We start from the raw sequence: 143,791 nt of genomic DNA, 5'->3' as shown, positions 1-143,791 counted from the left end.
TCCCATCGGTATGGCAGCTCCGCTATTGATTATTATACTATGACAATAGATATATACACATGTACATATACAATTATAAACATAAGAGACGGTCCTTGACAAAAACATGTACAGCACAAGGTCACAACACACTCGGGATTATATTCGGTAGTAACTATGAAGATACTCGTTCTGAGTACAACAGCATTCAGCAGATCCACCATTATCATTAACCTATCACCCTCAGCATTGAGTAGCTACACTATCTCTACCAAAAAAACTAATTTTCATTAAAGTTCAATTCTCGAAGATCTTATTCCCCATAACTATAATTACTAAAACTCAAGATTCCCAAATAAATACCAAGATCCACAACCACCCCCCACTAACAAACACCGTAAATCCATCATCCTCAACATCGATTACGAAAGAGCAATTCGAATCAACAAACCGTAAGCTCCAACACAGCAGTCCCAACAAAAACCATTCCATTCTCCCCTGAATACAGTTCATACCTAAAAGCATGAAAACCTGCTCAAACAACCCACCTGGCCCCAACACTCAAAAACTCTTCCTCCTTCAACAAAACATTGAAATTCAGAACGAGAAGCAAACAGCCACCAACTACACGAAAGGAGCAAGGACTCAAACTACCAACAACCCTCCCAAAACCGAAAACTAACAAATCAATTTTAAGCACAACACTGCACCACCCCAAGACCTCAATACAGTTATGCCAGCCAAACAACACTAACCCCTCGCGCTCACAGACACCTCCTTAATAAAACCAAGGCGCGAAACATTTGAAACACCCATCTCACGAAACGCACGAGGCTCGAAACTTTAACCAAACCCCGACAGCAAAAAAGCCCTAAACAAAACACCCAAAAAACTCAAACCCCAAAAAAATAACTGAAGAACCCTTTCCTTTAAAATAACTGAAAAACCCTTTTCTTAAAATAACCTCAAAGACCCAAATAGAGAAGAAAACTAACGATGTGAATGTCAGGGAAGCCGGAGAGCGCGAGAGTCTTGAGAAGCTCGCAGCCAATTCCACCAGCACCAACCATAAGCACTTTTGCATCCTGAAAAAACCCAAAACGACATAAGTGGTATAAAAACGGCAAGACACTCGTGGTGGAAACGACAGAGAGAAAGGGAGTACCTTTACAACGGCGGAAGAAAAAGGAGGAGAGCCCATTGGAAGTGAGACTGTGAGGAAGAAGAAGAAGAAGGGAAGGTGTAAAAACAGAAGAATAGTTGAAAAAAATCACATGAGAGAGAAGAAGAAGAAGAGAAAAATTGCAACGAGGTTTTAAAAAATTGAAAAGGGGAAAGTGGTGCAGGGAATCGAACCGTTGACGTGAGGGAAGTGGCAGAATCTAAAAGGGTCGTCAGGGAAAAAGCGCCAAACCCCAAAATGAAGCCAAATCGCGCAAAACAAAGCATTATAAATAAAAACACTCACAATTGTGGAAAATAAGAATATCGTAACACCGACACAATGTGTTTGTTGTTCCTTCAAGTTGTCACTTTTGTTTTCCGATTATTGTTAGCTTTTGCAAACTATATTCAAAATCTGAAACTAAAAATGTTTTTAAACAAAGTGAAAGATGTAACAATTAACCCTAATGTGATTATTTAAACAAAAAGTTCCCTCTTTGAATCGGAATTATTTTGTTAGTTTGTGGGAGTAATTTTATTCCATAAATTATTTTAGATATCATAGCATGAAATTATAGCAAGAAAACATAATCAAACTAAAAAGCAAAAAACATTGAAATTTAGCTGTCCACCATTTTTTTTTCCTTTACTTTAACTTATTTCAATAATCCTTTTAGTTATTTTAACAAGATTGTGAAATAAAAAAAAAAGTTAGAAATAACAATTTAAATTATAATTTGTTTGATTCGATTAATTTTTTTTGGTTGATTTTTATGTAAATCAAAATAAATATTTATTTCTGTATTTTTTTACAGTCAGTTAATTTTATTGTAAACTTATTACGTTATTTAAAAAATTTATATATATATATATATATATATATATATATAATGTCATCTTAAAGGATTAAAAAAATAGTAGTTATCTTTAAAATATATTCTATTATTTAAAACATTATATTATTATAAATATATTTTTTATTAATTGAGATTTTTTTTATAAAAGTCGTCAGTTTTTTATAATTTATTTCTAAAACTTTTCCCTTTCTCCTCTTTAATCTACACTTCCCATTAATTATAATTAAATACACTAAGTTCTTTTGTCTTCTCTTTTTTAATTCAATTTAGCATTTTGAGTTGCACATGATCTCTCATTCAATGCATGTGATTAAAAATAACTGAAAATAGATCTTTATGTTTATGTGATTGTGATATTATTTTTAGGATTGATTATGTTTTTCGTCTCTTTACTATTATTATTTTATGGAAATTGTCCTTCTCGTAAACGTTAAACCATTTTGGAAACTACTGATTTTAGTCCCTAATTTGTGAATGGCGTTAAATCTGTGACTACGTGGCAAACGGCGTTCTAGCTAGGCTTGTCATCTGACGACACGTGGTTATTAAGATGCAGACACGTGTTAAACGAAAAAAAAAATTATTTATTTATTTAATTCCTTTAATTAATATTATATAATCTATTTTTTAAACAAGTTTTTTAACATGTGTGCTTTTCATTTTAGAGGGTGCAAACGGAAGCTCTACTAATGCATCAATGAGAAAGAGTTTGGAAGAGAGATCAGGAGGTTCTAATTTGAAGGAACAAAAATTGAAATTCATTACCACGTCATCGTAGAAAATCGAAGTGCTAACAATTTGTTCATTAACATAAGGTAGGTTGATTTCAGTATTTGGGAACTTTTTTTGTTTTAGGGTTTATAAATGAAGAGGAGTGTTGGGTCGAAGAGTGGTCCGTCGTCATCGTCTTCTTCTGCGCAAGTGGGATCCTCTCAATTTGGAAGAAAAGTTTGTGGTTGTGGCGACCAATTACTGCTTCTTAAAGCAACTACTACAAAGAATAACGACAGATTTTTCTTCAGGTGTCGAAATTGGACAGTACATATATTTTTTGATGGTGTTTAGATTTGTTAATTTGTTTGTGGGGATGTCTCAATTTTGTTAAAATTTGTTACTTTGTATTGTAGAGTGAATCACATTGTAACTACTTTTGATGGGCTTATGCAGTGGAACCTAAAGTGGAAGAAGGAGAGAATGAAAATTTAAGTGGCAGTGAGACAATGATACTTCAGTTGGTGCAGAAGAATGCCAAACTAAAGAAGAAGTTATTGGCGGAGAGAAAAATGGGAGAAATAAAGTTTTTTTTTCATTTTGTCTTGGGTTTTACTGTTATACTTCGTGTTTTATTTTTGTTAAAGGCAATTTGTAAGGAGTAAGTTTGTAACCAATTGGTCATTTGGCAGGATGTTAGGAATTTTTCATTTCACTGTTATGAATTGTAATATTTGAAATGTTGAATTTAAGTTTCTTAAGCAAATTTAAGTTTCTTCTCTGCTCCCTTCTTTAAGTTTAAATTTATAAGGAAGTTAAGTTTTTGGTATCGAAATTATACTTGAACACTGATACGTAATCTGAGTGTGATCTATAAATAGCAATACTCAATAAATAGTGTTAATATATATGCACTATGAAAATTTGTACTTTTTCTCCCATTGCTCAAAGCTATTTTAACATATACTGAAAAGGCATGACTGGAAAAGCAAGGCCAAGTATTGTTCCAATTGTTTATCAAACATCAATTTATAACCTGACCATGAAAGTTGTATTATATCCCAAATGTAATCAAGCATCACGAAGCAAAACAATGGTCCAAGTGTGATGTATAACAACACATCAAATAAGTAGCATCATATATAATATTCAAAACAGTGGTTCAAGTGATCTGTTTCGGTCTCCTAAAGCTAAAACAAATACAACTGGAAAGTTCATCACAACTAACAACAAAAAATACATTTAAATCAAAATATCCATGTGACCATCACTACATAACACAACTCCCAATATTGTTCACATGGGTTGTCCAATTGGTGGGTTGCTTGAACTTGCTTGTGAACCTAAAGTAGGTGCGCCACTTGGGGGCTTGGATGACCTTCTTCCCTTCCTATTAGTTGTCCTTCTTATGGTGGTAGCAAATCTTAAGTTCGTCTTCCTCCTGAATGCAGTGGTAGTGGTAGTTGCAGTTGCAGTTGTTGCAGACTTCTTCTTTTTCTATTTTCCCTGTTAAGAACATACACTCATTAGCTCCAACTCTATAATTATATTAGATTTGATTTCATTATGATAAACAATATTTACCTTGTTGGTTCTTCCCTGCTTGCAGCTTCTGATGTTGTGATCAAATTGTCCACAGTTACTACACTTCATTCTAAGATGCTTCTTCCCCAACCTAGAGTGAGCGACATCCTCATCAAGTTCTCTCCTTCTTACTTTTCGTGGCCTTCCAGGAGGAGTCTTAAATATTGGGGGTAGGATTTGTGGTGTATTACTTTTAGGCCATAGTTGTTGGCCATTAATGGGTGAAATTTGTGACCCATAACAAGCTTTTGTAAGCCTCCCTTTTGTAATATGCATGCACAAAATCAGAGGGTTGTTCTACTCTATAATTGATTGCAACCACGACATGTCTACATGGTATGGCAACTAAGTCCCAAAAGTAACATGTGCAAGTGTGGTTTGTGAGGTCAACTATGAATTTATCCATTGTGAATCCTTGTGTAACTTCAAACTTACCATCTTCAGCCCAAACAACAAACCAATTTCCACTTTTCTCTATTTCCCTATCTAGCCTTTTGTTTGGTTTAGGCATGACAACACATGTATATGTACTTCATTTTTCTCGCAAATGTGCAAACCTACTCATCAAGTAAGTCCTAATCCACTCCATCATTGTTATAATTGGTTTATCCCTAGCTAACAATATAGTGATATTAAACGACTTTAACAAGTTGTTCATGAGGACAATGCACCAAGAATATGCACTAAATGCATGCTTACACCAAGACTTACGTGGAATTGCATATAACCATTCAGCAACTTTTGATTGACCTTCTTTAGCACTTCCATATTTGCCTCTCAACCTTGATAGTATGTGGTTTTAGCAACTGCCATCATGAGATTCCTAATGACTATACTACCACCAAATCTCTTCTCATAGTTGCTGTACAAATGCCTTAGACAAAAACGATGTTCAACTCCATGCAATAGTTCATCAAATACTTGCTCAGGCCTTGTAAAATGTACATATAGAATAACTCAATAATACATATTATTTAATTGTTCACAATTAAGTACACGAATTTAATTTTACCTTTTGCTGATCTGAAATAAATACTTATCGATTGGTTTGAATATCTTAAATGTCCTCGAACAATAATGTTAGGAACCACCTCCAAGTCTCCTTGCACTCATTCTCCACAACAACAAATGCTAGTGGAAAATACTGTTCATTTGGATCCCTTGCCACAACAACTAATAGTTGGCCTCCATAGCTAGTCTTAAGGTGACATCCATCTACACCTATAAATGGTCTACAACCATTGACGAACCCTTTCTCGCACCCATCCAGACACAAATAGAAGGACCCAAACTGTGGCTGCAATGTGGGCTAAGGTTGATTAATTTTAATCTTCATTGTTGTTTCAATAGACACTTTCCTCAGCTCTGCAACATAATCATATAGCAAATTGTATTGCTTTTTCCCATCTCCTTCAAGAATGTCCATTGCAATCTCTTTTGCTCTACAAGCCCTCCAGGAGGTTATTCTAACGATGTATGATCTTCGGACATCATCAATAATTTCATTGGTTGTCATTCTCCCAACATTCCTAAACTGATCAACTACAAATTTGGAAACTCAATCCTTGTTTGCATTCTTGTTAACAAAAACTCTGCCACAATTATGGGTATCAAACAAGGTCTTGACCCAAAAAGTCTGACTTCCTCCAACTTTGTTGCATAAAATAAGAAATCCACACTTCCTCTTGCAAATTACCCTCACTCGGACATCATCATTCTTGATAAATTTAACCTCTCTGCCATTCAACACAAAATGCTCAATCAGAGCTTGCTTGAATTGTTTCAAGGAACAAAACCCTATCCCAAGTCTGAATTTGAGTTCCTTGCACATCTCTTCGCCCATGAATATTGGGTATTTCCTCCCACCCTCCCCATCAGCAATATCCATATCACTATCTAGCTCATCAGTGCTATAGTTGGCATCTATTTCATGATTATCGGTACTTTGTTGTGTGCTAGAAGTACCCAGACCTTCACTTTGGTTTGCCTCAGCAGTACCCATACCGGTTGTTCATGACTTCTTCCTATTTTTTCAATCTTGTTTGAATTTTTTCCACCTGTATAAAACTTGAGAAAAATTCCTACGTGGAGTATCTTGCATCCTAAAACAATCATCATCATCTCTGTGTCTTTAATCCTCACTCTCATCCAATTCATCAGGTTCATCATCATCTGAAAGAATACCAGATTCATCACCCCCCCTCAACTTCATTTGTCACATCGAAATTAGCACCAGCGTTTGCCTCTTCTTCATTTGCCCCACCACCATTAACAACCGCGTTTGCCTCTTCTTCATTTACCACACCACCATTAATAGCAACATTTACCTCTTATTCATTTACCCCACTACCCTTGACACCAACATTTGCCTCTTCTTCATTTATCACACCATCATTAACAACAACAGTTGCTTCTTCTTCATTTGCCCCAACATCATTAACAGCAACATTTGAATCTTCTTCATTTACCCCACCACCATTCACTCCTTCAACAAGTTAGCAGAACTAACCAAATGATCAACATAGATCTCAACCTCCTCGTCGTATTTGGCCAACTCCAAAGCATGCCTATCTTCACACAATGGCCTTAGATCTCTATCCCTTCTCCCTTTCTTAGGCTTCCACCACATATAAAGTTCTCCATCATACTTAAAATCCTTCTTCAGAATACCCAATGCTTCGAAGTAGGACCACATATCTGGATCCAGTCCACGCACTACATGCTCCTCTCCACCTTCGTAACGCAACATCATTCCCCTAAATCTTTCAAATTTCCCCATGTGATGGAACATGACTGAAAAACCCATCTGTCCAACAACCAAAACAGAACCCTAAACCCATCAAAACCAACAAGAAATCAAAACTACACTAACACACCTGCTGAAAATTGGAAACACCCAATAAATTTCCCCCCAAATTGAAAGCACCAAAACCTTAAATCAGAATAAGAAAGGAAAGAAAACACTTAGCTCTATTTCCAGCCAATGTTGCTCTTCCAACCTCGTCGAGAAAGTCACTCACGCACCACACGAACAACTTCAAACAACCTCGCCGAGAACACTTACTCGCACACGTTTGGTATTCCAGTTTCACCACGCAAACGAAGGGTACCTTTCTTTCGCGGAGCAAATCTTTCTCCCACACTTACGAACGAGGATGTTGCTACTGTTGATGCAAAATGAAAAGCGCACATGTTAAAATCTTGTTAAAAAAATATATAATATTAATTAAATGAATTAAATAAATAAAGAAATCATTTAACACGTGTATGCATCTTAATAACCACGTGTCGCCAGATGACGAGCCTAACTGGAATGTTGTTTGCCACGCAGTCATAGACTTAACGCCGTTCACAAATTAGGGACTAAAATCAGTAGTTTCAAAATCATGAGGACCAAAATGGTTTAACGTTTGCGAAAGGGACCATTTCCAAAAAATGATAATAGTAGAGGGACGAAAAACATAATTAACCCTTATTTTTATATCTCTAATCACAATTTCCTTTGTGTAGTTGGAATATCTTGTGAGTACCAGAGCATTTAGGATGAACATTTTGAATCATAGGGTTTCTATTCCAAATAAGGACACTTAGTAATCCTTAATTACATGATTGTACTTGTTTGTATGAGTTGATATGCGAGTATTCATTTCAATTATATAAACTTAAATTTGTGATGTGCATGTGTCATGCTATGATTGAGTTGTATAAGATGTATCATCAACTTACTATCTAAATCGCTACAAACTTAAGGGTATTATACTTTTTGAACTAAGAATCGCATAAGCGTACTTAGATTGGGCAAATGATTGATTTGATACATTTGTTGGATTGTTGGTTAAATGTAAACATCATTGGGTGAAAACTAAAATTTATAACCAATGATCTTGGATGACTTCACTCATTGGGCGAGTCTAGTGAAACCAACTCCTAATGATCTAGTTCACTAACCGAAGGAACCCCTCATAAACAAAATTTCTAGAGGTATGGAACATTTTGTTGTTGAACGAGTTTCCGCCTCGCTGGGCGAATTTAAAAGAATTGTGTAACTTGTTTGTCTTTCATTGCAAATCTCTTTACTGTAACGAATATCATTTTTTTTTTTATTTTTTCCTCCAAATAACTGCTTACAAATCTTCTTTAATCATCATAAACAAACACAATAACACATACCTTTCTTTCGCGTAGACAGTAAAACATTCAAACCAAACATTATATATGCTATTATATTGATAGGTGATTATATTGTAATATTATTATGTTAATATACAAAGTAAATTTATATTTGTCAATAAGAAAGTGGAATAAGTGGAGAAAAGAGGAAAAAATAACAGTTTATGAATGAAAAAAAAAAACTAGTAGAATAATTTTATGAAAAACATGTAAAAATAACAGTTAATCTTTAAAAAATAAATAAATAATTATATTATAAAAGTAGATTACAAATAAGAAATAAGAAATTATGGATAGAAAAGAAATATATATATATATATATATATATATATATATATATATATATAATTTGGTTTTTGTATACATTTTGTTCTGTCTATTAAGGATTTTTTTTTTAGTTTATGGCTTCTTATTTTAATGGAAATTATATATTTGAAATGAATTAATTGATTTACTAATTTGCAAAGGAAAAGATAGCATATAATTTTAGATATGCATAGTTATAATAACAGTGTCTTTTGATGAGAATATATATATATATATATATATATATATATATATATATATATATATATATATATATTATTTTTTTATAATAATAAAAAGTAAAAATTTAACTAAAAATTATATATTACAATTGTTAAAAGAATATTATTAAAATGTACATTGAAGTTATAAGAAAATTAAAAGACAATCAAGTGTACATAAAAATAACTATATAACACCACTTCAAAATAATTACTATTTATGAGGAATTTCTACAAATAATAAATTCAATAAAATTATATGTGTAAATAAGAGTAAACTTATAAGAAAATATATACTAAAAGAAGGGCTTAAAAGTATTATTATAAATTTTGTTTTTTTTAAATTTTTACTAATTATATATGTATAATAATATATAAAAAAATACTTTTTTTTTTCACATCGATATTTTTATTTTACTTTTAATTATTATTTTTAAAATTAATTATTATTTTAATTTTTTTTTTGTTTTTAACTATGTTTAAAAAAGTTGTGTACATGTTTTATTTTTCAAATTTTATATTTAAAAACTATTTTAATAATTAATTATATATTTTTTATTTATATCATTTTATGAAAATTGAAAAACACGAACATATATGTACTGATATATATAAATTATTTATGAATAACGTAATACATCCACACAAAAAATTAACTGACTGTAAACTAAATTAAAAAATAAATATTTATTTTTATTAACGTAAAATTCAATAATTTTTTTAATAGAATTAAACAATTGTAATTAATATTTTGTTTTCCACAATCTTTTGCTAATCTTCCATTCCCTGCACCACTTTCCCCTTTTCAATTTTTAAAACCTCTTTGCATTTTTTTTCTCTTCTTCTCTCTCACATGATTTTTTCAACTATTCTTCTTCTCTTCTTCTTTTTCTTTCTCACAGTCTCACTTCCAATGGCCTCTCCTCCTTCTTCTTACGCGATTGTAAAGGTAACTCTTTCTCTCCGTCGTTTCCGCTACGAGTGTCTTGTCGTTTTTATGCAGTCTCATGTCGTTTTCGGCCTTTTCAGAATGCAAAAGTGGTTATGGTTGATGGTGGTGGAATTGGCTGCTAGCATCTCAGCTCTCCGGCTTCCGTGACATTCAATACCTTTTAGTTTTCAACTTACTTCAATTTGCAGTTTCCATAGCTGCCTGATGGAATCTTTTGTTGTTGATGTTGTGCCAGTGCCAACTGCAAAACGGCGCCGATCAACGGGTAAATTCATCATCTCCTTCTCAATCTTTTGGTTTAGTTTTACATTCTGGTTTAATTTTAAATTTGACATTAATGTTGATCCTGGTGCACTATTTGTATTTTTAGAGCCATTTTGTGTTCCCCTCTTTAGTTAATAGTTTCGTGTGGATTATGTGCATGTTGCATGTGAAAAGTTTTGTCCTTTGATGTTTAATTTGTAATATTCAATCTGTTTTTTTTTTTTTTTCTGACTTTAGGATTTAAGGCGTTTGCTTTTGAGTGTGTGTTGCTTTATGTGTGGTTTATAAAGATCACTGAAACCATTTGGGCTCTGCACCTGTGTAGATGGTGCACTGTAGCTTTGTATTTTGTATTTGTAGCCTTTTTTAGAAGGTAAAGTGTTGCATTTGCATCCCTTTTTGTTTATTCCTGGTGATGCCAAAGAGTTGTGTCAGTCGGTCATGGACATTCATTCATGGGTTGGCTTGGATTTAGTGGTATTAGCTTGCAGAAACAATGTCATGATGTTTGAGTCACTCTTTGTGAAATGGGGGTGTTGGTGTAGGTAGAGAAGTTAAGAAGTGAGCAAAAGTTTGGCAATCCGCAATCTGTTATGTTCTAAATTGCACGAGAGTGGGGTTGGGAATTATGTGAAATGAAATTCGATTGGTTGTTGGGCACCATTTGGCTTGGGCCATAGAGTTATCCAATGGTCCACATTTCTTTCCTGCTAAAAAAATGAAAAATGGTTACTCCAATCCAAACATTTCATTTCAATTTTTGAATTTGCTTGGTTTGATTTGATTAGTTGCTAGCTGGAGTTGAACTGCTTTGATTTTGTCTGGCATCCATGAGTCCGGTTGAAGTATACAAGTCCTGAGAATATTCGCTTTTGTTAACATAATCATAATATGTATGTCAAATCCTCATGATGCATGTATTTATAGGATTGTGTGGTTATGGAGAATATTCAATGTGTAACACTTGAAGGGATATTTGTAGTTTGTTTCATTGAGTATAGTTTCATTTCTAAAACCAGGATTTTCTCCTGATCCCGGTGGAGACAAAAGACTGAAAATTTCAAGTTATAGCCTGCCGTACTCAGCACATGAAAAGACTTCGAATGTTGTTGATTACAACAATCCATTTGCAATATCTGATGTTCTGGATAGTTTAGAGAGCGGAAAATTTGGAAGTGTCACAAAGGACATAGAGGACCTTATAGCCCAAAAAATGCAAATATTGGGCCCTTACTTTGTTAAATATCCCATTCTGGTGGATCAATGGGTGGAAGCGGTAAAGAAACATCATGAAGAAACTCCTAAGTTGGAAAATCAACTAGTTACTGTTCCGATGCATCAAAATGTCATAGATCTTGAGGAGAAACACACCAGAAAGGATGTCCCTGCGATGCGAGATCAAATTGTGATTATTGATTCGGATGATGAAGATTGTGGAGCTGAAAAATCTATGATCCCATTTCAGGAAGTTGTGTTGCCGAAACTAGTTGCACCGTCCCCTGCATTGAAGATAACTGTAAGACTTTTCTCTCCTTGTTTTTGTAATTATGTAAAATATGAACATTGAAATGATGAGTGCTAATGTGCATGACCTTTTATTTGGAATGATTTGACATAACTGTAGCATCTCTTGGGACATTTTGAGGCAGAAGATTCTTGTAAAATTAACATTGACTCTTGAATTAGTTTTCTTTAATTTTGATTCCTTCAAAAAGTTACTGCCTTAAGTCGCGTGTACATTTTACATATCCATCATCCTTATATTCCATATGTTTTAACTTTTTGACATGTTAAGTTGGTGTGTAATTTTGCTCTTTGGCATTTTATGTATTGTTTCTACTAGCTGTTGCTAAAGTTTTCTCCATTGAACCATTTGCTTTTATACCCTTTTTCTCACATATTTATAGTTATAGCAAGGTGATTACCATTGTATTAAATTCTCAAGTTAGCTTGTTTTGTTGAAACATATTAGTATCCCTTCTTTGTACAAAGGTTCTGATGAATTACAACATTAATAATAACTATTGTATTGCAACTTTAAAGTTAAATTTTGAAGCATATCCCTCCTAAAATATAAGCACTTACGAATAGTAACTTGGGTAAGTTTTAGATAAATGTGATTTTTTCGCCACCTAGTTTGTTAGGGTGATGTGCTGTAGATGGAGTGTAAGAGACAAAAAGAATAGGTTGTTGGTTTGGGTGAGTATAAAAGAAAAGAAGCCACAAATATTGAGGAGAGGCGATTGCTTTTTTCTTTCCATGCAAAAACATTATGAAAAGAGAAGAAAGTCTAACATAATCCATTATGTTGGCTTTTAGCGTTTTCTATGGTTAAAAACATTTCCATATTTGATTATGAGGCTGTTTTTTATTTTAATAGTGATAATAATGATGAGTAATTAAAAATTATAATATTAATAATAACATAGTTATGATAAATAAAACAGTCTTACTTTCCACTCATTTCATTCCAAGCAAGCAACCCCTTCTACTCATTCCTTACTTCTTTCTCTTCTTTGCTTTTCTCTTTCATTCCCTCTATTTCATTCCTCTCTACCAGATGAAACATTAGTTTTTAATCAATGGCTGTCTTGCTAAACTTGAATATTCTTATGCAATATGAAATTTCCTATACGTTGGTCTTTTACTATATTCTTGGTAGCAGGGAAAGTAATAAGGTTGAAAATGAAAACAATAAAAATATTGGATGTATATAGATTTATATTGTATCTAAATGGCTTGCCATTTATATTTTTTTCTTTACTCTTGCTATGCATGCACTAGTGTTGAAAGATAAAGCGGGTGTTTTGATGCTTGAGCTTTTCCATTTATTTCTCTGAGCATATTGTGTAAATTGTTTAAAGTTGAATCACCACATCTGCTTTTAGTTACCTTCCTCTGTAAGTTTTTTGTAGTTGGATTTAAATGTGTATTTTTAAAAGATGATTCTCACTAAGTGGGATAAGGTTTTGTTGTTTGTTTGCTTCTACAAGAAGCTGCTGGGTATTCTTCTTTTCTTGTTGTTCATTTTAGTGCAAGTTATGTCACTGACATACCTTACTAATCTATTTGTAACAATGCATTTTAGGGGTATCTACCTGTCATTCCTTATCCGGGAGAAAGAGATCTAATAAGTGAGACAAGTATGGAGGATAGACCTAACAGCACTCAGAACAATAAAGGCTTTTATGTTGGTGTACAGGAAGAGGAAGAAGATGAGCTTGATACTGAAGATGACGGTCTAGGAGATATTTGGAAGGAGATGTCAATGGCAATAGAATGTTCCAAAGTATGATACTTCAATTTGTTATGTTTTTTTCAATAATAATATAATAATTGTCTTATGCAATTAGTTTATTATCTATTCATTGGGATGATTTTTTCATGTAATTTAGTCTGTAATGCTTCCATGATATCTATGATTTAGTTTTGAGGGTTGATAAGGCATCACATTTTTTCTTATAGCATAGTTGCCTGGTTGGGTGGGTTTGTTACTTGTTAAATACATTATTCATTAATTTATGTGGACAATTGTTGTTAGTATTGTACATATAGGCTATTATTATTTTTTCTGATGTACATTGAAAATATTCTTAACATTTCTGACAGCTGATCTTGGATAAGTTTGTGTTTTGCATTATCTAGATCTACAGTACTTCGCATACTGAATGTAATTTTCTGTGTAGTGTGTTACGGCATATAATTATCATTATTAGTCTTGATTATTTTCCTCTCTCAGTTAACCTTTATATGTTATACTTCTTGTCTACATTGCATATACCATGTAAATATTGCACGTTTTTCTTTTCTGCTCAGGAAAATTTACTTGCACATAAGTCAGAGTAATTCAGCTTTGTGTACATTATTTCTTACTTCAAATACTACCCATAAATGGCATTTTTAAAAGGTCCTTTGTCATTGATCTGGTTTAAATGTATCTCCATTAGGATGTTTCTGTTGATCCTCACTCAGATGAAGAAGAAGAAGAAGATGACGATGATGATGATGATTGTGATCATTCTTTTGTCTTAAAAGACGATCTTGGTTATGTTTGTCGCGTTTGTGGGGTAATTGGCCGAGGAATTGAAACCATATTTGAGTTTCAGTACAAGGTTAGAGTTAGTTCCTGCATTCATGCTTTTTTGTTTATAAATAATGATTGAAAACATTATTGGACGCGTGAAAATTGTGTTCTCAAGAGTATGGTTTGAAATTAGATGTTCAGGTTGAAAGTTTGGGCGGAGCTGGACCTAACAATGTGACAAGTGAATTGTTAAATTTCTCAATATTTGTGTTAATGAAATTCTTGTGATAATTTGCTGTTTTCCACACCTGGAAAATGTTTATTTATTTTTTTTATCCATCTTAGTTCTCTTTAAGGACTTACCAACTTCTTTATTAACCAAGACTATACAATAACAATGTGACAAGTGAATTGTTAAATTTCTCTATACTTGTGTTAATGATATTCTTGTGATAGTTTTACTGTTTTCCACACCTTCTGGAAAATGTTTATTTTGTTTGATCCATCTTAGTTCTCTTTAAGGACTTACCAACTTCTTTATTAAACCAAGACAATACAATAGCAGGTAGATCATTATTCGAATCATGTGGTATTAGTTGCTTTATAAATTTAATGCAGAGTCTATAATTCTCATGATATATGTTCTGGACTAAGATCTATGATTAGTAGATTACTTATGATCGGGACAGGAAGTGTTCAAAATTGATTTTTAATTATCTTAATGATTTATTGAAGGTTAAACGGAGCACAAGAACTTATGCATCTGATTCATGGAATACCAAGAAAACAGATGTATTTGGAGTTAATGTTGTTAAAGATGATCTCATAGTTACTGAAATCCCAGCGCACCCTAGACACATGAAACAGATGAAGCCCCATCAAGTTGAAGGATTCAATTTTCTTGTTAGAAATCTTGCAGGTGACAATCCTGGTGGCTGCATCTTAGCCCATGCTCCTGGATCTGGGAAAACATTCATGATAATCAGTTTTATGCAAAGTTTTCTAGGCAAGTATCCGAATGCAAGACCCTTAGTGGTGCTTCCTAAGGGAATATTGTCAACATGGAAAAAGGAGTTTCAAATATGGCAGGTGGAGGACATACCTCTATATGACTTCTACACAGTGAAGGCAGACAGTAGAAGTCAACAACTGGAAGTGCTGAATCAATGGGTGAAGAAGAAGAGTATTCTTTTCTTAGGATACAAACAGTTCTCCTCTATTGTCTGTGATAATGGGAACGATACATCATTATCTTGCCAAAATATTTTACTGAAAATTCCTTCAATTCTTATTTTAGATGAGGGACACAATCCTAGGAATGAAAACACAGATATGGTACAGTCTCTTGCAAAAGTTGAGACGCCTAGAAAAGTTGTACTGTCAGGAACCCTTTATCAAAATCATGTCAAGGAGGTGTTTAACATTCTAGATCTTGTTCGGCCAAAATTTTTGAAGATGGAAACATCAAAACCTATTGTGAGGCGCATCCAAAGTAGAGTTCATGTACCAGGGATAAAAGGATTCTCTAATTTAGTTGAAAACACTTTGCAGAAGGACACTGATTTTAAAACGAAAATAGCTGTTATACAAGATTTGCGCGAGATGACAAGCAAGGTACTTCACTATTATAAAGGAGATTTTCTTGATGAGCTTCCTGGTCTTGTGGATTTTACAGTAATGCTCACTCTTAGCCCTAGACAGAAGTCTGAAGTAGCAAAAATAAAAAAGCAATCTAAAAGAAAGTTCAAGATATCTTCTGTAGGAAGTGCCGTCTATCTGCATCCTAGACTGAAACCACTAGCAGAAAATTGTGGTGAAAATTCTATATCTGATCATGTAGTGGATGATTTGGTAGATAAACTGGATATCAGAGATGGTGTGAAGTCAAAATTTTATTACAACATGCTAAATCTGTGTGAATCAGCAGGGGAAAAGCTTCTAGTTTTCAGTCAGTATCTGTTACCCTTGAAATATTTAGAAAGGTTGACTATTAACTGGAAAGGTTGGAGTCTTGGAAGAGAAATTTTTGTAATCTCAGGAGAATCAAGTTCTGAGCACCGAGAATGGTCCATGGAAAAATTCAACAATTCTCGTGAAGCCAAAGTCTTCTTTGGCTCAATTAAGGCTTGTGGTGAGGGCATATCACTGGTTGGGGCCTCTCGCATAATTATCTTGGACGTTCATCTTAATCCATCAGTTACACGTCAAGCTATAGGTCGTGCATTCAGACCTGGCCAGAAGAAGAAGGTGTTTGTGTATCGTTTAGTATCTGCTGATTCTCCAGAAGAGGAAGATCACCATGTTTGTTTCAAGAAAGAGTTAATTTCAAAAATGTGGTTTGAATGGAATGAATATTGTGGTGATCGAGCTTTTGAAGTTGAGGCAGTTGAGGTGAAAGAGTGTGGTGATGAATTTCTTGAAAGTCCTCTGCTAGGGGAGAATGTAAAAGCTTTATATAGAAGGTTAATGAACATTCTTACCCTTTTTTCTTATCATAATATGCTTGTCTTGTTAGTTTGTATTATAACTCATCTGAAGGTTTTCCTGCATGTTTAATTAGAATCTACACACAAGAAAGAAATATTTTGAACAAAATAGTTTTGTGGAAGCCTATCTTTTCACAATAAATATTGGGAATTCGGATTCTCTATCGGATTCTTCTGTGTTGATCCTCTACTGTATCTTCAAATTAAATTGATAGTCAGTGATTTTGATGTTTTAAAATATATTAATTTTTTGTTAAAGTACCAACATCAATGTATTTTTAATACTCAAAAGAGGACAACATCAAATAACTTAGTAGAGAAACTCGATTCAAATATTGGTCATTGATTATGTTAGAACATTCTAATTAAGATCTACTGACAAGAAAGAAAAATTTTGGACAATATAATTTCATAGAAGCCTATCTTTTTAGAATAAATGTTGGTCATTGATTATGTTAGAATCTGATTTTGCTTTCTATATTTAGAACAATCTGGAGAACTTAATTTTACTGGTTGCTCTGAGAAATTTGTGATTCTGGTTTGTTTATAGTGGTATTCATATGTAGTTTTGGTGTGTTTTGCAGGTGATCAAGTGAACCAGAGCATGCTTATCTATATAACAGATCCATAGAATTTGACTTGTGCAACCCTAGAATCCTCTCTCCTTCATTTTAATGTCTTACACCTAATTTCATATGTACAAAGTTTAATGATTTACTTCATAGGCATTTTGTTTGTAGTTATGCTTATATTAATGCCCTTATATATAACAATCTCAACCAAGATGCATGTCATCGTCTTTTATTCATTTGTTGTTGATTTATGTTGTTGCTTTTCCTCTTTAAAGTCATTTTTTTAGTTCATGTTCTTACACATTATTTAGATATATTTTTGTTTGCAAATTAATATATAATAAGTTAGATTACTATCAAAATCTAATTTTTAGACTTTCATCAGCAAGCTCTTCAAATATTCATACAATACATTAAATTTTTTAAATATGATCAATTTTATTCAAATATAAAATATAATTGATTATGTTTGAAATTTTAATAATTATATAAGATTTCAAAAGTCAGCATACATAAAAAAGAAACGCTTTTATTGAGAAGTATACGATATTATGAGTTCAACATAATTTTATAAGTTCAAAAGGGGATTTTTTTATTTTTTTTTAATTTGATTATGACATGATAATATGATCCATTATGTGCTTAGGATTTTGGATTTAATTAATCGGATGACATTTACTTTAGTTTAAATGTGTTAGTCTGGTATCCGTTTTTTAAAAGATGTCAAACGAGTCGTAATTTTTAAAAAAATGTTTTAATTAGGTTTATTTTAAAAAAAAAAATATATTCATATCGGTATTGATATTTAAAATAATTTATAAAATTAAATATTTATATTTATATTAAAATTTAGTGATAAATATTATGAATAAAGTTAACGAGGTGAATATCTTTTTTTCTGAAAAAGATCTAATTGAGGCACTTTTTAAAAATCGAATACAAAATTAAATATCTGAACAAAATGAGGACTCTCATATTTACTTAAACCTAAAATTTTGTTTGTCTCGAAAAATAATCACTTTGAGTAATGACGTATAAATCAAAACTTTTAGGAAATATTACTATATATAAAAATATAAAATCAATTATATGTTTAAGGTAGGTTCTTGAAACACAGTAATCTTATTTCACAAGTAATTGATTAGAAATTCATTTAAGTCATATAATCAATTATTCTTATACAAAAAAATTATTACTTTTTTTATGGCATTGAATAGATATAAAGAAAGAAAAATCAAATAAACTTATTAAGGATAAAAAGTAATTTTATTCATAATTTAATTATTTAATTATTTAGTTTTAAAATAAACAACTTAATGTATATATAATTTGATTTTATATTGTACCTACTAAAACATAAATCATTTAATTATTTTGATCTTCTCATTTAATTTTCGTAAATTTGATATAAATAAAAAGTAGTATATAAAATTGTACTTTAACTAATAAAATTTTCTCTTTTAAAATAGAGGTATTCGTGTTAAAAATTTAATAGAAATTACATGTGTATTTCATTCTTGCAGTAGCAGTTTTTTAATCAATTTTTAGTTAGTATCTAAGTTTATTTTTCTCTGAATTTTCCCCTGAAAGTTCCACCGGTCACCGGTTGGTAAGTTCTCCAGTTAATTTCGATCTCTTTCTGTCTCTCGCTGTCTATGTATTTCTCGCATTAGAAACGAACCTTCACAGAATAACCGTTGCAAAGTTCGCCGGAGAATCGGGTTCGGCCACCGCTCTCCGATGAACGCTCCATAGAACACCATGGCGGAGCAAGGCAGCGCCGCCGTCAATGACGGCAAAACAGAACCGCAACAAAACGAACACCACGTCCTCAACAACCACAACGACAACAACGACGTAAACAACAAAGACAACAGTTCAGATCCAGAGTCGTTCTGCTGTTTGGTTCAGCCAGTCACCGCCGACAGAGATCCCGAGTACATCGGCATTCGCCGCATCCTCCTTCTTCGGAAGGCAGAGGCAGGACTTATTGGCCGCAGAGTACGCTCCGTGCCGAACTCGCACTCTTATCTAACGTTTCTGATAATTTTATCATCATAATCTGAAAATGGAGATTGTTTAACTGCTTGTAGCTTAATTCTCTTTATAATCACGTGTCGATCTCGTTCTCGTATATGCATCTAGTTCTGTTTCTTTTTACCGGATCAATCGTGATAGATTTGTATTCTTTCCGGTGATGAATTTTTTTTTTTAGTTTTTCTTTCATTGGTGTGACCTATGACTGCATACATTTTGACTTTTGGATTATAAGCTTGTTGAATTGCGTGTTATTACAATGTTCTCAATCGTCATAAACGATGTTTAATTAAGTCTAGTGCTAGGTTTATTATTATTATTATTTGGACAGTATTTATATATACAGTTCCAAGTGCAGTTCATCAGAATTGGAGTTTTACACAGGTAATCCATGTTTCCCTTTAGTGCAAGCACCTTATAATACAAAGATTGCTGAGGTGAAACTTCAATTCTGATGAGAGAATAGTATAAAAGTGCATAAGGAACTGATCTGACTTCCGTCTTTCTTATTGTTATTGCTACTTGTGAAAGTGTTATTTCCTGTGGCTGTGTTGATGTTACTATGTGGCTTATGGACACGTGATTGTGTTGAAGGATTGGAGATGCAATGGAAAAACTTATGTGGCATACCGGAATTACCTAAGTAGGCCTAGAAACTGGGAAAGGGATAGTTCGCGAGCTCCTAGTCTGCACAGTACTCCAGGAAACAGGTTGCTGTTTTTTCTTTTTTACTGGAACTAATAGCGCATATATGCTTAATTTTGTATCATACAATTTCATGATATGGTTGATAAAAGGGGATAAAATAAGGAATTAAAGATGCTCATGATTGGATACGGAGCTTCAAAGTGATCTGGATGTGTTGTTGGACAGTAAATTAACTTTGATCTGCATGGAAAATTCTGGAAGACAGATATTGTTATTCATTCAAATGACTTTTTTTCTTTACATATGTAAGCTCAAACATATTTACAAGATGATTATGATTTATGACTGGTTGTGTTGCAAGCTGGTTTTAGCCTATCTAATTTTCTTCACTATTCTTTTCTCTGTTATGTTTTAGGTTAATTTAGGATGATATCGTATTTTCCAACACTTGTACTTTGTCTCTTATATAAATATTATCTTAATTTCTATACGATTTTTCGCATCAATTGCTTTCCTTTCTTATTTTAATGTGAATTCCATGCACTTCTTTGTGGTTAATTCTTCAATTTGAGTTTCTGTTTGTAATTATAACCACATTTTATGTCAATGCAGCTTTCTCATTCACGGTACTAGTTTAAATTTATGTTTCCATACAATTCTGACATCAGGATAATTTACTGGTTGATGCATCAGTGGCCGATTTTTTCCATCTCCTGGTCCACACTCCCGTTGGTCTGAGGTGGACAGCTTGGGTTCTGGGAGGGTAAGTTATGTGCTGTAGATTTTGTAGCAATATACCTGTATTGCACATACCTTTTGTCTTTAACTCCTAACTCTTAATTGGGTAGAAAAATGCCATATCCATTAAAATTTTAAACAGATAGACATATTCTGTTAATGGGATTTATACTTTTTAATTTAAGTATATCAGAGTGTACCATAATAACTGATAGGATAACCAGCCATTTATTTGAACTGGTAGTGCTGTTGTCCAGGAAGTGCTTATTATGCTTTGATGTGGCACCTGGTCAAGTGGGATTCCTACGTTTATTTAGTTATTTTTTTCCATTCTTTTAGGATGGAAAAGTTTGTAAAAGAGCTAAAGAAAGCATTCAGAAACCAAATTAGATACATTAGAAAAATGCTAGATAACTTTTTATTTGTCATAAAGCTGTTAAAGTTGCTCATAGATGATACACTATATTCTTCATTGATTATTGGCTCTGAACCAACCCTATAAGTTGTTGGGTAGATTTGACTGTCACTTTCTTGATATTAGTATGTTTTGCTCAATGCTTCTTGTTGCTGAAAATACAATTATAGAAGTTCCTGTTAGTCAGAGTAAATATACCTAAGCTTCCTGGATTGGGGGAAATTTACATAGACTAACTTATTGGTTTATATATCACATAGGACTACACTAATGAAATAGATATACTTTATGCGTCTGTACTGTTAAGGGATATGTGGTTATGTTAGGCCATGATAATTGGAGCTTTGTTTAATTTTTTTGAAATTGAAGTAGGTTAGTACTGTTTAGCTCATATGCTGTGAGTATTAGTTTAAATTTCATTATTGTTTACTTTTTTTTTCCGTGTCATTTATCAAAATTGTAGGATCTGCAAAATGCAAATCCAGTACATAATCTTAGATCGAGTTTTGGGTCAAGTGTAAGTGATTCTGATCATCCTAGACAACGTGGGGCTGAGTCTGCTTATTCTTTTGTTGGAATGCATTGTATCTTTGACAAGAGCAAAGCCTCTGGTAAGTCCAATCTAAATTTGTCTTTTTTTACCCCAGTACCAGTCTCTGTTTTGCTTGGTTTTCATGGTGGAATAATTCTGAAAATCTTTATGTGTAGTTTCGGTGTTGAAGTTTGGGCACATGAGTTCTGATTTACTTGCTTATGGGGCAGCTGATGGAACCTTGACTGTCTGCAATGTATCAGAGAATCCTTCAGTCATAAAACAATTAGAAGGGCATTCCAAAGATGTCACAGGTCGGATAAAATGTCTTTGTTTACTTGGTCTATATTTAATGCTGCATGACATATACGATCAAGTACGCCAAGCAAATATTACCTACTGTATTATTTTTAATTGGGGCATTATGGATCAATAAACCTTGGCCTGCATTTTTTTCCAATTGTAGATCAAATTAGCCAGATTTCAGAAAAACTGCAGCCTTTAACTAATTATTCTTACTGAATATGTCACTTATTGCTAATGTGGAATTATTATATTCCAAAATTCCCTAAATTGTAATGCTCCCTAGTTTATTACGTGACCTCATATGCTTGTTTATTTTCAGATTTTGATTTTACGTCAAATAATCAATACATTGCATCGTCTTCATGGGATAAGACTGTGAGAGTATGGGAGATAGCGAAAGGTATTTGCATACGGGTGATATATGGAGTATGTCCACAATTGTGTATCCGTTTTCACCCTGTAAGTATAATTGTGTGTTGTGTGTGTGTGTGTGTATGTATAAGGGTTTCTTGTTTCTTTTGTTAAGAATGCTAGCCTTCCCATCTCTTCAAAGGATACCATTGCCTTCTTTCATAGTTCAACAAAAAACCTTCGTCTTAGATTTGAAAACTTTAGATATTCTGGTAATTTCATGGTAAATTTCATGTTTGTATGAAAAGTAGCCTTCTCTGCCTTTTATTTCTTGTTTTGTGTATTCAATTTACTACATTGTCACTGTTATGTCTATATATTTTTCTAGAAGTTCTAATAGCCATTCTTTACAATAAGGGAAGTGATAAATTGACTTTTGTAGATTGAAGATGGGTGGAATAGAATATCTCATAGTTTGCACAAGGACTCGGACATTCATTGTGATCTTGATCTTGGATTTATTTGTAGTTTTTTCTCTCTCTCATCTTTTTTTTTTGTTGACCAAATCTGTTTTCGAAAAGAGAAAATGATGAGGTGGACCACTACTTTTCTCTGTGGTCCATGTGAAAGAATTTAAGACTTCCTCCTTACACATTGGTTTTATTTTGGATTGGTGATGCTTGAGACTGCAACAAATAAAACTATGCTCTGAAGCATAAAATAGTGAGCGAAGGAGGCTGTGCATTTAGCATGTAGAATTTTTCCATTTTTGGCACATCTAGTGAAATTGAATGTTTTTCCCGAGTTTAGATTCTCCACCGGATCTTTGATGTTGTACCTTTCGTGTACCTTTAAAATATATTAATTTAATATATAAATTTTTTTATATTTTAAAATATAAAAATAAGTGTATTTTGAAGGTACAGTAGATGGACAACACCAAAATTCTAGCAAAGAATCAAAATTTGTTTTTTTTCTAAGATAGAGGGTGAGCATGGGAGGAGGGAAGTTTGTCAGTTAGGAAAGAATGGGTAAATTACAACAATTTGCTTCAGATTTCCTTCTTCCTCTAATCTACTGAAACATAAATATTCTTTGCAACTTGTCCAATTTTTCCAAAGATGTGGTTTCCTATATCATTATGCATGTGGATTTGGATCTTTTATATCGGTAAATAATTTTTTTTCTTTTGATTCCATTCTTGGTTGCTACTGAAGCCTGTATTTTTTCTGTATTTGGTGCAGGTAAATAATAACTTCCTTTCAGTTGGAAATGCAAACAAAGAAATCAATGTAAATATATTAATTGTTTCCATTTTGTTATTTTAGAGAAGGAAGTATCATGTTTGACACCTTTGCTGAATCTTTTCTATTGCAGTGTATTAATCTTAGTTATTTCTGTTCTTGCTTGGTAAACCTGAAATGACTTTGATGTGGTGGGATCGCTCAGATCTTAAATGTTATTGAAGAAGGATTGTGTTCTTTGTTTGTAAAGTATCTAGAACTGTTTGTGTTGTTGGGTGCTATTATTATGCTTGAATGTTTCACAGAGAATGGAGTAACATGAATAGGGAATAGAGTTACCTTTCTGTGTTTTGGTATTAATGAGGGAAGAAATAGGAAGGTTTTGTGGTTTAGAAGTGGTGCGGTGCCAAATTTAAATATAACCCTTTTATTAAGTTACTCAATTTATGAAGGTAAAGTAGTAAATGTCAAGTATTTTTTATATAAAAGTAACCCCTCATTATCCCTTTGTTACGAGGGAACGGCTCAGACACTTTCCCTTCCACAAAATTTCAACCTCCTAAATAGGGAGCATTATTCCTTTCCCATCAGTTCCTTTCCACTCCCAATATTCAAGGAGGCTCATAGATCATATATGATTGAGTCATTTAATGTTTGTTTATTATTCAGACACTGGAATAAGAATAAGGCAATGACAGTCACTTCAATTCATCAAACACATATTTTTCATTTATGATTTGATATATATTCCTACTATTAAATATATGTGGCTTAGTTACTATATGTACTTTTTACTCCTCCTCCCCCCCAAAAAAAAATCCTCCGCTGTGATGTTGTCATTTTTTACATACATTTCCTTTTACGGTAATTTATTATTTTTCTTAAAAATGATATGATGTATCAGGTGTTCAATTTTAGTACCGGAAGGGTAATTAATAAATCACTATTTGACAGTGGAGTTACCTCTTTGGACCATGACCATACAGGACTTCTCTTATTTTGTGGAGATGCACAGGTGAGCTGCTCTATATATGCACATGTATTTTGTTTTGTATATCCTAATTGTTAGGTTGATCTCATTTTCTTTAGGTTCTGGATTGTATGTGCAGGGATGTATATACTCAGTAAATATGAACTCTCACACAGGTGTATTATCTCGCTCACATCGTTATCGAAGTAATAGCAAGCACAAATCTCCTGTTACCACAGTGCAGTATAGGAGTTTCTCTCTACTCGCTCGCGGACCTGTGTTGTTGTCATGTACCCAGGATGGAAACCTGTCTTTCTTCAGGTTCAGAAAAAGTTTTCAATTACCCCGATTGCATTCAGTTCTCTGTTTTTGAACTCGTTTTTCTATGGAGCACTTACATTGGTGTACTGTATTGTATTGTAGTGTGGCTTTGGAGATAAATGGCTATTTAACTCTTCGATGCTCGCTAAAATTAGCTCCACGTGTACACAAATTTCGAGCTTCTTTCTGTCCTCTTCTATCCCTTGAAAAAGGAGAATTCATTGGTATGTTGACATCATTCATGCGTACTTCTTTTTCTTCTTTCCTCCCTCACCTGTCTCTTGAAGAAGGACTTTTTAAATAATAATCTGTTTTTTTTTTTTTAAATAACCCAACTCTGCCTGCGTAAAACTAGAAATTAAGTCAAGGATTATGTACTCTGCTTGAATTTGTCAACTTCTCCATGAGCATTTATTAGAAAAGAAAAGAAATTAAGTTTATTTCACAGGTTAAAATCAATTAACTTGTGATTTAACTTTCAGGAGAAATTTGATGTATTTTAACTTGCAAAAATGTTTACCCAAACGAGATGTAAATAATGCTTGCATTGAGACTTCAATGGAAACAGAGACTGATATGCTGCAAACTGAGTTTTTCTTAAATACATTAACTTAAGAAACATTACAATGAATGTCTTTCTTACATTATTTTATCCTTGTCATGTGAAGTTGCTGGAAGTGAGGACTCAAATGTCTACTTTTATGATTTAACTCGACCCAAAAATACATGTGTGAACAAGCTACAGGTTAGTCTTTCTTTCATCGAAGGTGTTTTCATTTTTTTTTTTACAAAAACTGATGACTGATATCCGATAGAGAATCTGATTACTATTGGTCATCTTTATTTGATTTTTCTCTTCCAATCATGTTTTTTGATCTCCAAACCGAAATTGAGGGAATTGAGTCTGGTTTTCTTAAACTAATGTGACTTGTTAGTGGGTATGAATGCTATATATAATAAAGCTCAAAATACATAATTTTTTTGTAATGCAATGCAGGGTCATGGGTTTCCTGTGCTGGGTATTGCCTGGAACCATGGAGAAAATTTATTGGCTTCATCTGATTTTTTCGGCGTAGTAATTGTGTGGAAGAGAGAAAGAACAAATCAAAACAAACATCATACACAACACCAGTAGAAGTTTAATAAAGCCTTTTATTTGCTAAGGTCTCTTTCATCTTTGGCTCTCACCTGTTCTCTTCTGTATTTTTGTGCTATTATTTTTTTATTTTTTCAATTCTTACTGCAATGTACTTTGTATCCATGAAGTAAATCAATTAATCTCACCCACAGCCTCACTGGAAACGAAAGGTATTATATTAAAAAGGTGTAGTGTTTTGTGAGGAAGAAAGTTGTATTCTTAGAGACATGATTAGGGATTTTGTATGAGATTTATGACCAATACATTTTGTTGACTTTGTTCGCTAAATGTCATTTTATACAATTAAGCAAAGAATAAAGCACTTTTTTGTCTGACTTTGCATTTCAATTTAAGTGATTGTTCATGAACTCAGTCTATCTGAATTATTATTTTCTTGTAAGTAGCACATTCGATTAATGCAAGGCACATCTCCACACTTTTCATCCTGCATCATGTGAATATTAAAATTTTCATTTTGTCTTTTTTGGAAGTCAAAAATGATTTTTATAATATATGATTCAATAGTTAAAATTGACTTTTAGATTGTTCATTAAAAATTTTTTTTTTATTTTTGAATTCTATGATTTTGAGAAAATAAAATGAGAATTTTGTATTAATGTGTAGAAAGAATTCGTCCAATATATAAATTTATATGCTTATGTTTAGGTCCCATCTACAGTCTACGTCCCTTAAAATTCAGCATTTCTGTGCATCACTTGGATAATTAATACCAAGATTTCGTTTTTTCTAGAATATATGTATACAAGATGAACTACACTAAAGATTTTTATGAAGACTCATTAAATATAATAATTATCAACTTGATTGCAACAAGATAACTTTTAAAAATTTATATTAAAAATTTGTATCTATATCAACCACGTTACCGAGAATTTTCCATTCATTATAATACATAACTCTACTTAGTCAAAATAAAATATATATTATTCGCCAAATTGTCACCAACAAATATCTTATTTAATTGCAAATAAAGCAATTTATAACTTGAGATAATAATTTCATAATATAAAAGAAAAAGAAATGACATATTTTATCTAATACAACAAACTATAATATTTTATTAAAAATATAAAACATAATACTATAATACACTTAGTTATTAAAATATAAGTCAGAACCTCGTCTGAGTAGAAGACTTTTACCAAAAATAATTGAAAATCCATTAAAATATATTTATTTCTTATATTTTTGGATGTGTTGTTTTTCCAACTGAGCATTTTGGTATAGATTTCAAACTGAAAACAAAAAATTAAACCAAATAATTCATCGATAAGAAATTTGAAATTTGAAATTAGTTATTTTAATTGGTAAGAAATTTATTTCTTATTTTTCTTAGAAAAGTTTATACATACATCTCTTCCTAGACAAAGCATTCTTAGCATCACAACCATACAAAAAGATTTGAAAATTTTGATAATCAGTTGAGTCAACGGAACTAAAATAAACTAAGATAACAGAATGCTATTTGCTACTAATACTAGGAACATTAAATAAAGACTAAAAGAAAACTCATTCAATTCTCAGTAACCCTGCATTGTTCTGAACAAAGATACAGTCCTGAATCCGAAACAATCAGAAAATCTCGAAAAATATTTGTCAACTCATTGTTCAATGAAATATTAAAACAAATATTAAAACAGAACTGTATGATTGACAAATCGTAAGCAAACAGGGTCAGAAAATTTTACTCACAAGCACATGAAAGTGAAACATAAGTGCCTACCCATCCTACCTGACATAGAAATAAACCAATATCAGAAAAAAAAAATGTGGTTAGCAGAGAATATATTATATACAAAAACTGGGGGAATGGTCACTGACCTTTTGTACAGAGCTTTTACATCTTCTCCAAGCAATGGACTCTCAAGAAAAAGATCGTCACACTCTTTCAGAAGAACTTCCTCAACTTCAAAAGCTCGATCACCACAATACTCATTCCATTCAAACCACATTTTTGAAATTAACTCTTTCTTGAAACAAACATGGTGATCTTCTTCTTCTGGAGAATCAGCCGATACTAAACGATACACAAACACCTTCTTCTTCTGGCAGGGTCTGAATGCACGACCTATAGCTTGACGTGTAACTGATGGATTGAGATGAACGTCCAAGATAATTATGCGAGAGGCCCCAACCAGTGATATACCTTCACCACATGCCTTGATTGAGCCAAAGAAGACTTTGGCTTCAGGAGAACTGTTAAATTTTTCCATGGACCATTCTCGGTGCTCATAGCTTGATTCTCCTGAGATTACAAAAATTTCTCTTCCAAGACTCCAGCCTTTCCAGTTAATAGTCAACCTTTCTAAATATTTCAAGGGTAACAGATACTGACTGAAAACTAGAAGCTTCTCCCCTGCTGATTCACACAGATTTAGCATGTTGTGATAAAATTTTGACTTCACACCATCTCTGATATCCAGTTTATCTACCAAGTCATCAATTACACGATCAGATGTAGAATTTTCACCACAATTTTCTGCTAGTGGTTTCAGTTTAGGATGCAGATAGACAGCACTTCCTACAGAAGATATCTTGAACTTTCTTTTAGATTGCTTTTTTATTTTTGCTATTTCAGACTTCTGTCTAGGGCTAAGAGTGAGCATTACAGTAAAATCCACAAGACCAGGAAGCTCATCAAGAAAATCTCCTTTATAATAGTGAAGTACCTTGCTCGTCATCTCACGCAAATCTTGTATAACAGCTATTTTCGTTTTAAAATCAGTGTCCTGCAAAGTGTTTTCAACTAAATCAGAGAAGTCTTTTATCCCTGATACATGAACTCTACTTCGGATGCGCCTCTCAATAGTTTTGGATGTTTCCATCTTCAAAAATTTCGGCCGAACAAGATCTAGAATGTTAAACACCTCCTTGACATGATTTTGATAAAGGGTTCCTGACAGTACAACCTTTCTAGGCGTCTCAACTTTTGCGAGAGATTGTACCATATCTGTGTTTTCATTCCTAGGATTGTGTCCCTCGTCCAAAATAAGAATTGTAGGAACTTTGAGTAAAATTTTTTGGCAAGATAATGATGTATCGTTGGTCCCATTATCACAGACAATAGAGGAGAACTGTTTGTATCCCAAGAAAAGAATACTCTTCTTCTCCACCCATTGATTCAGCACTTCCAGTTGTTGAGTTCTACTGTCTGCCTTCACTGTGTAGAAGTCATATAAAGGTATGTCCTCCACCTGCCATATTTGAAACTCCTTTTTCCATGTTGACAATATTCCCTTAGGAAGCACCACTAAGGGTCTTGCATTCGGATACTTGCCTAGAAAACTTTGCATGAAACTGATTATCATGAATGTTTTCCCAGATCCTGGAGCATGGGCTAAGATGCAGCCACCAGGATTGTCACCTGCAAGATTTCTAACAAGAAAATTGAATCCTTCAACTTGATGGGGCTTCATCTGTTTCATGTGTCTAGGGTGCGCTGGGATTTCGGTAACTATGAGGTCATCTTTAATAACATTAACTCCAAATACATCTGTTTTCTTGGTATTCCGTGAATCAGATGCATAAGTTCTTGTGCTCCGTTTAACCTTCATTAAAATATAAAATTAATAAAAATAATAAATAAATTCAGCCTTTAACACTTCCTGTCCCAGCCACAAGTAATACTAGTCCAGAATATAAATCGTGAGAATTAAGCACAGGTATTATATTCTAATGCAGTTAGGTCCACACATGAGATACATGGTCTACCTGCAATATTATTTTGGTTTGATAAGGAGGTTTCTCAGTCCTTAAAGAAAGGTTGGCAAATTATCAGAAGAGTTTATTGATCACAAGTTGCTATCTGTTTGCTCGTCATTTTGTATGTTTATACCCTGCGCTCCTCAAAAATTAATGTGTTGTGCATCTAATTTTAAAAGTATATTTCATGTCTATCACATTCATTAAAATTTTATAATTAAGATTTATAACAAAAAAAAGTAATGCAAAAGCATTAGACTAACCTTGTACTGAAACTCAAATATGGTTTCAATTCTTCGGTCAATAATTCCACAAACCCGACAAACATAACCAATATCATCTTTTAAAATAAAAGAATGATCGCAATCCTCGTCTCTTTCTGCTTCTTCATAGTCTCTTTCTACTTCTTCATCTGGCAGAGGATCCGCGGAAACAACCTAGTATAGGGAACAATTAAATTACATCAATGCCAAAGGAACCTGAAACTTCAATTTGCGGGTAGACTTCAATGTAATAAATAATTTACTTAAATTTAAATTTCGATGTGTATAGAAGTAGTTTTACATAGCAGAAAATAAAATCGCAACTGACATTTACATGTAATGGGAGCCTTACATGTATACAACAGGTAAGAACGAATAAGAGAGCAAAACATTGGAGACAAATAAGGATAATAGTATGGGAAAATGCACAATGTTTCAACAATTCAACTTATAGAACTAAATTTAATATGAATTTCATGATTTTTTGATCATAAATCGATGGATGATCTAGTTAACATCGCTACTCAAACAAGGAATTACATTATAATTCTTTGTCAATAGATTTAATTTCTCGACACTTGGCTGTTCAACTATAGTCATTTCCCTTATCTTCATAAGAAAAATGTATCGTCTCAGCAACCTTTAACCAAACACATCAATTTTAGTAAAGAATTACAAATTAATTACGCAAAAAAAAACAACATCCAAATGAGTTGATGATAAACTCCACGACAAAAACTGGTATTATTATTTAAAAATTTCAATATAAGAAACAAAAGTATTATACTTTGGAACACTCCATTGCCATTGACATCTCTTTCCAAATATCTTCTAGGCCCTCATTATCTGCGGGGTTAACCTGATGATCCTCTTCCTCCTTTAAACCGATATAAACACCTGTACCCGCCAAACTTGTCTCCTTTTTCGGATCTTTACTTTTGCGATGGTTAGGAATGGGAGTACGCTGCCTCTAAAACGCATTGTTTGACACAACAGTAAAGCATGTCAGTGAAACAACTTACATTGAAATGAAGAGAAAGAAAAAAGAGCTAGCATCTTCTAATGAAGAGCAGCTACAAATTTAAATGTAAATACACAGACTCTTAAGAAGTTAGCTAAATACAAATGTCAAGCGCTTCAAATGAAAAATTGACACATGTTCAAGAAAGGCAAACATCATTCACTATTCCCTTTTCAACATTAACATGCGAATAGCAGGAGCACAGAAAAAGAATATAAACAGATAGTGCGTCCAATCACCAAGTGTAAAGGATCAAAAGTAAATATTCAAGTATAGTAATTCGTCCAATCCAATGGTTTCGAAACTATGACCACAAGGAAAAAAGTTTATTCAGTGAAACTGGGTTAAAATATCTAGAAATTGATAACTTAGTTTAAGAGTACTATACAGTCTTAAGAAAGTAAGGGATTGATAATTTTTGACAATATTTATTTCATGCTTCAAATCAGGAAAAAAAGAATAATACAGCAAAGACTCAATGTTCTAAGAGAATCTTCGGTCACACCACAAAAAGTTGAAAATAAATGCTACAATTTTGTTAAATCATATGTTAGGTCAGTAAGTCATGCTTGAAATAGAGGAAAAAATAATCGAATGAGTGGGGAGGGTAAGGAGTGTGATACAGGAATCATGCAGTGTGGCCAAAAGAGTGCGGCCAAAAGAGAGAAAAGGAGTACGTACGAAAGGTGGTTAACCAAATAAGTGGGATTATTCTGAGGTTCCTGAGTGGTGATTTTGTGTATAGGCTGACTTTTCTAATCATCTGAATGGTTTTACTTACTTGATGACTATTCCATATTTGTATAAAGATATTTCCATCCATAATTATTTGCTTTTTTTCCGTTGGATTAGAGGAATTTCACTCATATTCGTACAAGTTTAGCTACTTCCTTGTTTGAAACCTAGGTTCCTATCATTATCCCCAGATGGAGCATGTCACAAATATATTTCAAATAAAAAATTATGCATATTAATAACTATTATTTCAATTTGGTATTTCATATATTTAAGTTATTGCAAAATTAAGGAAAACTTACGACTGTCTTCATCACAACAGGAGACGGTGCAACAAGCGTCGGCAACACAATTTCATGAAACTGAACAATAGATTTATTTTGTCTATCATCTTTCTCTTTTGAAGCTTCATGAAATGGAACAATAGATTTATTGTGTCTATCATCTTCCACCTCTGAGGCTTCATGAAAAGGAACAATAGCATTTTTATCTTCATCACCTTCCCCGTCTGAATCGATGTGAATAACAGGAACTGGAGCTGCACGAACATCCTTCTCAAAGTTTTCCACCTCCAAATCTATGACATCATGATATGTCAAACCAGTGTCTTGTTGATCTTCGAATTTAGTGGTGTCTTCATCGTGGTCAGTTACCACATTCCTGAATTCATTAACAAGTACGGGATACTTTGCAAAGTAAGGTCCAAGTATTTGCATTTTGATGGCTACAAGGTCCTCTATTTCCTTTGTGACACTTCCAAATTTCCCATGCTCTATACGAACCACAACATCCGAAATTGCAGATGGATTCGTATGGTCAGCGACATCTGATAACTTCTGTCTTTTGCCTGTGTCAGGGCCACAGGGAGATCCTGGTTTCTCAAAATGAAATTAAACTCAGAAGAGCTGCAGATATTCCATCATGAAACAGAACCAAATATTCTCATGCTTATATACTTCCACTAGACTCAAGTATGATAGTGTACACACACCCCATCACAGTTTCAACTCCTACCAGCAACTAATCAAATCACAAACGAAACAAAACCATAAAATCATAAAATATAATTAAAGGAAAAAACTTAAAAGTAGTACCTTATACATGTTATTTGTTTTTTTTTCAGTTCTCTAATTAAAATTCAAGTATCACCATGATCAGCGTAACAAAAAGGCACCACCTTGATAATTCACATAAATAATACAAACCTTTATTAAGTCTTATTAAGCATATTACACAGCTAAAATTCTAGTTCTGATTGAAAAAAAAAAAAAAACACTACAAAAGGCCCTTTAAGAGAACACCATCCAAAGTTTCGTCCTAAAAGAAGATGTTCGGACTCAACATTCTTACCATACATGCTCAGAAACCACTCTGCACACAAAAGTATTCTCATCAAATCCTAAAATAAAAAAAATGAAATAATCCACCCAAAAAACCGGATAAAATTAGAAAGAAAAGGAAAATGACATTGAAGATGCAAATAATATACGTGGTGATCAACATTTTTAAATGACAAATTAAAAAAATAAAATAGAACAGAAAAAAAAAAATAAGAGCAAGAAAATGAGGAACATACCGGTTGAACGACAGCGCTTAGCTGATAACACGTCAACAGAGGACTCCATCGGTAACTTTCAACGAAATGAAGAAACTGAAAATTGAAGCAAAAACAGATAAAATTATTGCAAACTGAAAGAGAAAGATAAAAAAACAAGTGTTCAATTTATCCGTTTTCTATCAGAGATTGTAGAAAAACAAGAGAAGAGGGTTACCAAAAAGGAGAAATGGTGAAGAAAGAAAATGAGTTTGAGAAATGCAGAGAGAAAGCATTGAAAATTTTATAGAGCAAGTAATGCACTGAGAGAGTGTTTACGACGTTTGAGTTTCCATCGGTTACAATGGTCAATGATCCTCTGTGTCGCACCAGCAGCGTTCATGCAGTGTGGATGCGGAATTAACCGCCAGTGTCTGACGACAGCGTTGATAAAAAATTTGAACGGTTAGATTCTGGTCATACCAAAATTTTTAACTGTATGATGATTGGTGTGGGTCAAAGTGCAATTTCCAATCACGTTGCATGTGTGATTGGTGATTAGACGCACTTAATTAATTGCAGTTAAAAAAAGCCCTGTAATTTACGTAAAATAATTTTTCTTAATATAATAAAATAGTAATTTTAGGTTTGATTAATGGTATGATTAATAAAAATTAATTAACATTATCTTAAATTTTTAAAAGGAAATTTTAGGAGACAAATAATTTACACACACGTATATATGTATATTTATTTATTGTATTAAATGGTAAGAGAAACGATTAAATATATAGAAAACTGCACTACTGTTTTATTACTATGAATTTTAATAAATGCATAATTTTAACCGATGCGGGAAGAATAATTGATTTGATGAAAAATTAGGAAAAGAAGAATTAAATTTTAGATGTGTGGTTATTTAATATTAATCATAAAAATTAGTATTTCATTTAATTAAACGTTATTAAAAATAGTTTTAAGCAAATTAATTGCATGCTTACTTTTAGGAAGCAACTGTTGCAGAGAGCTCTTCAAATCCACGTCAATAACTTTATTAATAAGGTTTTAAATTTAAGAACTTGCATTGGAAAAATTTAAAAACTTGATTTTAGATAAGATTACTATATATTAACAATAAAAAATAATATTTTAATAATTAAAAAATGTAAAAAATAATATAAATAAAAAAATTGACAAATTTTCGATTCATATGAAAATCCAAATTTATATGAATATAATGTAATTTGCTTAACAGTAATATAACATATGTTAGGCTCATTTAAGGTAAAATAAAGTTTCTTTATAAGTAATTTGTATTGGAAATACTATAGGTGAATATTTTTAAAGATAGTGTCAAATAACTTTGGTTAGAAAATTTTGTTTTATTTAGACAAAAATTTAAATGTGATATTAATAAGATTACTGATTGTTAGCCAAACAAGTATATAGTTTACTCGTACAATAAATTATTTTATTAAATGATTAATTTATTATTAAGGTAAAAGTCTCTAATTTAATGTTTTAGTCACTACAAAATGATATTAGTTTTTAGGCTAAAATCTTATTGTGCTCTCTTAATTTTTATACAAAATTTAATTAGATATCTACTTTTTATTTAGTTTGATTTAGTCTAATTTTTAAAATGAAATAATTAGGTTTTTTTTGTTAGATTAATATTAAATTTACGTTAAAATTTACAAATGAAATCACTTCACTTAAGAAGTCTAAATATTCAAATAATTTTATTTATTAGGTGAAGTGATTAAAAGTACAAATCGACTGGATCATCTTTTAAAGAAACTAAATTGAAAGCAAATAAAAATTTAGAAATTTAATTGAATTTTTTTTATAAAATCTAGAGAACCAAAATATGATTTTAACCTACTAATACTTTATTTTAGATAAAATAAATACTTTCTCTTAACAATCGTTATCACACATATTTATTTATATTATTTCTAAATAATTCCTTAAAATATATCTATTTTTAAAAAACTCATGTTATCTAATTTTTTACTTGTCTAATTAATTAAACACTACACGAATAATTTCAGTTTTCTCTAAACATTTATTTTTAATTAATTTAAAATCAAGAAAAAAAATATACAAAAATCAACTCACAATTCAATTTTACAAAATTCAAATTCTAATCAAATTCAAAATGGTGCTAATTTAATAGATATAAAGAATAATATATTACCTAAAAAAATAAAAATTGAAAGTGTCTATAGAAGTTTAAAACTTAAAAAATGTACTCTATAGAAGAAAAGACAATTGTTACTTTCCTTGTTCACCTACATCTATCTATGCACAACCTATTTTACGCTTTTAAGAAAAGTGACAATTGTTGAAAAGAAAGAAAATAAATAAGCAAAATAAAATATCTAAAAATAATATTTTTAAGTAACTTTATCTTTCTTTCTATAAATAACTCTGTCCATTTATATCTTGAAAGCATTTGGATTTGGTAAGTTAATCTTTGTTTAAGCAAAAATAAAATAGCATTTGGATGTGTTGTTTAAAAATTTAAACTAGTTTCCCAAAGAATTTTTGTATATTAGCTTTAATAAGTTAAAAACAAAGAGTACTAGTGTCGTAAGTTTGGAATAACATTTGAGCGATATTTAACTTGATTGATTTGTTAAAAATTGAATATATATCACATTAGTTTTTTAGATTGTGTATTATTTATCTTATTTTTTTTAGTTGTATTTGATCTTTTAAGATAACATTGAATTGTGATTATTATTTTTTTAAATTGTGTTTTAAAATATAATGATACATTATTGTTTGTTTTCATCATTTACTCATAAATCAGATTGTGAGTTTACCTCTTTCTTTATAATTCAAAACTACAAAAGACATTTTATTGCTTGCAAAAAAAAAAAAAAAGTCTTGTATTATTCTCCAACTATATTTAGATTTTTTCTTTGAGAATTTACATTTTATTAAATGCATTGAATACTTAATAGAGTATCAAAGGCCTTGTATGTATATTTTATCATATTTTCTAATCAATCAATGGTATAAACTTTTTTACTAAAGGCATGGTGACATTGATGGAAGAAAAATAATAATGAAATTAAAGAGATTAAGCATCAATATATTTAAAAAAAATGAGTTTACTAAATAATACTTTGCTGGTTTAATCTGTTAGATATTTTGCACACACATTCCTCAAACACAAAAACAGCAAAAAATACCAGAAAATTTATCAGTATTTGAAATTTTGTTAGGGACAAAAAGGAAAAACAACATAAGATATGGTGCAACTAATGTTACATTGCTTAAACTTTTTCAGAGGCAGTAAAAAAATAATACAGGTGACAAAATTCATATGAACCAGAAAGAAAAAGTGACTATGATTGGAACCATTTCCTAACCTGTTTTGAAGGTTTTTTCTCTCCATTCTCTTGGGAACTCTTGTGTGAGAATTTGGATCTATATTGTTCTATTAGCATGTCAAGCTTGTCTACTACGTCCTTCCCTACTGAACCTTTATTCTTCTTAGGCCGTTTCTTAGAAACCATTTTCTGCCCTGCTTCTTGTTCTTGATTCTGCATCTTTCTTTTTCTAAAACCAGTATCATCATCTTTGTTTCCTGATTTTCTTCTGTTAGGGGCAGTGTTTTGATCTTCAGCTGATGCACCACCATTTTTCTGGCCATTTTGGTTATTCTTTGGCTTCATGGACAAGGCTTCTGGATTTTCTTTCAGTGCCCTTTTGTTCTTTTTGTTGCCTTTCTGTCTTTTGGATTTTCCATTTGCCAGTGTATCACCTGATTCACCATTTGTATTCACTACTGTTTCCTTTCCCGGTTCACCATGCTCTCTGGACTTTCGTTTTCTGTCCTGCTTGTGATCTTCTTTGTTGCCAGGTTTGTCATTTTTCATACCATTGTTGTCATCTTGAGGAGCCTGCTGTTGAAATTGTAGCTTTGCGTTCCGAAGTTTAAGTGTTTGAACATTATCAAGAGCAAACTCCACGATTGGTCGATGTTCAGGACCAAATGTTTCTGGCGTCAAATGAAAGCAAACTATGAATTAGACAGAAATAAAGTACAAAATAGTATATGATCCTCAGAGATGATGAGAAATGGTATTCACCAGGATTATTGTTGAGAACTCTCAGAGCCACAAGGGCATGCTGATGCTCAGAAAATTCAACAAATGCAACTCCCCTTGAATAGCGTTCTTGAGCTACCTTTCCGTTCTTCTCATTTTTCAAAAACTTTATCTGCATATTGTACGTATATTTTGTTAGAATATAACATGACACCCTTAAAGCTTTACAGAAACAATAATTGACAACTTGTAGCTATGATCTACTCAACCAACCTGCCGAATTAATGGTTTTTGCTTGGTAGCTCTGGAGATGACTGCATCAATACAAAGCTTCTTGAGTTCTTTCTCATGCATCGACTTGGGTAAGTTGTAGATAATGAGTCTAGTTCTTGAAACATGAAAATTTGGAGATTGAAGCTTTGTCTTCTTTTTCCTCTCTAACCTATATGAAATTTCCATGAATAATATTGAGCACTAACACCAGCTGAAGAAATTACACTTGAGCAAGAAGATAGAATTAAAACATAATTCTCCACAACTTAACATGGAAACCAGAATAGCAAAGGATTATCACAACATTAGGAGAATTCAAAAGAAAAACATAATTCTCCACAACTTAACAAGACCCAATGGTCAATCCCTCAATGGAGAACACAGTAGTCTATTATAACAATGACAGTTGGAGATTAAAAAAGTCACTCAAATGCAGCACACATAATAACTATAACCAAAATTATAGATGTGAGTTAAAATAATAATTCCAAACCACACAATACTCACTCTTGGCGTTTTAACATATCACTGGCTGAAACGCCTTCAGCAGCTGTAGTTCCCTCAACAATAAGTCCCTCCTGTTGCAATTTAGTTGAATGAGAATGTTAATCTTATGCATATCTATCAGCTTCAACAGCCTACTCAACAAAAAGTTACAAAGGAGAAGTCAAACCTTTGCCAAGTAAAGATTCCGGTGGTCATTAACCTCATTATTTTTTGCTTTCTCCAGTTCCTTGTCATGTGCCGATTTCTTATCCAAAGCCTTTAAAACTTTCAACGGTCTACCCTTCAGCAAAATACCTGTCCCAGAAGCAGCAATAGCAGCTGAAATTGCAGTATCAGCTGCTTCTACAGTTTTAAACTTTAGAAAACCAGTTCCTCTTGGTCGCCTGCATTGAGTAAAAGGAGACTATGAATAATGCCCTGTGAAATAGACACAGAAAAATAACACTGTGACATACTTGGTAACTTGGTGGAGAACAGGAGCAAAGTATTCTACTTCCCCAAACCCAGAAAATCGTTGTTTTACTTCTTCATTATCACATTCAAAGGGAAGATTACTTATAAAAACTGTTCTCTGCAAATCTTCTTCTGTTCCCTTAGGATTTGATAAGTTGTTTATGCTGGAAATGTCAGGCTTAGAAACACCTGAAACCTTTTCCAAGTCATCAGATACTTTTCCATCTGCATCCTTAACAACTTCATCAGGTCTTGACTCTTTGTTTTCTTTGGACAACATAGAACCATTGTTTTCAGATGTTCCTTTGCTTGAGGATCCAAGCAAGTTGTTAAGCACCTTTCTTGCAATATCTGCCTCCTCATCAAAATTATCTTCAGGAGGAGCACCCTCTTCCACCATGGCACTGGAGTGGTTTGTATCACTATCATCTCCTTGGCCAGATCTTTTATCAACAAGCTCCACATCCTCCTCGTCACTATCTTCATCACTCAAGTTTTGTTCTTCTACAGAAATTGCAAAGGATGTATTATTTAAATAGTTCAGATCCAAAATGAATGAGATCTAGACAAAACATAAAAATCACATAACTTCATTCATTTCAAATATAGAATATAAGAGTGGCTAATGAAAGTACACTCTTCACGATAAAAATTACCTTTCTCTGAAGCACGAGTATCATTCACATCACTACTAAATATCTTCTTTGGAACAGCCCAATCAACAGCTATGACTCGTTTTGCAAACTTTGATCCATTCAGCTTTTGAATGGCCTGAAAAAGATGAAGCTTATACGCAGGTTATTTCTGAACACAAACAAGCAAATAAAATAAAACCTTGGTAAAAGTTCATACATTTTCTGCATCTTGCTTGCAGGTGAATTTTACAAATGCAAAGCCCTTAGACAGACTGCACAGAGGAGAAGATGGGAAAAGAAAAACATTTTAAGAAACCGTTACGTATGATAGCATATTGAAACTCTTAATAAATAAAAAGTAGAAAGAACTGACCCTGTGTCTGACTTTTGTGGAATAAATACGTCCCACACATATCCAGCAGATGAAAACATATCTCTTATTTCAGTATCTTTTGCCTGCATTCATGTTTAGTCAACTAGTCAGAAATCAAGGAATCCAAAAACAATTATTTCAAGTTTTTTAATTCTATGCATCGAACCTTGAAAGGAAGGTTTCTGACAATAAGCTTCCATTTCTGAGTCTTGGAGCCCTGACCCACATACAGCAGAAAGTTAAGAAACAAATATCTCATTCAAGATCTTACATGGTAAACAGGGAAGTCAACTTCACCTACAAGCAATTAAAAATCATAGAACAAAAGCACACAACAAAGCACAAACACTATGAAGTCTATATCCCACCACCTAATAGATTATTTGATGAATCTATGAATCTGACAAAGTACAGCCGACAGTTACTAAATGCATTCCAACCATGCTAAAACTGACTTCCAAATGGTGAGCAGGGTACATACATCTCCTACTTCAAAGAACATATTGTCATGAAAATAAATACACACTCAAAAATGGAGACAATAAATAAGAAAATACTTTTCTACACCAACATAAGAAACAGAGACTAAAACCAAACCCAAGTGAAAATCCTATCAAGCCTTTAAAAGCAACACGCATCACAAAAATGGAAACAACAAATAAGAAAGTACTTTTCCACACAAACATGGGAAACAGAGACTAAAATCAAACCCAAATAAAAATCCTATCAAACCTAAAGAAGCAGCACACATCACAAATTCCCATTACATAACTTCCTTTATACTAAACCATGCACGACATATTCTCCTGATTAATGGCAGAAAAAAGCTTAAGACTACTAATGAGCACTCAATTTTGCATAAAAAAGAAAACGAGAACTGGTTTTTGACCTACTCAGTTTTTAGAAAATGAAAAACACATTCAATGCATGGAATACAAATTTTAAGACATAAATCAAATTTACGAATACAAACGAAATGGTACAGCTTCTCTCAGCTGGCAGTTATTCATATATATATATATATATATATATATATATATATATATATATATATATATATATATATATATATATATATATATATATATATCATGTTTTGCTGGAGCTGATGACATTGTAATGACTCTGTTGAGTTCTATGGCAAGTACTTTACCTCTCCACCCAGTTGGCGGGCCCAAATTGTTTCCCCTCTAATCACTTTTTTGTGCAACATTGCAACAGAAACTCGAGCTGATTTTACACTTGTATAAAGTACAGACGATGCATCCATCGTACAGCCATCTTGCATGAGACCTGGAAAATTTCCATAATGAATTCCACAATACCAAGAAATAAAAAAATAATAATAATAAGTGATATAATGTATTTAATCTTGTTGAACGTTTTTGCTGGAAAGCCACGTCTTTGACAATTTCAGTGGAAGAACAAATTTCAACATCCATATCTGCACTCAATATGATAACATGAGACAAAATACAACTAACATTCGTTCAAAATGTGAAAAGGGTTTTGGCATTAAAACAACAATAATGGTCATTAACCATGCACTTAAAGCAGTACAAGACAGCAGCAAACCTAATTCGACTCAGCTCACACACAAACCACAAAATGACTTTACACCAAGTATAAAGCAGCTAAAATCTTACTTGCAAAGAACAGGCCTCTTTTATTCAATAAAAAGAAGAAAAAAAAAGTGACGACCTTTTTATATCACTTATAGAATATAACAGACATGTCACAGTATTAGATAAACATAAAAACCTATTTTATCTACATTATATATCATTAGCAGAAAATATCAAAATCCAGTTACCATGTTGCTCAAGATCTTTCTTTGAAAGAGGGTATTTAATGGAACACACAGTGCCAATCTCTCTGGCTTGGCTGTGAACTTCTTCAGCCATATCAGAATCCTTGAGGCCACCAAATATAACAGTTCTAGCAACCCTGTCAAAAGAAAAAATACAAGAAACAGCATTTTAGGAACAAGACAATTCAAACATAAGAAACATCAGTAAGTTGGAATCAGGTAATCGCATTAGTCATTTCCACTTAATCACATCCATGCTAAAATCAGCTTCCTGGATTCTTCTTTTATCTCCATCAAAATTAGCTGATTTAAAAAGGTTGGATTAAGAACAGTTGCAGAGAAAAACAGATAATACCTCTGTTTTTCTGAGCCACCACCATCATCTGCAACATCATTACAAAGAGCTGATTTTTTCGTTTCCATTGGCTTCTTTGAGTTTTTTTGTTTACTTGGGACTTGTACTTCTAGAAAAGAAAAATAAAAAGAAAATATAAGATAAGGTGAAAATTATAAATGAGCAGATTATAAAATAATCATAAAAACAAATTCACAACCTTCCTTCAAAATTGAAACATGCTTCTCTGTTCCAAGTGATGTGCTGTCGTTTACATCATCACCATTTGGTTTTACAAGATCATCTGGTGTTCCAGCTATTACATTACAAAAGAAAGAGGGGAAGAGAAAACAAAGGAATAAGAGGATAAACAAGGTTAAAATAGTTTCCTTGTCTTTTCAAACAACGTGGAATATGATAATATCACAGCATGCTGAACCATAATTATAGAGTTATCATCAACCTTTATTTGGTTTTGACTTTCGATCCTCGCGGGGAGGACGAGGCATTGCATGCTTCACTCCAATTTTACGGCCTTCAACAGACATACCATTCTTCAGCTCAATAGCACGATTGGCATCTTCCTCAACAGCACTGAGCATGGAAATGATTAATTTTAAACTGGGAAAAGGCAAGTCACACTTGCTCATTCTAATAAAGGTGAGAGAGAAGAGCCATACGTCTCACACAAAAACAGAGATACAAACAAATTATGATTGTGGATTAATTTACCAATAACAACAACACAGCTATACATCAGAGTAAACATCAAAAGAAGACAGGTTTCATATTATTGAAGCACTACGTTACTTGAACATCCAGAATAAAGTTTGACTATTGATATCTTCTTGAGTGATTTTCATAAACCATGATGATTTAAGTTTTATTACCCGGCAGGATCATGGAGTTTTACTGATGAGATACAATAGCAGAAGAGCATATTGCAATCCATGTTTGAGGATATTTTCCAGAAGGGGGAAACTTTCACTCGGGTACTGACTACTGAGTATTCAAATTTATTGATAGCTTCAGTTGAATGAGTTTTTGTCCAAATCATAAGCATGAAACGATATCAAAAGAACTAGCTAGAACACAATGATATAAGCTAAAGCCTGAAATTCAATATCAAGTCATGACAAAGAGAGCATATTATTTGGACAAACTTTTCCGTGAGAAATTCTGGAAGACAAAAAAAAAAGAATGTCCCCAAGAGTTAAAACTATTTTATACATAAGCTAGTTTGCAGTAGCTCTTTCATTCGACTTCTCTAAAATTTTATTTTTTAACTTGTCCACAAGTTAATTTTCATTTATGAAGAAGTCCGTCTCATTTTTTCTTCTTGTTTTTCTCTCCTAGAAGTTCTTATGAAGAAGCTCGTCCAAACAAATTCAGAGTAGGCTCACAACCGGTAGTGATAAGACAACCAAAGACACTGATAAAAACAAATTAAACTTTGGAAGTTAAACATAAACTCACAATTGGACATAACCGAAACCCCGATGCTGTGCTGACCCTGTGGATCATTAACCAAAGAAAAAGATGTTAAAAATACAAAGAGAAAAAGTATACACCTCACTTGTGCCTTTAAGTCTCCGCATACATAATTTCCTTTTACCAGTAGAATAGTTGAACATATGCCATGGAGTTTAGAACAATTTTCTCACCCTTTTCAAACAACTAAGCTAGACCCTGTTGACACACATACATAATCTACATGCATAATCTAATATACTTCAGTTATTAAACCATTACCTTTCTGTGTGACCATGAAGCAACGCCTCACAGGTCCAATCTCACTGAACGTCTCCTCCAACTGATTTTACATTTTTTTTTGGGCAAAACATTAAACAGATATATTATCAGAAAAAAAAAACAAAAGTAACCAATCAAGAAACAAACAAATGAAAGGAGAAGAACCGAGGAAGTAACGAATACCTGAGAATTGGAAAAGGAATAGGGTAAGTTGGAGACGAAAAGTGTGGAGGGGCAATGCTCTTTGCCTCCATTCTCCTTCACTTTGTTCTTCTTTCCCATCTCTCTTCACACCCTCCTTTTCTTTTTCTTCTTCTCCTTCTTCCTTTCTCACCAGAAATTCTAGTATCTGTAAAGGAGGGATTTTGTTTCAGCATTATACACGATTACTGGTTCAATCCAAAACCCAAATGGAAAAATAAATAAAGATTTCGTTGCGGCCACCTGAGGCAGAGAAAGGAGTGCAGAGTTGAGTTGGGTCTGTGTTAGGGGTTGCAATTTGCGTTGTAGCTTTTGAACAAGTAAACCAGGGTTTTGTGGAAGAAATAAAACCCTTAATTTATTAAGAAATGTAAAATTTGTTTTGTTATAAAATTTTAATTACATGTTTGATTTTCTAATTATTCAAAACAAAAATACTTTAATTAGCTGTTATTTAATTACTAAATTAAAATGATACACACACACATATATATATATATATATATATATTTTTTTTTTCTTTTTTCTTTTTTCTTTTTTCTTTTTTCTTTTTTCTTTTTTCTTTTTTTTCTTCCAAACTTATTCTAAATATGCTATAGTGCATGTTTTTAGCAAACTTAAATGAAAAATAATGGTGTTATTCTAAAAACTTCATGACTGTTGTTTTCAAAATATACTTAATTATTAAAATAAAAAGTAATATTAAATTATGACTTAGTTAAATAAGACACCATTAAAAATTGTTTATTTAAATAAAATAGTCATCCTGGTCATCTTTAAAAAATATAAGTCATATTTATATTGGAATAAAAGAAGAAAAGTATAAATGTATTCTAAATATGAAAAATAAAATGTAAAAACAAGTACAGAAATACCACTTCTAAAGTTATTTTGATAAGTAAATTAAAAATTTATTTAGATTTAAGTTAATTTTTTTACATAACAAAATGTATTAGAAAAAGGGTTCGTGTTTTATAGAAAAAAAAAATGAAATAGAAAGAGGAAGTACGTAAGAAAAAAAAACAGATAAATTATAAGAAATAAAACAAACATAAACATTGTTTTACTGAAGTCAAACGGAGAAAGAATTTTGGTTTCAAAATGTATTTTAATAATTATTGTGATATTTGATTATTTTAATATTAAAACGTGGGTCAGATATGTTTTTGATTTTTAGTAAAAGTTAAAATTAATTTTTTTTAACTTTATATTAATTTCTCTTTTTTATAAATGTGTGAAATAATTATTTAACCAATTTTTGTTATACTTATTTTTAAAAGTGTTTTTCAACTAACACAAAGTATAAATGTGTCAAATAATATAAATAACTCGAATGATATCATAAAACACATTTGAAATATCAAATAAATTTTGTTAAAAATGAACTAAATTAATTTCAATTTTTAATCAGAAGTTAAGGGATCAAAAACATATTTAGTCAATAAAATATTTTTGTATAAATAGCTTTGTTATAGAAGATTTCCATTATTTTAAAAATACATTTTTTTTAAAATACAATTTTATAGAATTCTCTGCTTTCTCTCTTATTGTTCTCACCATTTGTTCATTTGTTCAAATATATGAGATTGTAGCAGTGATCATCGTGACAAACTCTTCCAATCTAACCAATCAATTTTTTCATTTGAATAAGTCATTTTTCTACCACTTTCTTAGGCTGAAAAGTTGTTCTCTCCCTTGCATGTGATATTCTTCGATTGCATGTGTCATCTAAGTCTTCAATGTGAGTCTTTACTGACCAGTGATCGTAATGATATGACCTAATCATTCTTGTGATATTTTTATGTGTAAACAGAGTATCCTTTGGAATTAAGGATGTTCGGTGTTTACAGTTAAAGTTGTTATATCAAGTGAGGGAAACTAATATTTTAGCTATCATATGTTTTGAGTTGCTTGATTTACTAAATGTGCTTTTGGGATTGTGAATTTATGATCAATTATGTTGTTTGATGATTATTATATGTTTAATTGAGATATATGATCTTCCATTTCATGTTTAAGTTTGTTTAATGAAATTTTGGGCATTTTGATGAATGGTAATGTAATTGGGATGAATCTTGATTGAGTTAAGTTGTTTAAGACAAAATTGGTGTGTTTGTAACTTGTGTGAAACTTAAGATTGGCTTTTGTATGGTTGGAGTTGTTTGAAATTTTAGATTTAAGTTGTTGTATTATGTAGACTCGTTGGCAAAAGAATACTTGTTGGGCGAGTTTGTATAATGCATTTCCTAGTGAGCTTTGGTCGTTGGGTAGTGGGAAGTCACTGAAGAAAATTTAAATGATTTTCTCCTAATATTCATTCTAATGGGTAAGCCAGATGTCCCTTTGGGCAAAAAATAAATCAAATTCTAAGGAGTTTTGAGGACTAAGCAAATCTAATCTCGTTGGGCGAGTTTATATAATGCATTTCCCAGTGAGCTTTGGTTGCTGGGCAATGGGAAGTCACTGAAGAAAATTTAAATGATTTTCTTCCAATATTCATTCTAATGGGAAAGCCAAATGTTTCTCTGGCGAAAAATAAACCAAATTCCAGGGAGTTTTGATGACTAAGCAAGTCTAATCTCGCTGGACGAATTAATATGTAATTTGTTCCAATGTTGGATTCGTTGAGCAGGTACACCTCCAGAGGATGCTCGTTGAGCGAGTGAATGATGTTGCTGAGCGAGCCTGTCAAATTTCAGGTAACATGTTTATGGTTAAAATGTTGTGAAAGTCAAAACAATTTTAATGATGTTAAAAGTTTGTTGATATAAGTATTTATGCTTATGATTTGAGTAAGTATGGCGTGTTATAATCCAAGGTGGATTAAGCAATGTACTTTCTTTAGGGTGTGCATTGATGTAGGGATTCATAAATGGGGATTATTTTGGCACTCTAATAACCACCCAGACTCAGACAGTGGCGAACATAAGATCATAAGTCAGTGTGGGCAATTAAGAGTAATAAATGATTCTTTTAATTGAATTTTATAATTAGGAATTGGTTGTTTCAAATTTAGTTTTAATTAAAAAAACTTATGGGTATCAATCAAGCAATCTTTTAAAGAAATAATGGGAGCAAAAAATTAAGGGGGGGATATTTTGTTTCTTTTCAGATATTTGGTAATAATTTTAAAAAGTCATGGGGGGAGGGGCGCTTGCCCACATTCAACTATATGTAGGTCCACCATTGGACTTATATGGAGGACAATAGGTTATGTTGTGAGAGTAGCAAAAGGTCATAGTCTAAGAAAAATCTAGTGTTCTTATAACGGGGCAAGATTAACCTTGTGAAACCCATTGACAATGGCTTTGTAGAGCAATAAAAACCACCACAAATGCAAAACTTCCAAAAATTGATATCAATAAACATATCAAGATAATTGAGTCTAGAAGAGTCATTGATTTTGTGGCTTATGTCTCTATGTAACTTTGTAGATTTATGTGTATGTTAATAACACATGATTAATATCATATGATATTTCTTTTTTTTAATTAGCTTACACTGGTGTAGAGCTGTCAATTTGGCCCTAACCGATGTGGGTTCGGGCAAAAAAAGCTCACAGGTTCAAAAATTCTCCAATTGAAAAAGTTCATAAGACCAAAATACCCACAAAAACCTTATGGGTTAGGGTTAACCCATGATTTTTTTTTAAATGGAAAAAACATTAATTTTTAAATATATCATCAAACTTTCAATTTAGACCATTCGAGTTGACCTTCAGTTTGAGCCAAGCTGGCCAATCTTGACCTTTGTTTCGTGTCGCACTAATCTCAACCTTTAGCTAAGGCTGGCTTGGTCAAATTTGGCCCAATTTTAGCCAGGGATTACTCGGGACAAATTCGATTAGGGTTGACTCGGTCAAACTCGAATGAATTTCGGTCGAACCCGACTCGACCGAATTTGGACAAATTATGGTAAGGGTTGACTCGGGTGAATTCAACCAAAATTTCAGTCGAAGCCAAATTTCGGTCGAGGCCAACTCAATCAAATTTGCTTGAATTTTAGTCAGGGTTGACTCAATCAAATTCAGTCAAGTACGACCAACGTCGACTCGACTAAATTGGCCGAATTTTGGTCGGAGCCAACTCAACTGAATTTGGTCTAATTTTGGTCATGACCGACTCAGCCAAATTTGTGGCAAGACCGGCTCAACTGAAATTCAGTCAGGGTCGTCTCAACTAAATTTTAGCCAGAACTGATTTGGTCGACCTTCGACACGGACTTGCCTGTCTCAATTATTGCTCGGGTCGACCCATCTCAACCATCAGTCGAGCCCGACCCGACCTGACTTTTGTCTTAGGTAAACCCTTTTTAAACTTTGCCCTAGTTGTGTCCTTCGACCTAGACAAACTTGTCTCGATCTTCGACTTCGGCCAACAAGACCTTCAACCCTAACCAGACTGTCCCATTATTCGGCTTTAGTAAAACCTTATCGACCTTCGATCGATCTCAATTTTTGGCCTATTTTGACCTTTGGCTTCATTAGCCCATCTCGACCCTTAGTTCGAAAGAGCTTGTATGAAAGTTTCTTTTGTAAGAGTCTATTTTGATCTTCGGCCTAGGTTGTCTGTCTTAATCTTTGACCTGAGACAATCTAACTCAATATATGACTCAATCTGAATATATTATTTGTACGAGTTAATTAAAGTCTTGTAGTGGAGTCAAACTCAACTTAGCTTTAGGGGTTGGGACTAGTTTTTGGATTGGAATTATGAAGATTAACATCATGTGCATTACACAAATTAACATGAAATAACAAAAGATACTATATGTCTCGTAACTTGGTAAATAATATTGGTTATTGTTGTGAGCCATAAATATGTACCAATATATTACAAAAATATTAAAAGGTTATAGAAATTAGAAAAAGTTTAGATTAAAATTACTTTGCAATATTATTGTGTTTGCATGTGTTATTATATGATAGATGTTAGGAGGGATGACAATGTGAAGAAAAATTTTTAGCTCGTTTATACGTCGTAGGTTTGCATTTGGCCTACCAAATTTGTAAAATTGACTTAAATTCTTAAAATTTGATTACACCAATATAACACATTGTGTTTGTTTCTTTTAAACAATATGCTCATTCATTTTTTTTTTCTATCCATTCAAAAATAGCTTATTTATTTTCATTTATTTAGTCCATTCAAAAATAATTATCTCATACTTCTTTCTTTATTTTGAATCTAATTCAAAACTATTTTTATTTTTAATAAATTTATACTTCAAAATTATAAATATTATTTATTTTAAAAAATTAACTTATAAAAGTTATTATTTCCACCAAATAAATAAATCTCCCTACAAATAAAAATCCAAATATTACGCGTAACAAGACTAAGAGATTGACCTAAATTTTTAATGACGAGCAAGTCAACCAATATATATATATATATATATATATATATATATATATATATATATATATTTTATTTATTTTTTCTTTTTTTTGGGGTCAGGGACGAGCCATAGCATCTATTACCCGTCAATGTATTTGTAATTTTGACCAAATTGTGGGCCAAAAATTAATTCCCAAAAAAGGATTGACGGTGACCTTTTCAAAAATAAATTTCAATGATACTAATACAAATAGTGTCTTTTAAAATTATAAAATATTATATATAAATTAAAATTTTCAGCTGAATTTTTAATATTTATTTTTAAAATATATTGATATATACTAATTTTAATATTTTTAAATATTTAAACTTTTTAATATATAAAGAAATCAATACATTTTGTTTGAAGACAGTAAGAAAATATCACCAAAGAATTTGAAATATATGTGTTGTAAATTCTTATAAAATTAAATTAGGTTGTTGACTTTTCTTGCTAGCATAGTCTGTTTTTTAATACTAAATTATATAATTTTTGTATCACTTTCTAGGAAATTCGTTGGCACAACCTAGCCCTGCAAACATTGCTTTGAAGTAATTAAGACTCTGGTTCTTAGAAACTTCATGTTCAAGTGTATAATCATGAGTGTATAAGTAAACTCTTCTTCCTCTAGTGTTTCCAAATACATGTATTATCCAATCAAAGATTCAAAAGATCAATTTCACAAAAATGAGCAATGTTGAAGGAAATGATACACTGAGTACTCTTTATGAGGTTTCATTGAGAGGTAGTGTTTCTGAGTTAGAAACTCTTATTGGAAGAGACCCTCTTCTCCTTCACAGAATTTCCTTAACATCATTCACTGAAACTCCTTTGCACATATCAGCTTTACTTGGCCACCTTGATTTCATAAACTCCCTTCTCACTCAAAAACCTCAACTTGCTCTTGAGACTGACCATTGCAGACGCACCCCTCTTCATCTGGCTTCTGCAGAAGGCCATGTAGAGATTGTTCATGTTTTGCTGCAGAAATGTGAAGATGCATGCTTGATGAGTGACCAAGATGGAAGAATCCCTCTTCATTATGCAGCTATGAGAGGAAGAACAGAGGTTGCAAGACAGTTGATTAGTGGAGCAAAGTCAGAATCTGTGATGGTGTTTGATGGATCAGGAAAAACTGTGTTTCACCTTTGTGTTGAGCACAATCACTTGGAGACTTTGAAGACACTGGTGCAAGTTGGAAATGTCAGAGAGGATTTTCTGAACTCTGGAGACTTTCATCATGGAAATACCATTCTCCATTTGGCTGTTATGTTCAAGCAGATTGAGGTATGTTATTCCCCTTTTCTTTTATCAGCTAAGTTATCTGAGTTTTATAATTCATCAGGGTTTTTTATTTGGCCCTTTGTCTTCAAATTTCCATCATTTGTTCCTTTAAATATAATACTTGTTTTCAAGGTTTGGAACACCATTTTAAGTTATCATTTGAATGATTAAAGAAGTGAAACTAGTCTCACTACATTGAAATTCAACTCATGTTTAACAAAGATGACATGAACATGGTAAGATTTGCATGGAAAATAGTCCCTAAAGCAATAATGGAATAGTTGTCTTGCCTTGACTTGATTTGATTTTTCATCACACTGCATAATCTTATGTAATAAACTTAATTAATGTTCGGTGTATGTTCTTAGAGTGTAAGGTACTTGCTCTCAATATCCAAAATAAAAGAAGAAGCAAATATTCAAAACAAGATGGGTTACACTGCTTTGGACATGTTAGATCAGGTTCCAAAAGACATGAGAAGTCTTCAAATAAAACTAATGCTGGTGGATGCTGGATTCAAGAACAATGAAAATAACCAAGTACATCATCCACCATCTGCATCAATCATAGATGTTCCTCCATCAAGAACACAGAATCCAAATGAAAAGTTTTGGAGTAACTCTTTGAAGCGTGTGAACAAGCTCTTACAGCTTAAGAGTGGTAGGTTGGAAGAAATGAGAGGGATGTTGAGTTTGGTGTCTACAATGATCTCAACCGTGACCTTTGGTGTTGTGATGAATCCACCAGGTGGTGATTTAAGTATACATCCGCTGTTACGAATGCAGTATGAAGAAATGTTCACAAGTTTCTTAACGATGAACACTATCTCTTTCATTGCATCACTTGGTGTCACTCTCTTACTTATAAGTGGAGTTCCCTTAAAGAATGAAGTCACAATGGGGCTCTTATCAGTAGGCACAGGTGTCTGTCTAACATTTCTTGTGCTTACTTACATATATGCTGTGCCTTTGAACAAAAATCTGCATTTTGGGGAAACATTTTCTGTGTTGTTTTCTTGGCTTGGACTTGTTGGGGCAATAGTTGTGTTTACCATAATTCGTGTAATTTCTAAGCTAGCGAAAGTTTTGTAGCATGGAGCTAAAGGTGGTTGAAACCTTGTCTAGAACATATTGTTTACAGTTTCTCTCTCCTTTGTTTCTATTTTTGTTCTGTTTCTACCTTTAAAAAATATTTAACACTTTAAAGAATCATAAATATAGTTTTTTTTCTTCTTCATTTTTCTACTTTCAGTCTGGTCCAATTCATTAAGAGGAAAAAAAAAATCAGAAAACAATAAACAATTTTATAATTAAAAAAAGAAACGTATAAATAAAGTGATCTCCATGCCAAAACCCAACTCATTAATTTCTGTATACTTACTCTCTTGCAAAAAAATAAATCATCAAGATTCAATTCAAACACATCCATGTTACCCCAATCTTCATTGTTAAATAGTTAATTACATCAGGAGTATCATTAGTTATTTGTATTTAAATCACATCTAGACCCTACTCTGATGATCAAATTACATAAGCATTTAAATTACATGTATTACCTACATTTCTGCTTGCACTGAAGATGAACATGAGTACAACACTTATAACAGATGAAGCAAATACATCATTTGCTTACACTGATGTTCAAATTACATAAACACTTAAATTACATATACTACCTACATTTCCGCTTTCCTGTAGATGAACAAAAGACTTGGAACAGATGAAGCAAATACATCATTTGCTTTGTTTAGAAGCAACTGTTCGCTGAACAGTTGAAACACCATCTACAAATTTTGTCCGGAAAAGAACATTTGCGTTATTGAACATGCCTTCCTTCAAGGAAACCACAATAAACTGCAAGTACAAATAACCAAAAGAAATGAGGTCAATGGAAATGAGGAAATAGCTGGAGCATTGAAAATAGTCAAGAGAGTGAATTAAAAAAACTTTGTAACAGCTGAAATATTTTCAATTGTTTTTAGTGAAAAAAAAGCCTTCTGAAACTAGATGAACTTTATAACATATCATTCATGAAAAATAAAGTTGACAACCAAAATTTCACATGATCAAACATGTTCTCTTAATAATTTTTTTAACCTGAAATAAGAGATTCTTGGCAATTATATTTTTAGAATTCGAAAGACAAAATTGCAAGACATCACACGACAATATCAACAATTTTACTCTACCTGAGAGTGTGGAAAGTGAGCCTTTATCATTCTCCCTATGTTTTGTGTGTGGCTCAAATCAAGAGCTGCATCAACCTGCAAGAATTAAACAAGAAACATTTGGCCCAACCACAATCATTGTTTGAATTGTATAAAAAAGACAGTTCCCGGTGTAAATGGTAGAGAAATAAGATAATGCATTTTAATGCATAAAACATAAGACCATCTAGTACACAGATAATCATCCCGTTCTCTCCACTATATGGTCTCAATTATACATTTTTCGATAATGGGTTTATCTGTAGTAATCTTACTGTAAGGTTTGGCTTGAGAGGAGTGCTATAATACGATAATATACAAAATTATCCAATCATACCTTCGGATTTTTTTGCGAATTAGCTCTCCTATTTCGTCCTTTTCTCTTGACATCAGTTACCATGTTTTCTGATCGTATCACAATACACTTTCCTAATTACTTGGGATTATGATTAGTAAAGTAAAGGTTAGTGCTCTAGGATGGCATCTCTGAGGTTGACATATCACTGTAAGTTCCACTGGAACAATATTATCACGGGGAAGGATCACTAGCACTGAATTTTATAGCAAAATACAAACATTTAAACAAACATATTTTTAGTTAAATATATAGACATGCACAAAATGCATTAAGGAAAAATTGAAAAATAAAAACAGTTTGTTCGGGATAAGTTATGTGCCAAGCATGCATCAACAACTCAGATCCTAAGGTTTTTTGTAGGACCCCACCAGTGTATATAGAGGCGAACTTATATGATTTCAGTATTTCACTGTAATGAATTCAATGCAGTCTATTTGTAAGTACTTTAACAATAAGATAACTGCCATTCCAAAAAAAAATTACAAAGAAAAACATACCTCGTCAAGGATGTAAAGTGGAGCAGGTTTGAACAGAAGCAGTGCCAGAATCAGAGAAAGTGCAAGCAGTGATCGCTGACCTCCACTTAATTCAGACAACGACTGCTTCCACACACTTCCAAATGCAACACGAACCTCAAGACCGTCAAGGAAGCTGCCTCCTTCTGGAGGTTCTAGCTTAGCCATTGTTCCCGGTAATAGTGTAGAAAAGATAGACCCAAAGTCCCTGGATGAAAAGAATAGAAACGTGATACTCAACCAGTGTATTAAATGGATCATTTTTTTGTGAAACCCATTCTGTTTTTAACAGATTAGATTACATTTATTTCCTTAGGGATATGACTTTCTTTTATATGGCACCGAAGTTGGATTACAGCTTTACTTAGTCTCCGTCCTGTGATCCTATTTTTAATGCGAGTAATGAAAATATCACTGTCCAAAAAATTCTATACTGGATTGACCTCTTGACTATTTGATCACAACGGATCTGACATCATGTTAACTCACTCAACTATCAAAAAGCTAATATATACAACAAACATAAATAGAGTGGCTCAAATTATACTAAACAATTAATAACTCACTTATTTACTTTGACCCAGGTAACATTTAGTGTCTCCTTCTTCTTCTCATCTAGCTCTTCGATCACCTTCTTGATTTTGGACTTGTCATTCTAGGCCAGAAAAGAAAAGAAGAATAAGCACTTACACAAGAAAGTTAAAAAATTGTGAAAATAGTTTAAAATTCACCTCAATAATATTTTTTTTGGACATCAAATCATTGTACTCGTCCTCTGCCTTCTCAAACATAGCCATCACTTTCTTGTTTACCCTTTTCTCAAGCCTTAAGTATGCAAAACAATAAAATACAAGAGTGTTACTACAATAAATTAGGACACATAATTTTAGTAAGCACATTAGTCAATATAGTAGAGTTTCAAAGCATCAGACCCAGATTGCTCAGCCTGAAGCTTTTCAAGCTGTTCCCTTGATTTACTTGGATCACAGGAAGAAAAATCATAATCTGTCCCACTTCTACCAAACAATTGTTTTTCAGAAGCAATCCAAGCATGCTTCTCAATTAATTTATCTACTCTGACAGAGCAGTCTTTCTGTTCCATCTCCATTCGTTTTACCTGGAATAATAGAATAAAGAGATGATTTTTAAGCACTCAATTTCAAGTGTTACAGGCAAGAGTTGTTAAAATGTTACCTCATTTTCCATCCTCTTCCTCTCTAGATTACTCTCAGTAATTTTATGTTCAAGCTTTTGTTGCTCTTTAATGATAGCACTGATTTCCTTATCACGTTCTTTCATTTTCAGGCGAACTGATTTCAGCTCTGATTGAACTTGATCCAGATTATCCCGTGCAGCAACAACCTATAGCACATAGGGTTGAGAACACAATCGTGCACCACAGAAAGAGATCTAATAAACATAAATACAAATACTTACTTTGGATTTTTGCTCTTCTACATCGGAGGCAAGATTGCTTATTAGTGTTCCCAATGATTCTAACTGATTCTGCAAGGATGCTTGCTCCTGGATAACAGCTTCCATTTCCATTACAAGTCTCTCCTTTTCACTATCATGCCCCTAAAAACCAGAAAGCAACCAATTAACTTTTAAACTGTAATGATTATTTATGGTGCATTTGGTAAGAAAGAATTAGAGGGGGAGGAGACGGAAATTAGTTGGTGTTTGGGAGGGGAGAAATATGTTGTAAATAACTGTAGAAATTGTAGGATTAGTTGCACTATTTCTGACCCAGTTCCATTTATTTATTTCTCTCTCCCCTTGTCTCTTTTCCATTTCTCTTCAACTAAACGCATTTAACTTTCACTTTATTTTCATCTATTTATACTCATATTTTTTTATTTCTATCATCAGTATTTCTTTCTTCTATGCCAATATTACTTGGTTAAACTATTTGTGTAGGTTATCATTAATTCTGAGCGCTGAATTTTTTGAAAATGTATCCGTGTTTTTTCTTCAACAAGCTACAAACCGCATTCCCCATCTAAACTTAAGATCGGACACATGATTTCTTTCATTGTAGCTACTAGCTGATTCCACAATCTATATCAATATTGCCCAAGATACTATTTTATTCATTCAAAATTTGTTCAGGCAGATGGGCGTACATCAGGCCAAAAACGCATAGAAGTTCTAGAAATTCGTTTATGGTACTTTCAACAATTATTGAAGGCAGCATTGTCAAATAAGGGAACACATGCAAGCAAGCCAATAGAAAAGCATTCTCAAGCGAACGGAATAAGAATGAAAACTACTTTCAGTAAGTGTTAAATATTGGCTCATGAAAAGCTCCATTACATCTACGTTATACTGAAATATCCAGCAGACCATCACAAGAAACCCAACCTTTTGTCCCAACATGATTTTGACTCATTCTAACAACAGGAGTTTTACATGTACTAACTATTTTGACCCCTCATCCTAGGGTTTGTCTTTATTGAGTTGTACTAAATCAGTTAAAGGAATCATATGATTTAAAAAATAATTTTCAAACATACCTTCAGATCTTTTAAAGATGACTGCATTTGAGATTTTATAGATTTTATCTTTTTCTCCAATCCTTTTAGTCTACTTTCTCTGTTTTTGTCATGGTCTTTTATTGAATTCTCAAGAGATGAAACAGTTTTGACGCAGTCCTCATACAAAAGTTGCTTGTCATTGATTGTCGATTTTGCTTCATTTAGCTCCTGCTCAATCTTCTTCACCAATTCTCCAAGCTACAAAGAAAAATGAGAAGGTGATTGGGGGTGAAAAGGAGCAGACAAAAGGGGTGAATAACACAGAAAAATATAACTAAAATTACATGGAACTGCAATGTTTGTTCATAGATCAATTTTTGAGAAAGAAAAAGAAATAAAAACCTTATGATGCTCATTTTGCTCAGCTCTGCTCTGAAACAGTGTAAGGTCGTACGACTTCAGTTCTAATTGTGCTTTGAGATCTAAAAATTTTTTCTGAAGCGGAAGAAGCTTTGAGATCTGGATATCATGATAAAAGACAAACCAAAGATTTATGAGATTAAAATTACGTGGAAAATCTGAAAAAATGATCTCATACAAAAAAATGGGCTTAGAAAAATGACTAAGCTTCAAGATTATCAAAAGTAATAAATACCAGAAACAAATGCGTACTAAAAACTATGAAGTCAAAAGGAAATCATATTGTGTTCAGATCCATTCATATACGCACCACGTATTTTGCTTTCTAACTCTTTAAACATGGTCAAAATACTCCTAATAAGGCTTGGGGAACCATCCTCCCACGATGTAACTTTTGAGGTTATCTTGGATCAATTCCATTTCTAACAGATGCTAAGCAGAAACGATGTCAGACGAACTAGCATGTATTCTTATCCCCACTAAAATCCTTTTTCCTCTCACCACACCATTTCTCATATGAGCAATGAAGCTCCCAATCCAAAAATATTCGAAGCACGGACATAGCTCTTCGATGACATATCCGACATCAACATGTGTCAAACACTTTGCCGAAGAGTTGAATTAGAGAGAAAAAATTGTGACTTCCAAGAAGGTCCAACACAGCATTAGAAGTGGAAAAGTCCGAAACTTGTTCTGTAAGTTTCTATTTCTCCTTTAAACAAACGAAGTGTCTATTTCTCTTTACCTTGTATTGAGTTTCCACTTTTTTTTTTTTAAATTTGCTTTTAGATGAACCTGAGCTACAGAGTGTCTTTTTCAATAATGATGATCAATAAGAGGAGGAATGTTTTAAATGAATTAGATTCTCTTTTAACTTTTTGGATTTCAGATGAATGGATTACATCCTTTTTTGTACTAAGCAACAATATGTTCAGATTGTTATATTTGAGTAACTTTTGTATACATGATTTTGAATATAAAAATCTCCACTGTGGATTTAAATAATTGTTGATGATGCATGCAGATTATAGGTATTTAAGTGTCCGTGTCATGTCTGTGTTTCATAGCTTAAAATTCTTCCATTTCTTGAAATTTTCTTCATGTTGAAATTGAAACTTTACTTATTACGAAACTTTATAATTGAAAGCTCTCTAAAGAGCTATTTTCTCTTTTCCCATAGCCCACAAACTTTCGATTCCACTGGATAATATTATTGTATTGGCCCATTTTTAAGTCCACCAATTCTCCTGGTGTTGGCTTGCTGATCTATTTTAGAAAGTCAAAGTTCCCAACAACATGAAATCTCTTAGTTGGACCACCGTACATAACAAAACTAATAAACAATATCTAGCAAATACCCACAATAATACCCTAGAAAATAGTTTCATGTTTGTGTTTTATGCTCTTCTGGTTGTGAAAAAATTAACAATTTATTTTGTATATTCAACCCTAGCTAGATACTTTTAGGTCAGACGTTTATGATGTCTTGAGGAAAACTGAATCTCTAAAGAGAGCAAGTTATCATATGCTTTAAGGCCAAATAAGGCCAAAAACCTAAAATACCCTTTCTTTTGAATAAAACAATGTTGTACTTTTTTGAGGTCCTGACCTAGTACTAGTAACCATTTTAGAAGTGATTTTAATAGACATATGGTGAATTTAATTAATTAATGCCTTGTTTTTTCGTATTTTCTTTCTAAAGGAGGATTTGTTTCACCCCTGCTTCTTTATTTGTATTTTTCTCTACTCTGGTGATTTTTCTAAGAAAAAATAAACATGATAATGCATACTATCATTATATAGAGAATCTTCACTACCCACCATTAATTATAACAAATAGGCGGCTTTCAATGCAACAAAAGGGAAACCTACCTGCATCTTTACTTCAAGTAATTGACCCCCTACCCAAATAAATTATAGGCTAATCATTCCTATATTTAAACTTGCAAATGCAGTAGCAGAAAAATAAAACAAATATAAAAATACAATGTAAAATCGCATATGTTTTCAAAGTTTCCATATAATTCTGGAAAAAGAAGGTCTTCGGAGTCTACCTTTGCCTCGATCTCTGACAACCTTCTTTGATGCACTGAGAGTTTTGACTCAGCCTCAGCCAAAGCATGAAGTCGTCCCAACAAATCACCACTTCCCCTGTTACAACAAACCCGTCACAACATGTCCAGAAGTATACTGAATTGCTTAAAATGACATCAGATACAAACATTGAATAACTAAGTGGCTGCATCAACTACTAGAAACATAACTCCTTTAAAGTAAAGTATATAAACTCTTTAACGTTGTAAAAAACTCTATTCTATTATGCTTTACTGATCAGTGTATTGGACAGAAAACAATGTGTATTCTGGTATAGGACCATACTTCCTGCTTCCACCAGTCAGAAGACCCCTTGGTTGAAATATATCTCCTTCAAGAGTGACACTTGTTGTGTAAATGTCCCTATTAAATGCCACCTATTAGACATCCAACAAAAAAATGAAAGGGAATAAGACTTAGATGATCATGTGGCAGATTAGAAGAGTATGATTGTAAAAGGCATAATATCAATACACATCATAAATCTAATGCCAATTGTAACTGAACATTAAAAAAGGTCCATCACTCGTTACCTCCTTTGCAGCATCAATGGTTTTGCAAACAAAGGTTGAACCAAATACATATTCCATTGCACTCTAGCAACAAACATAAAATTAAGTTAGAAAATATGTAGTTTAAAAAAATGAATCAAAACCGGAGCACCAAAATTTCCTGATCACTGATCAAGACAACCGACAAGATAATATGCAAGAGCAAAAATAGAGAACATTATTAGAAACTTCAAGTGGTATGAAAAATGCTCAGTAACGATGTAGTGGGTACCACAGCATGATTAAAAAAATAAATTGCAATTCAAGAAGCAAACCTTTAATTCTTCTTCATAACCAACCAAAGAAAGGGCTACTTCAGCATTCCCCTTGCCCACCTTAAATGGAAGTGGAAAATTTCTTCAGCTTCTACTGACGAAAAGTTAAGTACATAAAGTAATTTAAAAAGTAAAAAATTCCAGTGACCAACCAGTCTAACAGCAGCTTGTTGAACTCTTGAGGGAACGGGATGGGATTGTATTTTGTTCAGAGGTATAATTGTCACTCTTCTTCTAAGATTTCCACTTTGTAGTAGCTGCTTTCCAGTATTTTCTGTGTCAACAACAACATTATACAACTTTCCACCAGCTGTAACCTGAAAATGGTAAAAATTCAGGGCTTAACCTAAGAATTTTCATTCATAAATTTAGGTACAAGTTATCACGATATCCAACCTCTAGGGCAGTCATTGTGGAACTATCCTTTACTTTGATGAGTTTTGCAACAACACCTTTCACCTTTGACCTCTCAAAGTTCTTGACAGGATCACGGTAAGTAAATTCAACATTGGCCAGGTAAGCTGAAAGATTGCGTATCTCATCCTTCCACTTTTGCACACAGTCCATCTCAATCGTACGCTCCTGTAAGTTATTTTACAAGAGCATTTACTTAAACAAGACTTGTATAAACATTTTTAAATTCGAAAGAAACTAGCAGAAGATCAACCAATCTAACCTTTTGTAAATCCTCCATCTCACCCTCTTTATATGAAAGAGACTCCAACTCAGTTCTTATATTCTCCACATCTTTTTGTCTGGAGTTGAGCTCTCTTACGACAGCATTAGCTTCTTCACGTTTTGACTTTAATTGATTTGTTTTTTCCTTCAGTTCCTTTTCACAATGGCTAATCTTAGCTTTCAGTTGTTTCAATTCAGTCTCAGCACTCCCGACTGCTACCTTTGCATCCCTTAGTTGATCCTCCAAGCACTTCTCCTCATTACCACTGCTTTTGCCGGCTAAAACACCCTGTCAAAATTCGAGCAACAGCATAAAATAAGCACCAAAAGAAATCCCACTGATAGACATCACAGAACCAGACAACTTTAAACCAGTTACCTGGTATTCTTTTTCATGCTCCTCTAGACTCTTTGTAAGCTCGTCAACTGTATTTTTCAGACCTGATGCCCCCTCTTCAGCCTTTTTAACAGCAGACGCCTTGTCATCTACAGATTGCTTCAGCTCTTCAATGTTTTTAACAATCTTAAAACACAAACGATTCAAAAACCAAATATTAGCTTCTCAAAATAGAAATAACTCAAAACATTAGTAGCAAAGAATTGGCAACAAAATCTTCAAATTGAGCAAACAGTGAATTTAGAACAGCACTGACATACATTTGCTCTGTTGGCTTCTTCACTCCTCAAAGAGTCTTCTTTGTTATTTAATACAGACGTTTCCCTCACAAGATTCTGGGAAAGCGCATCTACCTTCTCTGAGAGAGATTTCATTTCTCCACCCATGCTAGCTTCCTTTTCAGCAGACAACTGAGCTATTTTGGCCTCCATTTCCTTCATTTCCACCTGATTTGTTTTGACACCAGCATCAATCTCAGCCATCTTGCCTTTCACTTCTTCCACCTCCAAAGCAGCATTGTCTTTAATCCTCTCCGCTTGAACATAATCATAAGCAATACAGAACCTTCTCAGCCTATCTAAGTCTGCATTGCCATTAGCCCATTGCATGTACTGTGTCTTTTCTTTCCTTAACTTCTCTAGAGCAGGCAGTATTTCTTGATCAAGAAGATTGTTAATCTCGTCAACCTTACTCTGCTTCTTCTCAAGTGTTTTTAGAGCAGCCTCTTTCTTTGTCTCGTACATTCTCGTCCCTGCAGCTTCCTCAAGCATAGACAATATCTCTGGCGGTTTCATATTCAAAACCTTAGTGATCCGCCCTTGCATTATAAGGAAATGTGGATTATTAACATTTAGCTGCACTGAATGAAAAAGGTTCTGAACTTGACTAGGCTGTGCAAGCTTCCCATTGATCAAATATTTGTTCCTTCCCCCGACAACAATCTGCATTGTACCCCAATACATAACACAATAAACAAAACGATAATGCATACAGTTAATCATTGGTAGTTAAAATTTCCTTTTAAAATGGAATGGCCTCTCAACCCAAGAACAAAACAAAACAACTTGAAACTTATAAGGTAAACGCAGTGAATCAATCGAAGAAGCTTCTAAACTTAAAACCCCCCAAAACAAGATTAATTTTCCATTTTAAATTATAATTTAATCTTTTTATGGTATTAAACATAAGTTAAATACTATTTCAATAAAAATTTGTTAAGTTGGTCGTACATAACTAAAGCCATCACTATCATAAGGAAAAAAAAAGAAAAATCAAACTATTAAACTGAACCCATAATTCTATCTCGCCAAATAACATAATGATATGTTTGCATAAGAAACAAAAAAAAAAGAAACGCAGATATTGATACATTCTCATTTTTATTAATTTAGCTAAAGATAAAATTAATAAAAAGGAGAGAAAATTTTATCCTTAGCAACAAAAATTCAATTATTTACTTCCATTCTATTTTCGCATCATTTCAATTGTCAAAATTCCCTCCATCCCCTCACTTTTCTTCCTCTCAAGCAAACAAAGTCTCTAAAAATGGAATTAAGCATAAAACATGAGATAAATAAACCTAAAATGTAGAGACAACTAAAAAAATATGAATTGGAGTTGATGGATTTCAAAAATTAGTACGGGGCCCTATATTCTAACCAATGTTGTGGAAACCAGTCCAGAATCAATGATCATTTGGTCATCTATTAACCGGTTTACATTAAAGAAGATTATATATATTATACATAATTTGATAAATCTATTAAAATTATTTATCATAATAAAGAACTAATATATGAAATAACAAAAGAAATTAACACAATATAATTCTACAATTCAAATTTTAAAACATCAACACCGTAAAGTACATAATATCCAAAATCAAATTCTTAACAACAAGAAAAATTCTTCCAAAAAACAGTAGTGTATAAATAGTTAATATATCTAGGCAATCACTGTCACTTCTTAAGATTTTGATTACTTACTAAGTTGATTATTGATTTCGTGTAAAAAGGATGTGAAGATGCATAACAATTCAAAACGATCTTTCATAAGATAAACTCAAGTACATCTTGAAAATTCATCGACAAAAGTAACAAAATACCTAAAACCCAAAAGACGAAATACGACTAGGTCCCCAAATATCAGAATGGATGATAGAAAAACTAGATTTACATTGTAATTGAGACCTTTTAGGAAAGGCAGATCTAACATGTTTGTCTAGTTGACATGACTCACATTCTAAGGTTTGGAAACCACTAAGTTCAGGACACATTTATTTTAACTTGGACAGATGAGGGTGACCAAGTTGATCATGTAACATTGGCAGACATGTAGTATTTCTTGGTTTCAGGAGAGTAACACCGATGCCAATTTTGGAGTCAGGAATAGCCCAAGAAGACACATTTGAGAGCACGAGAAGAAAGCTTTTCAAGACCTGGAAACATGTCGTGAACAAAACATACACAATCAAAAACCCGAGGAGAAATGTGAAAGAGAGGGGTATCTGGAAACAAGATGGAGAAAGGGACTTTATGATTCAGAGATGCAAGTTGTTCATGTAATTAGAACTTGAGATGACTGTGTCAAGTTGTTGGACTTGAGGCATAGGTAGTTTCAGCCTGAGAAACATTGGCAATTTTGGAGAAAAACCATGTAAAGAGTAACAGTTTTCCTAAGTGTGACACATCCTTTTGCAATACGTGCATTGAGAATGCTCGCGACCTCCACATTTACCTCCTCTAGGTCCACATCCTCCTCTTCTTCGAGTTACGGTCATAACAGATGGTTCTACTCGAATAGGAGATTCTAGAGTTTCATATGAAGCGTCGACTTCTAGAAACATCCACAGGTCAACCATGACATGATCTCCTTCACGAATGAAGCACAATCAGTCGTGGAAGACCTACAAATGTTTCTAAAAGTCGACACTTCATGAAATGAAGAGGCTGGATAAATACTATATGGTGATGATTCTTCGTGCCATTCATCCAGACTTCAATCACATGAAAGATCAACTTCCGACCTCTCATGAGGTCCCTTCCATGGACACCTTGATCCAACGCATGATTTGTTTCCCAAAAGTCCCAACATACGAAACTCTAGAATCTCCTGTTCGAGTAGAACTAACTGTTATGGCCGCAACTCGAAGAAGAGGAGGACGTGGACCTAGAGGAGGTGAATGTGGAGGTCGCGGGCGTTCTCAATGCACGTATTGCAAAAGGATGGGTCACACTCAGGAAAACTGTTACTCCTTACATGGTTTTCCTTCCAAAACCGCCAATGTCTCTCAGACTGAAACTACCTATGCCTCAAGTCCAACAGCTTGACACAGTCATCTCAAGTTCTAAGTACATGAACAACTTGCATCTCTGAATCATAAAGTCCCTTTCTCCATCTTGTTTCGAGATACCCCTCTCTTTCACATTTCTCCTCGGGTTTTTGGTTGTGTATGTTTTGTTCACGACATGTTTCCAGGTCTCGAAAAGCTTTCTTCTCGTGCTCTCAAATGTGTCTTCTTGGGCTATTCCTGACTCCAAAAATGGCATCGGGGTTACTCTCCTGAAACCAAGAAATACTACATGTCTGCCAATGTTACATGATCGGCTTGGTCACCCTCATCTGTCCAAGTTAAAATAAATGTGTCCTGAACTTAGTGGTTTCCAAACCTTAGAATGTGAGTCATGTCAACTAGACAAACATGTTAGATTTGCCTTTCCTAAAAGGTCTCAATTACAATGTAAATCTAGTTTTTCTATCATCCATTCCGATATTTGGGGACCTAGTCGTATTTCGTCTTTTGGGTTTTAGGTATTTTGTTACTTTTGTCGATGAATTTTCAAGATATACTTGAGTTTACTTATCAAAGATCGTTTTGAATTGTTATGCATCTTCACATCCTTTTTACAAGAAATCAAGAATCAATTCAGTAAGTAATCAAAATCTTAAGAAGTGACAATGATTGCCTAGATATACTAACTATTTATACACTACTGTTTTATGGAAGAATTTTTATTGTTGTTAAGAATTTGATTTTGGATATTATGTACTTTACGGTGTTGATGTTTTAAAATTTGAATTGTAGAATTATATTGTGTTAATTTCTTTTGTTATTTCATATATTAGTTTGCTTGGAAGGGTTCAAGTCATATGCGACGCACATCGTGGTTCCGGGCTTCGGCCCGTTCTTCAACGCCATCACCGACTTGAACAGTTCAAGAAAATCGAACGTATTGGAGGTTGCGGGCGTCCTCAATGCACATATTGCAAAAGGATGGGTCACACTCGGGAAAACTGTTAGTCCTTACATAGTTTTCCTTCCAAAACTATCAATGTCTCTCAGGCTAAAACTACTGAGTCCAAGTTCATGTTCACTGAGGACGAGTATCAAGAGTACCTACGCCTCAAGTCCAACAGCTTGACACAGTCATCTCAAGTTCCAAGTACATCAACAGCTTGCATCTCTCAATCCATGGAAAGTCACAATTTATGGGTAATTGATTTCGGTGCTTCTAACCACATCTCTAGTAATACCTCCTTGTTCTCAACCATTTCATTTCAAGACAAACCTCATTTTATAACCCTGACAAATGGCTCTAAAACTTCCTCAAAGGGAGTCGGTTGAGTCATCTTGTCTCCCTCCTGAAATCTAAAATTTGTCTTTTTTGTCCCTAATTGCCCCTTCAATTTAATTTCCTTAAGCCAGTTAACCAAAAATGTTAAACTGTTCAACAACCTTCGATAGCAAATCTTTTGTTATACAGAAGTGTGGTTCAGGAAGACAGATTGGAGAAGGATATGAAGCAAGAGGATTATATCATTTTGGATCTCGCTCGAGTGTCATGTGTTGCAGCCCCTAGTCCTAAAACATACACATAATGATTGTCTAGATATACTAACTATTTCTACAAGTAGAACATCAGAAATAAATTCAATATATATATACACACACATACACACAATTTATAATCTATAATTTATAGCAGTAATTGTCTCCTCCCATTTTATATTTCTGTTTACATAAAAAATAGAAATAAATTATGTTAAAACTAACTCTACTCTGATTTTAAGAGCCTAACAAATTACTTATCATCCACTCACTATTTTTTTATGTGACAACCTTTATTAGTATTTTCTCTTTACGAAATCATTCACAATTTTTTATTTTTTATGCAACCATCTTTACTAAAAAAATAAATCTTTAAAGTATATAGAGGACAAAATATCAATTTCTCACTCTTTACCCAATAGGTCCGAATTTCGTAACACCGAGTGTAACTTCCAAGCCATCATTATCCAAAAATAAATAAAAAGATTAAGAATTAAAATAGTTAACGGCTAAAAAAAATTATATTGACTTCCTCTATCCCTTTAATTAAAACACATAAATTCAGAAAAACAGCTACAAAACGTACAACTAAACCAAACACAGCAAACAAAGCCTACTATACTAGGGAAGGATTTTAGAAATTTCTAGTTAATTAATTGCTATAAAGATGAACTCATTTTCTCTTTACTTCCATCATCTCCTAATTTCAAATGTCAAAATCCCAAAAACAGCCTCAATGAGAGAGAAAAGCATCATAGGCAAATAAACCCAAAAGAAAGAGACCTATAAATACACCAGGTAAGCCCCGTTAGTGAGTGACTTGAGTAAATTATCAGAGAATTTGGTTAAAACTTAGTAGACTTCCTTGTACTCCCTTAAATATAAGCCAAAAGAATAGTATGCATAAGAGACTTCAACATAACCAAATCTATCTAATCTAAGCCTTATTTAATGGTATAATTCTTAAAACATACTTCATCTAACAGTAATTATATTTCCAACGACTAGTTTTTATTCATAATGTGATACTTTACCCCAGAAAAAAAAAATATGATTTTTAACTGAAAACAGTGAAATTAAAACAAGAATCGGGAACAAGAAGAAGAAGAAAAAGTGGGAACCTGTCTTGTGACTGTTATCTCGTGATGGCCTTCGTACCCGAGAGGGCTTCGCGACGGGTCGGAGTTGTCGAAGACGATGGAGACGGTGGCTTTGGTGATTCCGGCCTGGCCCTGCTTGTAGACGAGTTCCTGGAGGTTGGAAGCCCTAACCTGCTGCAAATTGGTGATGCCAAGAACGAAGCAGATGGAATCGAGAATGTTCGATTTTCCTGAACCGTTCAAGCCGGTGATGGCGTTGAAGAACGGGTCGAAGCCCGGAACCACGGTGCGCGTCGCGTATGACTTGAACCCTTCCAAGCAAACCTCCTTGATGTGCATGGCGAAAAGGGTTCGCAGAACGAAACGCGAAACGGCGGCGTTCGGTTGAAGGAGGACGAGAGAGAGTGAAGAGAATGAAAATTTTGAATTGGAATAATAAAAATGAGTTCTTTTGGGGATTTTGCTTTGCTTTCTCTGGTGGGTGTTGAAGTTGAGAAAGGGAATCGCAAATCAAAGGCGGGAAAATTTAGGGAAATTCAAAATGAGGCTCCGTGTCGCTATTCTAGGTTTTCTTAATTGCTGATGGTGATAATGAGATCAATTTAATTTTTATTTATTAATTAACAAATTTAAATTGTGGCAAATATTTATTTATTAATTATTAATTCAAATTTACTTTATAGTGATTATTTTTATATTCGTGTGTGAAATTAATGTTCTTAAATTATATATTTTTATCGTTCATTATCTCCAATTGGCTTATCTTTTTAAATTTCTCAATAAACCCTCTTTTAATTCTTAAATTTTCATATCTATATTCATTTTCTTATGCATATTTAAAAACATCTTCATATTTTTATACTCCTTTGTTATATTCTCTTAACTTTGGTGACTTTTTCGGGATAGAATAGTTAGTTATTTTTGGTAAAGAAAAATATTAGATGGTGACTTTGGTGATTTAATAACCAATTCATCATGATTGATATGAGTATAGGTACTAAGATGGGTAAAGTCTCAAAAGAGAACGTTTAATATGAGTCTTCCAAAAAAATGTAGATAAACATTTTTTCCTAAGTGTCATTATGTTGCACGTAATTTTTTGTGTGTGTTATAATTTTGAATTGTTTGAGATTAACTCGTAACGTTATTCTTTAAATTCGATTAGAGGTTAAAATATTATAATTACTGTAAAAGTGTTTTTGTATTCATTTCTCTTTTTAAATATATTACAATTTTTTTAAAATATATTACAACAATGAGAGATGGTTATTTTAAGGACTTGAAAAGTAATTTAGGAATAATGGTAGTTTTAATAACGATATTTCATTGTTTTATTCATATGAAGTTAAATTGTAATAGTTTTTTTTAAATTGAGTTTTATTTATAACAATCATCATTTATTTATTTATTTATTTTTCTAAACTCTTTAGTTATCTCTTTTTGAATCTCTAACTCTATCTTTCATTTATTTGAAGATCGATGTATGTTTTGTGACTGTTATAGTGTCGAGGTTAACAATCTTACCTGATCAAAATATTGACCAGAGTAAGTTCATCTTTTGTCATTTTTTTAGTCTTTGATATAAAATTTGTTGCATGTGATGATAAAGGGGTTCAAGGTGAATCTCTATTCAGTTACGATTGTAATGGTGTGTTCTAATCATTAAGGTAAAGCAACCTCTCTGGATAGAGCATGTGGAGAGTACCTTTGAAGTATAAGTAAGTCTATCAAAGTAAGAGGAGATAATAATAATTTTACTTTTGCTTATATGTATTTTAATTTATGTATTGGGTTCAATTAAGACGATGTTATTATTTGATTGGAAACTAATTTGTGATCAGCAATGGGAAGTGTTTGTAAAATCAATGGTATAAAATGACTTGTTAAAAGTGTTAATTTGTACCGGTAAATTGTTTGATTATAATGATGATATTAAATTGTGTACTTATTCTTTGGGCCATTATTTTGGGGTTGTTCAAGTATTGTTGTCATTTGGACTAAATTGATTTGTCTAAAATTGTCAAATTTTATATATTTGATGATTATTTTGAACTAAAATAAGGTTTTGTAAACGAATAAGGAACTAAAGTTGCATAAATGTCAAGTTGGACAGCCTATTTAAGTTAAATTGAGAGTTTAAATTTTGATACCACGTTGAACACATAATCATTGTGCCACTCGCAAAACTCAAACCAGGGAGCTTCAGTGATCTAAAGCTCTGAGTGCAACTATGAGACCATTGCACACTCACTTAACAGACAACTCCATAGGTTTAGTGCGTCGGTCCCCTGATCGCGTTAAGCACATCTTCACAATGAGCACCAAGGTATTTGGCACTAGGATCACCCTGTTTTGGGCTATAGGTACTATTGGTAAAATTGTTATTCTTGATTTGTTAATCATTTGATCATATTGGAATTTTGGCAAATAGTGTTTGAAATATGATTATTCATTTTGATTATTAGGATTGTCAATAAGATGTTTATGGGTCGAGAAATACATCTTACAATTTTGATATACTTAATGAAAATATTGTGTCTAGATATCATGTTAATACAATAAAAAATAAATGGTATACTATTAGTACTTTAATTAAAATATTCGATATGTGATGAGTATGGGTGAAAATAAGATACATATACATGACAAGGATGAATTAGACATGAAAATAAAAAAGTATTTGGATGTTTGTGTGAAGTGTATTGATGTCAATGTTCAAAATGAGATTATCGTGATTCAAATAAGTATTTAACTTAGAGAAAATATTTTTGTAATTGTGGTTATTTTTTTATTGATAACGGTTATTTTTATAATTTTTTGAATGAAAAATATTTTATAACTTATTTTTTTTTTCATAATAAAAAGAGATGGACACACATGCGTAGCCATGTGTTTCTACTTTTCTATATAAGATAAATTAAAACTGTATCCTAATAATAAATACACCGAAACTCAATCTTAACTATTTTATTTAATTATTATAATTTTCAACTTATATTAATTTATTTCAATTAAGCATCCCATTAATAAAATTATAGTTATGTTCATTAGTTACTATATTCATCCAAATACACATATATAATAAACATAATTATCGTAATTGATATAATTACGTGTTTTTATCAAAGTACAACAATTCATAATCACATTTAATCGTTATATCAATACACATGTTGTATAATAAATATAGTAAATTACCTTAATTGTGCATACTATTATATAGTTACATCAATTGAAAACCCCTACAACATTTAATAAAAAAAATTAAATCATACATTCAATAATACATTAATTATTTAATAATTACATCAATAACTTCAGATACAACTAAGTAAGCTATAGGAGATAAACATAAAACAAAGGTTTTGAAATGAATGATGATAATTTTATAAGAATAGTTTTGTTTAGGGTAGTAACTATAAGAAAATATTAAGAGTGTTTTTGTTTTGAAGTTCGAGAACCGAAACGTGAGTTAATTGTATTTGCATGTTTAGTATTGGGTGGATTGTAGAAAAATTGAAAAATTAAAGTCACTACGAAATAATTAGAAGACTTGTTTGAATTTTGCATAAAAGTAGACTTGTTTGAATTTTGTATGAATGTTTTAGACTCAAATTATATATCATGTTAAATTAAAAAAATATTTAATTATTATTTCAGTCATTGTTTTTGTTTAAAAATATCAAATTGGTCTTCTAATTTTTTTAAGTTTCAATTTAATCTCAATTTTTAAAAAATTAATTGTATTTTTTGTTAGATTTTTTTAAGCGAATCAATGATCTTTTATTAAATTTGATATTATCATTATATTAATTATATTGATAAAATAAATTTTCATTATTAATAACTTCAATTTTGATATAAAATTAGTGATCTGTTTCAAGAAATTTAACAAAAATATCATATTTGTTATGAATCATATATTTACCATAAAGAGTAATGAATCATATGAGTAAATGTATCAAATCAATGGACAATCATTAATTCATAACAATATTATATTAAATTTTTAAAAATTGAGATCAAATTAACACTTTAAAAAAAAAATGACTAATATAACATTTTTGGATAAAATAAGAAACCAAAGAAAAATTAAACCTTAAAGTAATATATGTTTAATCCTTCTACTTTTAAATTATTTGACCTTTAAAACCATTACACGTTATTATTCTCAATTTCTTTAATAGACATGGTTTTCTTTTTTTCATGATTGTTCACTTATTTATTTAAATTTACATGAAAACATTTTATACAAAAATTATGTGTGGAGTTACATTTAATGCCATAAATTTTATATATGAGGTTATTCTCCTCGAGTGTATATTTTACTTTTATACATTTTAAGTTGTTTATTTTTGACGTTATTTTCTTACTAGCCAATGACCTTAAATTATTTTCTTATATTTAAATATCTTAAATAATATGTGAAGTTTAAATAAATTTTATATATATATATATATATATATATATATATATATATATATATATATATATATATATATATTGAAAGATTATATTTAAATTATTATGAAATAATTTTTGTTTGGATAAACTAAAATAACATAATAACAATGACACACGTTAATACATTAATGTTTGTGTTTATACCAGTATGTTTTATTCTTTTAGTATTTTTGTTTGTAGTTTCTTTTTTTGTTTTATTTTGATTTTCAAGTCTTATTGTCATATTTTTTTTATCGGAATTTGGACTACTAATCAAAATTAATGCTATATGGTTTTACTATCTTAGCAGTGAAATTTGCATTTATCTTTTATTTTAAATTTTTTTAAATTTTGAGAAATTTTAATTCTTAATTTTTAAGAATAATAAATATAATTATTTTAATTTAATAATATTAATTTTTTCATGTGTTAAATAATCATTTATATTGACATTTGAAGATATAAACAATTAACTTCAAGAAATTTCATGTAATTGAATTAGAAGATTATATTTATTTATCTATAAAATTTAAAGATTCAAAATATATAAAAAATTATATTTACATTTAATTTTATAAACTAAAAATATATTTAACTCTTAAAATTAAATATATTATATAAGACTAACGTAAATACAGGTGCGATAGCGCTTGTGTGTACGTATTTTTTGAATTATATTAATAATTAATGATATTATAATGTTATTAAGTTAATAAACAATTAAAAGTATATTTATAAAAAATAAAGTGAAATGTATGGAAAAAATATGAGAAAAATAATTGTTGATGAATAGTAGGAGAAGAAAAAAGAAGGAGATAAATAAATAATTTTATAAAAATTTGTAAAAATAACCGTTAATTTTTAAATATTTAATAAATAATTAAATTCTAAAAAATAAAGTTGAAATTATAAATATGAAAAAAAAGGAATCCTTTTATATATAATTATAGATATAAGGATATTTTAAACTAAATATATCACTTATTAGTAATATTAATGGTTGAAATATTTTGTAATAATAATGGGAAGGTCTGAAAAGAGAAATGAGGATAAAATAAAATGTAAGATCTGTATTTGTCTCCCACACGATTCAGAATCATAGAGACTGTGATTGTGACAAAACGTGGCAATTGCTGGGCCAAACAAGGCACTAACAACAGTGAACCATTGGAAGATCAGCCACATCAGACCAAAGCCATCATTGAAATAGTGACACCTTCACTCACCAATTTCCACCAATTTCCACACCCTTTTGCGTAAAGCTCAAAGCTTTGTGTCAATTTGATCATTCTGTGAAATGGGGGATGATGGAAAGAAGAACGGTGGAGAGGGGGAGCTGGTGAAGGTGGAGCCAAAACCCAGCAATGGCTTCACCTCAAAAGTGATTGATTTGTTGGAGAAGCTGGTGGTGAAGTTCTTGTATGATTCTTCACTGCCCCATCACTACCTCACTGGTAATTTTGCTCCTGTCACTGAGACCCCTCCCACCAAGGACCTTCCTGTCAAAGGGCACCTCCCGGTTTGTACTTGTGCCTCTTGCTTTTTGTTGAATTTTTTATTTATTCAATTCAATTGAAGTGTGTTCATGCTGTATAGAGTGTTTGACAGTGTTTAGTGTTGTCCAATCATAGATTTTGTCATGTAGGGGGAGGCTGTTGTTTATTGTTATTTGAAAAATCCATTTTTACTTTGACAGTGTGTGAAAATTAAACTTGTATTGTTGTATTGTTGTATTGTTGTCCATCTGAGGAACATGTAGTGTTGTCATGTTTCTTGAACTTCTGGTAAATAGTTGACAAATGCGGTTTCAATTTTAGTCACATGCAGTCCAAAAAGCTTGAGAATGCAGCTGAAATCACAGTTCTGGATTGTTTTTTAAAGAGTCGGTGTTATTGTATTTCATTTTATCTGTTTTGGTGTTATGGCCTTTTATTTTCCTTCTGAATTTGAAGTGGAATACTTAGACAGGGAAATTAAAGAATCTGGATGAACAGAGAAGAGAGGAAAGAAAATGGAACAATTTTGATTCTCTAACTTGGTGTGAAGTTCTTTAACAAACATCAAATCATGCCATGTTTTATACATCATTTTCAAAGTTGAATGTTGGTTGTTTTATTGATGCAGATCTCGTTATTGTAAGAATTACAGTATCTAGATTTTCCTAATCTTTTATCACCGTGGAAGTAGTCCATGTCCGTCTTTCTGGCAGTTATTTGGTTTTTTATAATTCACAAGTATAATGCTGCTTTATGCCTCTGTTAAAATGCAAGACCTTGTTGTGCTACTGGTCATGAAAAATGTGTGGTATATCTTTGGCTTTCTGATTAGTTTTTTGAAAAATGTTACCACGCTATTCAATGATATATAATCAAAGTATTCTAATGTAATACACTCTTTCTCCAAAGGTTTAGAATCTAGAGCAAATATTGTTGGAAAAAACTCACACAAACTAGAAGAATATGCAATGTAACTCATTGTGGTGTTTTTCATTGATGGAGAATGCGCTATTATATAGCCAATTACAAACCAAATAATAACAAACCAAACTAAATCTTTATCTAATCTAATCTTATCTAATACCCCATATTATCAAACTAAATATTATATATTCTAACTAACTAAAATAACAACTAACTTAAATCTAATTAACCAAATATAAAATACCCTATCACTTTGCTAAATAAAAACAACTCTATAATCTAAAATATAATCTAACAAAATTAAAGATTATCTAACAAGATTAAAGATTATCCAACAAATATCTGGTCGTGCCACTCATTGTCTAATGTTTATAACTGTCTTTCAGGATTGCTTGAATGGGGAGTTTGTCAGAGTTGGACCTAATCCAAAGTTTTCTCCTGTTGCTGGATATCACTGGTAAAGTTTTATTTATTTGTATATTTTTGAACTCTATCTTATGGGTTATTGCACAAATCCTGGCAAAGATTCATTTTTTGATGTAGCTTACAAGTATGATTTTCTTTTACCCATATTTACTTATTATGCAAAAAGGTTTGGTCTTATTATTCAAAAATTAGTCTGTATTAAAAAATGCTGTTTTAAAGTGGAATTTGAGGCTTATACCGTGCTTTTTCTCACTGGTTTTGCAGGTTTGATGGAGATGGGTGTGTGCTTCTGTTCCTATATGCAATCATATATTTCTTTCAAGTTTATTTTAAATGAGTTGTTGTGTGAATATACTGGCCATATTTTCTGGATCTATTGGAATTTGGAATTCTTGGGGATATTGTTTAGCATCAAACTCCAATCAAAATCTCAACACTTTTTTTTTTTTGCAGAATCCCTTTTTTACAAATGATTGAGTAAATGGACAAATTGAAACTATAGATACTGAACTGAACATAGAGTAAATGTATAAGGTCCACAATCTTAACTAAGCCTAAAAAATGTAGTATTCTAGATAACAAAGCACCTCATATACAAATTTCAGTTCAATTGTTTCTGAATCAAACACCAGTTCCAATTACACATTCACTTCTGATTTTCTTAAGTTTTGGGCAGCCAATTTATACAGCACAAAATTCATAGTTCTGGTGTCTATTCCTCTAATTTTTGATTCATGTATCAATGAATTGCAGAATGATTCATGGTTTGCGCATCAAAGATGGAAAAGCTACATATGTTTCACGTTTTGTGAAAACTTCTCGTCTTAAACAAGAAGAATACTTTGGACGGGCCAAATTTATGAAGGTATATAAAAGAAAGTGAAAATTTTAGTAATCTTAGAATTTAGAAATAACTTCTTTTAGATCCCCTAGACAAACGTAGCTTCTTGTGTCACTTTCAGATTGGAGATCTCAAGGGTCTATTTGGACTTTTAATGGTTAACATACATATGCTGAGAACTAAATTGAAAGTGCTGGATCTTTCTTATGGAGGTGGAACAGGTAATTTGTGCTTTATGGTTCTTTTCAACTTTAAGGTCCCAGCAATTTCTTACATTCTTCAATTTCAAATTGAAATACTACTTTGTGTGTCCCATTCCAAGATTCCACTGTCGTGGCATTGTGTTTAGGCTTCTTTTACATTGCATCGTACAATGCTCGTATGAATTTTGATAAATGCATCCGTATACACATACACACTCGTACACATTTCATTACTAAATGATTTGAGAATGCACTACCTGGTACTTTGTTTCGCTGATTACCGATACACATTTTTGGTGAATTCTCGTGGTGGTTTTTGACTGGGAATATTAAGCTCTTGTGTATCACTGAAATTGTTGAAACTAACTTGTGTTCATATTCCAATTTCTACCAGCCAATACTGCTCTCGTATATCACCACGGGAAGCTTCTAGCTCTCTCAGAAGCAGATAAACCCTGTAAGTACTATTTGTGTCTACTTTTTTCTTTTGATGAATGATATAAACTTGTTGATGATATCTGAAATGCATGGACTGTATAGAACAAAGGGAATGAAAAGATTCATCAAGGTATGATCTTAAGCGGCCAGGGTTCTTTCCTTTCTCATGGAGGAAGTAACTGCAGTCCAATTAGTGACTTGCTAGTTATAGTTGTTTTTACCTCTTCTAGTCTTCAGGACTGAAGTAGTTTCATTTTGAATTTTGCAGATGCTATTAAAGTTTTTGAAGATGGTGATTTGCAGACACTTGGAATGCTAGATTATGATAAAAGATTGGGTCACTCCTTCACTGCTCATCCAAAAGTTGACCCATTTACCGGTGAAGCCATCTTTAAATGAGTGATTAAATTGTCTGATTTAATGGAATATTTGTTCCAACAAATATATATTCTGTATGCAGGGGAGATGTTTACATTTGGCTATGCACATACACCACCGTATATCACATACAGAGTAATTTCAAAAGATGGTTATATGCATGATCCTGTACCCATAACAGTATCAGATCCCATCATGATGCATGACTTTGCCATCACAGAGAATTATGCAATATTCTTGGATCTTCCTCTGATTTTTAGGCCAAAGGTATTGCAGGTTTATCTGTTCTTATATTCTGGAAAAAACATACATTTTGATTTTGTACATCAATTGGTGACAGTTAATGAATTTGACACTGTGGATTGAAACCCTTTTTCAGGAAATGGTGAAGAATAATACATTGATATTCTCATTTGATTCAACCAGGAAAGCCCGTTTTGGTGTGCTACCTCGGTATGCTAAGGATGAAAAGCTTATCAGATGGTTTGAGCTACCAAACTGCTTCATATTCCACAATGGTATGTTTGTTTATTTCGTTTCTCCTTTATATTATATGTTCCTTGATATTCCACAATGATACGTTAATACTATGCAGTGATATATTTTTGTACTAATTCAATAGTAACATACTTAAAATGTTTGAATTCTATACCAGGTTCAGTTTATGCTTTGAATTCTCTATTTCTACAGATGAAGCTCATTGTAAAATTTCATGTCAATTTTTTTGCAGCCAATGCTTGGGAGGAGGAAGATGAAGTTGTTCTGATCACATGCCGCCTTCAGAATCCAAAGTTGGACAACGTCGGTGGGGCTGTCCAGGAAAAGCATGAAAATTTCTCAAATGAACTGTAAAGGATTCATTCTTACATGTAAATTTTGGAGAGAAAAGGAGTTTACTGCATAATTGTTCTTTATTCATGATAACTGAACTCTTTCCAGGTATGAAATGAGATTTAACATGAAAACTGGTGAAGCTTCTCAAAAGAAACTGTCAGCTCCTGCTGTAGATTTTCCCAGAGTCAATGAAAGCTACACTGGCAGGTAAGCTCATTCTCTCCATGTTGAGAAAATTTAGGGAAGTTAAAGTACTCACTAACTTGTGAACAAGTCTATCTCAATCATCTGTCAACTTGATAATTTTAATCCAAATAAGATTATATTGGACATCACTATGAACTTTGACATTTCAGTTATATTGATCCTCATGGTTTCATTTAATCTTTCATTTCATTAGGAAGCAGCGATATGTTTATGGAACCACATTAGACAACATTGCAAAAGTTACCGGAATTATCAAATTTGATTTGCATGCCGAATCAGATCATGGAAAAGAAAAGCTTGAAGTTGGAGGAAATGTTCAGGGTCTCTATGAGTTGGGACCAGGAAAGTTTGGCTCGGAAGCTGTTTATATCCCTCGTGTCCCTGGAACAGAGTCTGAAGAAGATGATGGATACTTGGTCTTGTTTGTACATGATGAAAATGCAGGGTAACCTTTCTCTACACAATTGAAGGAGTCACTTTTGTGAACTTATTTTTACAATTAAGCACCCTTTTGTCCATACTAATATACTAATTATAACTTCTAGTTCTTACACCTTTTTGGTTTGTGATCCTTGTGATATTCAAACCTTCCATTTTTCCTCTTTCTGCCACTGAAACACTTATCCTTACATATATAGGAAGAAGGAAGTAATTACAGAAAGATATTGTATACCTTTACGTTTTACAAATTGAAAGTGCCTTCTAGAGTACTAAGATATGACATGCTCATGAAAATTGTCTATCAAGCTTCTGTAATTTGCATTACAATTGCTTACTAACAGAATTCAAATCACAAAACTGCAGAAAATCATTTGTGCATGTCATTGATGCAAAAACAATGTCAGCAGATCCTGTTGCGGTTGTGGAATTGCCCAATAGAGTTCCATATGGTTTCCATGCCTTCTTTGTGACTGAGGTTTGTTGCCTTTCTTCTTCTCTTTCTTTCCTCCACATTACTCATAATGTTTATTAAGCAACCATTTTCTTCTGGGTCTATTCGGTAGAGAGGGAATGAAAAAATGGTGAATGAAATAAGTGAAAGTTAGAAGTGTTTGGTTGAAGAAAATTAGTAAAGAAATACACAAAAAGTTATATATAGATGAATGAGAATATGCAGGAAAGTAAAGTAAAAAATTGTTCCCTTTTTCCTTTCAACCATTCAACCAACATTATCTTCACTTACTATTTCATGCTACCAGACAAGTATCTCGGTTTACTGATAAAAATTCAATTTTTTTGTAAAGAAGTACCAAATAGTTCTTCATTTGTTGCTTACCTTTTGTTGTGTGCTTATACTACAAAACATTACCCTAATTTCTTCTTCCACTTTAAGAGAATGCTACTGATTAGTGTTATTGTTTCTTTTTGGGCAGGAACAATTGCAAGAACAAGCAAAACTGTGATAATGGTTGCAGCCTCACTTTGTTGTTCTGCTTCAGTCTTTGTATACATTTTGCTACAAATAATGGAATGTATTTTATAGTATCAAGAATCAGCTTTTTTTACATGGATTTAGTTTGGTTCCAATAATTTTTTTCTTCGTTTTTTTCTTTTTAATAAATTTAATATTTTTTTGTTTTTTTTTTTCTTTTTAATAATTTTTTATTAATAATAATAAATTAATTAATTAATTAAGAACGAAAGTTATATAAAATTGGTTAGAATTGATTTTTTAATATAAAATTATGTCTTTTTGTTTTCAAAATTAATTAAAAGGTAAAAAGTTTAGTTGAATAAGATACAGCTAATTGTTTTCATAATTATTCATATTTTTTTTGAAATGGCTCATGCCTAAAAAATTACCATGAAATTGAGCCATCCCAATTTAACTTTTGTCCAGTGAAATTTATCTTTTGTAATTTTATATTAAACTTAAATTGCCTTGAAATTGAGGCATCCCAAGTTACACTTCTATTTCCTTTGATCCTCTTTAATTGTCAGTTTTAAAAAAAAAAAATATATATATATATATATATATATATATATATATATATTTGTTTTTTCTTGAATTTCAATATACCATATTCTTTTTCAATTATACAATTTAATTTAATTAATGGTAATAGAGAAAAATAAGTTATGATAACATGGGAAAAAAATATAATGACATACATATAAAAATTGAAACAAGAAAACTAACAAAGTATACTTTCTTTATTTCTGTATAGTAATATTTTAAGGTTCTTTCTTTCACAGAAAAATATTTAATTCTTAATATTTAATAAATTAACTATTATAATCCTTTCGGTTTTCTCTATCCAAATGTATAATAAAAATGAAAGTAGTAGTATAATTAAAAAAAAACATATTACCTTAAAATTTTAAAGATTACATAAAAACTATATATTTTTCTTTAGAAAAGAACAAGAGTAACACATAACTCATTTTAAACCTAAACAAAATTTAAATACTTAATTCATGTTAAAAGCCTTAAACACCGTTATACAGGGTTAGAGGGAATAGGCATTACAAATTTTCTAGAAAAAAAGATAATAATTGATGTTCGCAATTTACATTGTAATACATTTTTTTTTTCAATTTTTGCTCACATAAATTACATTCAATATTTTTTATAATTTTTCCTCTCACAAACTACGTAAATAAGTAATTAAGTGAAATAAATATAATATATTTATTAAAAAAGATGAAAATATTTCAATAAAACAACTTCATAAAAACTTATACATTTATTATTATTCTTAATCTATGTACACAAATCATGAATGATACACTTGGGACGAAAGTAATATAATTTAAACTCAATTTTTGACCGAATAACACTTTATTTTTATTTCTCAAACCATGCTTTTTTCTATTAAAAGTTGATGACAATTTCTTTTCGAACCCATGCTTCTATTATATGCACCACTATTAACATTAAAATCCCCACTTCACCCTTCAATTTAAACCTTTTCTTTTTGAACTTAAGTTTTGGATTACATAATTTAATATATTGACTTTTACATGAAATCAATATTATATCTCATATTATATAATTCAGACTATTTATAAAAAAATAATTTTCAAATTGTACAAAAATATACTTCTGATGAAATTGCACGAAATTAAAGTACTTTTTTCTCTAAAAAAGTTGACTTCCTAATGTAATTTAGAGTTATTTTTCAGATTACACAATTTATAACACATTGTTAAGCTAGAATCCAAATATTTCTAGATTACTTTATTTGATTTCTTTTTTATGCAATAAATGAGTTCTTGATTGGATAATCCAAACTCCTGAAATAAATTACAGCAACAAGGAAGTGGAACCACAAGGGGGTGACATCAATGGGGACAGTTTTGTCTTTTACCCACCCCATGGAGGTGAAGGGAGAAAACCAGGGGGTGCAAAACGAAATAGCCAAATCTGATTCCCATTCAGCACTTGCCCACAAGATCCAAAAAATGACTCATGCAAACTTTAAGCATAACAATGTCAAAGAAAATATAGGACAAAACAGATAAAGTTTTTAAGGTTTTGTGCAGCATATATGTCTTAAATCACTTCACAGTTTAATCAACTGTCACATAGTTTGAAGCATAAAAGAGTTCTGAAACCAAAGTGATTTTTTTCTTTTTCTTTGTCATCCCATTAACAAATGGAGATGCAAAGAGAAAACAAAAGCAAAGGGAGAGACCAAAGAAGGAATAGAGTACACCATGACACTGGTCTCACCACTTAACTGAGCCAAGAATGATTTGCCTTCAACACAGCATCATAAGTTGGATGAGATTAAGCCCTTCTTCACCTGCAAAATATCAAACCTCACATGAGACATCAGAAGAATTCAACAAACAAAACTTTTCTATAACCACTTCTGGGACTGAAAAAGATTGAAACCAGTTTCTCCATAAGCTAAAATTATCATGCATAAACTAATCTCGGTTAAAGACCAAAGTTTCAACTAAACCTGTCTCAAAACTTAGATGTTCAATTGAAATTCATCTGTCTCAAACTTTAATATATTTTGGTCATAAACTTTAAAAATGAATAGATATAATTCTTTTAACCAAATATTATTATTTTTTTTTACATGTTAAACGACATCTTTGCCTGACATTTAAGCTGGTATGTGTCAAGCAACCGACATATTTGCCTGACATTTAAGCTAGTATGTATCGAACAGCGTAAACAACTCAAATGTTAACATAAAAAGTCATTGGACATGACAAAAAGTTTAGCACATTAGGTTAGAAAGACTATATCTATTCATTATTAACATTTCGGGACCAAACTATATCAAAGTTTAAGACAGACAAATCTCAATTTTATGTCAAAATTTAGAGACAGTAAACATATTTAACCCATGTATATATATATTGTTTTTTTTTTGTCTGGTACCTAACTGTTGCTGTATGGCAGAGGGAAGTGCTATTTGAAAGCCCCAAGAGGGTCTCTCTCTTTACCAAAGTAGTCTCCTCCCTCCTTTTTTCCATTCACTTGTGAAAGGTACAGTGCTGTAAGACCATTTCCATTATGGTAACCATTGTTCAAACTCTGCACTCTGTGCATGTCCTGAACCATGTTTGATGAGCCTAGATTCTCATTGTTGGTGAGCCTATGCAGAGTGTTAAACGAGTTTGCTGACAGGTTTGCACCACTATTGTTGCCTTTCTCAGAAGTGACACTAGAACTCTTATTTTCAAGCTTCTTTGTGTTCAGAAATCGACCACCATTGCCTCTTGCCCTTCTCATGGCGTGCAGATGACGCGATTCATGCAGGTATGGCTGCAAGAAATGAATGAAACACCTATGAGGCCATTGAAAATGACCAATTCTACAACAATGGCAAGAACTTGAGATAAAACTATATGAATGAATACAGAACATTCACAAGCACCTTACCAGTAAATAAGTTGAATATGAAGCATACCTTTCTGTTTCTGATTACTTTCTTTTCGAGCTCGGCCTTAGCACGTGACTGTCTTCGCCGCAAAATACCATGATACTGCTTTGCATTGACATAAACAGGTTCCTCTTCCATTTCAAGTGGCAAAGGCATTCTAGCTTGATGCATTCCATACAATGGAGGGTTTATCTAGCAGCATACCAGTATCTGTTAGGACTAGCAATGAAGTAGCATTGCAATTACTTGGTTCAACAAGAATATTATTAGAAGTCTCAGGAAAAAGAGTGGAAGGAAAGGGAGGTTGAACTTAGATTTAGATGCAAAAGTGATGTTCTTTAATGGCACACAATCATGAAAAGATGTGCAAATAATTTTTTTATAAAAAGTTCATAACAAAGAGAAAATGAATTAGATTAAATTGCATGATCAATTTATAAAACCAGAAACTAATATAGGGTTAAATATGTTTTTAGTTCCTAACCTTGGACACGAAATTGAATTTCGTCCTTATCTCAAACTTTGATACATTTTGGTTCTTAAACTTAAAAAACTAAATGAATATAATCTTTGTAACCTAAATGCGTCAACTTTTTTTGACGTGTTAAATGGTGTTCTAGGCTAGCATTTTAGCATTTTACACCATTTGGCACATTCCAGCTTAAATGTTAGTTTAGAACATCGTTTAACACATTCCAACTTAAATGTTAGTCTAGAACGTTTAAGACCTAAAAGAAAAAGTTGACGTTGTTGGGTTAAAATGAGTATATTCATTTACTTTTTAAATTTGAGAACAAATATGTATCAAAGTTCAGAACAAGACAAATTTCAATTTCACGCCAAATTTTAGGGGCTAAAAGCGTATTTAATCTACTGATATATGATTACTTAAATACTTATAAACCATATTAAGAACAAAAGAAAAGAGAAAATGCTTACAAGTAGTAATATCAATTCACCTATAGCTAGAGAGACACAAAATCATTAAAAATCCAAAAAAAGTATTCTTTTTACTGAAAAATAAACAAGCACATTACTTGTCCCTGCAAGGGGCCAAACTACTACTTATCTATATCAACCTTTTTTCTCTAACAGACCTAATAATGTTTTAATTTATAAATAAGCTTGTTATGCACAAATATAGGTGCACAAAATATCCACCCCCTTGACACCAAAAACATTAATAAACATGTTCACTTTTCACAGGAGCAAAGGATAAAATAGATGGGATTTTCTCAAATATTGTACAGAAAATTGCAACTTATCATACCATAACTTGTTGGCCATAAGTTGTCAATATTTGACCATACTGTGCATCTGAATAAGGAGATGTTAAAACCTGCATCACATATTGAGGAAGCTTATAATCTTAATTTTTAAGCCCTTAAAGATGCAAAAGAAATTGCATAATATGTGAGAGATTAAGGAGCTATAAACTCAACTGTGAGTGAAAGGTTCATGCAGTGTGTGACAAAAGTTCTCTGTGCCTAACTATCTTACAAAAAGTAATTTTAAAGGCCTTACAACTGAGTGACCAACAAATTCTGTGTGAGGAGTGGGAGCAAGGTATTTGTCCATGGTAAATGAGATTGAAGTCAAGTCATGTTTGATGTTTTGGTACTCTTTACCACCTGATGCCAACAAGAAACTTATCAGTATAACACCAATATAACACGTATTTGATATGTGTATCGAATATAACGTATTTGATATGTGTATCGGATATAAAAGGTATATGAAGGATATGTGTATTGGATATATCAGATATCGAAATGATATGTGTATCGGATATAACAGGTATCTGAATGATATGTTTATCGGATATAACAAGTATCTGAATGATATGTTTATCGGATATAACAAGTATCTGAATGATATGTTTATCGGATATAACAGGTGTCTGAATGATATGTGTAGTGCATCGGATATAACAAGTATCTGAATGATATGTGTAGTGCATCGGATATAACAGGTATCTGAATGATATGTGTATCGAATATAGCAGGTATCTGAATGATATGTGTATTGGATATGGCAGATATCTGAATGATATGTGTATCGGATATAGCAGGTATCTGAATGATATGTGTATCAGATATAACAGGTACTGAATGATATGTGTATTGAATATAACATGTATCTGAATGATATGTGTATCGAATATGGAATATGTGTGAAATATGTACACGGATATGTGACACAAATTGAAATTTAAATGCATCATAGAGAGGCACCAGTCTTATCAGTTCCAGGCAGTGAAGGAGAACCATTTAACTGATCAGCTGAAGAAGATTTGGAGGCATTTTCCCCAACTGCGCGCCACCAAGGATGAAACTGGATCTGCTCACCGTAATCATCAGTGTCAGGTTTTCCTGGCATCTTAGAACAAATTTTCCCTGGAACCACACAAAGATACAACAAAATTCAAAAACCATGGATGCACAAGAACACAATCAAATTGAAAAAAAACATGCCATAAAAGAAAAGAAGATACTCAGGATCAAATAAATCTCAATCTGTTAACTCCATTACAGAGCTGGAAAAGATTAATGATGCTGAGACTAAAGTGCATGCTGTGAAAATGAATCTATAACTGAATTGAAACAACTTTGAAGATTTACCCTCCTCTCAAAATCCAGAAAGACTTGAGCTTTATCAAGTTCTGTTGTTCTTGATTAGGGATTGTACCTAGCATGGAATCCTATACTGTAAAAGGAAAAACAAAAAGTAATGCTATTGACTACCCCTTTTCATTGAAAACTCAAAAATCAAAATTTCCTTCCCCATGGTTTCTTCCCAACCTAACACACGCTGAAAACAAAATTTTCCAAACATCAATCATGAAGAAAACGAAAACAAACAAACCAGCAAAACAGAGAAACACCCTCAGGAAAGTTGTTAAAGTCAACTTTGAATTAAAAAATAGAGATACTGTGACTTGAGAGAATAAAGGTTGGAACTTCAGAAGAAGAACTTACTATGAAAAGCTTCAGTTTTCAGAATCCGAATTGCATTAAGATGAGACCCATTCTCTCTTTTTTCTTTGTCTAAGTCTGCAACCTCATCAGAGACAATGGAGCATGATGCAGTGATGAAAATGAGAATTAACTTTTACGAATAATAAGGAAATAAATAAATAAATAAATAAACAATTTTTTGTTGTTGTCTGAGATGAAAATGTAAGAAATATATTTTATTTCTACTGCACGCAAAGGTCTTTGTCAGTGTCTGATGTTTCCCCTTTGGAAGAAAACTAAGAGAAAATGTAATAAAAAATGAAACCTGCATTACCTAATTACTTGAGTGTAATGTAAGAACAATGATGTGTTGACAAAAATTGCACCTTTTCTCAATTATAGAATGAGACTTATGAAGAAACATTGTTGAAAAGTATATCTAGCTTCATCTTCATGTAACCTAGCTCAATATAGAATATGAACTAGTACTTTAAATTTTCATTTTTTTTAATGTTTAAAATACCTATGCTTTATTATTCTTAGCTAATACACAAATCTTATACTTTTACTATAATCAATATTAAAAAAAATAATTGTCATTTAGATTTGATTAAGAGTATGGAAAATCTTTGGTTTAATCTTCATATATTATTGTAGTAAAAAGAATATTCCGTAAGAGAATAACATTGTTTATATTATGGTGATAAAATAATAAAATAAAAAAATATTAAAAAAGAAAGTTGTGAACTAATATTAAAATATATAATAATTAAAGTCTCACCTAACTGTGACACCTGTATATATTCCACAACGTGTTGCAGTCACGAACAACATGCGTGGCCCCACCACGAAGACCCATCCACGTGTCCCCTTCTACCTATACTAAATTTAATTAGGATTAGTATAAAAGGAAAAACCACATCTCATGTTAGGTCATGGTTTAATTACATGTTTTATAATAAATTATTACCATTAATGAATTTTAGTAGTTAAATAATTTCATCAATGAATTATATTTAACTTAGGATGATAATTTGTTGAGTTGTCTATGAATACACAATTATTTATTCTGAACAATTATATGTTAGATATCCGTTTAAAAGATATTTGTAAAATAATTTATATGTATTTTAAAAAATAATTTATAAGTTTTTAAAATAAAACATAAAATTAAATTAAAAAATATAAAATATAATCCAAATTAAATTTATTAAAATATAAATTAAATTGTAATTTTAATTAAATTTAATCTAAAAAATTATAATTTAATTTTAATTTAATTTTATAAATAATGAATATTTGCGAATGTAACATATTTTATCCACACGAGTAGTTTTTTTTATTTCAATGTTTGATTTTTGAGTTAAAAAATAGGATTAAATATATTTTTGTTTTTTCAAATTTTAGTGAAATTTAGACTAGGTTATTTTTTAATTTTTGATAAATTTAGTCATTCACCTTTAAAAATGTGTGAATTTGATGTTTCAAACACATTTTATGATACTATTTGAATTATTTACATCGTTTGATATCTTTTTTTACTTCAATGTTAACTCAAATATTATTATAAAATATATTTAAAACGTCAAATAAACTTAATACAATATAATAAAAAAATTAAATCTACGTATTTTTTAAAATAAAGAATTAAATTAGTATAAAAAATTTTAAAAAAATTAATTTTAAAATTCCCTTAAAATTAAGAGATAAAAAAACATAATTAACTAAAAATATATATTAAATATTTGTTTGAATAGTTTGTCTGGAGAGTGAGAGAGACATGCATTTAAATATGATAATGGCAACTAACTGCAGTTGGCATTGCAGAGTTTGGAAATTTGTGAGAATTTTGTTGTTTTGCGGAGAAAATGAAGGAGGGGAAGACACGTGCATGAGGCACGTGTTAGTTGCACTTCTCAACCTCTTCGGTGAGTGTTGTGTTCACTAAACGACAAAGAAACGTGGCACCATCTTAAACTCTCTTAGCTTACTCACTCTTCACTCACAAAAAAACCTAAAATTTTATATTTTATATTAAAAAGCCTTCATTTTTTATACCAGGATAACAATAAAACATTATTTATGATTTTTCTAAAATGACCTTTTCACTGTAATCTAATTTATCAATTTTTTTTATCGAGAAAAAATAAGAAAGAAATAAATAAATAAAATCATTAATAGAAAAATAAAGCATTTACCTAAATCAATAGCTCTAATCAATTCAACTTTATTGTTGCAATACTAACTTATTATAACTTAGTAGATTATATTTATCATTTAAAGTTTGAGAATTAAATTGTATATGAAGTTTTAATTTTGAATAAAAGATAATAATTAAAAACATATTTAATTTTATAATTAAAATGAAATTAAAAAAAAAACGAATTTGAGACCTTTTATGGGAAGAAAAACACGTTTTATCCTTTGAAAAATGAAATACTATAATAGTTACTTATATGTTGTAGTTATCGTAAAATGCATATGTTAAAATATACGACACTCTTAATACAACACAGTGTGCGACGAAACGGCAGACACTGCATAATATATTATTTCTTTCTTTTTCCCATAAACCAAACAAAACTTGTTTTTAATCCGAATTTGTTTGGTTACATGATACTTAGTAATCTAGTCATGAAGGAATCAAAAACTTTATTTTAAAGGGTTTCTATTTTAAGTAAAGACTCACAAAACGATGTTTTATTAGTTTATAGTCCATTTTATCTCACGAATTTCGGAATCTATAAGACAATATTTTATAAAACACTGCAACATAATATTATATTAATAAATAAGTTAATATATAAAATAAAATTATATTTATTAAAAATAAAGTAAAATATATCACACAAAATGAAAGAAAAATGATTGATAAATTGAAAAAAAACGAAGAATAGAGATAAAAGATTTTATAAAACAAATTTATAAATTTTTAAAAATTTAATAAATAATTATATTTTAAAAGATAAAATTGTTATCTTGAAATATAAACACAAAAGAAAAAATATGTTCATTATTATAAATTTATATTATTAAACATCTTTTCAATTTAATTTTTTTTTAAATTTTGTTGAAATTATTCAATGATATATTTTATTTTATTTTTGTTTTAATATAGTTTTTCTTTTTCTAAAAGAAGTTAATAGTTTCGTGTGTGATAAATTGATGTCAATATCATCTCAATTGTTATAACGAGACACTATAAATATGTGACATTGTATGACTCCAACTACTTTATGATCATACCATTGTATATAATATTCTCGTATATTTTTTTGTAAATCGTGTGAACATCAATTTAACAAACAAAATTATATCGATCATTTTTAACAAAAATGAAAACTATGAGAAGAAAAAACAATTGAAATCATATATTATTTTGTACGGATCAACGAAGAATTAAGTCAAAACGACTTAGAGTAATCCTTTTTATGATCACAATTTTAATTTTAGATTGATTTATGTTTACTCAAAATAAATATATAACATTTCCATTTAAATATTTGAGTACATTTTTATAATATGTAAGTTTTTTCTGGTTAATATTACTTTTAGGACATTTATCTATTTGAGTTTAAAAGTAAAGTACACCTGAAAACTTATAAATAGGTTTTAATAAGATGTTTTGCATTACGAAGTGTCATAAATTATTTAATGAAAATTTTCATTTTTGAATTTAGACTAGAAGACTTAAAAAAAAGGTTAAATATGTTTTTCTATCTTTAATATTTATTGAAGTTTGAAATTAGTCCATTTTGAAACTTTAAACAAATTTAGTCCTCCATCTTTCAAAATACGTGGATTTAATATTTTTAATCAAATTTTGTTAAGTTTATTTGACATATTAAATACGTTTCATAATAATATTTAACTTAACATTAAACAAAAAATGTGTCAATCAATATAAATAACTCAGATACAATTCTAAAATGTTTATGAAATATCAAATAAACCTAACAAAATTTGATTAAAATGACTAAATTCACGTATTTCGAAAGATAAAGTACTAAATTGGTCCAAAATTAAATGAAAGTTAAGGGACCAAAAACATATTTAATCCAAAGAAAAGTCAAATATAAAGGCATTCATTGGCCAAAAGAACATTTCACTCAACAAAAAGAGAAAGTAGAAGAGCTTTCCACAAACAATTCATTGAGAAAATGGGGGAAAAAATGAGCAAATTTAAGTTAGGAAAGGAAATGAAGGAAATTAATTTTCATTGAACAAATGTTAAGTGTTCACTTTGAAGAAAACCCATTTAGTTCAACAAAAATAAAAATATTGAACGACCTTCTTATTTACAAACATCAAAATATTCAAATAAATTCATAAAATAGTTCTGATTGTTGAGAACAAATATCACAGTGGTATCTATTGTTTCTTATGGATGGAATGTAATGTCCTTTTCTTTATAATAAAAAAAGTAAAATAATTGTATATTTAATTTGGGCTGAGAGAATAAAATAAAAGTGTTTTTTTAAAAACAAAAAGTTGAATGTATAAAGAGAGAAAATAAATCAGGAGTTAAGTTTTCTCCCATTTACTTTATATGTGTTCAACATCTTATACCATAATTGCAAAATCTTTAAGCTTTGATGGTTTTATTTAATAAACTTTTTAGCTTAAACTAATTGAGAGGAAAAATCTTAATGAATGAATATCCTAGTGATACAACATCATACACTTCATGCACAAACCATTATAACATGACATACTTCAAATTTTATCATATTTTGAAGTCACATACAAAAACCATAACATCAAAATACGCTGCTGCATGCTCTTTTCATTAAAAATACATCAAACAACAAACTTTTATCCATTATAAATGATTTAGGGTTTAGGATTTAGAGTTTAGAGATTAGGATCATAAAGCAGATCATTCTGCTAAGCAATTTTCATTATTCAGACACAACACTATACACATGCAACCCTATCCTTTTTCTGTTTGCTCAGCTTTGATGCACGGAAGCACTTTTAAGTTGTGACAGTCAATAAGCCAAGATCAAGGAAACATACCCTCAAGAAACTCATCTAAGTTATCATCATCATCATCATCACCATCAATTTTACGATCACTGGATGAAGTCAAAGCCTTTTTGCCTGTAAATACATGGTCAAGAAAGTCTAAGTTTGTAACATACAATTAAATTTAAGGACAAGATTTCTGAAGCATATAAAGGTTTTGCAAACATTTGGATGGAGCAACAGAGAAGCAAGTCGAGCAGACAGTGAGCTTTTATCCATCATGCTTAAACACAGATGAACCAAATTTCCCTAGAATCACCATTCAAATCAGAGGGAAATTATTTCTATTATTTCTCTTTTGGTTGATAGAGGGAAAGAGGCTTAGCATTCTATTATTTCTCTTTTGGTTGAAAGGTGAGCACAGGTGCTTTACACTCTGAAGGAACTGGACTCTGCTATACATATGGGAAAACTCTCTAATCTTTCTCATACAAATGATAAATTATCCAAGTCGATTCTTCAACATTAAGAAATTATAAATCGAAAACACAGATTTTCATGCCAATATGTAAAACTGGCAATAAACTTATAAAGGTAGTTCAAGTTCAAACCTTTTCTCCTTCTCTCGTTGCTTTCTTCGTAATCATCTAGATCATCATCACTCTTTGAACGACTCCTGTAAATAAAAGAACTTAATCTCCACGTCTTCTAGCCAAAAAGTGGAAAAAAGAAGTATGATTTGGGAGAGCATTGTTCTTACCTCTTTCGTCTATCTTGATCTTGTTGCCTTTTTTCTAACTGCTCCTTTTCTTTCTGCCTCTTGTAGTTGAGTTTGCATGCACATCTATTAGAAAATAACCAAGAAAAAAATGAAAGACAAAGTTGATTTTTGCATAACCTTCAATGAGTAAAAAGTCACACAAAGTCCTTAATAGCACAGGTACTAACATTCAGTATGGAAGAAAAACAATGGCATATACACAAAACCAGCATTGGCACACACTGACTCACCGCTCACATGCTACCAATTTAACTAGGGCTTGTTTGTTTTCTCCAGCTTCAAAGTAACAAAAGTTCACCTGTAATATGAAGCAAATAGAAAAAAGGAGTGGAAACACGTGATGAGATATTCACAAATTAATCTCCTTGGCCCTCAAACATAAACAAAGCTGCTAATAGAATAATCAACCAAGAAGTGTGTTGAGAGAGAAAGAAAATATAAACATACACAGAAAAACACATCTCAACGGATCCAACATTTATACTTATAGAATGTATAGAATAAATCAAACATATAATGTTCATAAGTAGAGGTGTGTTCTAACATACTATCATTGGTTGAAAATTATTAAGAATCACAAAATTATAAGTTGAACTAATGAAATTGGAAGCGGGACCCAAATAATTTAATTATTCCCAGTTCGTTTCAACCAATTAAAGAGTGTATCTGAAAGTGTGTTATTAGTGTTTCTCTTCCGGGTTATTAAATTAGCATGATACAATGAACTAAGGCACTTGCACAAAAACTAGCCATGATGCTGAAAAATGCATATTTTTACTACACCAATGGATTCAACATTTATATTGATATAATGTGTATAATAAAGCAAACATATTATTCCTAATCCTAATTAGAAGAGTGTTTATGAACACATTTCTTTCACACTATCATTGGTTGAAATTTATCAGAAGCACTACTGTAAGTAGAACTAAAGAAATTGGGACAGAACCCACAAATGTAATGATCCCCAATAAATTTCAGTCAATGATAAAGAGTTTAGTTGAGAGTGTGTAATTAGTGTTTCTCTTTCTAATTATTTATGACCTGTATACACTGAACCAAAACAGTTGCACTGAAACCAAACATAGTAAACAGCATAACACAATCCAAAACAAAGACAAAACAAATGAAATAACAAATCCTTTACCTACTAGGTAGGATCAATTGACGCAATTAGACTACTCAAAGCCAATTGTTTAGTTATCAGCATAAAATGCTTACCTCATAGCTTGCTAAACCATCTTTCTCATTGCAATGTTTGTTACCACATATGAACTGGCCTGCACAGTTACATAACCAATCAATTTTAAGGTTGAGAAGGATTCCAAACAGAACAAATGAAAACAACTACTTTTTTATCACTCTATTGTGGACAAAGTTTGAACCCAGATTTAGTAAATATAAAATATTTAGAGCTGTATTGTCCCTTGTCTTGAGTCACCTTTTATCCAGCACTCGGTATATTTAAAAAAAAAATTATAAATCTTTTGTGATGTTCTGTTCCTATATTTTTGCAAAGCAAACTCTCATGGAGGATAGTAATTTCTTTTCAAAGGTTCTTTCCAGTCTTATGTTTTACCTATGCTATCTCCAATTTTAAGGTTAAACTTGGCACTTTGCTATGAGTGAGCCGGCTGGTTTAAAAGTAAAGAACTGATTTCTTTTTTACCTGTGTGAAGTAGAAAACACAGCTGGTTGTGTGGTTCTAAAACTGTGTTGACTTCGGAGTTACTTAGTGTAATCCTAAAGCTGCTTCTTAATCTTATGGAAGTGGATGGTAATTTACCCTCATCCAGACCTGTTTTGTATTACATTTCCACATACTATCCTTTGCTTGATGATGAGGTGTGGACACACAGAAGAGACCATTTTGTAAGTTAGGACACAGGGGATCTGTTGCAGGCCCAAGAATGAAGGTGGATTAGGACTTTGAAATTTGATGTCTTAAAAGAAGTTTCTTCTTCCCCAGGTTGTTCTTTTTAAAAATTAAATAAAAAACAATTTCTGCAACAATTTAAAGAATTAAAGATATGGACGCAAAGCCAACAAGTCCGCAAAGAAAGTAATATCATTAATAAAGCATCCTTTAAAAGCCAGCAAATTCTACTTCACATTTCAATTTCTTTTTTTTCTGAAAGGGTGTCTGTTTTTCTATTAAATGGGTTCAGTTAAACAATTGGCCACTCTGAAGATTAGTTTATAAAACAAATAACATTTTACAGGCAGTTAAAAGTAGGTGAAGTGAAACTAAATTAAACTTAAATAAATTAGACATTAATTAACGAATAACATTTAATTGCCTGTTCAAAGTAGGTGAAGTGAAACTAAATTAAGCTTAAATAAATTAGACGTTAAAAATTAACCGACAAGTTTCTCTTCTTGCTAGCAGTTTGATAGGATCTTGGGTATTACGGGGTGTCCAAGTCCCACATCAAGCAGTTTTTTAATGCTATAGCTGGTGAAAGAACTTTTAATACCCCTATAGCTAGCTTTTGGAGGTGAGTTCCGCAAGTGTTTGGGTACTTACCAAATTTATATTAATGCTATAGCCAGTGAAAGAACTTTTAATACCTTTGCCAGACATGACTTCCTTCTCTGTCCTCCACCTGAGGCCAATCTGAAAAGAAAAATGCAATTTATCAGCATATAATTAATGATGTACTCTGCTTAAAATGTGTTTCTAGACTTCATAAAACCCCTTGATCACCAACACCCCATGAAAAAGATATGAAGAAAACACCTCGTCTTTACCTCAAAATTTTAAGCAGTTTACTTTACAAAGTAATAACACAAAATATCTTCTGATACTTTTAAAGAAAGATTACAATGCTTTTTAACAGGAATCTTTGAACATAGTTGAGCCAGCAAAATATAAGGTATAATGATTACTGACTACTGGCAGCTCATCAATGTGTTCAGGCAAAAAGGTAGAGAAATAGGTCAAAAATTATTGCTCGTAGGTGCCAGAGTGATTTACCAAAACTAAAATAAAATGATTAAACCATTATTTTATATGTCCAAAGAGAAAGGGTCAGCATCATTCAAGCCCTCAATAGATTGAATCCTTCTGTACACTTTGCTACATCTGGAAAAATACAGAATGGAAATATTAACTTTCAGGAAGTAAACTGACGCAAAAAAATTGTCAGGGGCTCAATTGATACTGACCCTATCTCTTGAAGACCAAACTAGAGTTTCAGTCACAAGAATAAGCACAAAAGATTGCAAAATTTAGCAATCCACGAAGATATATTCTAAAAGTAATGAATAATTACCTTACCACTCTTGTAATTTGACATGTCAGCGAGGCAGTATCTTGAAAGGATTAAGGTACAAGCAAACAAGTACAACAAATTTCAATAGCAGTAAAATTAGTTGGTTAATGCAGAGTTGCAAACCATGATAAAAACAAATAGATAACAGTATTTTCCCATCAACAAACTCCAGGCCAAAACTACTTTTGGATAATATTCACAAATTAAGTCAGCTAAGATTTATCAAATAAAAATTCAGAAAGAGACTGCAGATTTTGTTTTAGGAAAAAACAAAAAGAAAACAAAATTTACACTAGAGAACAAGATTAAAATATACAGGAAACAATGCAGGTAAGTACTTAGACTGCAGTCCACAACTGTAATTCTGATATTGGAATGAGTCAGAAGCAATGCCAATCATAAACTTCTTACTCCTTTCATATAAGTTATTTTATATAAAATGCTCTATGGAAAAGGGACCAAGTTGATAAATTGGATGCAAAATCTAATCTACAGAAATCTCTAAATCTCTTACATGTGCTTTGTTCTCTTACATGTGCATTGTTCGCATTCCAAAACCAACTAATTTCATCAAACTTCAAATTAAAACCAAATGCTAATATTACATAAATAAATAGAAGAAACCATCACTCCTACCATATAAATAGTACTACTAAAATAATGGACATGTTTGCAAAGGATACTCCTTAAAAAGCTTGTCATAATAACGCTTGACTAGCCTTTGTTCCCACGATGGATTCATGTCATCTTCCTCTGACCGGATGAATCTTGCAATATTTGGATTAGCAACATTAAAATTCTGACACAGAGATAAACAAATTGAGAGAAGAGATGATAATGCAGGAAGGTAAATTCGTTCCCAACAATAAAAAAGAAATTCATCTTCACAAGGAAAGGTTCGGAAGTATCTTATGTAGGGTAAAAAATTCAGATTCACAATAATTTCAATGGAGTTGAACACACATAAAATGACAGAAACCCATTACGCTTTTGTTAAGAAAAGGCTGAGTTCATACGAGGGTTAAATATAAGTAAGGCCTCCCGTACTCCACTGATCATGATTTCACTCGCATAGCTAGATAAAATCACATAAAAGTTTTAAGAAAGCACATGGAAATGTTGTAGATTCTATCATAAAAGATATTCCGAAGAAAAAAGGGATAGCCATTACATGTGAAAAAGAAGAGTAAGGAAAATAATTTAAATTTAACTGGAAAAAATAAGGAGGGCAGGCTGATTTCTTATTGTAAAACAAGAGAAGAAAAACTAAGCCAAGGCAACAGTTTCAAGCGATATAACAAAAGGAAAGAAACTCCCACCAGCTTTAGCTTAAATAAGACAATATAACAAGCTTACCTGTATCCTTCTCTTAATGTATCTTGATCTGTTTTAATAGGCAACTTCAAGTTTGAAGGTCGTTCTTTTCCATAAAAATTAACTGTAGTAGTCACAAAAAGAGAAAATCTAAGAAGAAATTCTAGATGGGAAAGAGTAAGGTTAAACCAAAGAAAAAAAAAAAAACTAAGCTGAAATTTCACAAAAAAACAGAAGTATTCTCTAGCAGGACCTAGATGATAAATAACTACAAGCAGATAAACAGAAAATAATTCAGTACATTACGTAATGATAACATCCATCGGGGCAACAATGGCAACAGCAATAGCATAAGCCCTATTCTTATTAGTTTGGCATTAGTTACCCCAATTAAACAATGTCGTTGTAGTTTTCTAGAAAATTAAATTATCCAAAAGGCAATTCCGATCAAGGTATCGTTTTATTGGTTATTTATCACTAAATCAAATTTCCAACAGGTCCCAGAAAACAAACAAAACAAAGCTGCCAACACATTCTGATTACCAAAACAAGGAACAAAGAAGAATACAAACAAACTTGTCTGTAGATTCCTGACCGCTTCTCTTTTTGCTCTGAATTAGCAGAACTTGCTAGTAAGAAAAGAAAAATCAGTGGTACGGGTAAAGATGGGTGGTACGGGTAAAGATGGGTATTTTTAAAGATACAGATCCTCTGAAGTGACCAAGTTATGGTAATCTAATGATAAAAATGAACTGTTAGTACATTCACACATTCATGATTTCTTATGCATGTGAGCCATAACAAGTATACCAACAGTTGATTTCCTCATCAACAATCGAGATTACTTTGCTCACATTTCACTTTAGAGAAATGAGATCCATATTTGAATAAGAGTGTCAGGATGATTGTAGCCTCCTTCCAACTCGGTGGAGGAAACTGTTCATCATCCATTCGCTATAGGACATTATTATGATGAACCAACCAAATAAGCAACTATAAATTTGTTCAGTTCCTTACAGTCCATCAACCCTAAACAAAACCATTTATATCACGAAACAGAAAATTCTTAGAAGGAACTTTAATTTAATCTTTAAGAGAGGTAATATAAGTATTCAATAATAAATGATTAAAGCTTTCATAACATAATTAAACATGTGTAAGGATGACTGTAGCCTCCTTTCATCTCAGTGGAGGAAACTGTTCATCACCCATTTGATATAGGACATTGTTCTAAGGAACCAACCACATCAACAGCCATAAATATGTTCAGGTCCTTATTGTCCATTAACGCTAAACAAAACTACAATTGTTATACCAAACCGAAAAAACATTCATCACGAAACAGGCCATTTTTCAAAAGCACGTAATTTACAAAAAAAAAAAAAAATGATAATAATAATTACAATAAATGATTAAAGATTTTGTTGCAGAAACATTACCATAATCATTGATGAATTTCTTGTGACGATCGAATGCATTAAGGCCCCGAATATGCCACTGATATTGCCTGCGATTCCGATTAGGATACAGTTAGGTTTTCAAAAATAGAATTCGATTAAATCCAAATGAATCAAACAATTGAAAAAAAAAAACAGTGCTCACTGTTTCCTCTCTTCTTTGTCGAAAATGGTGGATTTGAGGGACCCAAACGATGCCATGGTTATGACAACAAGCAAAGCAATCGAAATTTTTTCCCTTTGCTTTGCCCTTTCCCTGGGAAGGCAAAACAACCTTAAACTGTGTTTCCTCACTTCTTGAGCCCTTAACTCCAATAACCCTTTCATACAAATTTAATAGAAATTTAAGGTAACATTAATAAAAAATATATAATTATTTTTAAAATAATGTTAAATTTTAAATATAAAAAAAAAATATATCTATATATATAATTGTTATATATATATATATATATATATATATATATATATATATATATATATATATATATAAAACAATATATAAAGGATTTTCCTTTTTGTGTACACATTTCAAAATATCAATTTTACCCTTTAAATATAATAATTTCTTAAATTTTTAAAAATTGATCATTATTTTTACAAACTTTTTATAAAATCGGCTATCTCTACTTATTCTCTTCTTCTTTATTTATCAATAGTTATTCTTTCATTTGTTTTGATATATTTCACTTTATTTTTAATAAATATAATTTTAATTTATATATTAACTTAATAACATTACAATATTATCACCTACTAATATAATATCATACATATTTAAAAAATTCATACACATAGACGTGATAGCACCTGTATTTATGCTAGTATATATTTATAACAATATATAAAAATGATTTTTTTATTTATATTTTAAAATATAATATAATGTTATTAAGTTAATATATAAAATAAATTATTTATTACAAATAAAATGAAATATATAAAAAAAATGAGAGAATAAATATCGATGAATAAAAAAGAAAAAAATAATAAAGATAGATAATTTTATAAAAAAATTCATAAAATAATGATTAATTTTCAAAAATAAAATTAATATTTTTTAAAAATAAAATTAATATTTTAAAATGTGAAACACAAAAGAAAAAAATTATCTTTATATATGGATATAGATAATAATTTCTCTCATGACACCACGAAATTTTCTCGGAAGAATACAAAAGAAATTAATTAACATAAACATACAACTTTTTTAAGAGAAAACACAGTTGAATGAAAACTTCAGAAAGAAAAAAACACTTTCTTATATCTCCATAAATCCCTCCTGCACAGTAATATATAAAAAAAAATCGATTTGAAAAAAAGTTATAACTATAATAAGTTGAATAACATTAAGAAAAAAATAGATTAAATTATACAATTTGAAAGGTTTTTTAAAACAAAAAAATATGTATATTTTGTAAATTGTACAATTTATATATTATTTTTGTCTTTTAAATTAGATAATTTAGAATTCACATTTTATTGATGAATTGCATAATTCCAAAATAGTTTTTATTTCTAAAAAACAAAAATCGGAATTGTACCATGTTAAAACAGAAGTTTCTTGTATATGGGTGTAAAGAGAAATTTATAGAAGTGGAGAAGAAAAGGTAAAGGTAAGTTGGGTCACACCCACACCCAAGTCCAAATATGCATAGCAAAAAGATAATAATATTTGTTTACAATTATCAAATGATAACATTTAACTATATGATCTAAATTAAATTTTGATATACTTTTAAAACTAATTCATCTGTTTTTACCGATCTAAATCTATTCATTTGTATTTATAAACACTGTATTATTTTAAATATTTTTTTATGATATTTGATCTTTTCAAGGTAGCTAAGATGAATAACTATTTTCGTATTAGTGATGAAAGAAATATATAATTGTTTATAAATGTCCTGTTGAAGACAAAATGCCTATTTATTTTTTATAATAACAAAAATTAAAAAAGTATTCTTATAAAAGTATAAATAATTTAAAAAATAATATTATTATATTATTTTTTATAAAACAAATAATTATAAAATTAAATATAAATCACTTTTATAATTTTATTGTAAATAACTTCTTATTTATTTTGTAAACAATTATTTTTGTTTGTAAAATAGTCACTTGAAAGGTAGAATGATAAAAATTGTATAAAAAAAATAAAATCTTCTTTATTAATTTATATATTATACATACAATACATATGTTTTATATATATCAGCGAACACATAGTACGATAGTACGGTCACATATGTGATATGTGATTGCATTTTTTAATTTTCAAGAAATTTAAATTGAAATCCATAACAAATATATAATTAATTTTTAAAATAGTTGTTAAATGTTAAATTAGAAAAATAAGATATGTACAAAAAAGGTTTTTAAAATAATGATTTAAGACAAAAGACGTTTTTAGAATAACAGTTAAAAGTAAATTATTTATAAAATAATTAATTTTTAAAATAATTAAGGGTAAAACTAGTATTATGAAATGTGAACACAAAAGAGGGAATCCTCTTCATATAAAAAATAATTAAGGGTAAAACTGATATTATGAAATGTGGACACAAAAGAGGAAATCCTCTTTATATAATAAAGTTAAATTTATTATTTAGACATCAATTTACTTTATTACTAAAGAATTATTTTTATATAAAGTTAGGACCATAAGAATAATGGATATGTAAAATATACAAGGGTGAGTTAATGCAAATAAAAATTAGTTTACCTACATCTTCATCGCATCATAAAAGATGTCATCGTGCATGTGAACATAGATAGACTCGCATGTAGTCACATATGTCATGACTAAATATAAGGTGTCATAGAGATAGAAAATTATGCATTATGGTAAACAAGTTTCACCAAAAGTTAACAACTAATATATCATAAACTTAGACTTTATATGGTTTGTGTTTCTAATATTGGATGACACAACATTACTGCAAAACTAAATGTACATCCCAAAGGCCAAACGATGTAAGTCTTCTTTAGATTCTCACTATTTGAATTCATTTATATGTTACTAAACAATAGTGAAGCTATAACATCATTATTAATGTGAATGTCATGATTATAATTATTACCCAAGGCATGATACCATTTTAACTATTCCTACACCACCCATCAAGGGTAATGCAAGCACCCATCTAAGGTCAAGTTATGTTATTGAATAAATTTGAAAATCTCGTCTTCAGCTAAAAGTAAAAAATCATCCTTATCCGTATTCTTATACTCGATGTGTATGAGTTTTTGTATGAATTGTTTAAGTTTTTGTATGAATTGTTTATCTTGATTATTTCTATCCGTACATATTCATGCTCACGCTCACACTTTTCCATTATTATTCAAAATATTACCTAAATATTCTTTTTTGACAAAAAAATGAAAAACACATAAAAGAAAACATGTTATTATAAAAAATTCAATGACAAAATGATACATATTTTCTCTTTAGTGACAAATATCAAGAAAAAATTATAATTGTATAAATATTGAATAAGAGTACTAAATAATAAATGGATAAATGTCAAGTAGTGGTAAAAATAATAAAATGTCTATATTATCCATAAGTTATGAAACTAAGGAATGTAAAAACGTTGATGTAAGTTTGTGACGTTATCTAATAAACTAAAAATGTTTTAGTAATTTAAAATGAGATTGATACGAGTATAAAGACAAATATTAGATATGGAAGAGACAAATATATAGATATTCATCTCTATCTCCATACCTAATTTAAAAGTTGTGTATAACTCATATCCGTACAAATAATAAATGGATAAATGTCAAGTAGTGGTAAAAATAATAAAATGTCTATATTATCCATAAGTTATGAAACTAAGGAATGTAAAAACGTTGATGTAAGTTTGTGACGTTATCTAATAAACTAAAAATGTTTTAGTAATTTAAAATGAGATTGATACGAGTATAAAGACAGATATTAGATATGGAAGAGACAAATATATAGATATTCATCTCTATCTCCATACCTAATTTAAAAGTTGTGTATAACTCATATCCGTACAAAGTTAAAGTGAAAATATCTTATCAAAATTAAAACTAGTTCAAATAATATTTATAAAGACGAACTCATTTGTCATCCCTATTTATTTCTCAACGCATCCCATTATTGTAAACATCAATACATTATATCTTCTTCATTTCTCCTCTTCCCTTAAATGATGATATGTCACACTCTAATATGTAAAAATTACTAATCCAAGAGCAATTATCTAACACATGTTTCTCCTAATTTTATGATTTCTCCTAATTTTATGAAACAAAACACACTTCTAATTTGTTTCCTCTCTTTATGTGTCCAACATTAAAAATATTTTTTTTATTCTTTGAGCCCACTTAAATAATTTTATTAAAGTTAAATAAATAATTATATTATAATTTTTATCTTTAAAAAAAATGTTGTGTGTCATTCATAAGAAACAATAGATATTACTGTAATTATATTACATGGGCCAACCATTATCACAAAATAAATTTTTACATTGAATATTTACGATTTTTTACGTTAGGTAACACTCTGACACTGACATTGATGTAGGTGATGTAAATTTACGTTAGACAAATACTTAACATAGATTTTATACAGCAAAATTTTAGGGTACAAGAAATAAAGCAGTAAACAAAAACAAATTAAGTACAAAATGTATGGAGACATTCATGCATCATTGTGAATAAGAACTCGAAAAAATATTATATTTCATTTTCAATGGTATAATAGATTTACTTGAGTGATACACTTAGACTCACAAAAACTTCAATGCATTCAGAGAAAAGTGTCTACCATCATGAGACACCCACAACTACCAATTCATGCGACAAAAATGGTCTCCAAAACATTCGCAAACACCATGCAATAACACTATCGTCGTTTTTGTTGTTGTCCTAGAGAAATAAACGAGAAGGGAATTGGGGAAAAATCATGAGGAAGGAGTTGGGAGCTCTAATTTTAAATTGTTTTATGTCAAATTGTTAGGAGTCCAACGTAAAAATTCAATATTTACATATGTTAGTTCGACGTAAATGTTGAAACTATTTTATGTCGGACTCTCAATAGTCTGACATAAATAAGTTCCAATTATTTACAAAAATATCATTTCTTATTTTTTTAATCATTTTTCTTTGAATTTGCTGTAAACTGTGTGACATGAAATACTAAACTTGCACTAGTAAACTTAGTCCATTAAACAAAGCAAATAGGGGACATGATGCCAAAATGGCGTAAACCAACTCATATTGTTATTCCTTGAGTAAAATACTCTCATTGGACAACAAATAATAAGTAAAAATATAAAAAATGAGTAAAAATAATCAAATGTGTGCTATTTTTTTTCTTGATCAAGTAAGATTGAGATTTGTGTAATACACCATTTGAATGAAACTATATTGAAAAAATGTGCAATAAAAAATTGTGATAAGAGAAAAAATATTGTAACTGTCTAAGTAAATTTTGTAAATCTTGAATAACTTACAATTGGAAAAATAAAAAAACAAAAGTTGTATGGCAAAAGAAAAAGAAAGTTACAAACACAATCAATTTAAGTTTGTTATAAGTTACCTAACTAATTAACTATGAATATTTTATGAATATTTTAGTAATTTGAGATAAAAATGATATGAGAATCAAGATACATATTCAAACAAGACAATAAATGAGTGTTTTAGTATTTTTTATGAACTTTTTTTGAAACAATTTGACAATATTTGCGGAAACAAATTCATTTTCCATCTTCATCTGCGTGTTAATTTTTTATTTTTATTTTAAGAATACATGCAACTATGTAAATGTTTTCTTAACTTATTTAATTAATTAACTAATATATTTAATTAAATAAATTAAAATTATATTAAACTTATCATTAAAATAAATTAATTATAACTGATATTTAATTAAAAATTACTTTATAAGCATTAATTATTTAAGTATAATATGATTATATTTTTATATTGTTTAAATAATATAAATAAAATAAAATTTTACTTTTTATTTTTTATTTTTTTTATAAGAAAACCAACACATTAACTCATCTCACCTTATCTTTTAGACCTCATCCATTTTAGCTTCCCTTAATTAAAATAAAAATCTTTTAAGATAAAGTTTTAATCTTTACTGACAAAATTTCTTAGTCTCACGTAAACGTAACGCAACATAGTCAAATACCAAGGTATATTTCTTCCTACAACGTAACCATAACGTTAACATAGTCAAAAACCTTAGTATGCTTCTTATGTCAGAAATTTACAATTTCACATGGATAAGTTTTTTCTTTCCCTAATTTAATTCTTCACATTTAGAAAAAAAAAAAACTAAGCTAGTAGGTGAGAATTTCAAATAATAAGTTCAAGTTAATATAAATTTTTACATCTATATATCATTTCTCATCATATAAAATATTATTAAAATGAAAAAAAGAGAGAAAAAGACATACCAAACGGTGAGAGTAATAAAGAATTCAAGGAAAACGAACTTTTAATTTAGTTTAAGGTTTAATATGCTTTTGGAAAATTATTAAATTTATTATACACAATAATTTTATTAACATAAAAAATTATATTTTTTAATTTCTAACCAAATAAGAATAAACACGCCAACACATTTTCCTTTTCTATTCCCTTGGTCATCTTTGTTAACATTAGAAAGAACATTTTCTGACAAAAAAAACCTTCTGTGTCAGTTTTCCATATGTACTCAGAAGAACTAGGCTTTAAAAAAAAAAACCATTGAAAGGTTCCTTTATCACATTAATATATAATAATTGTTACTGTTCATCTCATTATACTCTAATGTTAATTTTTATTTCTATCAAAGAAGAAACTATTTATTTTATTGCACTCGTCCACGATCTGTTATATTTTATTTGATGAAAGTACATAATTACAAATATTAAGATTTTTGTGGAATGTTGATGTTGGGATAAATGTTTGTGTGTCTATGATTTGAGGATCCAGGTGTCGGTGGTACTATACTAGTTGTAGTGTGGTTGTCTTTTTCCTCTGTTTAAGCCTTTCCTTTTCTCTCTATTCATTTACAGCTATACACATATTCATTCACACATAGAGACACTGTCACTCAATTGACAAAACCAAACGCTTGGGAGAGAGAAAGGGAGAGGGAGTTATCCATTGTTTTCATCACCTTTTTCTGTGCTCCCACTTAATTCTCGATCTGGTTTCTCTCTTTTTATCATTTTGTTGGGATTTGCTCAACTGGGGTGTTTGCTTTTGTCTCTGGGAAGCTACAAAGTTGGGAGATTTGGTGTGATTTGGCTTCATTGCCTGAAAATTCATCTGGGGTTTTCAGATTCTCTTTGATCCGTTTGTTTTCAGTGGAAGTGGTGCAAAAGATTGTTTTTTTAGGTGAGTTTGGTGTGGATGTGTGGTTTATAGTACTTGGTGTTTGTTTCTGCAATGGATATGGATATCTGTTGTTCACTGTTGATCATGCGAGAATCTTAAGGAAAAATGACTTTTTTTTTTGTTCTTTTTCGTTGTCTGTGATGAGGAAAGTGCTTTGTTTTCTCAGCCATGTACATAAAGAGATTTCATTGTTTAGAATCTGACCCTTCCGTTTTTTTTTTCATCTTGCACCCAGCCTTTTCTCATCCACCAAACAAAATTTGATGTTACAGGTTCTTTTGTCTCCTATTTGCAAACTGCTCAGAATGCTTGATAAAAACTAGATTTTGTTTGGTGATTATAATATCAATTTGTGACAAAAAGTGTTTTATTTTCGTTTTGCCAACTGTTGAGAACGCGTTCCATAAACTAAGTTTTGTTTTTGTGATTATGACTTCAATTTGTGATAGAAGAAGTTCTATAGCTTTTTTTATCAACTTTCATCCGTTGAGAATGCTTGTTAAAAACTAGAATTTATTTTTGTGATTATAGGCTTAATTTCTTAAGAAAACAAAGGGAGCTGTTTCAGAAGAGATGAATCTTCCAAATCGATCTTCTCAGGTATCTGAAAGTGTTGAATTGATGAGTGTGGCTTGAAATACTACCCTTTGGTCCCTTATTTTCATTTGAGAAGTGTTGTATAGAGGGAACTATGGAGTCTGAAGGCGAAGCTGGGGTGAGTATATATATACGAAGTTTTCTGTTTGATTTCCTCCAATATTTTGTGATTCTGTTGATGATGTTTTTTTTATGACATTTCAATTGTTCAGGCAAAGCCAGTGACAGCATTGAGTGCCCAAGTGTGTCAGATATGTGGTGATGGTGTTGGGAAGAATGTGGATGGTGAACCATTCATTGCGTGCGATGTTTGTGCTTTCCCTGTATGCAGACCTTGCTATGAGTATGAAAGGAAGGATGGGAATCAGTCTTGTCCCCAGTGCAAAACCCGGTACAAGAGGCACAAAGGTAAATGAAGCTAGTTGACCCTTTTGCTTCAAGAACATTTATTCAATCAACTTCTGAATTAGACCTTTTATAGCTGTTACAAACTGGCTAAATTGGAGTAGACTAAGCATGTAACCATAGTAAACTCTAGGAGGGTATTTCCATTTTCATCAAGCCAAATCTGCTGAGTGAATAGATAGTTTATAGGATTTTACATGTTACGTTGTTAACTTTTCCATATGTTGTGAATACTCAGTAATTGGCTTTGATTATCTTTGTGTGTGATGTCTAGATAGAGAACTTTGTTTTCCCTTCCCTTTGATTTTGTAGTTGCAAGGTATGTATTATTCTTGCACACTACTTGTTCTTTTTATACTTTTACACCTTCTGTTTTGATCTTTAATCTTCGGCCATATTTAAAGAACTTATATTTTCTGGTTGTTTGTATTGATCATACTACTTGTTTGAATGATTCCAGGAAGTCCTGCAATTCTTGGAGACACGGAAGAGGATGGTGCTGCCACTGATGGTGCCAGTGACTTTAATTACGATTCAGACACTCAAAACCAAAAGCAGAAGATTTCAGAGCGCATGTTAAGCTGGCAATTGACTTATGCACGGGGAGAGGAGGTTGGTGCTCCAAGTTATGATAAGGAAGTTTCTCACAACCATATTCCTCTGTTGACCAGTGGACAAGAGGTCTTTCACTTAGCTTTTGACATTTTAGTTTTCTCGACCTTCTACTTTCAATTTCGAGTTCAGATTCTCTACTGGATCTTTTGGTGCTGTCTACAAAATACACCTATATTGATGCCTTAATTTTTCCTTTCAAATATATTTTAAAACATCAAGATTGGTGTTCATCAATGTATTTTGAAGGCACAACAGTATAGAAAAACCAGCAGAGAATTCAAATTCTTCAATTTCAGGAGTCAGAATGAAAATTGGTGTATCTATGATTGCAGGTATCTGGAGAGTTGTCTGCAGCCTCACCTGAGAGGCTCTCAATGGCATCTCCTGCAGTTGGTGGAGGAAAACGTGTCCATAATATTCCATATTCATCTGATATTAATCAATCTCGTATCTTTCTCACCCCTTCTCACTATGCACATTCTCATCTATGATTTATCAAATTATGATTGCTACTTTTCTTTATCTAGCAAACTGATTGTGATTTGAGGTACTTGAATGTATTCTTGTGCAGCTAATGTCCGGGCTGGGGATCCAGGTTTGGGTAATGTTGCATGGAAGGAAAGAGTTGATGGCTGGAAGATGAAGCAAGAGAAGAATGTTGTTCCGATGAGCACCGGCCAAGCTGCTTCTGAGAGAGGAGCTGGAGATATTGATGCTACTACTGATGTGCTTGTGGATGATTCCTTGTTGTGAGTAATTAAGATATCTATTTTGTAGCAGTCATTACTGTTTGATAATTAACACTGTTGTGAAATACTATGTATGAAGTATTTTTTTTTGATAAGTATCATGTGTGAGTGTAGTCTTCTTCGTATGCAGGAACGATGAAGCTCGACAGCCTCTTTCTAGGAAGGTTTCAATCCCTTCGTCTAGGATAAATCCGTATCGTATGGTCATTATGCTGCGGCTGGTTATCCTTTGCATTTTCTTGCATTATCGGATAACGAATCCGGTGCCGAATGCATATCCATTGTGGTTGGTATCAGTTATATGTGAGATTTGGTTTGCCATATCTTGGATATTGGATCAATTCCCCAAGTGGCTTCCTGTCAACCGTGAAACATATCTTGATAGGCTTGCATTGAGGTAACTCTTGAACTTTACCGTGCTTCTGAACCAGAAATTGTGGCATACGGCATGCTGTTTATCTTTTTCAATCTCTATTCTCTTAATACCAAATTCATATTATGAGTTGCAGGTATGATAGGGAAGGAGAGCCTTCACAACTAGCTGCTGTTGACATTTTTGTCAGTACTGTTGATCCATTAAAAGAACCTCCTCTTGTCACTGCCAATACTGTACTATCTATTCTGGCTGTTGACTACCCTGTGGATAAGGTCTCCTGCTATGTGTCTGATGATGGTGCTGCTATGTTGACATTTGAAGCCCTTGCCGAGACATCCGAATTCGCGAGGAAATGGGTTCCCTTTTCCAAGAAGTATAGCATCGAACCCCGTGCACCCGAGTGGTACTTTGCACAGAAGATTGACTACTTGAAAGATAAGGTTCATCCATCATTTGTCAAGGATCGTAGAGCAATGAAGGTAAGAAGATATTGACATACAAGTGCATTACTCTGCTGTTTGATATGCATTTGGGCTATTTGCATGAGTTTTGTATTTCACATTGGTATCTTTTAATTTTACCTTTCATTTATGTTTCACAGAGAGAATATGAGGAATTTAAAGTTCGTATCAATGGACTTGTTGCAAAGGCACAGAAAATTCCCGAAGAAGGATGGGTGATGCAAGATGGTACACCATGGCCTGGAAATAACACCAGAGACCATCCAGGAATGATCCAGGTTGGTTGAATACTTTTGATGATGACATTTTAGAAGCTGTTCATCTATAATCGTTGGAGTCATTTATCGATGTTTTACTTAATACACACGTAATTTTCTAAATTTCTATTACTAATTACATTTGAGCAAGTCTTACGCTGTGAAGATGTTGTTAAGTCTTGGTTGGAGTGTTGCGTAATTGCTAGAATGTCATTCACTAAAATAATATCACATTTTATATCTGCAGGTTTTCTTGGGCCAAAGTGGAGGACTTGACACTGAGGGCAATGAACTTCCCCGTTTAGTCTATGTGTCTCGTGAAAAGCGCCCAGGTTTCCAGCATCACAAGAAAGCTGGTGCCATGAATGCACTTGTGAGCACCATTTTACAGTATAAAATGTGAAAGATAACTATAAATAGTCATCTCACTGGTGGTGATTTGTATAACTTGCAGGTAAGAGTATCTGCAGTTCTTACCAATGGACCTTTCTTATTGAATCTTGATTGTGATCACTACATAAACAACAGCAAGGCCTTGAGGGAAGCTATGTGCTTTATGATGGATCCCAACCTCGGTAAACATGTATGCTATGTCCAGTTTCCACAGAGGTTTGATGGTATTGATAGAAACGATCGTTATGCCAATCGTAATACAGTGTTCTTTGATGTAAGTACCTCATGCCATGTTCATCTGATTTGTGTTGATTTCTGCTACTTTTTTTTTATTCTCGTGGACTATATGAGATTTAATCTCTTTGTTATACTTTTTTGTTCCGGAACAGATAAACTTGAGAGGCTTGGATGGCATTCAGGGTCCTGTTTATGTTGGTACTGGATGTGTCTTCAATAGGACAGCTTTGTATGGTTATGAACCTCCTCTTAAACCCAAGCATAAAAAGCCTGGGTTGTTATCATCACTTTGTGGTGGAAATCGGAAGAAGAGTTCAAAATCTAGTAAGAAAGGATCAGACAAGAAAAAATCTAGCAAGAATGTTGACCCAACTGTACCTATTTTCAGTCTAGAGGATATAGAAGAAGGAGTAGAAGGTAGAAACTCTTGAAGTTGCATTTACTTCATGAAATGTGTGCAATTTTCATACTCTTTTAAAACAACTCTTCCTATTAATCAGACCTTTACTTCTGACTCATGTTTTCAGGTACTGGATTTGATGATGAGAAATCACTACTTATGTCACAAATGAGCCTTGAGAAAAGGTTTGGTCAGTCTGCAGTTTTTGTAGCCTCCACTCTTATGGAGAATGGTGGTGTTCCTCAGTCTGCTACTCCAGAAACTCTGCTTAAGGAGGCTATTCATGTTATCAGCTGTGGTTATGAGGATAAATCAGAATGGGGATCGGAGGTTGGTCTCAATGTTCTCTGATTTTCAACTTTCTTTTGTTCCTAAGTTGCACTCTGATCTTATCAACTTAGCACACTATTTCTAACAAATGAACTATAAACTAGGGTTAAACATATAGTTATCTTGAAAGATCATTCACTGTTTGTGTTCTGTTCCACAGATAGGATGGATCTATGGTTCTGTCACAGAAGATATTCTCACCGGATTCAAGATGCATGCCCGTGGTTGGCGGTCAATCTACTGCATGCCTAAGCGGCCGGCGTTTAAAGGTTCGGCTCCCATCAATCTTTCCGACCGTCTAAACCAAGTGCTTCGATGGGCTTTAGGTTCTGTGGAAATTCTCTTCAGCAGACATTGTCCCATCTGGTATGGTTATGGTGGAAGGCTAAAGTGGCTTGAAAGGTTTGCTTATGTGAACACCACAATCTATCCAGTCACAGCCATTCCCCTTCTCATTTATTGTATCTTGCCTGCTGTCTGTCTCCTCACCAACAAGTTCATCATTCCTCAGGTTTGTAATTTCTTCATACAACTTAGAATTGAACAAATCATTTGTCGTGTGTGATGAATAAACCATGATGTTGTACACAAAAACGATGTTTTGTGGTTCATGGAAGAATGACAAGACAATTTAGGATGTGCTGACACACTTCCATTTAGGATTTTGAGAATGATTAGCCAAATTAACGATGAAGAACATCCATAGATGGTTTCACATTTGACTCTTGATGATTTATCATTGTTTAGGTTACTTCATCTGAAATGGAACATGCTTGTTTTTGGATTTGAATTCTCTGCTAGGTTTTTCTGTATCTCTGTTGTGCTTTCAAAATACACTGATTTCAAAGTACACCAATACATTAAAAAGATTCTTAAATACCAACATCAATGTATTGTTGATGGTCAATAGAGGACAACTAAAAAACTCAGTAGAAAATTTGGACTCTTGGCAAAGCACACCATCATGCACCATTGTAATATTCTAACTCAACTTATTGCTGTGCTTGCAGATCAGTAACCTTGCAAGCATATGGTTCATCTCTCTCTTTCTTTCCATCTTTGCCACCGGTATCCTGGAGATGCGGTGGAGCGGCGTAGGAATCGACGAGTGGTGGAGGAACGAACAGTTCTGGGTGATCGGCGGCGTGTCGGCGCATCTCTTCGCTGTCTTCCAGGGCCTTCTGAAAGTGCTTGCTGGAATTGACACCAACTTCACTGTGACCTCCAAGGCCTCAGATGAAGATGGAGATTTTGCTGAGCTCTACTTGTTCAAATGGACCACCCTTCTGATCCCTCCCACAACCCTTCTCATAATAAACATGGTAGGAGTTGTTGCTGGTATCTCCTACGCCATCAACAGTGGGTACCAATCTTGGGGACCCCTCTTTGGGAAGCTTTTCTTTGCATTCTGGGTCATCATCCATCTCTACCCTTTCCTCAAAGGTCTCATGGGGCGCCAGAACAGAACACCAACCATTGTGGTGGTGTGGTCCATTCTTCTTGCATCCATTTTCTCTCTGTTGTGGGTCAGAATTGATCCTTTCACCACAAGGGTCACTGGCCCTGATGTTGAAGAGTGTGGTATTAACTGCTAGACCAAAAAAGACAAGTATGTCTCTGTGTTGTGTTCTGGGTTTTGTAATTATAGCTATTGTTTGTAGTAACCATTTATGTTTGTTCTGTCTTTTATGTTATGTGCAGTTCATAGAAGAAGACACATAAGAAAACAGCATAGTATTAGATCTTCAACTTTGTGGCATTGTTTTGTTTCTCAAACGTGCCTTCCAGTTTTGTCTGTATACACATCTTTCTCAATCAGTGTTTTTGTGATCAGAAACTCACTACTTGGCTATTCTAATAATTCTGATAATTCTTATAATATATATACTAATGTAAATACAGACATAATGTAACAGTGTACTTATTGTTAAAATATTTTTGTTATTGTAATTTTTTAATTTCAGTTAATTTGATTTATAAACAATAAAATGAGTTATTAAAGATATTTGAAAATAATGAATAATTCATAAAATTATCAGAAAATATTTAATTGTTTTAGTTACAAAATTATAAGCACATAAAATAGAAATGTAAATATAGGTTAAAATTTTTAAAATAATACAAGTAGGTAAATTATAAAAGGAAAAAATCTGAATAAAAATACAAAACAAAACAAACAATAATCAAAATATAAATAGTGTTTAATAAAAAATTTAGTTTAAATTTAAAAGATAATAAGCTACAAAATATTACCAAATAAATAAATGATTTAGTAAAATTTTAATTTTAATTTAAAAAATGAAAATCAGTTGAATAAGTGAATAAGATATAGATGAATCCGAAAAATTATAAAAAAAGTGAATAATAAACTTAAAAGAATAGTTTTTTATAAGGTTAAATATAATTTTGATTTTCAATTTTAGTGAAAATTAAAATTAGTTTTTTTTTTAAATTTTGAATTAATTTAGTTTTTTATATGTATCAATTTAATCTTTTAAACTATTTTTTATAAAATTTATTTGATATCACGTTTTTAAATTAATATTAAAATAAATATGTGTCAAATTATATAAATAAATTAAAATATTACAATAAAATATATTTAAAATATTAAATAAATTTAATAAAATTTAGTTAAAAATATTAAATCTATATATTTACAAAAAAAATTAAATTAATTAAAATTTTAGAAAAAAACAAATTTTAATTTTTACTCGGAGACCATATTTAATCGTAATAAATAAAATATTGATGTTTTCTTTAGAATAGATAAAACAAATTAAGCTCTGAATGGATAAACGGATAGATATATGCGATCTTCGAGAAGCATTGATCACGAGGCAGAGGAACATCTTCACGTGAATGGACACGTGTCCTTCGTGATTTCATGCATGACATGCGCGTCTTCCACGTGTCCTTGGAGTGCGTGATGTTAAGCCAATGGATACAGTGTAATTCTGATCATGAAAACCGTCTTAAACGGTAACACGTCATTTTTACACGTGGCAGAAGATGCGAGTAGGAGGTGGCAGTCCACAGTAAGAGCTGAACGCGTGGCACCACAGAATCATGATCGCATATTTTCACTCTTCCTTCTTCCTTATTTATATGAATGAAAGAACCATGAAAATTGAAACTGAAAAAAAAAAAGGTTATAACTTGAAGAAGAAGAAGACATTCATAAATTTGAAGGGAAGAACACGAAAATGGCTTCCACAATTCAGGAACCAATTCTCTCAAGGATTGATCGTTTGGATAATTTGGTAAGTTTCTAGTGAATTTATTTTGCTTATTTAGCTTAATATAGTTTAATTAATTAATTAATTAGGTTATACAATTTTTCTTTGAAAACTATAACCAATATTTTTAAATCGTTGTAATTTAAGTTCTTCATATTTTAATTGTATTATCAATTACCTTTTTCTACTATTTTAAACATGATTTTAGATTATTATTAGAGTAGTAATCATGATTTAATAAAAATAAATTATGTTTTTTGTAAGATTTTTGTATCGGAGTAAAATTTTTAAGAGGTTTTTTAAAGGAAAATTTTTTTATGTTCTAAAAATAAAAGAAAAGAAAAACACTTTCAGTTGAGGCAATTGGAGGAAATTAGAGGGTGCAATCGATCACCAAAGAGCTCGTGTGCATCCACACCAACAAGCGGAAGTGATGGACGCGTGTCGTCCGTCGATTTCTCCCCGAGGAGCTTGGAGAAGCAGTGCCGTCCGATGGAGAGCGTGATGATGGAGACGGAAGCGAAAGGAACGGTGATAGAGAGGCTGAATCTGGTGGAGGATCGACTGCTGAAGGTATCTCCACCGTCTGATCTGGGTGTAATAATGATGAAGATGTAGCAGATTATTATAGTTGTAACCTAATTATAGGGTTTAAAGTGTTGTGTGAAAGCTTTGTTTGCAGGTGGAGGAAGAGTGGTTAACAAAGAGGAGTGCAATGAGTAAAAGCCCAAAGAGCCCAAAGATAGGTTTCAAACAGCTTGTGAAGAAATGTGTGAGAAGAAGACACAACAATAAAGAACAAACAAATTAATATATTATAAAGATTTGTGCCAATGTTTTTCAATTTTAATGTACATTTATTGTTCCTTTTGTGAAATGCAAAGTCAAACTAGTTTTTATTTTTCTATTTCCACTTTCCATTTTATTCTTTACTACAACATCACTACATTTCTAATTTTTTTATATTAGATTTATGCTTAAAATTAAAATATTTCAGAAAAAAACAAACAAAAGGGTCTACGTTATTATTCTTCTATGCCAATTTAGCAAAGTTACTTGTAAAAGAAAAGGAAGGGATAAATCGTAAAGGTAATTATTTTTTACGAAAAAGTTAACATATTAGCACTAATCATTATATATATAAAAAAGTTATTTTTTTTCTTTAATCATTAATTTAATTATTATTTGACGAATTACAATATCTCGTGTTCCACAAAATTGCAAAAGCTCTTTCTCAAACAGTGGAAGATTGAGCAGAGTGTGGAAATTTCTCTTTTTTGTCTCTTTTAATTGCTTTAGGTTAAAGTAAAGGTAGAATTCATTCATTAGTGTAAAAGTTCCGTTTTTTTTTAGGGTTTGAGAATGAGGAGAAGATGTGAAGCACATTTTTTTAACTTCTAAGATTAGAAAAAAAAAATAATTCATCACAGGACAATAAAATACGAACGAAAATAACTAACATTACGTTTAGAAATTAAGTTAATACTATTTAATTTCATTAATATCAATTAAAATAAGTTTTCGTTCGTTTGAAATGGAAATAAAAAAAAAAGCAAAATTCCTTGCAAATTTTGGGCTTATTCAATAGCCCATTTGCACTTGCATTCCTACGATCTGAAGGGGGCTTTTCCAACCTTAAAACCAAATTTTTTTCCATGTTTGTTTATGGTAAAAATTAAGAGTTATTATCTCTTAGGCTTCTCCAACCTTAAAACCAAATTTTTTTCCATGTTTGTTCATGGTAAAAATTAAGAGTTATTATCTCTTTTACCACATCTGCTCCCCAAAATCATACACCCTCACCTTGCACTCCCAAAACACACTCCAATAAAACACTAAGAATCAGATTCCATTCACCCCAGAAGAATCTTTGACCTAGGTGTTGTGCTAGATGTTGTGCTGCGCGTCTCTTCTCCCACCGCCTCCACACACTTTTCATCCCTCTTCTCCCACATTCTTTTCTTCTCCCATTCTCCCACAGAGCTTCCGCAGGCTCCTTTTCTCCTTTTTCCTTTCTTTTGCGCAACTTTGCAGGCCCCATCTTTCGCTCTTCTCCGTTTTGGCTTTTTTTTTTTTTACCGAAACGGATTGTGAAATCAGTTTCGCAAAAAGCTGAAACGGAACTTGGAATCTGTTTTGGTGTTTTTTTTTGCTTTTTCACCGAAACAAATGAGGTATTGGGTGTGAGAGAGATTGAGGGTAGGGGAGCCATTTGCGGCACACGAGATTTCAAAACCAGGGCTCCCACAGTAAGGTTGTTGCGTTCCTTGGATGTAAAAGGGAAAACTTATAGATTGGTTGTTGTTGGGGCAGGTTTTGGGTGCACATGCAGTGAATTTAGGGTCGACTTGAGAGAAAGTGATTTGGGCAAGGAGGTAGAAGATGATGATGTAGGAATTGGTGATGCGAAAATAGAGGGGTTTCAGGATAAAAAATTGGGTATTTGGGTTCATCATCTTTGAAGGGTTTTTTTTTTTTTTTTTTGTAGGTGAGGATGAAGGAAATATGAACAGGGAGGAAAAGGAGTGTACATTCTCTCCCCGTTAACTTTTAATTAATAATCTCAACAAACAAATGATATTTCTTCATTAATTAGAAACGGTGCCTTCCAACATGCAAGTCGTACAAGTTGACAAAATTATTCTGGAACAACGGTGTTTTTAGCTATTCAAAATTGGTTGTCACATATAATATTCAGGTTGAGAGCATCTTTGGTTTCAAAAAAAAATAAATTTTTTTTATGAAACGGATTACAGAATCATCACATTTTTATGAAATGGAATTCGTATTTCGTTTCACAAATATTTAAAATTTTTCGTGAAACGGATTACGAATTCCGTTTCAGAAAAATGTGAAACGGATTCTGTAATCCGTTTCACAAAAAAAAATGAAAATTTTGTAAAACGGATTACAGAATCCGTTTCACATTTGTCTGAAACGGAATTCGTATTCCGTTTCACAAATATTTCAAATTTTAATGAATGCACAGTAATGAGGTAATGAGACAGAGAAGAAACAGGAGAAGAAATAGTATGAACAGGATGCAGAGGAGTTGGCACGGAGTAAATGAAATTTATTGCGTTTTACCCACTTACCCACTTTTCACCTGTATATTAATGAAGGGTATAATAGTAAATTTTGGGGATACAGAAGAAGCCTTGGAGATGCATGGAGAAGCGTCCCCATCTGAATTGAGGACATTTTTTGATTATTGATGATTAACAAGAGTTTTTCTTTTTTTTTTACTGTACCCCATAATTTCTAAATGTACTCTTATCATTTTTAAAATAATCATTTTACTTTTCATAAAAGTGATTTTTGGATTATTTTTTTCCAAAAATGTTTCAAAAATATTTTTTTGAAATTTTCATACAGGATTTTTGAAAGAGGGTCTATGAAACAAGAACGAGCTTTCTGGATAGAACTTTCTGAAACAAGTTTTTCAGCATCCGTGAAATAACTTTCAAAACATATTTTTGAAATAATTTTTTCACAAAATAAATGGTAGCTTCCAAATGAATTTTCTAGAATGGGTTTCTTTTTTTTTTTTTCCAAAACAAACTCTACCTCTTTTTTTTTTCTTTTTTTTTTTCACATAGTCAATACACAATGAAGGTACAACAATATCGATGATGATAAAAACCTAAATATTTTATTGAATTTTAGTGTTATCCTCTGAATACTAAAATTACATAGTATATTATAATTTTCTTAATATATTTTAAAATATTAAAACCAGTGTAATGAATATATTTTGAAGGTTAAATAAAAAGCCAACACAAAAGTCCACCAATGGTAAGACAGCAGAAAAATCCAACATGTAATTAGTAGGAGGTGTATTTAGTAATAATTGTTGCATGAAGGAAAAACAAAAAAAAAAAGTTGGCTTTTTTTAAACACCAATGAAGTTTACTTAAAAAAAAAAAATCTTTGATGTTAGATTTAAAAAGGTTTAATTAGTTGTGTGATATCCACTTTCATTCAGATGTACCAGTTTGGTACCCACTTTTAAAAAGGTGTTAATTGAATCCTAACTTTTGAAAAAGTGACTCAATTAAGTTCCTTTCAGACAAAAATTATTAACGTCGTTAACTTTATTCATGACTTTTACTATTAAATTTTAATATAAATATCAATACTTCATTTTGTAAGTCACTTTAAATATCAATATCGTTAACAATATTAATAATTTTTTTCTAAAATAGACCTAATTGAGGTATATTTTCAAAGATTGAGAGTTAATTAACACATTTTTAAAAACAGATACTAAACTGACATATTTAAATAAAAGTGGGTATCATCGGACTAATTAAACAATTTAAAAACCAATGCAAACAGACGCTTAAACCTAATTGAGGTATAATCTAATGTACATGTGTTTGTGGATATCTATATTAGCTCAAATACCATTTTTAATGACGAAAGTGTGTGTAGATAAATTCTTATGCCTATAATGGTAGTGCATGTACATGTTGATGCCACCAACACCCAATTTTAGTGAATGATATCTTCTACTTGTCTTTTCTTTATCTTTTAATACAAAATTAAAAATAAAATAAAATTAAGTGCATATTTTTCTTTACACGTAGAATTATCCTATCTTTAATCAAGTTGAAGAGAAACAAAACAACCCTAAACAGCTGTCTACCTATGTCTTGTGATTTATTTTATTTTATTTATTTTATTTTTTTACTTTTCTTGGTTCAACAAATGGTGTTCTTCAAAATTAGATATAAAACCCTAATTCATGTAATGCCTTATCTTTTCTTTTTCTTGGCCAAACCGTGACACAAACCAAGAAAATCCACAAAAGATAAAAATCACACAACTAGTTATTGCTATTTTAGTGGTGTTTCTATTGTGGTGAGCTTAGAGCCACATGTTCCAATCAAATATTATAAACTTTATATTAATTTCAATATGTAAAAAGGTGCCCTAAAAAAGTTCATATATTTGTGTGAGTGAATGAGTTCATCTTGTGATGGAGAAATGTGTGGTTAAATGCACTTACATATATGTATGTATATATTTAAACCTTTGAAATTGAAAAGAAAAAAAAAAAAAAAAAACTCATCTTTCACTTTCAAATTAGGTTTAAGTGTTTTCTTTTTCTTGATTTGTATTTTGTATAAAAAAACTTTATCAATTGGTTCTATAAAGTTTTAATCTTTATTATGATTTATCTCATTAATTTTGCATTTATATGCTTTCATATGAGTATCATTTACTTAGTCCCTTTTAAACCTTTTGAAGATATATATTTAAACACAACAAAGTATAATAATAACTGAAAGAAGAAAAAAAGAAGAAGATGTGTTGAAAGGATTGAAACTAAATAACAAAGATCACTTTTTTTACAATGATCAAGAGTTTTAAAAGGTAGAAGTACAATCCAATTATATTTCAGAAATAAAAGACTTAATTTTTTTTTTTGGGTCTCAAGTAATTGAAATAAATAAATAGATTTACTTAAAAAGATTTTGTCATGAAAATCTTCGTTTGTACTAATTTTTTTTTATAGAAGTCTAACTCAGAAAAATTCTACAGTTTTTGTTTGCAGTTGATTCTTTCAGAAACAATTCATACAATAATTTCAATAATAAATAATCATTCATGGCTTGAGATTTTATGTTGATATATGATGGGTGTGTTACAGTTTTAAAATTATTTTATGAAATAATTTTTAATAATAAAAATTAACTTTTAGACAATAGAGATACGAGAATAAGATTTAGAAGTATGAAGGAAAAAGCAAATTTAATAGAAAAATATAATAATAGGGTCGGTCTATTGACAAAAGATTTTAAGTTTTATGCATGAAAGTTAAGAGTTTCTGATTAAAAAAAATTAAATAGAAAATATAAAATAGAGATTTTTCATTTTTATTTTATTTTGGTTTTAAAACTGTAAGACAAATGTAAATGATTTGAGGGCTTTTTTTTATGTAAAAAAAATTCTTTTGAAAAAATAAATAAAAACTAAAGAGTACAACTTTGTATTCAACTTTTACAGTACATTAAAAAACAATTTTTTAATAAATATTATATATATATATAATAAAATACTTTTGAAAAATACATATAAATAAAATTTTATACTAAAAAGAAGTTAACTATTTTTTTTTAAATGATCTCATTAGTAACAATATTGTCTTCAACAATTATTTTTTAATAAGTAAATTTGGTAAAGTTTGATTTTGATATTAGATCAAACACTTACGTTATTAGATCTTTTTATATTACATGATATTTTTCTTGTAAATTTGTTAAGAAAATTTGTAAGAATTTTTTTTTCTGTCTTTTTTGTAAGAATTTTAAGTGATAGGTAATTCTTTATTGGATAATATTTTTTACGAAATTATAAAATTTGCAAATATTTTTTACAAAATTTATTGCGAAAAGTGTTTCATACAAAATATTTTGCAAGAAAATTGGTAGTAATTTCTTACAATTTTTTTTTCAACAACAAAATTTGTAGTGTTATTAGTAGTGTTATTATTAAGTTAAAAATTATAATTAATAGTTAAAAAAATGAAATTCTTCATACTTAAACTATATAAATGTAAAATAACTTAACTAAGTTCTTTAATAGTGAAGAAGATTTGTGAAAGCAATTAATAGATTTTGGTGAAAACATTGTGTAAGAGCACTCACGAAAATGTGTTATCCTTATCTTTATAGTTGAAAAATGTGTTATGCAATTTTTTCTTGTTTGCCCTAAAGTCAAACACAACTCTTTTGTTTGTCCCCTTTTGAGGAGTTATCACCATTTTCAAACCTTAAATAATTTCTCTTTTTTCTTTTTCCTTCGTAAAAGATCTCTTGCATTAAATTTTGTATCCCACCAACCATATTCATCCACAGACAATATTTAATGGTGAATGAGATCCTCTTTGGAAGAAATGAATACAAACAAATTTGCATCCACACACAAAATAACAAAAACAAGGTGAAATGGGAGATGAAAGACACACAATTTTTTAAGTTTTAATTGATTAATTAATGTTTTCAATAAAATAAATTAAAATAATTTTACTTTTATATGTTGAGTTACTTTATTATAATTAATAACTAAAACTTAAATATAATAAATATTAATGATTTAAGTTATAACATTATTATTATATGATTTTTCTTTTTACTAAGAAATATAATTTTTTAAAATTAATTTTTATTTAAAAAAGTGAGTTGGCAGGTAAACAAAACATACTGACAAGTTGGATCTACCAAATTTTTGGCAGAATTATAGACATGTATTAAGCAATTTTAGTAATTGTACACTACTAAGTGAATTATTATAAGTTATTCATTAAGTAATAAACAATTTCTTAAGCATATAATTTGTATTTAGTCCTTCATAAATATAATGATAAATTTTTTAAAATTATAAAATCTTTAAACAATTGAAGGATTTATACAATGCAAAAATATATACCTATTTAAGAACTATAGTCTACCCAACCATTAATTGTTTTTTCAACCTTCTACCTGTATTATCTTTTGCTCATATATAACATACAAGATAAACCACAATCAAACACACAAAACAAAGTTAGTTAGTGTAAATACATAACATACTAATTATCAAATTTTATTACTGAAAAAACTCATATTTTCTACTAATTTTGTTTTAATTTTTTTTTAGGAAATACTTATAAATTTTATTATGAAAAAGAAAATTGCAGGAAATTACTACCAATTTTTTTGCAAAATATTTTGTATAAAACACTTTTCACAACAAATTTTGTAGGAAATACTTACGAATTTTATAATTTTGTACGAAATAATTACCCACATAGGAATTACTTGGCAATTAAGATTCTAAGAAAAAATAGAAGGAAAAAGTCTTTTCTTATAATTCTTTTTAACAAATTTACAAGAAAATTTCAATGTAATATAAATTTTTTTAGTAATGTTTAAACATTAGTCCATGTGAACCATTTTTTTCCTTTCAACCTTTCACACATCATACTCAATCATTATTATTAAGCATAAAGAACATAACACATACAAAGGTCCTCGTGGCTACTTCATACACATGTATACATCTGACCAGCGACCTCTGGAGGACTTAGTGTATTAAGTAGAATTTAAGACCCTAGACTTATCCTATCTTCTCTCAAGGTTTATAACTATATCATGGTAGGGCGACGTCCCCTATCAATGAGTATGACAGAATAAATCCCACATCTATAAATTTGATCCTCATTGCCAAACCTACAAATGAGGACCTCGTTCAATTCTCATCCTAAATATCTTTCTCTACAAAATTTCAATCATTTTCTATAAATGAGGACCTACTTCAAACTCTTATGTCAATACATTCTAAACATCATCAAACATAGTAGCGTTCTCAACTTAATAATCAATACCCTCTCATTCCACGTCATACATATAAAACCAAAGTAAAGTACAACTAAATCAAAGTATATACAACATTCACACATTCCATACCTCTTCCTTTTTCATATATAATCTTAACTCATCACACCATGTCATACATATATTAATAATTCATGATTTATTTTCTATTACATTAACATAATATTCAATAACAACATTTCTATTAAATATATCAAAACAACAAGATGTATTTCTCTAACCACAAACCTCTAATTGACAATCCCAATGACCAAAGTGAAGAATTATAATTGTAAAAATTTTATCTCAATCCAACGGGTTAACGAAGCAAGAATCAAAATTTTACTGAGATAGCCTAGTGCCCTACACTTGGTGCCCAACGTTATATCCCCCGGTGCTCACTGTTAAGTGAGTGCCCAACGGTCCTAGAGTTGTGCCCGACGCCTTAGACCACTAGAGCTTAGTGACTTGAGTCCGGCTAGTGGTGCTTAGCGGTTTTGTGGTACCGTCCGATATTGTATCAAAGTTTTAGCTCTCAATTTCATTAGAATTAGTTGTCTAGCATGTCTACCTATGAAACTCTACCTCTTTCTTATTTTAGAATGCATTAATTTATCCTCATATAGGTCAAATTGCACGGTCCTAGCCAAATCAAATCAACTTCACAGACAACAATACTAAATCAACCCAAAAATAATAGTCATAGCAATAAAATAAAAATTCAATTCCATCATCATACTCAATTCATCAATTTAAAAATCATTCAATCATTACAAATAAACTAACTTCCTTTACCTAAATAAATCTCCTAAACTCAAAAGGTATCCCGGGTAAATCTCCTAAACTCAAAAGGTATCCCTGTACAAGCTTTATCTCACACATGTTACTATATTTGCATCATCTAATCAAATAAATGAAATTGCTTTTTCTTAATTATTTTTGTTTTATAAATTTTTACTTGGATAGACAATAAATATACTTTATTTAATGAATAATAAATCTTTATACATATAAAAAACTTACAAATACTTATTCTTGTAGAGGTCATTTAAAATGAGTATAGACATGGAAATTTACAAATGAGTAAGAACAAGAAGAAGATGAAGAATTTATAAACTTCACAGTAATTCCAAAAGAATTCACAATGGTTTTTTTCTCGTTTAAGTTTTATATATAGAAATTTACAGCATATGTATATAATATAAACTTTATCTAACCAATTATCTCAAAATTTATTTTATAAAAAAATTTAAAGAAACAATTTAATTATATTTTACTATATTTAAGCGGAAAATAGAAAAAAAAAAGTATGAGTTCTTTCATATTTCTGTAATAATAAAATTTCTTAACCATTTTGTATTATAATAATATAAAAAAAAAGTTGAGAACAAAAAAAGGAGACATATACTTTGATTGGAGATGCTCAGTCATGCAAATCCACACACGTGTCGAAGGCAACGATGGGTCCCACCTCAATTGCAACATCTCTATGGTACAACAGTGACTCACCATATATATGCTTCCACTTGCGTAATCAATTTGCCATTTTCGAATCAACGGTTAACGTTCCTTCTCCTGTGTAATCCACTCACACTACCTGTCTACAAAGAACAATCCATAAAAGAATAAATAATCACAAGAAAAAAAAAAGCTTACTTAATTTTTAAATACATTAAAAAATATAGATCAGTTCACAAATATTACAATTTAATTACAAATCGATTGAAAACTAAACAATAATAGGATAGATAATACCTACCTAACTATTGTAGGCGATATTAATTGTTTTGTAAGATAGATCAAGTAAATGGGATCGTGGAGTTTGAACTCTTATACTTTAAAGGATTAAATATGTTTTGATCCCAACTTGCAGTGAAATTTGAAATTAGTCTCTTTTCAAAAAATTTGACTAATTTAGTCATTTATCTTTAAAAAATGCGTGAATTTAGTCTTTTTAATCAAATTTTATTAAGTTTACCTGAAGTTTTAAGTGCATTTTATGATAGTATTTGAATTATTTATATCATTTAACATATTTTCGCTTTAATGTTAACTCAAATATTATCATAAAATACGTTTAAGATGTCAAATAAACTTAATAAAATTTGGTAAGAAGGACTAAATCCACACATTTCTAAAAATGAAGGACTAAATTGGTACAAAATTTTGAAAAGGGACTAATTCCAAAATTTACTTAAACTTGAAGAACAAAAAACATATTTAACCCTACTTTTAAATATGAATTGTTTAGTCTCGTGGTAAACGTTAGATCTCGTCATTAATATTAACAATTAATATATAAGATCACGAATTTGATTTTTAGTAGATAATTGTTAAAGGAGAGATGGGCTTGACCCCACCATAGAGCACCGTCCCTTAGCCACAGCACATTGTGTTTTTGTTTTTGTTTGTGGATGAATGATATGATATGATAGCATGAGATGTATGTGAATGAATGAAGGAGGTTCCTAGATGGAGAAGAAGAAGAGAAAGAGAATCGTGTCGGTTAATTTTGCTCCCACACCTCTATGTGGTTCCCCACAACACACACCTTCTGATGTCACTTTGAACGTGCCAAGTGTACGATGATTAAGACATCCATCAATAATGCACAAATAATGGATACTCAAAATTATTATTCAAATATAACATTTTCCTTTCTCTCACTCTTTTTTCTTTTTCTTTCCAAATTACATTTCTTTATATTAACAATCAACTTACCATGCTCCAAAATTAGTAAATAGAGAATTCAATTTAATACAATAGAAATATAAAAGTTTGAAAATTCAATCCATCATCCCAACTTGAGTTTTTTCAGTTGGGTAGAATGGTAGATTTCTTTTTTATTTTCAAACCCAACTTCACTTTATATATATATATATATATATATATATATATATATATATATATATATATATATATATATATCCCTGATTAATTTGTTGTAAACTCCATTAGTGTAATTAAAATACAAAATGAATAAAATCCCAGCACAATAATATAAAAAGAATAATATGAAATAAACTTTTCAAACACTAAAATCACACAATTAATATAAAAATGCAACAAAACCTTTTTACACATATTGCCAGTGAATTTTTTATTTCTTAAAAAAATGTCTTTTCCTTGTTTTTTAATTCAATGCCAATTACAAATATCTATTATGAGAAACTCTATTACTTAATCAAGAGAGAAAAAACTATTATGATAATAAATATTTATTTTTATTTCTTTAATACAATAATATATAAAAACTTAAATTCCACCATTATAATAAAATGAAAATAATATGGATGGATATTCCATAATTTCATTAATAAATATATACATATATATATTTATATTTTATTAATGCCCTTGTTAGATCTAATAATTCTACTACTAAGTAATATTAAATATTGGAAAAACTAAAAATATTTTGATTGAACATCGATATTTAGTATCGAGTGTATATTTTTAACACAAGAATTAGAGTATGCTAAGATGATGCCAACAATAAACAAGCAAAAACTAATGAAAAACCAAAATCATAAGTGAATATATAATAATTCTTTCTAGATAGAGTGAAATTATGTTGTACTAATTTTATGGAGAACTTGTTGAAGCACTATCTATGAGTTTGTCTATGTTCAGAGACTTATTTGAAGCACAAAAATGTCCAAACAAAGTCGCTTGAAAAGTATAGTGGGTACATATATTTTATTTGAGACTGTGGTACTAAGGTTGGACATGAATCTTACGATTTTCTTCATCTTTTGGACCTTATACTAGGATGCCCTAATTTTTCTCACTAGATCATTATAATAATAACAACTAGGGTGCTTTAATTTTCTACTAGACTACTAGGATGCTATTTTCTTTTTCAAGCAAAGTTATTCCTTTATAAACAAAGTCAAATCATGACTTTCTATGGTGGATGCGAGTACAATACCACCAATAATATTCACTTTATCTTATAAACTAACTCTTAAAATTTTTAATTCTAATAATAATAATAATAATAATATACACATACTTAATTAAATATACTTAATGTTTTTGTTTCTTAATGAAATTGTTATTTAATTTATGTGTATATTTTAATTATTATTTACTAAGATATTAACAAAATCTATTAATATATTTTTCATAGGCTAAAAAGTTTATAAATACTTAATCCCAACACTATTATACTCAACTTTCTCATTACATATTATTTGTATTCTTAAACTCTTACCAAGTTTAAATGTTGAAAATTTATTTGCAAGTTATTTATTTTCGTAGGACAGTGGTTTTTTTATCCGAAGACACAATTAGGTTTTTGAGAGTCGTATACTTTATCTCAAAGGCATCTCGATCAAATCCGACAAAAATAATAATAATGGTTTAATTAGTTGGATGATACTCACTTTCATTTAGATGTGTTAGTTTGATATCCGCTTTTAAGAAGGTGTCAATTGAGTCTCAACTTTTGAAAAGTGGCCTCAATTAGGTCTTTTCCAGCAAAAAATTATTAACACCGTTAACGATATTAATATTTAAAATGACTTATAAAACTAAGTATTGACACATTAAGTTAATGACTTTAATAATTTTTGTATGAAAAGGACCTCATTAAGACATTTTTTCAAGAGTTGAGACTAGATTGACACATTTTTAAAAACGGGTACCAAACTGATACATTTGAACGAAAGTAGGTACCATCCGACTAATTAAACTAATAATAATTTATAGATAATAGAACCGACAACTGTTGTCAATTTTTTTATATTTATATATAATTATTGAAGCATGAAAAAAATTGAATTGTGTGAAGAACACATAATAAAGGAAGGAATAATTATTTTAAAGTTTTACTTGGTTAACATCATGATACACTTTAATTAAATGCATGAAATGATGAGAAAAGAGGCATGTGAATATGTAATAAGAATCAATTGACAAAAAACCCTAATATATTTTGATGAATGAATTTTAGTGATTATGATTAAGGTATTTGATTTGTTAATTGTGAAAAGGACTTGTAAGGATAAGAATAGAGGGAAAAATGGTTGTGGGGTCCCACTTAGGAATGGTAGCCTTTAGGGGGAGCTGAAAAGAAAGTTTGAAAGAGTCCAAAAGAAAAGACATGGTTTTGCATTGACATTGAAAACAAAGGAAGGTTTCATTTTCATGGGAGAACAAAGATGGGACCATGTTAGGTTAGGTATTGTCTATTTATGAAGCATTAACCTAACCAAACCTCAAAACGCAGAATCGATTTCCCGCCTAAGCTTGTTTGGGTGCCTAACACCAACTACGATATTTCCTTTCTTCTTTGGCCTCTAGTGTGTCTTTGGACTCATCAATACATTTTTATCATCCAAATCAATTATTTCATCTCAAAAAAAGAAGAAAAAAGAAGAAAAAAGTATGATAATATCAAAAGTATGATAATATGATGTGATGTGAGAATGTTAAACACATTCACTAAAATGGGGATTTTTATTTTATTTTTGTATGTTGATTTATAAGTGATAGTTGATTTATGAAAAGTATATTATTATGTGTGTAATTGGTGTCATTAAAAGGTTGATGTGATTAGTACAAATATTAAAGTGTTTTAAGATTTGGTGTCACTATTATGCCTTTTTGAAGTATTTAGGTGTTAGATTGTTAGTTAAGAAAATAATTTTTTAGTGGGGATATTTTACATTGACAATGTTGCCTAATATTTCTATGTAGCTTGTGATGAGCGTATAAATGAATCAAAAATTTCTAGTAGCCTTATCAAGTGCAAGTCAAATTGCGTCATATATATATATATATATATATATATATATATATATATATATATATATATATATATATATATATAATTTAAATTTCTTAATCTTATTTTTAAATTTAAATGTAGTTTGAGTTAAACTTTGGATTTAATTGAAATATTCTTAATAAATAATAATAATAATAATAATATATAACAATTATTATTGTTAAAAAAGTTTTCTCATTTGAACAAATAAAAGTTTTTCTTCCTTCATAGTCTCACATGATAGTTATTGGATTTTAGAATAGTAAACTATTTGTAGGATAAATATAAAATAATGATAATATGATTAAATATGTTTTTGGTTTCTTAACTTTAAGTGAAAACTAGAATTAGTCATTCTTTGAAAGTTTGGCCTAATTTAGTCTTTCAACTTTAGAAATATGTGAATTTAGTCTTTTTAATCAAATTTTGTTAAGTTTATTTGACATTTTAAATGCATTTATTAACTAACATTGAGACGGAAATTTGTTGAACAATATAAATAACTTAAATAATATCATAGAACACTTTTGAAACGTCAAATAAACTTAATAAAATTTGGTTAAAATTGACTACATCCACACGTTTATAAAGTTGAAAGACTAATTTGGATAAAAGTTTCGAAGAGAGACTAATTCAAATTTCAAGTAGCGTTATAAATGAATGAAAAATTTCAAGTAGCGTTATGAAATGCAAGTCAAATTGCGTCATTTATATATATATATATAAAATTGTGTACTCATTATATAATTTAAATTTCTTAATCTTATTTTTAAATTTAAATGTAGTTTGAGTTAGACTTTGAATTTATTTGAAATATTCTTAGTAAATAATAATAATAATAATAATATATAATATTATTATTATTAAAAAAGTTTTCTCATTTGAATAAATAAAAGTTTTTCTTCCTTCATAGCCTTAGTTATAGGATTTTAGAATAGTAAACTATTTGTAGGATAAATATACAATGATTACAGGATTAAATATATTTTTAGTTCTTTAATTTTAAGTGAAAATTAGAATTAATTTCTCTTTGAGACTTTAACCTAATTTAGTTCTTCAATTTTAGAAATGTGTGGATTTAATTTTTTAACTAAATTTTGTTAAATTTATTTGACGTTTTAAACGCGTTTCTTAACTAACATTGAAGTGAAAATTTTTCAAATAATATAAACAACTCAAATGCTATCTTGAAACACGTTCGAAACGTCAAACAAACTTAACAAAATTTGGTTAAAAAGACTAAATCCACGTGTTTCTAATGTTGGAAGACTAAATTGGACAAAAGTTTCAAAGAATGACTAATTCAAATTTTCATTGAAAGTTAAAGGACCAAAAACATATTTAACTCATAATTATATATGCTTTCTAGTATGTTGTTTAATGATGAAGAGTTATATCATTTGATCACCATAGATTTTTTATACAATTGATTTATTTGGGATTTTGTTTGTAATCTAGCTAATTCTTATTGTATCATATACCCTTCATATAGATGATTATATAATGAAACGAGATTGTGATGCAACTTAATGTTGATTTTCATAATACATGAGTCAATTTATTTATTTCTAACTTTGTGCTTGCTCTTTGTTCTAAGTCTTCGTTAGATTTGATTCATAGTGTCATTTTGCACATTTTTTGGCTTAATTATAACTTGGTGCACAACAAATTGACATCATAGCCAATTTTGATATCTTTCTTCATTTATTGTCACAAGGTTTTGCAAGAGAATGAGTATCACTTTTAAGATCGGGAAGTTTAATGTGAAGAGAATTTTTAGTCTATGGAGAAAAATGATGAAGGTTTTTGTCAAGCATCAAGGCACGTGGGCATTACTTTTCAAAAGAATATCTCGCATGCAAATTCTTTAGTAGTAGGAAGAAAATGCTCATTTGATTATCCTTTTGCTATTGTTAAATGAGGTTTTTATGAGGTTACAAAAGAGAAATCCTCAATAGTGTTATGGTTAGGGTTGGAGAAGTTCTCTATAATGAAGTTCATTTGTATAACTTGTTGAAGAGATAAATATTCATACAACATGCGAAAGAGAGTACACTACCAAAAGCTCATCTTGAGTTCAATTTTGTTTTTATGCAACACTAAGACATCAATGTGAAACTAAAAAAATGAGGATGCAACTATGAAAATTTGGTAACCTTTCTCAACAACCTACGAGCACTTGGTAAGTTCTTTGGGTGTAAGTAAAAATTGTATCACACTTGAAGATATTAAGTTGATCCTCTATACAAGGGAACTACACCTCAATGCATATATGAATGATAAAGACACATCGTCATATGGGTTAGTAGTCTTCATGAAAGACAAGAAGGTCAAGAAGTATAGTAAGATTAAAGCTAACCTAAAAGATGTTTGCAGATATTTCTAATCCCATTAAAGGAAAAAATGTTTTGTTAGATTGAGAAGTTAGTCCTATGTCAAAAGTTATAACTGATAGTTATGACACAACTCTTTCTATTTAAGAGCATAATAATCTTGTTAGTGATAAACGTTTTACATAATTAAGAGTTAGTTAATTTGTTGGTGATTACACTAGTGCAGAATTCCCATTTTACCTCGCCTTATATGCCTCGGTTGGCCAAAAACCGAAGCATATAATGGCGCGGTGGCATTTTTGCAATTAGAGCCAAGTTTTAGGCCTCGGTTCTCCAAATACCCGAAGCCAAAGAGCGGTATAGGCCCCGGTTCGCTCAAAACCGGTGCCAAAGAGGGGTATAGGCCTCGGTCCAGTAGGACCCGAAGCCAAAAAGTGGCTGGAAGTCAGGGGTATAGGCCTCGGTCCAAGGAGACCCGGTGCCAAAAGGGGGTCAATTGCTTCAGTTCCTCTAACAACCGAAGCCATAGGGTTTATTTAGGGTTCAAAATTCACAAAGCCTTCTTCCTCCCCGCGCCGCCTCTGCAATTCCACTTTCTCTCTCTTCGCGAAGCCCTTCCTTCACTTTCCCTTTCTTCCTCCTTGAGTGGACGGAGATGGTGACTGAACTGTGGTGGTGCGGTGCAGATGCTATAATGGAGGCGCGCCAGTTTGCTTCGCGGAGGTGTGGCAGTTTCCATGGCTGCTGTTGCGGTGCGAACGTCGTATGGACAACAAACGATGGTTCTGCGTCAATGGTGGATTTGAAACTGGTGCAGCCATGGCTGCTGCGTGAGGAAGAAGAACTCGCGGTGGCCGTTCGCTCCAGCAGCGTTTTCCGGCGTGGTGGCTTGCGCAGAATGGTTCGTGAACGGTGGCGGCACTGCTGCTGCTGCGATGGAGATGCGAACTGCTGCGTGGTGGTGCCACCGCACCTCTACGAACGCCGGAAACACCAACCTGCAGAAGAACCACCTGCAGCAGCGCAACCACAAACCTGCACCCTCATTCTCGTCCATCTTCGCGCGAACCAGCAGCTACAACGAAGCACGCAAACGGAACAGTTGCAACAACCACCACCTTTTCTTCACGGACCATGACGCAGCAGCACCACCACGCCCGCCGGAGCAACCGCCATTGTCGTCAGCCGCGTCGTCGCAAAGCCAATGGGTTTGTTGAGAATGGGTTTGTCGATGATGGATGGTTGTTGATGGATGGTTGCTGATGGGTAGTGACGGGGTATATGGCCTCGGTTCTTACCATAACCGAGGCCAAAGTGAGGCAGAAAAGTGTTTTTACGCCTCGGGTGATAACCGAGGCCAAAAGGCACCCCCTTTTGACCTCACCCCAATATGCCTCGGTTCTAAAACCGAGGCAGAATGCCAAAATTAACCGGGGCCAAAAGCCCTTATTACACTGGTGTTAAGTTGCCTTAGAGTTAGAAGTTTGTTAATCAGTTTTACTTCTTTTGTTTAGTTGTTTTCTATATAAAAAAATTCCATTTGTATTAATATTCAAGGAGTAAAATAAAGAATGTTTCTAAGTTCTTGTTATATGTTCAATCACAGTTTTCATATGGTATCATAGAGCCTTCAATGGTCAATCTCTTCAATGGTTGCTTATCCCAATTGTAACACCTTAGTCGGATATAACTTGGTAAAGCAAAATATAATTAAAATTAACTATTCAACATCTGATACCATTCCCAAGCGCGGGAAAAATTAAAACTTTAAAAGCGTATGAAATAACAATACTTCATAATTAATTTAATACAAATCCAAAATCCAAAATCAAAAGAAAATACAAAATATTCCAAAACATGTTTCTTTAATAAGATTCCCCAAGCTAGCCCTCACTTCGGCTCTATGTCTTGCCATCATTACCTGGAATAACATCTGCTCTCGTGTGACAAGTCACATGATCATCGTCAAACACAAACAAAAATGGTGAACTCAAACATATTAAACATGCATAAATAATAACATAAACACCTCACACTTGGACTTTAACACACTTACTTGAAGAATTGGTCTGCGTCTATATGTTTTATTTCAAAGATCCAATAACATAAAAAGTTGAAGATCCAAAGACTCGAACATCCACTACACAAATAGGAGTTACACACACACACTTACTCTCAGACACACACAAAGACACTATAAATAAGAGTACAATCCATCAACAACTTAGACTCATGGCATGAATTAGATATATAAATAGACCATAATCCTAAACATAAGTAATATTTGAATAATTATTTGGGTAATTGAAACATTGTTGAGACATACTTGAATAAAATATCCAATTACCTAATAGTGGTTTGATATTTGCTTGAGTCAAAATGACTATTGTCGTATTAAAGTACATATTAATTATTTATCCATAGTCACATGCTTGCATCGTAGTGGTCATTCTAAAATATATATACTATATATCTTACGGGCCACAATAATTGTCTGAATATGCTTAGTGGAATCATGATTTTTAACAAACCATAAATCACTTATGTATCACAAACTTTAATGTTTTTTGCTTACCATCAATGTTGTTTATAAGATCAAATTTCTTGACCATCTGCTATAAAAAAATAAGAAACCACATTATTAGAAAGACAAAGACGACAATAAAAGGAGTAAGAAAACATATTAAACAAAACAAACCTGAAATGAAATCAAAGCACTGTTATGTTTGATGCTATTCAACTTCATACAAACACAACTTCACACAAACACATTAGACAATGAATATCAAAATATTCATAAATTATTAGAAAGACAAACACAACAATTAAACGAAATAAGAAAACAAACAAGTCAAACTTGAAATGAAATCAAAGATTCTATTATGTTTGACTTGATTCAACTTCAAATAAACTCATTACAAAACATATTAAAATATTCATAAACATTAAAAATGAATAAATAAAACTCAAATTTTACATAATAGAGCAAGCCTCTCCGTATATAAAACACAAAACATAAGGTTACCATACAATTGAAAAAAAACAACTCCTCTTCTCTACTTTTGTTGTCTAGCCACAAAGTAAATCAACATCCATAAATCAAAATCCATGAAGTTAACAAGAAAAAGAAAACCTAGTAAACAAAAGAAATGTAAAATGAAATTATAATAAAAAATCGTTCATGATTGAGTATAACACATATCTCTAATATTCAAAAATCAAAAATAGGTCTGATTTTAATCTTGCACAAAGTACAATTTACGACTAGAAAACATGCATTACAATACAAAACAAATACTATCCATATACAAAGACAAAAAATAATGCTAACTTATAAGATTGAAAAGTCATTAATAACTTTTTTTAATTTTTGCAGTTCAAAGTACACATATGTGGTACAGAAGATAGATTTAGAGACAAACCAAACCCATTATGTGTGACAATTTTTTATAAAATGGATTAATTTTAATTTCTTGTTCCATAACATATTCAACTTTCAACAACTACCTTTCAACCAAATAATGTTTGTAGAAAAAAAAAATATATTTTGGATTTTGTCACAAAAATAAGCATCAATAATAATAAATGATCAATTGCAAATAAAACAAAAAAAAGTAATTCAACAATATAATTAAGTTAAATCTTTCGTTAGAAAATATTAATGGTGAATGAATATATGAATGATAGCATCTTAAGAAATTAGTAGGACAATAATTCCTCTCTATAAATACAATTTAATAATTTAGAGATATAAAAAGAAATAAGATGCAATAAATGAAACCATAAGATATATGTATGTGTTATTTTATAATTGAAAAAGAAAAAATAAATAAATTGCTTTTACGCCCAAGTTATTTGTTATTTTCACAAATCTCATAAGTTACTTCTAATTTCTATTATTTTTAAAAATTAAAAATAAAAATTAATAATAAAAATTAATGTTTTTATTATAAAAGTAAATATTAAAATATCTATAACTATTTTCTGTACATATTTTTTTCATTTTTATAAATATTTATTATATAATTATAATATTATAACGTCAATGAAAAATATATTTATAATTATTATATACAGGTTTGTATAACTTTAATATAAATTTTAGCAACATATTTCACTTAATTTTATAATATTTAATATTTAATTATATATTTTTGTTATAAAAAAGTGGACACCTGTACATACACCATCCATTAATCAGTCATTAATATAAGATAAAAATATTATTCCCATGATATCTATGAACCTTAAAACTCATGATTAATAAATCTTCTAGGTTTTAAGCATTCTATATAGCATGAGAAATTGGACATTTGAATGATGTTTGACCCTGAGAAAGATAAGTATTTTTTAAATAATATAGATTCTGATAAATATAAAGTTTATATTTTAGGTTTAAATACCTTTTTGTCCTCATTTTCGTAATGTTTGTTGTGGATGGTCCTCATTTTGACAGAATATTTAAAATGATCATCATTTTTATCGAATGTTTAAAATGGTCCTCATCTTCGCAAATCGTGTTTTATTTGGTCCTTTCCTGTAATGCCGTTTAAATCATTAACGGAGCATTGTACAGGTTGCACGATTTATATTATGGTGTGTTACTTATACGAAAATGAGGAGTAAAAAGATATTTAAGCCTATATTTTATTATCATTATACAATTACCAACCATGACTATGTTAATTTTTTTTCTTTTATTGAATAATTATATATATAAAAATGAATGTTAATTGTCAAACATGCATTACGAGATTATATTTATTTTAATTATAAATATCAAAATTTTCGATTATATTTATTCTAATTATAAATATCAAAATTTTCTTTTATTCTTTTTACGTTTATTTTTTTAATTTATCTCTGTTTCAAGTGAATATTCATCAAAAAATTAAAAAGTTATCATAAAAAAAAATAGTTTAAGTGGTTTTACTTCCTTGTATGTATTAAAAATTTTAGTTATGTATTTGAAAGAGATTTTACACACGTGTGGTGAGTAAAGGAACTATAGGCAATCAGGATTACATGATAGATAAATAAGAATTTTGAAATGAGAAAAAAATCATAATTTTGTGTATGGGTCAATAAAAAAAATAAAGATATGAACAATTGAATAAATTTGTTATTATTTTATTTTCTTATATCTATAATTTGCATAATTGTCAATAAATGTCAACAATAGGCATAGTAAGAATTGAGTAAATTTACTAATATATATATATATTTTTACATTTATAATAGTCTCATCTGAATATTTATTTATAGATAATATATTAATTTTTAAGACATGTAATTTAATATTTATTATTTGTGAGGGTTTTTAGCATAAAAAAAGGAAAGATATTTTTTGGAGTTCTTCGATTTGACTCCACAATTAACACAATTGACCACTGTCCTCACTCTGCCATCATTGGCGCACGAGTCACTCTCTCATTGGCGGATTCCAAACCCATTTTCATTCTTCTTCAATCTTCGAATCAAGTCCACCCTTACCGGTAACCGGTTTAGCCCTTCCCCTCTCCCTCCCACTTTCTCCCACCTCCACTTTCCCTCCCACCGACCATCCCGGTTTCCCGAAACCCCCTCTCCAGAGACTTCATTTGGACTTGCATTTGGCGTGCATTTCACCACCATTTCACTTCCCTCTCAGATAAATTCACCCTTAATTTCCCCGCATTTCATTTCCATTTCAATTTCTCTCTTCTGTTCCTTCTAGACGTTACCTTCTCTCCCTCTACACACACAACATTCACACGCACTTTCTCTCTCTCTTCTTTACTCTCTCATGTTCCCTCAGTTCCATCGATGGAGAGTGAAGCCTTGAACTTTTTCCCACTCTCTCAGATCTCGCCATTTCTTCATTCTTCGCTCTTTTTCACTTCGCATTTGCTCATTCTTTCGCTTTCTAAACTTGATCGTCAAGGTGAATTTCTCTCTCCCTTCAGCTCACATTTTTATTTTTTTTCCTTCTATTTTCTCTCGATTTTAGTTCTTTGTTGGGGTTTTCATTTTCGTTTACCAGATGATGAATTTGCTCGATCAAAGAGTGATTTTTAATCTTAGCTGGAATGATTTTTGTTTTATGTTCGTTCTATTTTTTTTCTTCTGCAATTGTGTTGATGTTAGGTTTTATGTTTGCATCAGATCTGTGTTGTGAGTGTGTTTCATTACATCTAAATTATGCATTTTTATATTTTATTGTTATTTTCAGCTGCAACAAGAATATTTCATCTCTTGTTGGGCTACTCTTGTGATTTGTTTTAATTATTTAAGTGATGTTATTGATTGTGTATATTCTCTAACTAAGCATGATGTCTGCCTTGTTTGTTGTGAGAATCTATAATAAGCTTGTGTGTCAATTTCTTATATGCTAAATTTGATTTTTGTTTTTTTCTAATCCTTGATTTATTGATTTATTTTGTGATTGTTTTGTCCAGTTAATTGAAGGCATGTAAAAGTGGTCCAGAGAAATCAAAATCTGTTCCAATTTCTTCTTTCTTTAGGTGTAAAATCCATACGACTAACTTCTTCAGAGAAATGAAAACGCTAACAGTTAACACCGAAGATTCTTTTTCCAGTCTGCTAGAGCTTGCCTCTAACAACGATATTGAAGGTTTTAAGGTTCTTTTAGAGAAGGATCCTTCTGCGATCAACGAGGTTGGATTCTGGTATGGACGTCAAAACGGATCGAAGCAAATTGTTCTTGAGCATCGCACTCCTTTGATGGTTGCTGCTACTTACGGTAGCAATGATGTTCTCAAGCTTATTCTGATGTGCCCTGAGGCTGATGTGAATTTCGCTTGTGGAGCTAATAAAACTACTGCCCTTCACTGTGCTGCTTCTGGTGGGTCTGCCAATGCTGTTGAAACTGTGAAGATGCTTTTATCCGCAGGTGCTGATGCGAATTGCATGGATGCCTATGGAAATCGCCCGGTAGATGTGATTGTTGTCCCTCCTAAGCTGCAAGAAATGAAACCTGTGCTTGAGGAGCTTTTATCAGACAGTGCTTCGGATGGGTCTATTGGTGGGTCCATTGGTGAATTCTCTGTTCCTGTGTCTGTTAATTCATCCAGCCCTGGTTCCCCCAATAATGGTTTACCATACTCTCCGTCAGAATCGCCACCATCTCCGGTGGTAGCAAAGTTTGCTGAAGCAGCTATTGGGTCTTTGTCAGAGAAGAAGGAGTATCCCATAGATCCATCTCTGCCTGATATAAAGAACAGCATATACGCCACCGACGAGTTTCGGATGTTTTCCTTCAAGGTTAGGCCTTGTTCCCGGGCCTACTCTCATGATTGGACGGAGTGCCCATTTGTTCACCCCGGAGAGAACGCAAGGAGGAGAGACCCTAGGAAGTTTCATTACAGCTGTGTGCCGTGCCCTGATTTTAGGAAAGGGGCTTGTAGGCGAGGAGACATGTGTGAATATGCTCATGGGGTGTTTGAGTGCTGGCTTCACCCGGCTCAGTATCGGACACGGCTTTGCAAAGATGGCACTAGTTGCAATCGTAGGGTGTGTTTTTTTGCTCACACAGCAGAGGAGCTGCGTCCACTGTATGTGTCCACTGGATCTGCTGTTCCTTCGCCACGATCATCGGCCTCGGCTCCTAATGTCATGGACATGGCTGCTGCGATGAGCCTTTTACCGGGTTCGCCGTCGTCGGTCTCTTCCATGTCGCCATCTCACTTTGGGCAACCGATGTCCCCATCTGCTAATGGCATGTCACTTTCCTCTGGTGCTTGGGCACAGCCAAACGTGCCAGCTCTTCATTTACCAGGAAGCAATCTTCAATCTAGCCGATTGAGGTCTTCCCTTAGTGCACGAGACATTCCACCAGAAGACTTGAATGGAATGCTTGATCTTGATGGCCATCAGCACCCTTTGAATGACTTGAGCTGTTACTTACAGCCTCGCCCCGGTGCTGGTTCTGTGAGTCGATCTGGTCGGTCCAAGACCCTAACTCCAGCAAATCTGGAAGAGTTATTTTCTGCTGAAATTTCATCGTCTCCCCGTTATTCGGATCCAGCAGCGGCATCTGTGTTTTCCCCAACCCACAAATCAGCTGTTCTCAATCAGTTTCAACAGATACAGAGCATGTTATCACCAATTAATACTAATTTGCTTTCTCCTAAGAGTGTTGACCATCCTCTTTTACAGGCCTCCTTTGGTGTCTCTCCGTCTGGAAGGATGTCACCAAGAAGTGTGGAACCAATCTCACCTATGAGCGCACGCATGTCTGCGTTTGCTCAGCGTGAGAAACAGCAGCAGCAGCAGCAGCTACAGCTGCGAAATGTCAGTTCAAGGGACCTTGGTGCCAACAGTCCTGCCTCAATTGTTGGCTCTCCTGTAAACGCTTGGTCCAAGTGGGGATCTCCTAATGGAAAAGCTGATTGGTCAGTAAATGGTGACGAGCTTGGTAATCAGATGCGAAGGTCATCCTCATTCGAGCTTAAGCATAATGGCGAAGAGCCTGATCTATCATGGGTCCAGTCTCTGGTGAGGGAATCCCCACCTGAGATGATGAAAGAGAAGTTTGCTTCTCCTCTGCCCACAGCGCCATCAGCGGATGGACCAAATTCTAATTCCCAAATTGAATCCATTGATCATTCCGTTTTAGGAGCCTGGCTTGAGCAAATGCAACTGGATCAGCTTGTAGTCTAGTAAAATTGACCCCTTTACATTATCACCTTGTTGAGATAGGTATTTAATTTTCGTAAGGTACATATTCTTTTGGTGAAATTTTTTGGGAAGACGACAAGGAGAGGAGCAATTGTAGTAAAGGAGGTGGGTTGGCTGCAAAGTTACCTGAAGGATATTCTATTTTTTCTCTTTTTTTTTCTTTAATAATTGTCATTCATTATTTTACTACAGAGCCTCAGGAGAGAACCGAAGAAGTTCTCTCTTGGGGCTTATATTCCATAGGAGAGAAATCCTGTCGAGGTTATCTATTTTTCTTCCAAAACGGCCATTGTCACAGGATTCTTCCCTTTTCCCTTTTAATCAAGTTCTGAGTTCACCATCTTGCAAGCTAAATGGTTTGTAATGCAACAAAAACCACTAGCATGCTCATTGTTTACAAGTTTTTTCTGAAAGTTCACCAAGTTAAAGTCAAGTCAGTGATTTGCTGTTGCCAAAGAACAAGGTGTTGGTCTGTAATGGAATAATTAGATATGATCTGCACTGTTGAATATTTACAACCTTGAATTGTACTGTGTATCATTTTATTTTAAAATCAAATGCAATGTTTCCTTTATCCTATCTCTTATCATTTTGTACCCACTTACATTAAATTTGTGCAACTACCCATGCTTTGATTGCATCCTATTCCCTGCAAAGTGTCTTAAATGACTATGTGGTTACGTGGAATGATTCTGTGGTCCTGCTCTGAAAACTTGAGATCATCTTTTAACTGTGAAGAAGCCACTGAAGGAATAACTTTTTGGCTTTTTGTGCTGTTTGAATGATAAAATTCAAGATCTGGGGATAGTGTTAATTATGTTGCTTGGCAACACTGCAGAAAGTGGACTCTAGTGTTATGAAAGTGGTAGTTGGGGTATTTTATTGGGTGATTCTTCTGTGCCCCAACTGATAGTTGGTGTTTATGGTTGCACCTAATTCATGACCTGTTGTCACAAATATATGCATTGTTTTTAGTTTATCAAACTTCATATACCAAATTGTTGAATAAAAGCATTGAATCTATCACCTCTTCATTAAGCCACTCCCACGTATGCAGAAATTGTGTAACCTATCAGCACTCACTGTAACTGAGCAAACCACTCCATTCCTGCTACTTTGCAATCAATCATTTTAAGGTTACTCTGTCAATTAGGAAAAGGACAATAATACATAATACATTATAATTGAAATTTATGAGAAATATTTTAGAAAATATTAACATTTTTTCAGTTCTTAAATAGTTTGGAATCTAAAACATCTAGAATTTGGTGTTTAGATTTTGTTATGGACTAAAATTTTTGGAGAGAAGAAAGATAGGATGATTAGTGGGTGAGAGGAGTGTTTAAAATTTCTCCACTTTTTTCTGTCAAAGATATGAAAAACTTGGAAATATTTTTAATAGGATGTTACAGTCATAAATTTGATTTAATTACTGTTAATTTGAATTAAATATTTTGTAAATATAATTATCTTTTTCGTTAAAGATCATTTTGGCCTCTCCTTTGACACATATCTTTAAACGAATCAAATTCGAGGAATTTAAAAGAGGATAGCATATATTAAGAATATATGAATGGACTTTAATTATTTGATTTTTTTAATTATCATATTTTTTCATTCTTCAAAAATCAAATGGGACCCTCTTCTTTTATCTTTTCTTTCATCAATTTTTCTAACTATTTTTTTTCTGCCGAATTTTCTTTTGTTATTGGTAATACAACAAATCGAGAGAGAAAAAGAGTCTTCTTAACAAATATAATTAGTAAAATTTTTATACACGTAATGTTTTGTAATTCTGAGTGAGAGGATCCTGAAATCTAAATTCAAATCCCTCTTAAATTTTAATGAAATGAAAAAATGTGAATTTAAATTTTACATTAGAGCACTGCACCGTCTAATTGTGTTAACTAATTCTAAGAAACATAGCTTAACCTGCATAACTGTATATAATGTATTTATTGTAGAGCAATTGTTTACATAAACAACTTTAGTTAATATAGAGATCTAACTTTGATTAAAAAAATTAGGTTTCTATCTCGATTAAAAGATTTCATCAAAATTATAGAATATAAATAGATATAAATTTTGTATTATTCTATTAGAATGAGTAAAAAAGATAAAGTCAATTACCTAAACTTAATAAAAATGAGTCATTATGTAAAAGAGAACAAAAGTGTTTATGTATGAAGATCGTTTTAATATATTTATTTATTTTCAATCCCAACAATTATTTTAGTTTTGGTCTGTAAAAAAGGTGAGTTTTTTACTGATCTCTTTCGGCTAGAAATGAAAAAGCCTTGACCAAAGTTTAAGAAAGTGTGTGAAAAGAAAATGCAGCATGTGGACTTTTGATGACACGTGCTTTTATTTTCTTTCCACGATGAGTGATATCATGTGCACTCTGCAACTTTATCCAACCAAATCTCATGCTTCTGACTTTCGAGGGCCAAAACAAAAAAAAGTAAAAAAAGGAAATAATAGTACCAAATAATAAATAAAATAAAATAAAAATCATGACCTACACTTCATTACTCTACAAAACAAAGTATTTGCATAGTGTGAACAATGTTCATAATAATGGAGAATATTTGTGGTAGGGTAAGCGTGGAATAGGAATGATTTGGCCTCACTAAATATTATTGTTTGTATTTTTCTATTTTAAGAAAACAAAAAATTAAAAGAAATAAGAAAATATACTAAAGTACGAGTCATATGTATAAATTTGTTTATTCGATGTTAATTCTAGAATTAATATAAAAAATCTATTTTAACTATCATAAAAAGAGTTTGTAATCACTGAATCAAGATGATTAGATAGACTTGGGCTGATATGGTCCAACCAAATGTAAGTGCGAATTTGTATGGTTCTGGTTTGGTCGATTAGGTTTTTGACAATCAGATGGTAAATCATCACAGGCAAATATATAAGCTTGAAAATTGTATTAGTACAAAGCAACCAATTAATCATGTTTAAGTATGACTGGGTCATGATGTAGGTCAATCATAATCAAAAGTCCATGACAAAAACTATAAATAAGAGTGGTTGGTAAGGTAGATAGGTTATATTGATTATTATATTTAATTTTCCAATAACCGGATCATTATTGACTTGATCATTGAAGTGCCTTTTGTATGTATATCCAAGCGATGCTGCTACTGCTGAGCAGAAGAGACGATCAAGAGAAGGAATGATTGACCGAAAAACAAGATGTTAAAGGATCTTCATTGACCCTGCAGAATAGAGTTACATTAAAGATCATAGTATTAAGTATAAATTCAATAAAAAAAAAGATATTTTATGTTTCATTGATTATCTAATTATATGTGACATTTTTATGTCACTTTTGTCTACAATAGTAACTATCCTAACATAAATAATTGAAATCAAGGTTATCAAATTCGAGAGTCTACATAAAGTAGTATGAGAGATTTGTACTCGACTCGTAAGCTTGTAAGAGTCTATTTCATAAGGAAAAAAAATGTATATAATACCATACCAATTCAAAATTTCATCACCACAACTAATGGAAATAGTAAACAATAATTCAATAATTCTAAAATAAGTTAGTTCATCACACAAAATAAGTTAGCACATAAGTTTAAACAACCACAATTACTATAAAGCAGTCTCAATCAATTAAAAATGAAAAAAATTGATCTTTTAGAAAACAGAAATAAAAAAAATAATTTACATAAAAAAATTAAGAAATAAGAGGCGTTTAAATAATTTAAAACAGAAATAATAAAAATAATTTAAATAATTCACAATATATATATAACATTACGTGAAGGGAGAAAGAAGAGAGTGAGTTAGTGAGCTTAAACAAGAGAAAAGAAAGTGGACTCACGAATGAAACCAAGCACTGGCTGAAAGACTGTGACGTGACCGAAGTTGGTTAGGCGATGATGGAATAACGTTCAGACAATGACAAAATGCGAAATAGAGGTTAGCATTGGATTTGCGAAACTAGTGGTGAACTGAAAAACACATTTTCACATTCTCTTTTGTTTCGTTCTTCGTTCTTGAATTAGGGTTATTGGATCTAGGATTTTGCTTCTAGATCTATGATTTCTTTTAGATTTTAGATATGGGTTTTTGGGGTTTTCATTTGGATTAAAATTCGAAAACTAACGATAAATTTTATCTTTTTCTAAATAGATGAGTAGTAATAAATTTATATTAGAAAAATTTATAATAATGAGTAAAATAATTGATTATTTCTTTTTCAAGAGAAAAACTTGTGACTTGTGATGGACATGAAAAAAATTCATCTACCTCAATCAAATCTTAAGAATTTCATGTGAATTTAATAATTAAAGATAATGAAAAGTAATTTTCTAAGTTTTTTATAATTAGATAAAATAAATTTAAAAAAAAATAATAATTTGGCACCTTTGAATCTTTTGTCTAAGATTCGCCTCTGTTTGTAATGTAAAAAATGTTGAGCGTAACAAACTATAATGTTTATTAAGATGTAGTCAAAAAGTCTTTCACCTTACTTGATTAATAATTCAACTTAAATTTTGTAAATTGATATCTAAATTAGTCACTATAGTAACTAATAACTTTTTGTCACTAAAATTGGTTGCTAATGAGATACTTTTGGTCACCACGAAGCCAACGGCAAATTTGAGTGGCAGGGGTGAGCAATGACAATGTTTGTGTTAGGTAGATGATGACCTCACATGTTGAAAATGGATGAAAGTGCTGAAAATCGAGAATCATGGATGGGTGCCCTAACAAAGTGAAGAAGATGAAATGGAGAATTAATTTCATTTTTTAAATTAAATAATTTGCTACATGGTACTCCATATGCCACCTAAAAGAAAAACTTATGCCATTAGCTATTCAAGACTAATTCAATGAATTTCAAAAGGATAGAGAACTAATTAGTACAAATTTTGAAAGAGTAATTAAAACCAAAACCACTTAATAGTTTAAGGCCCAAAAACATAATTAACTCAAATTTTATTTAGGACAATGATATTTTTACAATTAAATTTTGATAACATTCTTTTACAACATGAGATGACATATTCTAAGTGCTTTTGGAATATAGAAAAAATAAAAAAATAAAAATGAGAAATCACTAAGAAGATGTCACCTCAATTGTAATAGAAAGTTGTCAAAATTTAGTTGTTAAAAAAATATTTTCCTTTTATTTATGCATGCTGATCCACATGCTTGTAAACTAATCATCATATAGAGTGAGCCAAAAAAATTAGACTGGGATTCTTATGTGGGACAAGTCAACCTCAAATACAGGATGGACCAAACCAAGACGAAAATGTGTATTTTTTTCTTTGATTTAGAAGAAAGAAATAACAAGAACAAAAATAGAGAATAAATAAGTTGGAAAAACTAGATACAAAATAAAATTGAATTGGAAATAGAAAATAAGTAGAAAAATTGTAAAAACTAAAATTTAATATATAATTCTTTAACATAGGATAGAAATATATAATTAATATAGAAAAAAAAGGTTTTAAAAGATGTATAATTTAATTGATTTGGTAAAAGTTTAGGAGAAAAATACAAAGGTAAATACAATTTGGTGAAAATTAATAGATTATATTCCATATTTTTTCTGCTTTAAATTAAATAATCAATATTATTTTTGTTTCTACTAGACTGGGTAAAATAAAGAATAAAGAACAAATGTAAAGGTGGCAAAGTTTGTGAAACATATATATTAAAAAAAAGTATTCGCATCTAAAATTTCATATCTAGCAAGCCATTAAACACAAGAACACGAAGAAAAGTTATATTCCATTTGTTGGTTGTAAGATTCTTGATAACCATGAAGAAAATAAGGATGAATCAAATCAATCTCCTTCAAAAAATAAAAATAAAAAATCTGAATCCACCTTCTCCAACTTTTATCAAGAATATAAGTTTTCAAGTGAGGGTACATATTATACCACCAACTCCAATAGTATTTCTTAGATTAGCATCACATGTTTATAATTGTTTTATAAGGGTAATAATATTATGTAAATGAATAATAATATTTTAATACCTTCAGAAAATTCATACAAAGTTGACTCACTATTTTATTCTGTCTCTTTTTCTTTATAACTAGGTAAATTTTTTTTAGTAATCATATTATTCTTAAAAAACAAAAACTCATAAAAACATATAACTATTGAGTGTGCGAAATTTATTATGGATAGTTTTTTTTCTTCTTTACATGCATACGATATAATTTTATCATAAATTTAATATATTTTTCATGTTTTTTTTTTAATAATTTTTTTTGTGTATTGACCGTGCTTAAAGTAAATTTATTTAAAGTGTTCGAAATGTAAATATAAAAATATGAATATCATGCTATAAGTGACATTAATTATTCTCTAATAAAGGTAGATTGGACCGAGTCACAATCAAATTATGGTATTTGGACTTTAGGTGTGTTTGGTTCCGCGTTGAAGAGTTGATTCTAACTGAATTAATTTTCCAACACAGAAACAAGAATGAGTTGCTTCTCATTCAACATGAATTTTTTACTCTTTAATTGATTTTGAAAATCAAACACATACTGATTCTATGTTAAAAGATCAATTTTATATCATTTTGACACAGAACCAAACAAGCACTCTAACAGTTTTTGAGTAAAAAAAATTACGTCCTAATTAATATTTTAACCTAGTAATAAGTATTCCATCCGACACACTAAAACTTAGAGACTGACAATGAAAATCATAATCTTGTAAAAAGTCACGTGATGAAGATTTATACGAACAGAACACATTTCTAATTCCTGAAAGTGACGAAACAGAATACGATGTATAACATAACACATGTGGAGCAGTTCAAGATAAGTTATCACCAAAATTAATGCCAAAATATTAAAATAGGAACCCTAGATAGAGATCCTATGAGTACAAAAATGATAAAAAAAAAAGAGTGGTGTTTCTTGTTGATAAGATTGATGTTTCTATGGTAATAAGTGGCTTCTCATGTGACGCCATGGTTGTTTTCTAAGATAGAACCATGGTCCTGTTCCAGTTCCCATCCTGCATATAAAAAATTTACAAATTATATTTAAATTTCTAACACATTATAAATTTGTTGAGTTATCTTGTAAGTAATGATTTTTATTTTATTTTTTGTGAACCATCATATTGTAAGTTTGATAACTTTTTATAATAGTTATGTTGAAAACCAAATATATAATAATAGTACTTTTTATT

At 31.2% G+C, this 143,791-nt stretch overlaps 14 protein-coding genes across 22 annotated transcripts in view; 7 read left to right on the top strand and 7 right to left on the bottom strand.

Moving 5' to 3' along the window:
- LOC114169690 (SUMO-activating enzyme subunit 2) overlaps window positions 1–1,402 on the bottom strand; it is a 7,571-nt gene extending 6,169 nt beyond the window's left edge. Inside the window, exons 1-3 of the mRNA XM_028054953.1 lie at window positions 1,336–1,402; window positions 1,145–1,191; window positions 975–1,064 (exon numbers count right to left, since the gene is read on the bottom strand). Of these exons, the coding sequence (XP_027910754.1) occupies window positions 975–1,064; window positions 1,145–1,180 (126 nt within the window). The 5' untranslated portion in view covers window positions 1,181–1,191; window positions 1,336–1,402. The remainder of the gene's footprint in view (window positions 1–974; window positions 1,065–1,144; window positions 1,192–1,335) is intronic.
- An 8,426-nt stretch (window positions 1,403–9,828) lies between these two features.
- On the top strand, window positions 9,829–17,541 carry LOC114169713 (protein CHROMATIN REMODELING 35-like). Its single transcript, XM_028054980.1, has 7 exons — window positions 9,829–9,941; window positions 10,022–10,209; window positions 11,228–11,724; window positions 13,297–13,497; window positions 14,156–14,320; window positions 14,968–16,694; window positions 17,303–17,541. The coding sequence occupies exons 2-7, from the start codon at window positions 10,149–10,151 to the stop codon at window positions 17,304–17,306; spliced, it is 2,655 nt and encodes an 884-aa protein (XP_027910781.1). The 5' UTR covers window positions 9,829–9,941; window positions 10,022–10,148; the 3' UTR covers window positions 17,307–17,541.
- A 1,287-nt stretch (window positions 17,542–18,828) lies between these two features.
- LOC114170641 (WD repeat-containing protein 13) lies at window positions 18,829–26,332 on the top strand. Its single transcript, XM_028056164.1, has 12 exons — window positions 18,829–19,291; window positions 19,922–20,037; window positions 20,669–20,738; window positions 21,592–21,739; window positions 21,837–21,974; window positions 22,286–22,425; window positions 23,562–23,609; window positions 24,466–24,576; window positions 24,671–24,852; window positions 24,955–25,076; window positions 25,521–25,597; window positions 25,850–26,332. The coding sequence occupies exons 1-12, from the start codon at window positions 19,052–19,054 to the stop codon at window positions 25,985–25,987; spliced, it is 1,530 nt and encodes a 509-aa protein (XP_027911965.1). The 5' UTR covers window positions 18,829–19,051; the 3' UTR covers window positions 25,988–26,332.
- Window positions 26,333–27,445: 1,113 nt separating this feature from the next.
- LOC114169050 (protein CHROMATIN REMODELING 35-like) lies at window positions 27,446–33,543 on the bottom strand. The gene is made up of 7 exons (XM_028054068.1): window positions 33,505–33,543; window positions 33,309–33,383; window positions 32,035–32,603; window positions 30,764–30,946; window positions 29,977–30,150; window positions 27,833–29,559; window positions 27,446–27,743 (listed from the first exon to the last, which is right to left on the bottom strand). The coding sequence occupies exons 2-7, from the start codon at window positions 33,355–33,357 to the stop codon at window positions 27,740–27,742; spliced, it is 2,706 nt and encodes a 901-aa protein (XP_027909869.1). The 5' UTR covers window positions 33,358–33,383; window positions 33,505–33,543; the 3' UTR covers window positions 27,446–27,739.
- Window positions 33,544–36,466: 2,923 nt separating this feature from the next.
- On the bottom strand, window positions 36,467–43,994 carry LOC114169740 (RNA-binding protein 28). The gene is made up of 19 exons (XM_028055022.1): window positions 43,912–43,994; window positions 43,651–43,816; window positions 43,468–43,528; window positions 43,192–43,228; window positions 42,179–42,309; window positions 41,936–42,031; window positions 41,737–41,845; window positions 41,385–41,518; window positions 40,725–40,864; window positions 39,738–39,788; window positions 39,572–39,654; window positions 39,416–39,470; window positions 39,220–39,334; window positions 38,566–39,067; window positions 38,277–38,493; window positions 38,111–38,181; window positions 37,604–37,772; window positions 37,373–37,502; window positions 36,467–37,281 (listed from the first exon to the last, which is right to left on the bottom strand). Exons 2-19 carry the CDS (start codon window positions 43,747–43,749, stop codon window positions 36,626–36,628), a joined length of 2,856 nt encoding a protein of 951 aa, XP_027910823.1. The 5' UTR covers window positions 43,750–43,816; window positions 43,912–43,994; the 3' UTR covers window positions 36,467–36,625.
- Window positions 43,995–49,577: 5,583 nt separating this feature from the next.
- Window positions 49,578–51,545, top strand: LOC114169434 (ankyrin repeat-containing protein ITN1-like). Its single transcript, XM_028054577.1, has 2 exons — window positions 49,578–50,334; window positions 50,700–51,545. Exons 1-2 carry the CDS (start codon window positions 49,735–49,737, stop codon window positions 51,420–51,422), a joined length of 1,323 nt encoding a protein of 440 aa, XP_027910378.1. The 5' UTR covers window positions 49,578–49,734; the 3' UTR covers window positions 51,423–51,545.
- Window positions 51,546–51,744: 199 nt separating this feature from the next.
- On the bottom strand, window positions 51,745–66,767 carry LOC114169433 (structural maintenance of chromosomes protein 2-1-like). Its single transcript, XM_028054576.1, has 20 exons — window positions 66,252–66,767; window positions 60,563–61,243; window positions 60,285–60,428; window positions 59,904–60,194; window positions 59,624–59,809; window positions 59,380–59,544; window positions 59,228–59,287; window positions 58,935–58,997; window positions 58,687–58,778; window positions 58,362–58,458; window positions 56,290–56,406; window positions 55,927–56,145; window positions 54,848–54,988; window positions 54,605–54,772; window positions 54,343–54,527; window positions 54,142–54,235; window positions 53,977–54,065; window positions 53,393–53,618; window positions 52,520–52,594; window positions 51,745–52,184 (listed from the first exon to the last, which is right to left on the bottom strand). The coding sequence occupies exons 1-20, from the start codon at window positions 66,567–66,569 to the stop codon at window positions 52,065–52,067; spliced, it is 3,531 nt and encodes a 1,176-aa protein (XP_027910377.1). The 5' UTR covers window positions 66,570–66,767; the 3' UTR covers window positions 51,745–52,064.
- Window positions 66,768–71,793: 5,026 nt separating this feature from the next.
- Window positions 71,794–77,923, top strand: LOC114170594 (carotenoid 9,10(9',10')-cleavage dioxygenase 1). Its single transcript, XM_028056104.1, has 14 exons — window positions 71,794–72,192; window positions 73,480–73,550; window positions 73,784–73,798; window positions 74,273–74,384; window positions 74,482–74,581; window positions 74,958–75,020; window positions 75,270–75,380; window positions 75,462–75,646; window positions 75,759–75,897; window positions 76,110–76,227; window positions 76,319–76,420; window positions 76,614–76,865; window positions 77,225–77,336; window positions 77,794–77,923. The coding sequence occupies exons 1-14, from the start codon at window positions 71,971–71,973 to the stop codon at window positions 77,821–77,823; spliced, it is 1,632 nt and encodes a 543-aa protein (XP_027911905.1). The 5' UTR covers window positions 71,794–71,970; the 3' UTR covers window positions 77,824–77,923.
- A 1,959-nt stretch (window positions 77,924–79,882) lies between these two features.
- On the bottom strand, window positions 79,883–84,577 carry LOC114168407 (nuclear transcription factor Y subunit A-9-like). 3 transcript variants are annotated; one of them, XM_028053201.1, is made up of 8 exons: window positions 84,559–84,577; window positions 84,246–84,320; window positions 83,502–83,663; window positions 82,792–82,898; window positions 82,538–82,606; window positions 81,295–81,459; window positions 80,763–81,149; window positions 79,883–80,169 (listed from the first exon to the last, which is right to left on the bottom strand). In XM_028053201.1, exons 3-7 carry the CDS (start codon window positions 83,644–83,646, stop codon window positions 80,793–80,795), a joined length of 843 nt encoding a protein of 280 aa, XP_027909002.1. In that variant the 5' UTR covers window positions 83,647–83,663; window positions 84,246–84,320; window positions 84,559–84,577; the 3' UTR covers window positions 79,883–80,169; window positions 80,763–80,792. The 3 variants fall into 3 exon arrangements, with proteins under 3 accessions (XP_027909002.1, XP_027909004.1, XP_027909003.1); XM_028053203.1 differs by lacking the exon at window positions 84,559–84,577 and having other exon boundaries at window positions 80,767–81,149; window positions 84,246–84,442; XM_028053202.1 differs by lacking the exons at window positions 84,246–84,320; window positions 84,559–84,577 and adding an exon at window positions 83,889–84,113.
- Window positions 84,578–88,927: 4,350 nt separating this feature from the next.
- On the bottom strand, window positions 88,928–96,338 carry LOC114168279 (protein FRA10AC1). The gene is made up of 11 exons (XM_028053032.1): window positions 96,165–96,338; window positions 96,002–96,069; window positions 94,605–94,686; window positions 93,932–94,015; window positions 93,249–93,288; window positions 92,545–92,590; window positions 91,195–91,253; window positions 90,204–90,271; window positions 89,953–90,036; window positions 89,804–89,868; window positions 88,928–89,327 (listed from the first exon to the last, which is right to left on the bottom strand). The coding sequence occupies exons 1-11, from the start codon at window positions 96,218–96,220 to the stop codon at window positions 89,230–89,232; spliced, it is 750 nt and encodes a 249-aa protein (XP_027908833.1). The 5' UTR covers window positions 96,221–96,338; the 3' UTR covers window positions 88,928–89,229.
- A 6,695-nt stretch (window positions 96,339–103,033) lies between these two features.
- On the top strand, window positions 103,034–110,071 carry LOC114170109 (cellulose synthase A catalytic subunit 3 [UDP-forming]-like). Its single transcript, XM_028055597.1, has 15 exons — window positions 103,034–103,393; window positions 103,925–104,108; window positions 104,203–104,398; window positions 104,856–105,076; window positions 105,343–105,457; window positions 105,582–105,759; window positions 105,890–106,156; window positions 106,269–106,614; window positions 106,737–106,874; window positions 107,101–107,226; window positions 107,308–107,520; window positions 107,636–107,900; window positions 108,011–108,213; window positions 108,374–108,724; window positions 109,224–110,071. The coding sequence occupies exons 2-15, from the start codon at window positions 104,085–104,087 to the stop codon at window positions 109,806–109,808; spliced, it is 3,228 nt and encodes a 1,075-aa protein (XP_027911398.1). The 5' UTR covers window positions 103,034–103,393; window positions 103,925–104,084; the 3' UTR covers window positions 109,809–110,071.
- A 1,265-nt stretch (window positions 110,072–111,336) lies between these two features.
- Window positions 111,337–112,359, top strand: LOC114170599. Of its 4 annotated transcripts, none has more exons than XM_028056108.1 (3): window positions 111,337–111,476; window positions 111,807–112,025; window positions 112,123–112,359. In XM_028056108.1, exons 1-3 carry the CDS (start codon window positions 111,420–111,422, stop codon window positions 112,261–112,263), a joined length of 417 nt encoding a protein of 138 aa, XP_027911909.1. In that variant the 5' UTR covers window positions 111,337–111,419; the 3' UTR covers window positions 112,264–112,359. The 4 variants fall into 4 exon arrangements, with proteins under 4 accessions (XP_027911909.1, XP_027911913.1, XP_027911911.1 ...); XM_028056112.1 differs by having other exon boundaries at window positions 112,110–112,274; XM_028056110.1 differs by having other exon boundaries at window positions 112,101–112,274.
- A 21,216-nt stretch (window positions 112,360–133,575) lies between these two features.
- On the top strand, window positions 133,576–137,178 carry LOC114168703 (zinc finger CCCH domain-containing protein 30-like). The gene is made up of 2 exons (XM_028053611.1): window positions 133,576–133,841; window positions 134,356–137,178. Exon 2 carries the CDS (start codon window positions 134,456–134,458, stop codon window positions 136,577–136,579), a length of 2,124 nt encoding a protein of 707 aa, XP_027909412.1. The 5' UTR covers window positions 133,576–133,841; window positions 134,356–134,455; the 3' UTR covers window positions 136,580–137,178.
- A 6,268-nt stretch (window positions 137,179–143,446) lies between these two features.
- Window positions 143,447–143,791, bottom strand: part of LOC114170671 (protein DETOXIFICATION 43-like) — an 11,164-nt gene continuing 10,819 nt past the window's right edge. For all 4 annotated transcript variants that reach the window (XM_028056196.1, XM_028056197.1, XM_028056195.1 and 1 more), the window contains exon 12: window positions 143,447–143,614. In XM_028056196.1, coding sequence (XP_027911997.1) covers window positions 143,536–143,614 — 79 coding nt within the window. In that variant the 3' untranslated portion in view covers window positions 143,447–143,535. The remainder of the gene's footprint in view (window positions 143,615–143,791) is intronic.

The sequence above is a fragment of the Vigna unguiculata genome, chromosome 11 (assembly GCF_004118075.2).
Source record: "Vigna unguiculata cultivar IT97K-499-35 chromosome 11, ASM411807v1, whole genome shotgun sequence".
NCBI lineage: Eukaryota > Viridiplantae > Streptophyta > Magnoliopsida > Fabales > Fabaceae > Vigna > Vigna unguiculata.
The sequence above is the reverse complement of the archived record's forward strand: the minus strand, read 5'-3'. Positions and strand labels throughout refer to the sequence as shown.

Bases quoted from the DNA above. Each gene is read 5' to 3' on its own strand.
- LOC114169434 (XM_028054577.1), top strand. From the start codon at position 49,735: ATGAGCAATGTTGAAGGAAATGATACACTGAGTACTCTTTATGAGGTT. The intron at 50,335-50,699 runs GTATGTTATTCC...GTATGTTCTTAG, and splicing joins TTATGTTCAAGCAGATTGAG to AGTGTAAGGTACTTGCTCTC.
- LOC114170599 (XM_028056108.1), top strand. From the start codon at position 111,420: ATGGCTTCCACAATTCAGGAACCAATTCTCTCAAGGATTGATCGTTTG. The intron at 111,477-111,806 runs GTAAGTTTCTAG...AAACACTTTCAG, and splicing joins TTGATCGTTTGGATAATTTG to TTGAGGCAATTGGAGGAAAT. The intron at 112,026-112,122 runs GTATCTCCACCG...GTTGTGTGAAAG, and splicing joins TGGAGGATCGACTGCTGAAG to CTTTGTTTGCAGGTGGAGGA.
- LOC114170641 (XM_028056164.1), top strand. From the start codon at position 19,052: ATGGCGGAGCAAGGCAGCGCCGCCGTCAATGACGGCAAAACAGAACCG. The intron at 20,038-20,668 runs GTTGCTGTTTTT...TTGATGCATCAG, and splicing joins CACAGTACTCCAGGAAACAG to TGGCCGATTTTTTCCATCTC. The intron at 25,598-25,849 runs GTTAGTCTTTCT...AATGCAATGCAG, and splicing joins CATGTGTGAACAAGCTACAG to GGTCATGGGTTTCCTGTGCT.
- LOC114170594 (XM_028056104.1), top strand. From the start codon at position 71,971: ATGGGGGATGATGGAAAGAAGAACGGTGGAGAGGGGGAGCTGGTGAAG. The intron at 75,021-75,269 runs GTAAGTACTATT...TGAATTTTGCAG, and splicing joins CTCAGAAGCAGATAAACCCT to ATGCTATTAAAGTTTTTGAA. The intron at 75,381-75,461 runs GTGAAGCCATCT...TTCTGTATGCAG, and splicing joins AAAAGTTGACCCATTTACCG to GGGAGATGTTTACATTTGGC.
- LOC114168703 (XM_028053611.1), top strand. From the start codon at position 134,456: ATGAAAACGCTAACAGTTAACACCGAAGATTCTTTTTCCAGTCTGCTA.
- LOC114169433 (XM_028054576.1), bottom strand. From the start codon at position 66,569: ATGCACATCAAGGAGGTTTGCTTGGAAGGGTTCAAGTCATACGCGACG. The intron at 58,998-59,227 runs GTTTGCTTCTTG...GTTTGTTGCTAG, and splicing joins GTTATGAAGAAGAATTAAAG to AGTGCAATGGAATATGTATT. The intron at 53,619-53,976 runs GTGAGTTATTAA...CTTTTCATCCAG, and splicing joins ACCTGGGTCAAAGTAAATAA to GGACTTTGGGTCTATCTTTT.
- LOC114169713 (XM_028054980.1), top strand. From the start codon at position 10,149: ATGGAATCTTTTGTTGTTGATGTTGTGCCAGTGCCAACTGCAAAACGG. The intron at 11,725-13,296 runs GTAAGACTTTTC...AATGCATTTTAG, and splicing joins CCCCTGCATTGAAGATAACT to GGGTATCTACCTGTCATTCC. The intron at 14,321-14,967 runs GTTAGAGTTAGT...GATTTATTGAAG, and splicing joins TATTTGAGTTTCAGTACAAG to GTTAAACGGAGCACAAGAAC.
- LOC114168407 (XM_028053201.1), bottom strand. From the start codon at position 83,646: ATGCCAGGAAAACCTGACACTGATGATTACGGTGAGCAGATCCAGTTT. The intron at 82,899-83,501 runs GTGCCTCTCTAT...TGTTGGCATCAG, and splicing joins GCCTGGAACTGATAAGACTG to GTGGTAAAGAGTACCAAAAC. The intron at 81,460-82,537 runs GTATGATAAGTT...GTATGCTGCTAG, and splicing joins CTTATGGCCAACAAGTTATG to ATAAACCCTCCATTGTATGG.
- LOC114169740 (XM_028055022.1), bottom strand. From the start codon at position 43,749: ATGGGAAAGAAGAACAAAGTGAAGGAGAATGGAGGCAAAGAGCATTGC. The intron at 39,655-39,737 runs GTTCGATGCATA...ACATGAATGCAG, and splicing joins TCAGAAACCTTCCTTTCAAG to GCAAAAGATACTGAAATAAG. The intron at 39,335-39,415 runs GTATGAACTTTT...CATCTTTTTCAG, and splicing joins GCAAGCAAGATGCAGAAAAT to GCCATTCAAAAGCTGAATGG.
- LOC114169050 (XM_028054068.1), bottom strand. From the start codon at position 33,357: ATGGAGTCCTCTGTTGACGTGTTATCAGCTAAGCGCTGTCGTTCAACC. The intron at 32,604-33,308 runs GTATGTTCCTCA...TTGAGAAACCAG, and splicing joins TAAGCGCTGTCGTTCAACCG to GATCTCCCTGTGGCCCTGAC. The intron at 30,151-30,763 runs GTATAATACTTT...TCCCTATACTAG, and splicing joins TGGCAATGGAGTGTTCCAAA to GTTGTTTCCGCGGATCCTCT.
- LOC114168279 (XM_028053032.1), bottom strand. From the start codon at position 96,220: ATGGCATCGTTTGGGTCCCTCAAATCCACCATTTTCGACAAAGAAGAG. The intron at 93,289-93,931 runs GTATCCTTTGCA...AATCCTTTCAAG, and splicing joins TATGACAAGCTTTTTAAGGA to ATACTGCCTCGCTGACATGT. The intron at 90,037-90,203 runs GTGAGTCAGTGT...ATTTTCTAATAG, and splicing joins AAATTGGTAGCATGTGAGCG to ATGTGCATGCAAACTCAACT.
- LOC114170109 (XM_028055597.1), top strand. From the start codon at position 104,085: ATGGAGTCTGAAGGCGAAGCTGGG. The intron at 104,109-104,202 runs GTGAGTATATAT...TCAATTGTTCAG, and splicing joins AGTCTGAAGGCGAAGCTGGG to GCAAAGCCAGTGACAGCATT. The intron at 105,077-105,342 runs GTCTTTCACTTA...CTATGATTGCAG, and splicing joins TGTTGACCAGTGGACAAGAG to GTATCTGGAGAGTTGTCTGC.